The 142,157-nt window shown below is 49.7% G+C and overlaps 2 protein-coding genes and 1 non-coding gene across 3 annotated transcripts; 1 reads left to right on the forward strand and 2 right to left on the reverse strand.

Moving 5' to 3' along the window:
• Positions 1-326: 326 nt before the first annotated feature.
• On the forward strand, positions 327-14,385 carry IDH2 (isocitrate dehydrogenase (NADP(+)) 2). The gene is made up of 11 exons (XM_069465715.1): positions 327-509; positions 7,612-7,703; positions 8,616-8,781; positions 10,115-10,275; positions 10,360-10,503; positions 11,013-11,149; positions 11,321-11,472; positions 12,870-12,982; positions 13,152-13,249; positions 13,343-13,435; positions 13,887-14,385. Exons 1-11 carry the CDS (start codon positions 395-397, stop codon positions 13,972-13,974), a joined length of 1,359 nt encoding a protein of 452 aa, XP_069321816.1. The 5' UTR covers positions 327-394; the 3' UTR covers positions 13,975-14,385.
• An 871-nt stretch (positions 14,386-15,256) lies between these two features.
• Positions 15,257-83,049, reverse strand: ZNF710 (zinc finger protein 710). Its single transcript, XM_069465716.1, has 5 exons — positions 82,749-83,049; positions 25,558-27,045; positions 22,138-22,329; positions 21,436-21,610; positions 15,257-17,753 (listed from the first exon to the last, which is right to left on the reverse strand). Exons 2-5 carry the CDS (start codon positions 27,016-27,018, stop codon positions 17,584-17,586), a joined length of 1,998 nt encoding a protein of 665 aa, XP_069321817.1. The 5' UTR covers positions 27,019-27,045; positions 82,749-83,049; the 3' UTR covers positions 15,257-17,583.
• On the reverse strand, positions 19,582-19,643 carry LOC138382104 (U7 small nuclear RNA). The gene has a single exon (XR_011233267.1). It is a non-coding gene; the product is annotated as a U7 small nuclear RNA (small nuclear RNA).
• Positions 83,050-142,157: the final 59,108 nt, after the last annotated feature.

Here is a 142,157-nt window from a genome sequence, read left to right on the forward strand (position 1 = left end):
GTAGTCCCAGCTACTGGGAGGCCGAGGCGGGAGGATCGCCTGAGCCCAGGAGTTCGAGACCAGCCTGGGCAACACAGCTAGACCTCTGTCTCTGTTAAAACAAACACACAGATGTGCCACCCTGGAGACGCTAGCCTCGCAAGCGGTCCTCCCGACCCTCCAGCCCTGACCCCGCGGGAGGCCGGCGGGTTCCACCTCCTCCCGCTCCCGCGGCGCGGGGCTGGCGGCTCGGCCCCGCCCCTGCCGGGCCAGGCCCAATGGGCGGCGGCGCTGGCGGCCCCGCCCCGGCGGGGTCCCGGCCGGCACCCGCCCGGCCCAGCGGCAGCCCGCGGCCAGGCGCCCAGGGAGCGGCCCGCGCTCGGATCTCTTCCGCCCGCCCGCTCGCCTGCTCGGGATGGCCGGCTACCTGCGGGCCGCGCGCTCGCTCTGCAGAGCCCCGGGCCCGGGCCCGGCCTGGGCGCCGGCGGCCCTGACAGCCCCCGCCGCGCGAGAGCAGCCGCGGCGCCACTGTGAGTGCCGCGCCGGGGGTCCGGGCGGCTTCCCGGGTGGGGGTCAGGGAGCGCGGCCTGCGACGCTCGCGGCCCGGGGGTGGCGGTGTCGGGCGCACAAAGGGCCGGGGGCAGCCTCGCGCCGCGCTCCCCCGCCTGGCGTTTCCGGGACCGCTCCGGGCGCAGGGTTAGGGACTTGAAGGACAGTGACAACTGGTGGCCCGGGCAACCGCCGGCCCTGCGCCTCCAGCTATTCCGGGGGAGGGGTCCTGGGGATGTCCCGTACCTGGAGGGTGTCTCCGCCCTGCGCCCCTGGAGGGACACTGACGACCTGGGTGGAGCTGGAGCGCCCTGCCCGCTCCCCGAGCAAGAGGGAGGGTCGCGGCGCGGGCCCTGCTCAGACAAAGGCGGGGAGAGGGGAGGCATCCACTTCCCCTTCCTTTTCAGCCAGGCGCGCTTTAATCACTCCTCGCTACCAGGCCCACGTCAGCTATTTTTGGAGCCTTTTGCGCGGCAGCTGAAGGAGAGTCCTTTTTAATTTACCCCCTTTGTTTGGCTGCCCCTCCACTTTGCCTTCGTGCTGCACTTGAGGCTCCATCCTGGGCCAGTCCTTGGCTCTGCGCGCCGTTTCTTGCTGGCCGGCCCATGCCCTCACTACCTGGCTCCCCCGCCGGGGAGACCTGGCAGCCCGCGCAAAATGTCCCTCTCCAGATTCGTCCCCACAGCCTCTGGGGTACCCTCAGCTCCCTGCTTAGGAAAGAAGACAGCAGTCGAGTCAGGACTTGGCCCGAGCCTCCGTTACCAATGCGAGCTGCCCTGCCTGGCATGTGGGCACTGGCCTGTCCCTCACACTGGCTCCCCAACCCACCCACAAAAGGCAGGGAACAGTGTCGGTCCCTTGGCCCTGTCTGATGCCTGTTGCCATGGAAACCCGTATCCCGACCTGGCCAGAAGCCCCTGGGGACGGCCAGGGGAGTGAGGAAGAGGGGGTTTGGCCTGGCCGGGGCGTGTAATCCTTAACCAAGCAGCTGACCAGAGGGGGCGGGGAGGAGAGAAAGGGCTTGAGTCCCAGCCCCACCCCCCCTGCCAAGGAGAAAGGGGCATGTCTGCTTTTGTACTTCTGGGATCTGTCTCTAAGCAGGGCAGCCCTGCAACTCCAAGATTCCAAGTGTCCCAGACCCCAAAGATTCCCATATGGCACCACCTTCAGCAAAATATGGTGGAAGTTAGATACATTCCCCAGTTCTCCCTTTTTTTCTGCATTGATGGTAAAAAAAAAAAAAAAAAAGCAACAAAACAAAACCAAAAAGCACACACAGACAAGAAAACAAAGCCTCTTTTGGGGCCTGAATTTGGATACACACAAAAAAAGCAGTCAGTTGCAGGTCCTTCCAGAAGTCCCTGTGTGGTTTGGTTATTAATGGGAAAAATGCTTGGTGTTTGAGTTGGGTATTAAACTACACAGTTGTGACTCTGCCAGCTTGTTACCTGGCAACGCAGCTGGAGAAAGAATACTTGGCATTCCCCTTGATGACAAGGAGAGAATATTTTTGGGCTGAAACAGTCCTATGTCTTTGCTGCCTGGTAATTCCCACATGCGTCTCTTTCTCACTTTGCAACTCCATAGGCCTCCTGCAGCTTGGGGAAGTAGAGGCAGGCTCTGTGAACTGTGCCATGGGAGAATTACTTACCCAGCCTTTCTTTGCTCCACGCCTAGCCCAGAAACCTAATTCTTGCCCCTTAACTTTTCAAGTCTTTCAGCCACATGAGATAAGACCCCAGCTGCCCCAGAGAGCAGTTCTGGGTGGTTGTGTTTAGGGATTGAGGCCTGCCCCCAAATCTTCCGTGCGAGGTGGAGGCCTCTTGGGCTGATTCCATTCCGGGTATGAGGTGCTGGAAACTGCTCTCTGCTTCCTGGAAGCCGGGGTCTGTGGCCTTCCCTGGGGTTTGTGCTCTATAAATCCACGTTAGGAATACCAGCAGATTGTAATATTAAGGATTGTAAGCTTCTCCAGGTCACAGAGCCCATTTCCAGAATCGTCCCCACAACTTCTGGGGGACCCTTAGCTCCCTGCTTAGGAGAGAAGACAGCAGTCAGGACAGGACTTGGCCTGAGCCTCCATTGCCAATGTGAGCTGCCCTGCCTGGCGTGTGGGTACTGGCCTGTCCCTCACACTGGCTCCCCAGCCTGGCTACAAACGGCAGGGAACAGTGTCGGTCCCTTGGCCCTGTACCCAGTACATCTGGTGCAGTCTGCTGGTAAGAACCCACCAGCCCCTGTGGGGTGGAGCTTCCAGGGGGGCAGGGGAGGGAGCACATTCATAGAAACAGGAGGTGAGGGCAGGGGAGCCCTGACCACAGACCAAGTTGCCCTTAACTTGACCTTCATCTATGCCTTTCATGAATGTTTTGAGCTTCTACTGTAATGCCAGACACCACGCAAGGTGCTGAGGATAGAGCTGGGAACAAGACCAGCAAAGATTCCTGCCTTACGGAGGGGACAGGCAGTGACTAAGATAGATGTGGACTCGTGTGATATAAGGTCACAAGACCTAGGGACAAGAAGTAGGCAAGGAAGCTGTGAACGTGGAAGTGTGGATAGGGCAGTGGAACAGACCTCAGTGAATGAAGCAGGCCATTTAGGTACAGAGAACAGGGACCAGCAGGTGCTGAGGCCGTGATGGAGGAGCAGAGAGGACGGTGCCACGCTGGCTTAGCGTGCGCCATGGAGAGTGACAAGGGAGTGAGGGCTGGCAGTGGGGTTGTGGAGGGCATGTAGGCCATTTTTAAGGACTTTGGCCTTTAAGTGAAAGGGGAGGCTTTGTCCGGTGTTAAGAGGATTGTCATGATCTGATTTACATTTTATCTGGCTTCAGGGACCTGGTGAGAGGCTATAGACATAATCTGGCAATAGAAAGTGATGGTTTGGACCCGGATAGTGGCACTGTGGGTGGTGATTAGTGGTTGGATTCTGGCTGTAATTTGAAGGTCTGGGTGTATCTTGTTGGTTTGGATGTAGGTGTGAGAGAAAGGGAGGAGTGAAGGATGACACCACAGAAAGTATTGGAATCTTTTCCAGAATTGCTGTCCTGCCTTCTTGAGCGCCTAGGAATTGGGGCCTTTCCCACTTTCTGATCCTTCTCTGGGACATGCTGACCGAGCAGCCTCTCTGCTGAGAGCAGCATGGGTGGGAATGTGGAGAAAGCAGTTACGCTTGGGGCCTGCCGCCCAGGGAGGGACCTCTAGCCTTGAGCTGGGAGTAGTGAGCAGAGCCCCAAGCCAGGCATGGGTTTTGAAGTCCTTATTCAGTGCTGGGTGCTAGGAGCCCCAAATGGGGAATAGAGTTGGCCTAATGGGCGTCTTGTGGCTGGTATAATTCCACCCTGCACTCCTGCCAGAACAGGGTTTGTGTAGTGCGTTGTCTGAAGATTCACAGTGGCTGTCACTCTGAGGTTTTCAGGGAGGCCTAGCTGCTGCTTGTATTTCAGGTCTCTGTCACCACTGTCTCCCAGACCGGGGCAGACCATGGTGGTGTCTCCACCATATAGGCTGAACAGCAGACAGGGGTCTCGAACTCCAGTGCCCTGGCGCCCTCTGGAGGGCACATGGCAGGCCTGGACCGTAGGGAGACACCACCCTCAGCCACCCTCAGCCCAGCCAGTCCTCGCTATGAGTGAGTGTCTGCTGCATGTCTTGATTTTTACGTAAAAATCTCCTGCTTTTTTTGACTGGTTTAAGTGTTTATTATATTTATTTATTTTTCATTTTGGTAAAAAACAATGTAACAATTTATCACCTTAACCATTTTTAGGTGTACAGTTCAGTAGTGTTAAATACATTCACATTGTTGTGCAACCATCACCACCATTCATCAGCTTTTCATCTTGCAAAACTGAAACTCCGTACGTGTTAAGCCATTCCCCACGCCCCCTCCCCCCAGGTTCTGGCAACCTCAGCTCTAGTTTCAGTTTCTATGAATTTGACTATTCTAGGCACCTCATGTAAGTAGGATCACACAGTATTTGTCTTTTGTGACTGGCTTATTTCACTGGACATAATGTCCTCAAGGTTCATCCATACTATAGCATATGTCAGAATTTCCTTCGTTTTTAAAACTGATCACTGTTGCATTGTGTGTGTCTACAGTAGTCCCCCTTATCTTTGGGGGGCACATTCTGAGATCTTCTGTGGACACCTGAAACTGTGACTAGTACTAAACCCTGTATATACTATGTTTTTTCCTATGTATACATACCTGTGATAAAGTTTAATTTAAAAGTTAGGAACAGTAAGAGATTAACAATAGTAACTAATAATAAAATAGAGCAATTGTAACGATATACTGTAATAAAAGTTATGTGAATGTGGTCTCTCTCTCTCAAAATATCTTGTACTGCACTCACCTCTGTTCAGACTGCGGTCAGCCGTGGGTAACTGACACGCAGGTAACTGAAACCGTGGAAAGTGAAACCGTGGATGGGGGGGCTGTACCACATTCTGCTATCCAGTCGCCTGTGGAGGGACGCTTGGGTGCTTCTGCCTTTTGACCACTGTGAGCAATGCAGCTATGAACATGGGTGCGCGTTTATCTCTTGGAGACGCTGCTTTCAGTTGTTTGGATTTATATCCAGAAGTGGAATTGCCAGATCGTATGGTAATTCTATTCGCTTTTTCCACACTGTTTCCCACAGCAGCGGCACCATTTTACATTCCCACCATCAGTGCAGGAGGGTTCCGATTTCCCCCCACTCTCGCCAATACTTGCTGTTTTCTGGTTTTTGGTGGTAGATACCCTAAGGAGTGTGAGGTGACATCCCATTATGGCTTTGATTCGCATTTCCCTAATGATTCGTGAAGTTGAGCATCTTTTCATGTGCTCGTGGCACGTCATCTTTGGAGAAATGTCTCTTCAAGGCTTTTGCCCATTTATTAATTTCTTTTATTGTTGTTGAGATCTTCTGATATTTAAAGCTTGGTCACCAATTAATATTTTTTAAAAACTATAACCTGGTCCAAATAAAACAAGTCTGCTGGCCTTGGCTCCATGGCTGTCCTCAGCTCCTCTGGGAGGTTTGCTTGCAGGGAGGTCCCAGCAGTCCTGACTGCTAATAGCGACTACGGCACCGCTTCTTTGTTTCCTGGGGGTCTCCCCTCTGTCACTGGCTGCCTGAGGGCCGGCGCTGTGGTGTTTAGGCATTTCCGTATCCCAGTGGGAAGAGGTGCTCGGCACCCGGGTGGTGGGTAAATGAGTAGGCCTTGTGGTCTCTGAGAGTTTGCCACCTGCATGCACACCAGGGCTGTGTTCCTGACCTTGAACTCCCCCCAGAGGAGGGGTGGCATCCACAGCCTACGGACGGCTGTGCCTACCTGAAGCGAGAAACAGTGGAGCCCAGGCTGAGGCTGAAACCTGTGAGCTGGTCCCAAATGTGTCTGTCCTGAGGCCTCCTCATTGTGATAGGTTCCATTTTTCACAAATCTGATCAGCTGCGCTCAGATGAACTCAGGAGCGATGCTCCCGAAAACTGTGGTAAACTAGCCCTGCGGCAGCTGAGCAGACTTCCCACTCAAGCTTCAGACCAGGCAAGGGAAGGAATATTGTGTCTTGGGTGGAAAATCCTTGTCGTGCCTTGGGAAGGGCGGCAGAGCCGGCAGTGCCCACCTTCTGTTCTCCAGGGAACGAAGCGTTTCCAGTCCGTGTTTGCTTTCCGTGTCTGCATCTGACCCACGAGGGCTTCCCGAGGCTGCACGTGAGCCAGGGACCCGGGTTCTGTCTCGCCTCTGACGCAAACCACACTCCTTGGGTCTCATTTTTTTCCCTAAATGATCTCTGAGATTCTTTTCAGATTAAAAATCTGTTTGCATATCTTTGGAAGGGGAATTGTTTGAGGTTTGGTCACATGCTTTTGACTGTGCCTCAGTGGCCAGGCCTTTTTAGTTTCTAGGCCCGCTTTGCACAGGCTTCTGTCCCTTGCTGTCACCTAGCAGTCGTCCCTTCCTCTGTCTCAGTGTTTTCAAGTGAACGTTCTCTTCCTCCGTCTGCTGTGTGTGTCTGGTCTGGGTGAAGACAGAACACAAGAGCACCGCCCAGCCGTCCTGCTCCGCGCTGCTTTCGGGAGTGAGTGCCATTGCCCAGCGGCTGGAGGTTTATGTTTTGGGTGCATTTGTTGCCTACCCCGCAGAAGAGTGGGCCGGCACTCGGTGCCCCTCTCTGCTGCAGGCGGAGGTGCAACAAGCCTCGTCCAAGGCAGCCTGGCCGTTTCCTTGAGTTCTCTTTGGAATTCGGGTTCCACGCGGGCGTGCATCCGCATTCCGAGTTGTGTCTGCAGGTGCTATAAGACTGCGGGTCCCACCAGATAGGGTCAGGGTCTTCCTCACTCTACTGCAACCTTGGGCGGGTAAGCTGGTAGCTTCTCTGAGCCTTGTTTCCCCACGCTGAAAATGGGGACACTAATGCCGCCCTTGGGGTTGTTTTGGGGATTAAATGGAACCACATGTGTAGAGGGCCGGTGCACCATCAGGCACAGAGCAGGCACCCAGTTCCTGTCTGTCTGCATCTACTCCTCACTTCAGCTGGTCAGGGGCTCTCGGGTTGCAAGCAGCAGAGTTAGTGGCGCGCCAACCGTGAGAGGATTTTACTGGGGGGACACAGGGTAGCTGATAGAATTGCAAGCAAAACTATTAATATAAAGAACTGAGTCTTGGACAAAAGGGGAGCCTGGGCCACCCTGGGGACTGGTGGCAGGAGCCCCTGGACAGTCTCTCTCTGATTTGATGTGGGATGAGGCAGCCCAGCTGCTGCCATTGTCTGTGCTGGGCTCCTCTGCCGTCAGGTGCCAGGCGAGAGGCTCTGGCTGGCCACACTGGAGCCCTGTAAGGCGTGGGCTGGGCATCTTTCGGCTGGTTCTACCCAGGCATACTCAGTGGGGGCTCCAGATTCCCCAAGCAGTCAGGGAGCTGCTTCTGCAGAAGGGACTGGGTGCTGGGACACTGGGCAGCCGGGGCCCTGGCTGTCCATGGTTCCCTCCTTGGTGGAGGGCAGGTCTGGCTGGGAGGAGAGGGCCCCCCCGCCCCCCGCCCGCCGACCACCGCCCTAGGGGTGCAATGCATCGTGTGTTGGTTCTAGATGCTGACAAGAGGATCAAAGTGGCGAAGCCGGTGGTGGAGATGGACGGTGATGAGATGACCCGGATCATCTGGCAGTTCATCAAGGAGAAGGTGGTGCCCCTCCCGGAGTGGGTGGCTCTCCAGGCGGGCTGGCCAGACACAGTGTTCAGCCCCACAGGGGCTTCTGGGACCCCTGCGGCTTCCTAGGATTCCGCCCCCCCCCACACCCTGGTGGACAGCTGCAGCCCTTCCGTCCACCCTGCCTTCACGTGTCCACTGCTAGTGGTTCACAAGGCGGCAGGCAGGGGCTGTCCTGGGCAGCCTGTGTCTCCTGCTGGTGCCGGAGCCTGCACACCCCGCAGCTGAGCAGCTTCAAGGCCGATGATCCTGTTACTATCTGTCCAGACCCCCTGCCTTCTGCCACGCTTCCTTGGGAAGGAGTGAAAGTGGGACGGGGCTGGCGTGCAGGGCAGTGGCCCGGCCTGCGGCTGTGGCGAGCCACCACAGCAAACGGGTCCCAGGTAGCTGCTTGGATGTCCAAAGCAGGCCGACGCCTGGGTCTGCCCAGGAGAGGGTGTTGTCTGTGTGAAGGGCCCTGCGCTGTGTACGACCACAGGAGAAGGCTGAGAACCACCACTTCCGATTGTAAGGGGCTCAGAGCACTTGGAGAAGAGGAACCCATCGTATAGAGCGATCTAGATGAAGTTGGGGTTGGGGTTCGGCTGAGATGGGGGGCCATGGCGGGGACAGATGGTCACACAGGGGAAGAGCCGTCTGAAGGGCTATGGCCTGGTCTGCTGACCCCTCTCCAGAGCACCAGCCCCCACCAGCTCTGGTTAGGCCCCACTGAGGAGTGGCTGAACCCCAGTGCTCTGCTGCGCCCCCTCCACTGGTGCTCCCTCATCCCTGCCCCGACTGGTGTCCCCTGCCAGGGCCTGCAGACTTCTCCTCCTGCCCCTTGGTGTCCTGCCCCCGAGTCACAGCTGTCTGGGCTGATGCCTTGCTCTGGTCCTCTGTCCCCAGCTCATCCTGCCCCACGTGGATGTCCAGCTCAAGTATTTTGACCTTGGGCTCCCAAACCGTGACCAGACCAACGACCAGGTCACCATCGACTCTGCGTTGGCCACCCAGAAGTACCACGTGGCTGTCAAGTGTGCCACCATCACCCCCGATGAGGCCCGCGTGGAAGGTGTGAGGGTGTGGAGGTGGGCGGCGGGGGAGGGTCACAGGGTGCCCCCACCAGGCTCTCCAGACGGGGTAGGGGAGGCTGGCCGTGTCGCTCACCTGGGCACTGGGAGGCTGGGAGCCTCTGGAACTGGGGCTCTCCCCAGCCAACTTCACTTGGGGCAGGGGGCTGGGGGTGGGCACCGTGAGGTGACCCCAGTCTCCCTGTGAGTGCCTGGGAGGAGGGACCCTTAGCGGTCACTGCAGACGAGGCCGGGGGAGGTGTGGTTAAGGGTTGGCCTCAGGTTCCACGGTTAGGGTGTGGCAGAGCTGAGGCCAGAACCCACGTCTCCTAGCTCCCAGGCCAGTGGTGTTTCTGCTGTGCTGTGTGTCTCTGACCGGTGGTGGGCGTCATCAGTGACAGGGAGGAGGAGGAGGAGGAAGACAGTGCTGATGCTGTCACAGTAATGACGGCTTCTTTGGGCAGCCCGTCCCTCTGGGCCCCTGGACTGTTTTGCAGGCAGGTTTGCAGACAGACTGTGTGCAGGGGAGTGCTGGGTGTCAGAGCCTCAGAGACCTCTGGGCAACATGGCTAGTGCCCTCCTGCCTCTGCCTTGGCACTGCAGGTCTGCCTGCCCTGGGGCTCATGCCGTGGTCTCCGAGAGGTGCCCTCGACCGGGCTGGACTGGCTGTTGGGCCTTGATTCCGCGGGTTGCTCTCGAGGGCTCCATGAATGGCCCCAGTGTGTGGATAAAGGGGTTGGGTTTGGATAATTCAAGAAAGGATGGCTGAGGAGTTTTCTGAGTTCTCTCTCCCGCCTGCAGTGTGAGGGAGCTAGAACGAAGCACCAAGATGCATCTGCAAACTCCCTGGGCCTGCCCCTGCCCTGCCAGCTTAGCCCTGGCCAGGAAGTCCTGGAATCATTTTAGTGCTGAGCTCTTTTCACGTGTTTTCTTTTGTTTCACCCGAACCTGGGATTTATGGATCCCTGTTTTATGGATAGGGAAGTCGGGGGTCACCGCCTCCGTGACTTGGGCTGCGCCGTCTCCACGACTGACGTGGGAGTAAAAAGGGCGGCCAGGCACTAGCACGGGCAGGCCCTGGTCCAGGCTCTTTACCCGTGAGCTCGTTTAATCCTCACAGTAACCCCACAGGCTAGGTATTTTATCTATAATTTCATTTTGTAGCTCAGGTTAAGCCACTTGTGGAAGCCTCCCAGAATCGGCGGGTTCCAGAGCCCACACACTTCCACTCCAGACTCTGCTGCCTCCTCTGTCTGGCTGCGTTGTTGCTTGGGGTTCAAGTTCTGGTTGGAAGGTGGTGGCTGCAATGGGCCCACTTCATCTCTGTCCTCACAGAGTTCAAACTGAAGAAGATGTGGAAAAGTCCCAATGGAACCATCCGGAACATCCTTGGGGGGACTGTCTTCCGGGAGCCCATCATCTGCAAGAACATCCCACGCCTCGTGCCTGGCTGGACCAAGCCTATCACCATTGGCAGGCATGCCCACGGCGACCAGGTAGGCCCGGGCGGGAGGCGGGGGCCATGGCCCTGGGCCCCCCAGCCAGAGCCGCTGGCCCGAGCCATCCTCTCATCTCTGCAGTACAAGGCCACAGACTTCGTGGCGGATCGCGCCGGCACGTTCAAGATGGTCTTCACCCCGAAGGATGGCAGCAGTGCCAAGGAGTGGGAGGTGTACAACTTCCCCGCGGGCGGCGTGGGCATGGGCATGTACAACACCGACGAGGTGAGGCCCGTCTCTCCGTCTCCGTCTCTTGGCTTTCCTTTCTCCTGCGTTGGCCTCGCTCTCAGGCCGTGAAGAGGCAGAAACGGCCACCAGTAGCCCCTGGCTTATCCCTTGCCTGCTTGGCTACTCTGTCGGAAGAGAGCCCTCTTTGCTCCTAGTTCCGGCAAAAGTGCCAGGCTCGGGTCACATGACCATCTCCGAGCCCGTCATGAGGCCCTTGGCAGGAGGGCTCTGAGCGGGGAGAGTCGGGGGAATTAGCCCTACCCCCGCCCGGTCGGGGAAGGGGCGGTGCTTTCCGAACCACGGCTGGGGGCTGCTGCCCCTAGGAGTTGGGAGGGAGGTGCGGGACCAGCAGGAACAGCGAGCTCTCTGCACGGAGATAGTGTGAAGCCGTGGTGTGGAGGGCACAGTGCCATTCCTGGGGGTCTGGGCCTGGCGCTGGGAGACTGGGAGGAGACTGGCAGTCCCCAGGCTAGGGGACCATGCCAGGGCCTCTCTCTCCCCTGCAGTCCATCTCGGGCTTTGCGCACAGCTGCTTCCAGTATGCCATCCAGAAGAAGTGGCCGCTGTACATGAGCACCAAGAACACCATTCTGAAAGCCTACGACGGGCGTTTCAAGGACATCTTCCAGGAGATCTTTGAGAAGTAACAGCCTCTTCCTTTGCTGCATCCCACCGACTCCGCAGCCTTCCCCCACGCTGTCCCCACCATACTGGGGGAGGTCCCAGTGCATTTGGCGTAGCTTTGAGGCGCAGGGAGGAGTCCCCAGCCTGTCAACCTCCTGCTCTGTCCCCACAACGGCCCCTTTCCTCCCAGGCATTATAAGACGGACTTCGACAAGAATAAGATCTGGTATGAGCACCGGCTCATTGACGACATGGTGGCTCAGGTCCTCAAGTCTGCGGGCGGCTTCGTGTGGGCTTGCAAGAACTACGACGGAGACGTGCAGTCAGATATCCTGGCCCAGGGTACGCTGGGAGGACCCTGCTCCCTGGGGGGACAGACTGTTGGTCTTCTCTGGCTGGGGCATTTTCAGACGCTTTTGGTAGAAAACTAGTGTAGCAGCAGGACTCATTGCACGGCCCCCTGTGGACAGCAGGGGGCAGGAGCTCCCTGGCATCTGAGCGAAGGGGCACCACGAACTAGGTTTGGACTGGTGTATTACTGAGGCTGCCCTTAGAGAGAAAGGGGGCTCAAGAATTCAAGTCCTAAAGGGCTAGATTGTCAGCCCTGAGGTTCCTGACCCTGGCAGAGCCACGTGAGGGTTTGGCTCCGGTAGGAAAATGGGAGCAGGCAGGACTGGATGCACACTTTAAATGACAGGGAATGCTTTTTGCACAGTAAACCTAATGGATGTAGGAGAATATCGGGGAAGATGGCAAAGCCCCAAGCCCTAGAGTGTCCTGGAAGAGAAACTGGATTGCAGCAGAAAGCGTGGGTGAGGCCATTAGAGAACAGCGAGAAATGGCCTGATTGTGCTGGGAACAAGAGCAGGAGAGGTGGTGGGCGCGGGAGGCCCACAGGGCGTGGAGAGTGAGGAGAAAGCTAGGGTTGCACCAGGGAGGGGCAGCTCCTGAGGAGGAAGGGGAGGCCCCCCCAGGCCGTGAAAAGGCAGAGGTCTCGTTACCTTCAGCTTTTCCGTGGTGATCCTCTCGCCAGAGCACTCCCCAGCTAGGATGGGAGCAGGGACAGCCACGGCAGACGAGAGAAAGGTGTGAAAATTAACCTTCAGTGCGTAAGGAATTGCTGTGTGGGCGGGTCAGGTGAAAATGGCAAAAACTCTCAGACAACCGTTTTAGTATCGCAGTTGTCCGCTTTTTCTTTCTTGGCCTCCACCAACCTTGTTTTGGTGCCCCAGGGCAGGGCGGAGGGCTTTGGAAGGCTTAGGGTCCTTGACAACAGCAAGGGTCACTTGAGTTGACATCTACCTGTGGGAAAATTTGGAAATGAACCACAAAGCTGGAACCTGGCTTAAAAGAGCAGCGGCAATCGTGGTTGCTGGGAACTGGCTGGCGGCAGCTTTGTGCCGCTGCCGGAACGAGCCCCCGGTCCGAGCCAGGCTGGTGGGCAGGCTCCGGGAGGCTGCAGGGCTCTGCGGGGTCTCAGGCCCTGCGGGCCACAGGCTCTGAGCGCCTGAAGGTGGGACACAGGCGTGTGTTAATGTGCTGACGGTGGCCACGCTCGAGTGCCCCTGCTCTGTGCTGGGCCCTGGAGCCCCTCGCCAGGGCGGAGAAGCCCCAGCCAGTGCCGTCCTCCCAGTTACGGTGGGGGGGGGGGGCACGTGGAGCCAGGAGCTGAGCAGCTGCGACAGTGGGTGACTGGGGCAGAGGCGCCAGCACCAAGAGGAAGTCTTTCTGCCCCTCAGGCTTCGGCTCCCTGGGCCTGATGACGTCTGTGCTGGTCTGCCCGGATGGGAAGACCATTGAGGCCGAGGCGGCTCACGGGACGGTCACCCGCCACTATCGGGAGCACCAGAAGGTGAGTGTGACTCGTGTGGCTGCATGAAGCCCCTCTACCCCAAGGGCCCAAAGCCCACGGCCCGAGGGCTGGGAGGACAGCCTGACCAGCCTGGGGTGGGCACCGGTGTCCAGGCAGCCTCCTTGCTAGGTGGCTCGGCTCTTGACACCCCCACGACCCCTGTCCCCAGGGCCGGCCAACCAGCACCAACCCCATCGCCAGCATCTTCGCCTGGACGCGCGGCCTGGAGCACCGGGGCAAGCTGGACGGGAGCCAGGACCTCATCAGGTGAGCGCCGAGGGACAGGCCCGAGCTGGCCCAGGGCAGGCTCTGGGTCCCGGCCCTGCACGGCGGGGGCCTCACTCTGCGCTGTCCCTGCAGGTTTGCCCAGACCCTGGAGAAGGTGTGCGTCGAGACGGTGGAGAGTGGGGCCATGACCAAGGACCTGGCGGGCTGCATCCACGGCCTCAGCAAGTGCGTGGCTTGGGGTGGAGGGCAGGGTGGCCTTCCGGGACCTCGGGGCCAGGTGGGAAGAAGCCAGGGGACCCCTCCTAGAGTCCCCCTCATGAGTCAGCTTAGCCTTGCCGGGGGCTTGGGGCAGGACAGGTCCACAGTCCTGAGGGATGGCTCAGGCCGAGCCTCCCTAGACCAGGCCCAGGGAGTTGGTCCCCATCCCTGATGCTGGCTGCTCAGAGCGGCTTTCATCCCCTCCCACACGTCTCCCGGGAGAGCTGGCTCCCAGGTGCCTTGTCACCTGAAAAGAACAGGCTCTGCCAGGTTCCTGCTGAATTTGCTGTGGCCTGTGGCCTGGGCCGCTTGCGGAGGTTGTCCCGAAGTCCAGGCTCAGGCTGCGCCCTGGAAGGCCTGGCTGACCGCCCCGGCGAGGCCCGGGCCGCCCCTGAGGCGAGTGGCGTTCTCTCTGCAGCGTGAAGCTGAACGAGCACTTCCTGAACACCACGGACTTCCTGGACACCATCAAGAGCAACCTGGACAGAGCCCTGGGCAAGCCGTAGGAGGCGCTCGCTGCCGCGGTGGCCGGGCCGCGGCGGTCCTCCGACACGCGGTGGAGGGTGAGCCTCACTTCCCTTCTCTGGAGGCCTTTCCAGGGGACACTTTTTATAAGCGAGATGTTTTTAAAAGTATATGTGTGTTCCCCCTCACGGTGACGTGAGGCAGGAACAGTGTGTTTTACCTCAGCCAGTCGGTATGTTTTGCATACTGTAATTTATATCGCCCCGGAACACATGGTGCCGTATTTAGCTACTAAAAAGCTCTTCACAAAACCGTCTGCTGTGTTTGTCCCTGAGAGGAAGGAGGCAGCTGGGGCTCGGAGGCAGAGGGCCTCCTACAGCTGGCGGGTTCCACCAGGGACAGACTGGCGCACCTAGGAGGGGTCCCCGCAGGGGCAGGGGGCCAGGCGCCCGGGAGCCTCTGCGTTCTGCAGGAGCAGCCTGGGGTCCACCGGGACTCTGGGGGCGCAGGCTTGCGGGTTTCTGGGGTTCCCTAGCACGATCCAGTCCTTAGTCCAGTTCTGCACCTTGGCGTTGGATGGCTTCCCGACACTCCCCCAGATGGACAGCAGGTCCCACCCAGCATGGCGCGTCCTCTCCTCCAGGCCCGTCTGGGCTCTGTGGGGCGCGTGCGTGTAACCGGGGCCGCCTGTTGTCCTGGCCAGCGGTTCCCACACTTGGGTTCGTTTTCATCACACTTTGGCAAAACTAGAAAAGTCAAGTCATAAAACGTTGCTCTAAAACTGCCTATATTCAATTTAAAGGAGCGTCCTCTCTCTGTGCAGTGATCCTCTTCCGCTCTGTGGTGTTACAATGTCCAGGGGAGGAGTTGTGTGATCTTTATGAAGTCCTTTCCCTAAATACTGGGGGGACTCCCATGGCTTCTGAACCCGACAGTTGGAACCAGCGCCGCGGACTCCAGCGGCTTTGGGATGGGCTCCTGCCCCCACCCACACCACAGCCCCTCCTCTTCCTCGGTCACCCCTCAAGCTCCCAGGCTGTAGGGAAAGTGAGTGCTGGCCCTGGCTCCCTGCCTCCTCTTGCCTGGCACCAGCGAAGGGCTGGCAGCCGCCCCCAGTGCAGCCTCTGAAGCCCAGTCTGGTACCGGGAGCTGGCCCCTGTCCTGGGAACCTGGCCCTGCAGGTGGCCCCTGCAGTGCAGAGGCTGGTCTCGGCCCCCTCCAGTCCCCCGAAGTGACCCTGCAGTGTGGGGCCGGGAATTCCTTCTGGGGGCGTGAGGGCAGCTCCCCAGGAGCTGGGGAAAGAAGCGTTCGCAGTCACCCCACTAAAGAATATTCATTTATTTATAATTATTGCTAAGTAAACTTCTCTTTTAAACAGGAACATAAAAACACAGTAGGGCTTTGCACAAGTGGAATTTCTAAACAGTTGGTTTGTATACACGTCAAAATAAGTTAGAATGGAATCGTCCAGGAGTTTCCAAGTCACCGAGAGGCTGCAGGCCTCTTTTGAGAAGGTTGGGAGGGGCGAGGACAGGGGCCTTGCTAAGACCACCCCCAGCTCAAACCGTGAGTTGTGCTGTTGCCTCCTCTGAGCTCTGCCCAGGTCCAAGGCACAGGGCAGGGGGCGTTCAAGTATCAAACCTCGCAGAGGGCCAGTGCTGTCGCGGGGCTGGGGGGGAAAGGAGAGCCCCCGTGGGGGCCAGACCTTCGCCCTTCGGTTTCCAAGACCGAGGCCACTGCGTTGGCAGGGGGGAGGGGGGGGGAGAAGGAGAAGGAGGAGGAGGTACAGGGTTCTTTTTGGTACCAGGGAAGAAAGAGGTTGTGGGAAGAGGTAGTTTGCAGGGGATGATGCCTTCTGCTCAGCAGGAGAAAATGTCTTGTACAGTGACGGGGTCACTGCCACCTGAGGGTCGTCATGGCGGGCACCTGGGAGGCCGAGAGGCCTCGGGGTCTGGGGAGCCACACTTGGGCCACCTTGTCTACCCCTCAGTCCTGATCACAGTCACCCTGAGGCCTGGCTTGGTCCTTTGCTTAAGGATACGGCCTTGGGGGTAGCTGTATTTCAAATTGGTTCCCCCCACCCCAGCTGTGTCCCCTCCTGGTTTTGGGCTGAAGCTGGTAGCTTCATGTGGGCCTTTGGGGACGGCCCTGCCTGTCCCTCCCCACCAGGGCCTCAGGAGGCAAGTGGGTGGGAGTCAGGGCCCTGGATTCCTGAATGTGCTGTTGCCCTGCCCTGGAGCTGCAGTCCTTGTCCTCGGCTCCAGGGGCCGGAGCTGGCGTGGGGACAGAGGGAAGACAGCAGGTGAGCCAGGGAGCGAGCTGGTGGCTGAGCAGTCAGCGGCCCTGGCCGCCAGGACGTGCACAGCCAGTCGGCCTCCGGAGGGGGCCCAGGCAGGGTGCAGGGCTGCCCGGCCTTCCAGGCAGGCGGCTGCACCCCCAGGGCCGGAGCAGCAGTCCCCACGGAGCCCCCAGCCCAGCCAGGCTGCTCTCGGCAGGGAGCACAAAGCACACACAGCACACGAGAAAGCTTACGTTTGGAAAAAGAAATGCGTCTCCATCAGAAAAGATAACAGGTGACACAGAATTGGAAAGAAAAAAATAAATTACCTTCAAAATACCCCCATTTGGTCAAAAAAAAATTTTTCCCCCTCTGTGGTCTTCATTTTCCTTTTTAAATATGTTGCTCTTTCCTGGGGGCCAGCTAGCTTTGGGCTGCCCCATCCTCAAGGTACTTACCAATGAGAAAGTATTTTTGTCCCCCTTCCCCCCACAGGTGGTCCCTGGCCTCCCCTGACGACAGCCCCTCTGGGTCCCTGCTGATGTCCCCATCCTGCCCTGCCCCCTTGCTCAAGGGCCACCTCCTGTTTTCATTAGTGTGTGCCTGGTGCCAGGCATGTCCCGGCTGTGTTCACGGCGGGGACCCTGGCCGGTGCTCCAGCTCAGGACAGAACTGGATGACATTGTTGACACCGACTTTAGGGACACCCACTTCCAGATGGGGCTGCAGGACAGGGCCTTCTGGGGGTTGGCCAGGAGGCCATCAGCTGGGGACTGGGCTCCCCCGCCGCCCAGCAGGCCAGGGTGGGGGCCGCATGCAGGCCTGGCTGAGGAGCACGTGGGGGAGCCAGGAGGTAGAAGGCGGAGGGCCCTGCCTGGCTGCCGGGACAGGGTGGGCAGGGGGCGGGGGTTGGGGGCAGTGCTGACCCGAAGGGGAGCTCAGACACCCCTCGAGGCAGGGGTTGGTTAAGGAGAGAGACAGGTGTGGCTCAAGCGATCTCTTCGTCAGAGTCAGCACCCCCGAAGAGCTCTGCTGGGCCCGGAGAGATCCCGAGAGCCTGTGCCTTTGTGACCTGTCCCCAGGGGCCCCGTTTCTCCCACCCTCCCCTGGCAGCAAGCCAAGGAGACCAGACCGGGCCTCCTGCGTTACCTTCCCTTGCCAGGATGCCGGGGCCTGTGCCTGGCGCGCAGCCCAGGCCAGTAGTACAGTCTCCATTTGGTCTAAAGGTCCCTAGTGGTGCAAATGACTGGGGGAGGCGGGGCTCGGGACAGTGGGGCAGGAGGTGCAGCCTGCAGCCGGCCTCACCCTACACCCCCGCCCCCTCGCCCTCCCGCCCCCTCGCCCCCCGCCCCGGCCGGCCGCCCAGCTTGTGCTATAGCACGTTGTAGTAGGCCATCTCCTTCATGGCCTGCTCGGTGAGGACGCTGGCCTCGGCGCCGCTGTCCACGCCGGCGTAGGTGTAGGCGTTGTCCTCGAAGTCCTCCATCTCCTGCTGGCTGTCAAGCTCGGAGGGGTCAGTGCCCGTCAGCTCCATCATGGGGTCTGCAAGAGAGGGCGCAGTTAGGCCCAGGTGCCGCCACGTGGGAGGAGCCAGTCACCGCCATGCGGGAAGCAGATGACCTTTTAAAGAAAAGCCTTCCCAGTTATTGCCTCCAGAGGATTCTCAGCTGCCTCTCGGCCTTCCCCGGGGTGCCTGAGGCTCCTGTGGCTTCTCAGATGGGTTGACCGTCAGCCCCAACTGTGCACGTGGGGGCGGGTGCGCCCTGCGGGCCCCTGCAGGCCCGGCCTCGAAGTCTTTGGGTCACGCTTCCATGGCCCCTCTAAGTCAGCGAGCCCTACTTCCCTGCAGTGTTTCTCACTGGTCCCCTTGCCGCGTGAAAGCCTGCTGCAACATCATGTCTCTGCAAAGCACTCATTTAGCACCTGCTGCATGCTGGGGACTTCACAGCCCTCTTCTCTTCGGAGGCTCGCAAGCCCCTTTAGCAGATGCAAAGGCTGAGGTTCAGAGAGGTTAATCCACTTGCCAAAGGTCACCCAGTAAGTGCTGCTGGTTCGACCCCCCATGCTGCTCTGGCTCACCTCACGGGAGGGAGCCGTTTCTCCTCTCCCATCCTGGCGGCGGCCGTGCTTCCCACCAGCTCTACCCAGTACCCCTGGGCCCGGCTCTCCAAGGACAAACATGCACCCAAGGTAGGTTCACGAGGACACATGAGGCCAAAACGCTTAAGAGACCTCCTGTAATTTTATCAAGTTGCAATCCTGTTACAAAGACCTGGAGGCCCGGGAGGCCGGCCCCATGTGCACTCTGGCCCTGTCCACTGAAGAGATGTGTGTAGCACCCTGTCCTCTACTCACTCCATGTCAGCAGCGTCACCCCAGCTGTGACAACCAAAAGTGTCTCCAGACATGGCCAGATGTCACCTAGGGGCACACTCACCCCTAGTTGAGAACCAGTGCTCTAAAGGTAATCCCGTCCCTTGCCAATTAGTGGTTTGGGAATAGGAAGGCGACCCAGTCCTGGCCCGGGAATCACGAGGAAAGGTCTGCTAGTGAGTTCTTAGGATGTTCTCACTGGTTTTAAGGAGCTCAGGGGAGCAGGCTCTCACCCTCCTACTGAATGTGGACAAGGAAGCACATTGCCCTGACGGCCACTGGCAGCCGTCTTGTGACCAGGAGGAAAAACCACAGCTACTGCTGGTGGACAGAGGAAGCCCAACCGTGATGTCATCGTTGAGAGCTGAATCAGCCAACCCCGAAGATGGCCTAGACTTCAAGTCATTTCTTAATCTGCGTCCTTACTGTGTAAGCCAGTCCGAGCAGCGGCTGTTTCTTACGCCCATGGCATCCAACGCCCTGAGAGTCTCCTGACAAAGCCGATTGTACCAAATCTTACAGGCTGGGCTGTTTCTCCCTCAAATCTTAAAGCCGCAACCTCATGCTATACAGCTGGTTATAAGACTAAGCTGGATAAAGCACCCTGAGAAAATAGCCCCTCTGGACCTCTGCCTGCCACCCCCACTTCATTAAGTCTATTGGTCTTGCCCAGTTGGCCCCAAAGAATAGTCTGTGCCATTTTTTACGTGGACATCGATCCACCTCCCCAAATTAGAGCCCCAGAGTTTGCTAGGTGGTTCCACTTAGGATGTATACTGCCTTCCTCCTGCGTCACGCCCGGCTTCTCAGAGCACGGCTCTGCGTGAGAGGAGCCCCAGCTATTCCAGGGCCGACGACCCCTGCTCCCCGCTCATCCGGGGCAGGAAGGAAGAGAGCAACCCAAGCATCCCTGGGCGGACTCCATACGGAGAGGGCTGGCACCGTAATGGTCCCAGGGAACGCGGTGTGCAAAGACAGTCTTTCTTTTGTTCCTCAAGGGGATTTTCTGGTAAAAACCAGAAAACCTGCTAGACAAATTCTAAAAGAGCTGTAACACCGACAGTCTTTTGACAGCCCAGTTATTTCCAAAACGGCAAGGTCTGTTCTGGTCCTTCCTGGCGGGTTAGCTGCAGGGCAGGTCCACTAGAGCAGCCGTTCTCAAACTCTCCTGCAGTGGAATCACCCAAAGTGCTTAAAAAAAAAAAAAAATCCTGATTCCGGGTCACATTCCAGATCACTGACACTCAGATAGCTGGAGTCCAGACTCAGGCATCAGCGTTTTAAAAATCCCTCAGGTGACTCCCCGCATGCAGCCAATTTGAGAGCCAGTATCTAGTGGCTAGATCAAAGGTTCTCCAAGGGAGGTCCCTGGGCCTGGGAACCTCTTGGAAATGCAAACCCTCAGGCCCCACCCCAGACCTCAGAATCAGCAGCCCTAGGGGTGGGCCCAGCCACCTGTTCAGCCCTCTACTCTAGTTCAACTCCTCTCAAACTTCACTGAGCACAAACCGGCCTGAGGACCTGTCTCAAATGCGATTCTGACTCAGCAGGTCTGGGGTGGGGCCGAGAGGCTGCATTTTTAGCAAGATCCCAGGTGATGCCCACGTTGCTGGTCCTCCGACCACATTTTGAGTAGCAAGGAGGCTACAGAGAGCATCTATGTGCAGCCAACAGGGTTTCATTCTCACCTACTGGAAGCAGCTTAATAGACAACTGAAAAACAAAACAGCAACCGAGACAAGGGTTTCTGCCAGAAAAGCCAGGCCATTCACTGGTCAGCTGCTCCAAAGCCAGTCAGGGCAACCGTAGCCAGCCCCAACACCTGCCTGGTTTCTGGTAAATAAGCCCCTGTGGCCAGTCAACTCACCTGGGCACTGCCGAGGCACATTCCCAGCTAGCGTGTCTCAGAAGGAGCACCAGAAATAGCTCCAAACTGGAGAAGCCTTCCTGAAGTGCTATCAGCTCCCTCCTGCCTGTAGAATAGCTAAACCACCCCCTCCCCACAATGAGGCCAGAGAGATCAACTGTTAGCTCTATTGCGGTCTGACGTAAGTGCTTTTAGTACTGACCGGTGCTGGAGGGAGAGGCTATTGCTAACACTTGGGGATGTTTTATAACAAACAGCCTCTGAAACTTGTACCAACTGCTGAGGTATAGGATCCTGTCTGGAAATTTCTTCCGGATCTTAATGACAGGACAATCTGACTCTCTCCTGAATATGTGGGTTACTTTCTCTTTGGCAGGCACCGTGAAGAGCATGACTGCATGTGTTACACTCTTTGCCTTGGCTGCTGGGAAGCTCAGAGCTCCCCTCTGCATGTTTATCAGACCTCCCATGGTGTACTTGGAGTTGTGACCCCATCTAGCTCTCCCTTATCTTTCCAGCTGCCATTTTTTCCCTTTTATTACTTTCATTCCCATCCACTTATTTTAAATGTTATGTCATGGTAATGAGGTAAAGTGTCACCTCTTATGTATTGTGATCTTGCCCGAGTTACCTAACTTTCCTGTCCTTCACTTTCTGCATCTGTAAAATGGGGATAACAGAGCTAACCTCACTTTGAGGATCACATGAGTTAATAAAGGCCTGGCACACAGTTAGCACTCAGTAAATGTTAGTTATGATTTTTATTGTTTATGTGAGCCCATTGAAGTCCTTTGAAGAAGACATAAATATCCCATCATTATCGCCATGATGGCCCTGCAGGGCACCCCCCTCTCCAGGCCTGAGCCCACCCTAATGAGGTCTCAGTCTTGGCCAGCCTCCCCCCTCCCTTAACTGGACAGGCAGCTCCTGAGTGCGCCAAGTTGGTGTCATTCCTGCTCTGTCCATTGCGCATGGCCCACCCACCTTGGCTGTCCAGGCCGATGTCCATGACGCCATGCTTGACCTTCATGTGCCGGCTCAGGTTGCCCTTGAGGTTAAACTTGCTGGAGCAGTAGGGGCACTTGAAGGGCTTGCTGCCTGCGTGCAGGTGCATGTGGCCCAGCAGGTTGTACATGCGGTTGAAGGACTTCCCGCACACCTGCAACACGCCGACCCGGTGCCATTAGCCTGTGGAGAGCCCGCCTTCCCCAGGCCCCCAGCCCACGCCCACCTCCGTGGCCAGGCCACAGTCCCATCAGCATGGACAGTGCTCTCCTTTCCTTTTCTGTGTGACTCCAGAAGCCCATGGGGCAGAGAAACAAGCCGTCCCCTGCTGGTCATTACTCCTGTGGGTCTGGCCTGCTCTCTGAGCTGGAGTCACCGCAAACTCAGCCCCAGCTCGGATCCCCAGCGGCACTGAGTCCCAGGCCTGGGCTTTCTCTGTGGCTGCACCACAACCTTCACCCCCTCCCCAGTTCTCAAGAAACACAACAGCAGCAGCTTTCAGGATCTGAACCCCCCTGCCCACCCCAAACCCCAAACCCAAAGCCCAGGCTGAGTTTCACCCAGCCAGGGCTCCCCTTGCCCGCACCGGCTAGGCCAGCTCTCGGTGAGCCACAGCCGCTGCAGTCCCGCGGACACCAGGCCACCCGTGAAGAGGGCGCAGCCCGGCCTGCGGCCTCGTACCTTGCATTTGAATGGCTTCACGGGCGAGTGTACAATCATGTGTGTCTTGAGGGTCTGCTTCTGCACAAAGGTCTTGAAGCAGATGTGGCACTGGTAGGGCCGGACGCTGGTGTGGATCAGCATGTGCCGCTTCATGTTCGCCTGCAGGGTGAACTCCCGGCCACACACCTCGCACTTGAACTCCTTCACGCCCTGCGGGGGGAGGGGTGATGGTCAGGGCCGCACAGTGGGCACAGCCTCCGGAAGTGTCCCTTGGTGGAGGGTGGGGCAGCATCACACAGGCACAGCTTCTGGGCGATGTCTCTGCAGGGGGATTCTGAACAGCCGCCACTTGTTTAAAGTCACTGGAAGGATGTCAGGGCAGAACCACTTCCCCCAGGGAAGCCTTCCAGCAACAGGCAGACACGGGCTGTGCCTTGCTGTTCCTATCCACACGCCTGCTGTCTCCTGCCCCCAGGGTGGTCACGCCCCTAGGTCTGCACCAGCACGCTGAGGCCACCGTGTGTGCTCACTCATTCATTCAGCAACCGTTTACTGGGCACCCGCTACAAGCCAGCACCACGCTAGGCACCAGGGGTCTGGGGTCAAGACACGCAGTCTCTGTCTGGTGTCTGTGACCGTTTCGTCAGACCGAGGACGTATATATTATGTTGACTTCAGTGCTATCTCTTGGTGTTCTTTTTGGTTCACGGAACCCTTTGAGAATATGATTAAAGCTATGGACACCCCAGGAAAAATGACACTTAGGTCTGTGTAGAATTTCAAAGGTTCTCAGGCCTCCAGAGCCCATCCACAGTCCCCTTGAGAGAGTGTTTTTCAAACCTCCCTGGCGGTAAGAGCCACCTGCAGTCTTGCCCAACATGCAGCCTCCCGGGCCCTTCCCAAGAGTCCAGTTCAAGGGGCTAGGAACGGCCGGGAGCGTTTATGCTCCACAGCGCCCCCCTCGGGATTCTCATCTCTGATGGATTTGGAACACTCAGTCCCAGGCCGGGGTGGGGAATCTGCGGCCTTCTGATTTCAAGGTTGCTCTTTTTCAAGCACCGAAGGAGGCAAGAAAAGCTTCATCTTTCTCTGCTATACCCCTTTTAATAAAAGGATTTGTCCTGTAAAATTTGGATTCAGTCAAAAGGCCACACTCAAGGATCCAGAAGGCCACATGTGGCCCCAAGGCCGCAGGCTCCCCACCCTGCTCCAGGGGAAAACCCCCTGGTTTGGACGTGAACATGCTTTTCTATGGTCTGAGGTGACTCCCAGAGCAGGACAGGGTGCTGTGTACAGAGGTGTCCAATTTAGTGTCTAGGCAGGAAAGTTAGGATAAAAGTTGGAAGCTGTTTTCTCTTTGCTGTGTAAGTCATTTAGTAGGAACCCAATGGGACAGCTGTGGTCACAGCTGCTGTCTCACTACTTGTTTGGTACAAGTTTTGCATGTACGTACATATGTATGTATATATGTATGTATGTATTTAGTTATTTTTAGAAACAGGGTCTCGCTCTATCGGCCAGGCTGGAGTGCAGTGGCTTCACCAGAGATCACTGTAATCTTGAGCTCCTGGGCCCAGCAATCCTTCTGCCTCAGCCTCCCAAGCAGTTGGGACTACAGATGTGTGCCACCATGCCTGGAAAATTTATTTTTAATTTTTTTTAGAGACGGGGGTGGAGGGGTCTCACTATGTTGCCCAGGCGGGTCTTGAACTCCTAGCCTCAAGCGATCCTCCTGCCTAAGCCTTCTGGAGAGTTGAGATTACAGGCATGAGCTACCATGCTTGGCCTGTATTGTAATTTAATAGTTCCCGTGTCTATTTCTCTCAGCAGACGGGCTGTGTCTCGTTTTCATACCCGCGTGACACGTTGCAGATGTGTATGACCACCAGGGGGCCCTGCCATTCAGGAGTTCATAAGCACATGATGTGCGTACGGTACACATTTAGGCTGATGATAGGTATGTTTTTGATTTTATTAGCCTTTGATTTTTGCTTTCAGCCTTTCTTCACAGTATTATTTATCTTTTAATACTCTGGAGTTGTGGGGATTTTTAGGTCTGACAGTAGAGGAGAAAGATGGCAAATACATATTTTTATATAGCACGTATGCTATCACCCTCCACTCTCATCCTCTGCAGACATCAACAATCAATCACACGGTTTTACTGCCGAGCCCAGATTCAGTTGCAGAATCCTGAACATTCCATTTTGGGCAGCTACTACCAACGGACCGGAGGAGCCCCTGCAATGCAGCCTACAAATGGCTGGATTCTTGGCCCCGCAGGCTGTTCCTCCCCGACTCAGTGCAGTGCACGTTGTGAGACACAAGGTCACAAGTTGGACCTGGTATCACTAGGCGGCCCCCACTGTGGAGGGAGGAAGCACTGTGTACCTGCGGCTTTGAAGGTTAAGTGGGCTGGATTTTGGTCGAAACCACAGGGCAGCCAAGGGCGTGCCAGGGTGGGATTGTGAGACCGGAGAGGCCTCGTTCCACTTGTCTGGATGTGAGGGCCTCTTGGAGGAGGTGATGCTGGCCGAAGGCAGGGGGAGAGGGCGGGGAGAATGGGTCCAGGTTGGGCCTAGGGATGTTGTAGATCAACGCCGCCCAGTCTTCCAGCTCACAAACCACTCTGCCTAGTTGAGACATATTCTAAAACCACCTGTACTCTTCCATAGCAATTATTTTTCCTTACATCTACTCCTCGTTTAAAATTAAATATATTTAGCCTGTTCCTAAAGGGAAGTCAAAGGTTTTAATGTACTTTTTTTTTTTTTTGAGACAGAGTCTTGCTCTGTCACCTCGGATAGAGTCTAGTGGCATCATCATAGTTCACTGCAACCTCAAATTCCTGGGCTCAGCTCCTGAGTAGCTGGGGCTACAGGTACTCGCCACCATGCCTGGCTAATTTTTTCTATTTTTGGTAGAGATGGGGTCTGGCTCCTGCTCAGGCTGGTGTCGAACTCCCGAGTTCAAGCGATCCTCCTGCCTCGGCCTCCCAGAGTGCTAGGATTGCAGGTGCGAGCCACCAGGCCCCGAGGAGAAAAGGATGCCCTCTGTACTTCTGACCACTGAGTTGGATGCCTCCCCGTGACATCCTGGCCTCTCTCTGGCCTCAGCCCTCTGGAAAACAGGCAGTGATTCTCAAACTGTGTTCCTTGGGTCCTGCAGGGGTTCCACAAACATTTCATTAAAAAATATTTTTTTTTAAACAAATAAGGGTGTACTATTTAAAAACTAATTTCAGTTATACACTATTGCTTTCTAATACTTATCTAAATAGATATGTAACTATAAAAATAAGAAATGTTCCTGTGTGTACTGCCCACGTGACCGCACGCAGGACTCTGGGAAGTACCGGAGGACAGAGCGGGAGGCGGGCAGGGCAGGCCGGGCCGGGGTGGGGGCCCCGCCAGCCAGCGCCGTGGCAGACAGCCTTACCTTGTGGGTGAGCGAGTGCTGCTTGAGGTGGTGGATCTGGCTGAACTCCATGCCGCATTCGGTGCACACGAAGGGCCGCACGTTCTGGTGCTTGAGCATGTGGTTCTGCAACTGGCTGCGGTAGTGGAAGGACTTGTCACACTCGAGGCACTGGTAGAGGGTGGGGCCCTGGTGGGAGGCCAGGTGGCGCTTGAGCTGGGTCAGGGTGGAGAAGTCCAGGCCGCACTCGACACAGACGTGGCAGCGGCCACTCTCGTGCTTCACTTCGTGGGCCTTGAGCTCGCTGGGGTAGGCAAAGCCACGGCCGCAGAAGTGGCAGCTGTAGGGCTTGACCTCCGAGTGCAGCAGCATGTGGCGCTTGAGGTGGCTGGTCTGCGTGAAGGCCTTGTGGCATACCTGGCACTTGTGGGGCCGGGTGCCCTGGTGCGTCAGCAGGTGAGTCTGCAGGTGGCTGGGCTGCTTGAAGAGCTTGCTGCAGTGCGGGCACGAGTGCGGCTTGATGCCGTTGTGGCCCAGGATGTGCGTCACCAGGTTGTACTTGGACGTGTACGACTTCTCGCACATGCGGCACTGCCAGCGCTTCTGGCGGTCGCCCGCCTCCACCAGGTAGGAGTCGTCAATCTGCACGTTGATGTCCAGCCGGTCCAGCTGGGCCTTCTTGTGGCGCTCCACTGTCGAGCCCGCCGCATCGGCCTCAAACTCACCGGCCTCCTGCCACACGAAGCCCTGCTCTGGCTTCACAGCCTCCGGGGACTCCATGCTGGGGGCCTCGGGGTCACTCAGAGGGGCCAGGTGGGGTGGCTCGAAACCACACTCAGCGGGCAAGGCCTCGGGCCCAGGCAGCGCCATGCTGGGCTCGGGGAAGCCATCCCGGGCCGGGTCTGGGAAGTGAGGGTCGTACGGGGCCACCTCCAACTCTGGCCTCGGCGTTCGGGGCAGGTGCCGGAGTGTCCGGGGCTTGCGGCTGAAGGCGCTGAGGTCGATCATCTTGACGGCGCTGCTCTGCACCAGGGCCTCGCAGGCACCGCTGGACACCTCGGCGGGGGCTTCCGTGGGGCCTGTATCCTTGTTGTCGCCAGACACGGAAACCTCATAGACCTCCTGCTCCTCTTCCTCCTCCACCTTCTCGAACTTGACCTTGGGCACCAGCCGCACTGGGGGCCGTGTCTTCCGCCGGGTGTGCTTTTCGAAGGCTGCCTCCACCTCCAGCACCTCCTCCTCCGCCGGCTCCTCCAGGGCCCGCCCATTGCAGGCCAGCTGGTAGACATCGGGGCCTGGTGGCCCAGGCTCCCCCATGGCCGTCCCTGACAGCTCAGGCCCCAGGTCCGGGTAGAAGGCCTCAGCGCTTATGGTGGCTCCAAAGAGCTCATTTTCCGAGACCAGGCCCAGCACGGCGGCCTGGGCCAAGGACAGCACCACCACAGCATCCGTCTGTGTCCCTGAGTCCATGAAGCCCTCCATCCCGCGGAGGCTGCTAGGAGGGCATCGCTGTGGAGGAAAAGCGAACGTTAACACTGTGGGCTCGACGCTGTGTGGACGGACAACAGACACACTGAGCGTAGACGAGGGCTTGGCTAATTTTGGGTGTGTCTGGCCCTGACGTCTTCCTATTCCTGCTTTGGGAACAGGGCACCCTTGTAATTACGGGGAGCAATGATATCCCTTGTGTATCTAACCATCCCTACCATCTCCCTGTGGGATCCTGGGGGAGCCCCGTGCCCGTGCTGGCCTGTCTTCCCCTCCGTAAAAGGGGAGGTCACATTTCCCTCCAGCTGTGTTCTATGGGTCCTTCAAGAATTCCTCAAAAATCTGATTCAAATGGCAGGAAGATTCTACTATTTTTACAAGAGTTTTAAAAGCCCACCTACTCGAATATAATAGGCACTGCCTTCCGACACACTCGGTAGCCCCCCTGGCTTTGTTGCCAAAATAATTAATTTTGCACAGACCTTAAGACTGTAGACGAGGTGTTAACTGTCACCACTTGTAACAACTTGGCTGCATGAATGAAGACACACACATACATATGGCACAAACAAGGCGACGCACAGAAACAAAGTAGGAGCCTAGGCCAGTCTCAGACATCGGCGGCCACCCGTCAGCCCCGATGCTGAATCTGTCTATCAAAACAGGTTATTGTTTTTCTTGATTAGCTAAACATCACACCTTTAAATGTCGAAACCTACACCGATAAAATACGGTTTTAATCTGCCTTATACATTGGCGTTCCATGTCAGATGTGACGCGAAGAAGGGGTCCTTGGCAGTGGCCGCGTTTGAGACGACTGAACTGATGCTCAAACCGGCTTCACAGTCACGGTCTCAGATCTGACGGGTTCTTCTAAACCACGGCCGTGTGCCACCTGCCCAGGTACAAACGCCAGCACAGCAGCTCCGCCTTCCTGGGGCTCTGGCGCGTCAGTGGGCCCGTGGGCACTCCGTGCAGCCAGGCGTCCCACGCACAGGCGCTCCCCCCCCCCCCCCCCGGGGCTGCCCTCTCCCTGGCCCTGCCGACTCCTGCTCCTCCCGCCCGGGGGTCTTCGCAGCTGTCCCCACCTGCCTCGGCACCCTCTTCAGGCTTTCCCGGGGCTATGGCACACCAAGTAATGGACCAGTGGCTGTGTGGTGGCCTCCTCCCGGGCCTCAGATAGTCACGTCGATGCCCCTTGCCCCAGCGCGGCTGCTGGCGCAGCGGAGGAAGGGGGCGGCGTGGCGGGCGACTCCTGCCTGCCCTGCCTCCTCCCGAGCGCCCTTCCTCAGGAAACCGGCTCCGGGCCTGGCGCCCCCTCCCCCAGCGCCCAGTGGAGCTTCCCCTTCCTGCGGCTAAAAATACCCCACACAGGAATTTAGCCTCCTCGAAACGGACACTAAAGATTCAACTGGGAAGCTTCTCGTGGGGCTCTTGTGGAAGGGATCAGATACAAGGAAGCGTCTGGTGGGGGGAGCCGGGATCCATCTGGAACAAGCTGGAGGGGCTGAACCTGTTTCAGAGTCACCCCTGCCCCCACGTCCAGCCCCTGGAAAGTGGACTTAACTAGCTTGTGTGCCTCTGTTTCTCCATGGAAAAAACGGGGATGAAAACACCTCCCCCACGGGAGGGGTGTGAGGACCAGAGGTCACGACGCAGGTGGAGGGGCTCGGTGCCAGCTGTGAGGCACCGCTATGAGGTGTCTGCCACAGCTCTGGGGGACCCTGTTCTGGAAAAAGCCACAGAGCCGAGAGATTTTTCTACTCTCGCTCCCCAATTCAGCACAGCTTAAGTGATTCTGAGGACAACCTCGGGGGACGCGGGACTCATTCATTCACTTGTGCAGCAAGTATCTGCCAAGTCCCTGCTACGGGTTGGGCCTGGAGACAGGGAGGGGAATGAGGCAGGGTCCCTGCCCCCACTGGGCCCGCAGGAGCCTGCTGTGCTCACCACGGCCAGCCCTGCCCACCAGCCGGGCAGCGTGGCTGCCTCCTGTCACAGCAGCCTGTCTCTGGTGGCACCTGGCAGCCCTCCCGTCTGCTGTGGATTTGAGCAAACAATGTGCTCAGCATTTTGCTAGACTTCCCCAAAGGCAGGGCCAGAGAAGGGGAGGAACTAATGGTCGGCAGTGATGCAGCCCACGCTCCACACTCGGCACCGGATCCGAGTTCAAATCCGGCTCTGCGTTTACTGTGACTTGGAACAACGCCGATCTCTACACAGGGGAAAGGGGTCCTGACTTACGGGGTGGGAAGGAGGTGAGAAGAGGATGTCAGTGTGGACGTCAGTTCCCTTCCCTCTCGTCCTCCGCGGCTCCAGTACCAGGCACCACCCTGCTCCTGGCAGCCTCAAGGCAGTGGGCACAAAGCAGTTACCATTGCTCTCGAGGCAGGGGACAGGAAAAACGCCAGCCAACAGCTGCCCATGGGAGCCGGAGCACAGGGCTGGTGTGGCTCCCTGCAGGGAGGGTAACCCCGTAACTGACCGTCCAAACTGGGGCCCCTTCTACAAGGGGTCACACCAGGATACCAGAGGCAAACCAGCCAGGTGTGCCCTTCCTACACAAACAGGTGGTTTTGACTAGAGAAAGTACATCTGTGTCAGAAGCCTGTGCCTGGCTGCAAAAGGGTCCTTGCTCCTGAGGGGTCTGTGCCCAGGCAGGGGCGGGGGACACAGAGAGGTGCCACCAGCTAACCACAAACCCGGAGGGAAGAGCCACAGCCTCTCACTGGAGAGTACTCACCAGGTCCCACGTGAGCCACTTAATCCTAAAACAACCCATGGGGCGTGGGGTGGGGCAACGTGCTCCCCACTTCACAGCCCAGAACACTGGGGCCCTGTCGATGGGGCGCAGCTGGGTCTGTCCCCTAGTCCGTAGGGCCCCACAGCCGGGCCCGTCTGGGCTCTATATCTCCCTCTCTGTTCCTGTGGCTGCGCAGCCTGGCAGCCTGGCGGGGGCATCACGTCTGAGCCTGGCCTCCTCAGCTCTCAGGAACTGCCCTGGGACACCAGGGGCCAGCAGGGGCACATGGGCAAGCCCCGGGCAAACTGCCTCTTCCTGGGGTCTCTACTTTGGCCGGAAGTCTCCACTGAGCCACCAACCCCTGGCCAGTCTTCTGTGCTGGACCGGACAGCTGCCTGAGCAGAACACACACCACCCTGCGAGTGCCGTGTGCTGGGGCCCTCGGGGCGGGCCGGGCCCTGCGCCTGTGTTGTCCTGTTCCCTGGGGCTGCCGGGCAGGCTGTGCGCCTGTGCGGGTGCAGGAGGGGCTCTGCTGAGACAGAGGCTGAGGGAAAGACAGAGGGAATCCAATTTCCCTGCATGTCGCATGTGTGTGCTGCCTGCCTGTCATTCACAGGAATGAGGACTGGGGAGCGGGGACTGGGTGACCTATCGCTATGTCCCCTCCTCCTGGCCTAGCTTCTGGTTCACGTCTCACGCCCTGTGCTTCCCCCTCACCGGCTCCAGCCTTTCCGTTTTCATGCCCTGGCACAGAGCTGCCCAGGGCAGGCGAGCCTGCCAGGCGAGCGTCACCTGTGTACCGGGGCTGCCTCCCCACCCACCCCAAGGCCAAGGCCCCTCTGTCCTCTGCCTGGGGCCCCCGGTGGCACCTCTCTTCTCAGGGCAGGGCCTCTCCTCACCACTTGTGCTGAGGACTCAGAACAAAAGCTCTCCCTGATGTCCAAGAGAAAGGGGAGCTCAGACTGTCCCTGGCTAGTGGCATGAGGGGCACACACTGGCTGGGATGCAGCTGGGCCGCCTACCCCGGCACGCTGGGTTCCCAAGGTGGGCAGAAAGTAGACGCTGAAGGCAGAGAAAGAGAGAAATAGATTAGCTGCCTGATTGCAGTTGTGCTGGGAGTGGGGGAGGGAGGCAGAGAGAGGGAGGGAGAGAAAAGAAAAGAAAAGAGTGGGAAGTGGGGGCAGAGGAGGAGCCAGAGGGAGGGGAGGGAGGGGAGAAAGGGCTGCGCAGGCCAAGAAACAAAGGCAGGGGAGGGGGAGGGGTGTGGAGGGGGAGGGGTGGCAGTGACACCGGAAGCCTGGACTGCCCTGTTTCCCAGGGCTCAGCACCACCCACGCCAGGGCCTGAGGGCCAAGCCAGCCCCAGCGAGGGAACCGAGGGAAGCGGGTGTCAACCTAAGGCCTGGCAGGGGACCTTCCCTCCCCACAAGGACCCAGGCCCCCAGAGCCTCTCTGTCACTTCATCTGTGACTCTGCCTTCTCCTCCATTGCACTAGGGTTCCTGGAAACACTGGGCAAGTCACCTGACTCTGTTTCCCTATCTGTCAAATGGGCACGAGATCCTATTTGGAACCTGGATGTGGGGGACCTCTTGGCCTACCTGCCTGTCACCAGGGTCCCTCTCCAAGATGTGACAGCACCTCTTCTCTTCCCACACTACTCCAAGTGCTCCTTTCCGCACATCAAGACCCCCTCGTACCCCTGCTCTGGGGCAGGGGTGGGTTGGGCAGGACCAGGGTGGCTGGCAGAGCGTGGGTGAAGGCCCCAAGGCCCAGGCTGGCTCGAGGCTGGTGGGATGGGGCCATTCTTTGACTAACTCCCACCACCAGGGAGACCATCTCAAAACCCAGCTGAAGACAGAGGAGTGCTCTGGGGCTTCTGTCAGCCCAGGCTTGGGATGTCACCAAGCACCTGCAATCAATGTGGTTTGATGACTATTTCCGGAGGGCAGTAGGTCCCCGCTCCCTGACACAGCCTCAGCAGTGCCCTGTGCTTATGCTGGAAGGACAGGTTTGCCCGTTGGCCCCTTCATCGTGGCCTCGAATCACCAGGTGGCTCAGAGGCTGCGGCCTCCAGGCCTGCCACTGAACCTCCGACTCAGCGCACATTTACTGGGCACCTACTACGTCCTGGCACTGCTCTCGGTCTTGGGGATGAAGTAGGGAGCAAATCACAGTTCTCACTGTCGGGGCGCTGAGCTGCAGGAGCTCAGTCCACAGCACCAGGATCTCCGGGAGCAGGACGGGTGGGGTGGGGGCAGGGCCCTCCAGAGCAGCAGGGGGGCCTCACTCCCAGGTCTGGCATTCAAGCCCTCCGGGATGGGGCTCTGGGCCCTTTGCCCCTGGGAGCCCAGGCCCCTGGGGCCGGAGAGGCTGACCTGGAGTGGGCAGGACAGGCGGCCGGGAGGGGAAGAGGAAGTTCCAGGTGGGTACACGGCTGTTAAAAACACCCATGGGACTTCACCTCCTAGCGAAACCAGCCTGTGTCCCCTGCTGTCCTCACAGTAGGCTTAAGGTAAACTCTGCTCACATCTCCAGAAAGGAAGAGGAAGCGAAAGCTGGGAGGCTTGTGCAAACCCGGGGCTCCTTGCCACTGTCTGGCTTCTGCCCGGCCCACAAGGCCCCAGCAGAGGCCCAGCGGCGTGGGGGTGGGGCGGCCAAGGGGGAAGTGTGCGAGTCACTTCCTTACTGGATTCTCTTTCTGCCTCGGCTTCCCCTTTTCTCTGTGGACAGGTTCACCGACCCCACTTCCAGGAGTCAGGGTGTCTGAGTCACTGACACGGGGCCACCGATCCACAAATCACACTAGGGCCTGAGAATCCCCATTTCCAGACCTCATCACAGGTCAGGAAACTGAGGCCCGGGGAGAGGAAGGGACTGGTCTGAGGTCACACAGTGAGACGCTGGGGAAGCAAAGACTAGGACTAGAATGCAGATCCCCAGCCCGGAAACCCACCTGCAGCCGTGTGGCCTACAGGATGAAGTTCCTATGCCTTACTTTGCTGCCCAAGGCTGTGCCCAGTCAGCTCCACTGCTGCTCTGGCCCTCACGCTCCGATGTTTCCTACCCCAGGGCCTTTGCACAGGCTGACTCCTCTACGGGGACGCCCTTCCCTCACACTGGGTGAATTTCCTCTCATCCTTTAGGATTTAGAACAGGCACCGCCTCCCAGGAAGTGCTCTGCGGCAGGACAAAGCCCTCTTCCCGGGCCAGAGAACATCCCTGTGATGGTTAATCGCAGCAGCTAAGCTACAGCGCCCAGCTTTTTGGTCAAAACACTAATGTAGATGTTGCCGGGAAGGAAGGGACCTTGTAGAGCCCAGGCCCAGGTCATTAACGTTTACAATCAGTTGACGTAAAAAAGCAAATAGCCATCCTTAATAAGAGTGGGCCTCGTCCAATCCAATGAAGGCCTTAAGAGCAAACATCGAGGTTTCTCAGGGAAAGAATTCTGCCTCCAGACTGCAACATACAAATCCTGCCTAAGTTTCCAGCCTGCCCTGCAGAGTTTGGACTTATCAGCCCCCACAATTGCTCGAGCCAATTCCTTAAAATAAATCTCTGTGTATATACACTGTATATCCTATCGGGTCTGTTTCCCCGAGAACCCTGCCCAGCACAATGACGCTGATTCACAGTTGTGTGTGTTCACAGCACCCGAGGGCACAGTGACTGCAGGAGGCAGAGGAGCACAGCAGGGGAGTGTCCTGAGAGGGACACCAGGGCGGGGAGAAGGTGGAGGGAAGGACGCAACAGCCACCAAGGGACCAAGGATGAAGGAATGAACACGACCTAGAGGGAAACCCTTGCAGGAGAGTCCTACCCCCTGACACGCCTCCTCCCCAGGGCTGGCCTCCAGGCTGCACAGAGAAGGGCCCTATTTTGCTTGGGCTCTTTCCTGCCTGACACCCTCACAGGCGAGACAGACCCTCCCCCAGACTGTGACAGCAAGGCCTATTCCGAAAGCCCTTGCTCTCCTGGTCCCCCAGGCCCGGGGACACCCATACCTGTCCTGTTTCTGCGGGCTAAGGAGGGCCTGGCTGCTACGGAGTGAGGCTCTCCCTCTTCCAAGAGGTCACAGGGACCTTGAAATCGAAGGAAACGAGGACCGGGGCGACAGGCACAATCTTGGGCCCACTGTATCCGCGTGACTCCTCAGGCTCAAACACTTCCCAGGGCAGAGACCCTGGGTCCACGGAGCTCCAGAACTGGCGTCGTTTGATGAGAGTACCAACACCTGGGCCTCACGTCATACAGTTAAACCAGAATCTCTAGGTTCAGGGCCAAGACGTGTTTTTTTCTAAAAGTTCCTCAAGTGATTCTGATTCTACAAATGAACTAGCAAGAGCGGATGAGCACTCTGAAAGTGGCCCGGCCTTGCCGGCTGAATTCTGTAGGGTGCCCTCCCACCCCAGCCGCCTCCTTCCTCGCCCTCCCCTAAGGGCAGCTGCCCCGCTCCCCGACAGCCCCACCACCATCGGGGCTGCATCCAGGGCGGCTCATACGGACCCTGAGCCCAGACCTTCATCCCGTCCCTGCAGTTTCCTCGCTTGGAAACGTGGGTGTGCGTCAAGCCTCACGGCATCAACCACTGGACCCGATGCACCGAGAATACATGAAAGCCTGCCATGGGGCGGGGCCAAAACACGAAGGGCAGTGACCCCGAGCAAGTGGGGTGGGGCTGGGGGTGTTTGAGGAGAGCTCAAGGGAGAGCCAGTCCCAGACAGCTACCTGGGTCTCCTCCCCTAGCCTGGGGCAATCTCACTGGCAATCACCCCCACTTTGCCCAGAGGTAAGCTGGGTAGGTCTCTGACTCTTGTAGCAATGAGCCTGCCTAAAGTGACAGGCGTCCGCTGCACACATTACTATGCGCAAACGCTGAGCCGCCTGCAGAGCTGCACAAAAAGCACATGGTAGCTTCCCGTGACGCTAAGTACAGGGGTCATGTGCGGCCTATGATCTGAAGTCACCAGGCTCCCAAAGCCACGGGCCCGGATCCTCCCACCCAACGGCTCACAGGCCCACTGAAGGACGCCCTGGTTTCTTTACTGCAAAGGAGGAACGCTTGGCTCTCCCACGGCAGGACAGTGGCCTCGATGAGGACTCTTTGCCTCAGCCACTTTGGCTGTGTACCCTCAAGGCTGGTCTTGGAACCTTCACTGGCAGGGCTGGAAGGAACTTGGGGACTGTCCTGTCCAAGGCTGTCATTTTACAGATGTGGAAACTGAGGCCCCAAGGCCTCCACCCCACAATGGGGACTAACGAAGGCGCTCTAGATTCCTAGTGTGTTTCTTCCATCCATGTCACTCACTACGGCCAACCCCCCCCACCCCCGCAGGCTCCCCCATGGGTGTTTGCCTTCCACGGCCTGGGCGCTGTGAGGGTGGGCCTGGGGGACAGGGCTCAAGGGATTTCCATTATTCAACCCACCTGCAGGCAGTACTTTGAGCTCTCAAGAGTTCTGCCACAGGCCAGGCGGGCATGGTGGTGCACACCTGTAGTCCCAGCACTCTGGGAGGCTGAGGCAGGAGGATCGCTTGAGCCCAGGAGTTTGAGGTTGCTGTGGGCTAGGCTGACGCCTCGGCACTCTAGCCCGGGCAACAGAGCGAGACTCTGTCTCACAAAAAAGCTGCCACAGGCCACAGAGCTGTCCCTTGCCTTCAAACGCTAACACAGCTGGTCAAAGCCGGTCAAGGGAGGGAGAACCGAAACAAGCCTTGTGCTCCCAGCAATCTGTCACGACATCCCATCGTGCTCAAAATCCCACAGTCACTTCCCACAGCTCTTGGAATCCAGCCCAAACACCTCCCCAAGGGCCTCTACGAACGTGCCTGGCCCGTCCCTGCCTCTGTGGCAGTTCACAGTGTGAGCTGTGCCCTCCCTCCGGGCCGCAGCCCCCGGCCCCGGCCACTGTCTTTAAGGGCCCTTGCCCGCCCAGGGCTCTTCACGTGCGGAGCCGTGTCCGGGCTGCCCTTCCTCACCCCCCTCCCTAGGCTCCCAACCCAGCATCGCATCCTCAGGACGCCTTCCCCGGCCCCTCAACCAGGCCTGGTCCCCCAACTTCTGAGTGGTTTCACGTTTGATATGTTTCCTTCTGGACCTCACCATAATTTTTAATGACTTGCTTCCTATCTGGCGTCCCAGCTACAGCACAGGCCTCCCAGGGCAGAGGCCTTGTCTGTCTGCTCGCCATGGCACCCCGGCGGAACACAGGTGTAGGGCGAGTCGCTGCCCTTTTGAGAGTACCCATATTCAAGTGCAAGGGTAAAGAAGGGGCCCCTTGCTGCACCCAGCTTTGGAAAGCAGCCAGAGGGAACCCCGCCCCGCCTGGACTTCCTCTCCCTGAGCTTCAGGGCCAGTCCCTGTTCCCAGGGGCGGGACAGCAGGCCTCATGTTTCTGGAAGGCTCTGCGTCTTTCCTCCAATTCCAGAAGCAAAAATGCACACCTGTCTCCCAACCAAATACACGGTGCTGGGCTTAAAGATCACCAGCTGAACGAAACAGGGAAAAACTAACAAAACTTGGGCTTACAAGTTCAAGGGACAAAGACAAGAATCACAACGAAGGGATGACGCGAGCGTCTGCTGGGCTTGAACCATGTCAGCCTGTGACGAGCACACGCTGTTTCTAGACCTCTGGGCAGTCCTGTGGGTGGGGAGCACCATGTCCACGTCACAGGTGTGGGAACCGAGGCAGTCCCTGCAGGCAGGGTGGAACCGGCCGAGCTGGGTGTGCCCAGGGCCAAGGCCCAGCCCTCGGCACCCCGTTGGCTCCTGGTGGGGACCGGCTTTCTGGGTCGTGTCTGCCTCCCCTGCCAACCCCAGTCCTCCCACACTGGGGCCTGATTCAACCCAGGAGGCCTCATGGTTTCCCCCACTCCCCGCCACAGACCCTCCTGCACCAAGCCCTCCGCCTTCTCCATCCCGTCTTCCTCTCTCTCCATTCCTCCCCTCCTTCCGTTTCCGTGGCAACCTCATCCTCCGCTCTGCCACTCGGTCCTGCGTCCCCATCTCGTCTTTTTCTCTCCTCTTTCATCTCTCCCTCATCACGGGGTACGGTCCAAATCCCCCCTGTCCTTTGCGTCTGCTCTCTCGCTCCCTTTTACTCCCCTTTTATCTCCTTCACTGTTCTCTTGTCATCTCAGGGCGACTTTTATTTATCTCTTGCTTAAAAATAAAAAGGAAAGGAAGGAAGGAAGGAGGGAAAAAGAAACCCCGTTCCATCAGCCCCGGCTTCTCCAGTTCAGCCCCGGGCTTGTTTCTCTAGGGTCACCTCTGGGGGTCAGACTCCCCACAGCTGGCGGGAGGACGAAAGCCCCAGAAGGGACCCCCGCCACAGTGAAGGCTCTCCACTGACTGCACCTGTGGGAGGAAGGGAGACGACACATGGCTGGGAGGTGTCCGGGCCGAGGGCTCCCTGGGGGTGGCGCCCTAGCGAGCCTGGCCCTGCTTCCCTGAGGCCGGGGCGGAGCAAGGTAGGGCCTAGAGCACAGGGTAAGCCAGGCGCAGAAACCCCCCACGACCTGCCCGTGGCACGAATTCCCTGCTGTCCCGGGAACCCCAAGCATACGGGCCCCACGCTGCCGCCTCCGGGCCCCGCCTGGCCTCGAGTGACTGAGACCCGGGCCGGGCCCGACACTCGGCAGATGCTCAGAGTGCCCGGCTCCCCCACTCTAAGCGGGACGGTGAGATTCCTCAAAATTCACTCTTTACTGTGTTCCCAAATTGCCTCTGAGAAAAGGACTCGCCCACCCATGGGCTCTCCCACCCGTGTCTCTGCGCCCGGAGTTTAAGGTGGAACTAAGGGCTGTCAGCTATTTCTCACTCATTTGCAGCCGCTATTTCCTGAGCTCACATTACAGACATGTCACGACATGGTACAGGCTGTCCCGGGGAGACGGGCATTTTTATTTTCATTTTACAGATGAATAAACTGAGGCTCGGAGACGCTGTTATTTGTGCCAGCCACACAGGGAGAGAGGAGGCAGGACTTGGGCCGACGGTGACTACATTCATGCTCCTCCCCAAGCGCCGCTCCGCCCTGCGTTCCCAGGAGGAGTCCAGTCGCATCAACCCCTGGCCCGGCCTCCTCCTGGCTTCGTCGTTGCTGTGTTTAATCCGGAGTGATCAGAAATGACAGGAGAAACAAAGGTCCAGGAACAGAGATTTCACACAGAAAACAAAGCCAGCCGGTTGTGGCTGTGGCCCCAGCGTTGCAAAGCGACAGAGAGCAGGCGGGCTGGCGGAGAAGGGTATCGAGCCCCCTGGGAAATGACAGTCGCACGGGGAAGTAGACAGGCCCTGGGTCTGCAGGAGCCCCATGGCTGTGTAAGCACCTCGCTGTGGTTGACAAGGGCTGCCGTGCCAGGGAGGAGGCCACCGTGCTGGTGGCCCCTGAGCCCAAGGGCCTAGCTGGAGTAGCTGCCCAGCCTGCCTGGTCGGGTGCAGCGGGCAAGGCCCGGCCCCAGGACGCAGCAATTCCCAGGGCAGGGACCCAGAGAGGTGCCAGTGACAGCCCTCAGGGACCCCAGGAGGGAGCCACGGGAAGCAGCAGGGGTGAGGAACCGGGAGGGACAGCGCTCGCTCGCTCTGTAGAGGGCAGGAGGGAGGAAAGCGAGGCTCCCAGTCCGGCAGGCCTAGGCCTGTCCTCCAGCCCCAGCATTGGCACTCGGGAGCTGTGGGTCCTTGGGCAAGGCTCTCAGCCTCCCTGGGATTTGGTTTCCTGGTCTGTGATGGGGCAAGTGACAGGGTTTAAGACACACTGGCCCTTCCTTTAGGTCAGGCGCTGTCTGATGAGCTCATGTACATTAAGCAAGGAATCTTGACAACAAGACTCACAGAGGGGGAAACCGAGGCACAGAGGAGTGGAGTGACTCCTGCCCAAGGTCACCAGATGCACAGAGGGTAAGTGGAGGTCGGGGCTGGGATGCTTTCGTGGTAAAGGAGACGAGGGAACCACGTGTTCGACAGCGAGGCGGGTGCACGGTCAGGGCTCAGTTAAAGCGAGCCACTCGCCCTGGCCGCTGTTCCCGCTACCATCCACTCCAGGCTGGCGCTGGGTGCTGGCGGGGCACAAACACCCCCAGCCTCAGGGACCTCACAATTTGGCTGGAGACAAGATTAAGAACTGTGAAATAGCAGCACAACATATCAGACAGGAAATAAACACTCAATGTGTGGGGTGTCACAAAAGGACAAAATAACTTTGCTTTTTTTCCTTTTAACTTAAGGGACCAGGAATGTTCTTCCACGTAAACTGGCACTTTGGGAGGCAAGAGACTCGGAGCACAGGCTGCAGGGTCAGACGTGCCTCAGTCTCCTCATCTGCGGCATGGGACAGCGTTCCCGCTTCCCAGAGTCATTAGGGTTAACTGAGCCCATCAGGAGCCAGGTGACTGTGGTGTTGGTTACACAAAGGTTGAGTGGAGGGGTCGGGGGAGGCCCAGAGGAGGGAGAAGCTGGTTAGGATCCCCCTGCCAAGAGATGCAGTGAGACAGGCCGAGGGCCTGCCCGGGCTGCAGGGACTGGGTGGAGAAGAGAGGGGAGAGGACGGAAGAGCAGTGGGCAGAGAAGATGCTGAGAGAGGGATGATGACAGGCCAGCGAGGGCTGTGGCCGGGTGCGAGCGCTCTCCCTCCCCAGGCGCCAGCGTGATTGCTCCCAGGGCCTCCATCCCAGCAGAGCCCTGGCAGTGGCTCCCTCCCGAAGCCAGTGCTGTAATCAACATTTATTTTGCAGTCACCCACACACCCAACTTGAGTACGGATTTATGCCAGGAGAGGAGTAGAAAATGCCTGTCTCATTCACGTAATGCCTCCATGCATCTCCTGCGGGGAGGCCAGCTGGGGAAACATTGCAGCAGAGAGTGTACACACGCAGGCATCAGACAGGCCCCGGCCACACAGGCTGTAATCAGCGGCGAGCAAATCCATGCCTTCCTCAGTCACCTAACTCGGATGCTTTGGTGTGGCAGGCGAGGGGCGGGACCGTGCAGGGGTGGAGGCCTGGGTACGTACACTTGACCCCACAGTCTAGCTGGGCAGGGCAGATGCACTTGTGAGACAAGAGGTTCCGAGAAGGCAGGAGGAGGAGGAGGAGGAGGGGGAGGGGGAGGAGGAGGGGGAGGGGGAGGAGGAGGGGGAGGAGGAGGAGGGGGAGGAGGAGGAGGGGGAGGAGGAGGAGGGGGAGGAGGGGGAGGCTGGAGCTACATGGTGGGCATCCCAGCCATACACTGCTGCGTCTACACATCACCGGGAGCTACCAGAGGAGGAGGCAAAGGTGGCCTGTCACTGCAGATGGCTGCAGGCTGGACCAGGGGCGGGAAGAGGGCCCCAGGGCAGTGAGGCCTGCGCAGGACAGACAGAATAGGGCCTCATGGGCAGGGCCCTGGACATCAGAAGGGAAGGTGCCTAAGGTGGCCAGCGAGGCCCAGAGCAGGAAGTGGTTTCCTCTTCAATCTGGATCACAGAGGATGACATTTAGAGCTTTAGAAGACCTGTCTACAAGGCGGAGGGCTCCGGGCCATACGCCCTCAGATGCTGAAATTCAGGTGTAGGTCTGTGACCCACGGGCCAAAGTGATTGTAGCGGAGGTGACTGTCATGCAACAAGCGAGGCCCGGCTGTTTCCTCGCTCTCCCGGCTGTGGGGGCTGCCTGTGGGTGGAGGCCCCCGAGGCAGGCCACGGGGTGCAGGGTGGGGTCCCTCGGCTACAGGGGGCCTAGAGCCAGCTTGGACACTTCCTGGCTGTACGGCTCGGGCAAGTTGCTTCATCTCTCAGAGCCTCGGTTTTCTCAACTGCAAAGTGGGGAAAACAGCGGCCTCTCCCACAGGATGGTGGCGAGGGTTAAATAAGGTCATGCAAATGACTGTGCCTGGTGTTGGGGGGCTGGCATTTGATAAATGGTCATTTATAGCTTTTACCGCTGCAATGTAAGTACACGCACAATATGAATCACCCAGGACCCCAAAATATTTGGCACATTCTTACTATCACTAAGAATACCCAAAACCCATGAAGGAGTGGTGAGAGGAGGAACACCTGGAAAAAGCAACCAAATCAGGTGCCAGGAAGGACAGAGATGTTGGAAATGAGCCTGGTCTCATGGAAGGTTCTAGCTCAAGTTCTCGGTCCACATGGGCACTCCTGACCCCAGTGGCTGTGGGGCCCCAGGACCCAGAAGGGGCCCCTGGAGAGGTGGGAAGGTGTCTTCTGTGGGCCTCTAGAAGGCTCGTCACGGATACTGCTTCTTTTCTGAAATTTTACAACTCATCCAGGCAGCTCAAAAGATCACATTCCTAAATGAATTACAAAACCCAACTCTCCTCACCAGAGTGTAGATGTCGCTCTACGGATCACACCCAGGCCAGCCGGGATGGCCCACCCCTCCGCGGGCACAGCCCAGATGGATCACAGGGGAATGGCGGGGCCTGAGAATGAGACCCCCCCTGTGCCAGCCCCGGCCCCTGAAACCAAAGCGCCCAGGAAGCGTCACGTGTGAAAGCCACCCACACGCACACATGGGGCTGAGGCCCCCTCGGCAACAGGAGGCAGGGGTCACCCTCCTGGCCGCTCCGCAGCAGGGACAGGGGCGGTGTGCTGGCTGAGGAGCACGCAGGAGCTGCCTCCTCGAGGCTTAGCGGATTCCCTCCTTGAACGTCCCCAGCTCTGGGTGCCAAACTGCAGGCGGAAACCCAAGTTCTTCCAGGACTCAGAGAGACAGGCTGGGCAGGGCAGCGAGCATGCCTGTTCACACGGGCACAGCCCCCTGCAGTGTTCAAAGCCCTTCCCAGGCATGAAGTCACAGGGTCCTCCTGCCAGGATCTGCACTGGAAGCTGCACGGCAGCACCTGTGTGGGCTCCCATTCCTGACGCAAATCCCGATGTCGGCGCACTGGCTGGCTGCCCTCACAGCCACAGCGCCGGCTGGGCCAACTCTAAGCACGCGGCCTCATTTAGTCCTGACCACAGGCGGTGGGTGGTGGTGGTACCCTCACCCGTTTTACAAATACGGGAACTGAGGCACGGAAAGGTTAAGAACGGCTTTAGAGCATGAGGCACGGTCCCCAAGCTCTTTGTGACTGATCCAGAGAGATGAGGGTAGCCTTAGAAACTCGCATACCAATTTGACAATGCTGTGACATCCAAGCACGGCTGACAAAGCATCGGTCTATGAGGCTCAGAAATAATCGTCATTTTAAAAACAGGTTGCGAAGCACTGGTTTAGGGTCCAGACTCTGGAGTCTGAAGGCCTGAGTTCACATCCTCTGCTACTTGCCAGCGCGACTGTGCTTACTCAAGTGGGGTGGCGCCGAGAGCACCTGCCTTACCAGTTAAAATATGTAAAGTGCTGAGAGCAGAGCCTGGCACACCCAGAGTGTTGGCACCTATTATTAGCATCCAGCAACTGCCTGGGGCCACACAGCAGTTCCCGGAGTAGCTGGACTCCTTGATGCCAACTCTTAAAGGGGGACTGACTGCTAGGTCCCCTGCCACCGGGAACCGTGTCTGCCTCTAGAGCTTGTTGGCAAACGCAGAACCTCGCCCCCCTGCTCCCCTTCCATCTCCAGGCCAGGGGGGCAGTGGGTGGGGGCCTTAATGGACGTAAGGAGGGGTTCCTGCCCAGACCAGAAAAACCTGATGGCCAGCCAGGCCCGCCCCGGCAGGCCCTGGGTTGCCAGGGTGTCCTGAGAAGCAGGTAGACCAGGAGGAGCAGTGGTGGCCTCTCCCCAGCCCCTGGCCTAGTGGCCCCAGTCTCAGATCTCCATTCAGAGACACAGTGTGGGGGTTGGAGGGTACCTGCCCTCCAGCCATCTCTACCCCCTCCTGGAGCACAAATACCCAATGTCCCTAGATAAGCACACTCCCTGCTACCTTTACCCACAGCTCACCTTGACTCGGTCACCCAGACTGAGAGGGAGGACACAGCCTTCCTTCCAACCCTTTTGAGCCCCAGACCTGGGAAGCGTGTGTCAGCCACCGACTTGCGCACAGTAGGGGCGCAGCGCGTGCCATGGGGGTTCAGATCCACCTTCCTCGTTTCAGAATTTGACTGACATTCTGCTTCCACAGATGAGCCTGCTCATTGTCCCCGAGCCCTGTACCCACCAAGCTGCCTCCCATCTGTGTGTCTGGCTTGGTAGCCGCCCCGTCCTGCTCCTGTCACCCCGTACCTGGCACCGACTTGTCTCTCTACCTTCCTCCACCGGCCACAGTCTTCCTTGGGGAGGACGGGGGCGGGGCTGGGGGCCTCTCCCTGCACTAGGCATTGCAGTTCACACAGCAGTTGGCTGGGCGCCGCACTGGGTCTATTCTCTATCTGCTAACGACAAGTGCAATTCACAGACACTTACTTAGTGCCCACTACGGGCCAGGCACTGTGCTGGGTGCAGAGGAGGAAGGACACACAGGGCTTTTGTCCTGGGGGGGCTCTTGCCGGCTTGGACGTCCGGGCCTGGGGGCTTGTGCCTGCACATGCCCACCTGGAGCCCTCGTCTCCTGCCACCCGAGCCACTCGAATCCCAGGGCTCCTTCCTGGAGGCTGCTTCCTCCTGCAGAGATCCCTGTGTCCCTTGGTGACCCTGGCTAGACTGAGGCCCCCACGTGCTTTCTCCCCTGTGGCTCTGGGGGACCCAGAGTATGCAGACCGGGCCCTTTCTCCTGTGCTCTGAGGAGGTGCCCAGGGTCTTTCAGATCTGCAGCCCAAGGCCCTCCCACCATCGGGAAGAAATGTGCCCCAGACATGCAGACAGGCTCCTCTTGGAGAGACCCCTTCCCTCTCGGGCCTCCGGCTCAAGGCCCTCGCGCACGCCCAGTGTCCTCGCCTGCACCCCAGCCCACGCAGCCCCGGCAATGCCCCACTTCTCATCTTCTCTCCCCCGCCCAGCGGGGTCAGGTCCAGATCCACCATAGCCTCCTTGACCCCTGCTCTATGACATCTGTCCCCTCTGCCGGAGCTGAACTGTCCCCTGGAAGGTCGTAGCCCTTAGCCAAACACAGAGGTTTGCGCTGGGCTCCTCCTACCTGGCAGCAGCCCCGCTGCCCCTCCCCCGGCCCACATACCCGCCACCCTCTACCTCCGCCCACTCCTCTGCCTGCTGTGTGCCCGTGGCCACCGGGCTCGGGCTCTGGCCTGCCTGCTCATCCTGCATGGGCTCCCACAGAGAAACAACCTCTCGGGGCGTCCACTCCCACCCCGGTGCTGACGTCACCAGAGCTGCCTTCCTGCCCCAGCCGCACCACAGTTCACAGCAAACCTATCAATCTTCGCCCATCTCAACTCCAAATCATTCACATCCTTGCAGCCATCTGCCACTCCCAGCTTCCTTCTTTCTGCTGCTCCAGTTTCCTGGGCTCAAAACTCTGGAGGTCACTTCTGAGTGACTTTTCTGCCTGGTAAACACGGACGGCACGCCACTCTCAGACAAAGGAATTTAGAGACAGGAAGACAACACAGTCCCTGCCTTCAAGGGGCCACAGTAAGTGGACGATTACCTTAATGAGATGGTAGCTACAACATAAGAGTTTCAGAAGTATATAAAAGGAGGTGTGATTAACTCTACGTGGGGGAATCAAAAGGGGTAGCAGTGCCTGAGCAGGGTTTTGTAGGCTGTGTAGGAGTTCGTCAGGTAGGTTAACAAGAGCGGAAGGGCATTCCAGGGGAAGGAGAGCAGCAACTATAAGGTATGGAAGTGTGATGCAGCCCAGGGGTTTGAACCGCAGCCTACACATGTATAAACACACTTTGAGAGTCGTCAGGGCCACCAAGTACCACTCAGACCACAGGCAGTGGTTGCCCCTGGGGCTGTACAAGGTGGTGGCCCTGCCTGTGGTCCTATCCACTGACCCGTGCACACAGGCGAGGAGCCACTGCCCAAAAGATAAAGTAAATGTGCTCACCAGGCACATGCACACGCCTGATTGACAAGTTTGGCAGCTCTCAGAGGAGGTTCATTTGTACAGGTTGAAAGAAAAATAAAGAGGCCTACAGGGAAAGAACCAAACTGTTCTGTTTTGATAATTTAGGAAAACCTGAGTGAATGTTCTCTGCAGCTCCCAGGTAACATTTAAAAATCCCTCTGACCAATGTGTGGGACATTTGTGTCCCTGCCACAAAGGATGGGTCAACAGAGCCTGCCAACCCAGAGGCAGCGGGCCCTTTATTTGGCGAGGGCCACCCAGCCTAGCCATCCTCCAGCCTCAGTTGCCGGGCGAGGGTCTCCTTTCCAGGACTCCAGGCCCAGCCAGTGGCTGGGGTGGACGGGGCCCATCGCTCCCACGGCCGGGGACGCGCCGGGGCACGGGGGTCGCACCGGACAACGGCCCTCTTCCTCCCGCTCAGCTCCTGTGTCACGTTCTCACAGACTCTGCCAAGCCCTCCTCAGCCAGGAACGGTGACCCCAGACCACAGAGGGGGGTTTGTGGGACCCGCATCTACCCGTGACCTTCACCCTTACATCAAGTCCCGCTGTGGCCGGGCAGAAAAGACGTCCCAGGGCTGCGTCTGAAGCCGCAGACGGCCCGGTCTTTAGTCAACTCTCCCCGCCGCCGAGTCAGGGCTCCCCATCTGTGACTAACAGGTCTCTCGTGTCTGGTGGACACTCCTTCCAAACACCCTTCTCCCTGAGAGCAGGAGCCTAAAAGAAAACAGTGTCCTGCACCGAGAGCTTTTTACACATTTAGAGCAATGGAGAAAAAACACTCACATTCTCCCTTCCTCAAATAAACCGACTTCTCTATTGGTCCCATCCCTTGCAAACAGAAGCACTATTCAAAAGGAAAAAGAAAAAAGAAATTAAAAAAAAAGAGGCAAGAGGAAAAAAAAAAAAAAAGAACTGAATAGAAGAAAAAGAAAAGGGGGAAAAGAGAGAGGGAGAAGAGAGCGATCCCCGAGGGAGGTGGCGGAATGAAAGGCAGAGGGAAGGGAAGGAAAGCAGAGACACAAAGGGCGGGGGAGAGAAAGACAGAGCTTTGAAAGAAAGAATGTTCCAGCGTGAATACCGCGTGCAGGGGAGAAAGGCGTGCTTGAAAAGGAGCAGCCCAGAGCAGTGACCCCTCATTCACAGAAGGTGCCAATCACCGGGACAATGCAAACCCTTTCTTCTTTTCTCCTTCTCTCCTTTCTGGGGAGGGAGACGCTGAGAACGGCAAGTTAATTCCTAAAAGTACAAAAAATAAAATTTGGTTCCACTGGAGAAACATCAGTGGATACAGCCCTGCTGTAAAGGTTCCCCCCAAACTCACTACACCCCCAGGAGGAGTGCTCCCTCTCCAGGGCGCCGCGGCCTTACTGCAGGGTCGGCCGCCCCTGCCCGGCCGTGGCCTCCTCCAGGGTCCTGGGTGAGCACAGGGGAAGAGAGCCCCAGGCCGTGAAGCCGTGGTGAGGCTTGGTCTCCATGGGCAGCTCTGACCTCTGGGTGCCCCAAGGTCTCCTCCCCGAGAGCCCACGGGCCCTCACCAGGTCAAGGGCAGAGGAGGGGGGTCTGAGCGAGGCAGCTGCTCTGGCTGGAGGTGGAAGCTGGGGCGACTCACCCCGCCTGGGCAGTGTCCGCACGGTTCTCCTGCTGGGTGGCACCCAGAGGAGGCGCTTGGTCCCCAGTAGATATGTGGGGTGAATGACATTCTGAGTCAGCCCTGGGATGGACGTCCACTCGAGGGACTGCTCCCAGGGAGCCCGGCAGCCCACTTGGGCTGGGCCCTCGCTCCAGGAAGTTCTGTTAGTTCTTTCCACTGGCTGCCAACTGTCAGGCCAGTGTCCCTTACGAGGGTGGGGCCTGTGTGGACACTGAGGCTCACTCTCATGACACAGATCATCACAGACCAGCACTTTCCTGAGTTAGCGAAGACCCAAGACTGCACGGAATACAGGTGCCCAGGCCTGGACCTGCACTTCCTGTCCTGCCCTCCTTCCTGCAGTCGGACGTCAGTGAGTGCTGGGCCCGCTGCTACCGGGTGACAAAATGCCCACTCACAGCCCGCAGTCTAGTGACCAAACGCCTCCTAAAATGTTCCTCTGAGATTACAGGGGAGCGTCCCTGGTCCCCCTTCTTTGTCTCCCCTTCTCTTGTTCCTCCTGCCTTTCAGTGTCTAGCGAGTTACGAGGAAACCTGAAATGGGGTCACCTTTACGCAGAGGCTCCTTTTTCCCTGTGATCATCCAAAGGCTGGATAATGACAAATGCCTGGGGGCAGGGAGGCGGGGGAGGAAGACTGATTGGTTTATTGATTGATTGAGTGAGGCTCCAGCTTGCTCATGTGTTGGGCACACATTCTGTGCTGAGCCCAGTGGTGCGGGCTGGGATTACAGTGACGAGGAGTCCGGGCCCTGAGATGCTGGAGGCCAGTCTAGTGTTGCCTGGGGTGGGGTGGGGGGGACACAAAGGATCAGGGAAAGAAAACCCCGCCTTTGCCACCTCCATTTGGGAAAGGCTGCTATTAAGTTGGAACAGGCCCAGAAGGGCCTCCAAACCCAACAAGGAGAGAAGGGGCACATGGGAAATACAGAGGAGCAGAGAGCAGAAATTGAACTATAATCACTCTTGCATTTCAATTTGACAAAAGCAAATGCCAACAAATATTTGTCGAGCACCTGCCATGTGCCAAGCAGCTCCTGTGTGTCCCTAGGGAGACAGCAGTGAACAGGACCCAGCCCTGCCCTCAAGAACGTGTGCTGTAGCGAGAGCAACAGGCGAGAACACAGGCAATTGTAACTCGGTGTGTAAAGGAAAGGCTGAGTTACACAAGAACAGGTGCTGCGGTGCCCAGGAGGGGCCGCTTTGGGGACGTGGAGGGTCAGGAGAGCTTTTTCAGAGGAGGCGGCATGGAGGCATTTTAATATAATAAAGTGAATTAAATTTTAATTTACTTTGAAAAAGTTTTAAAGCATTTCACTGGTGAGATGCTCCAGTGTCTAGAAAGAAAAAATGGAACTGATCGACAAATTGATAGATAAAACATCCGAGAGATGTTTCCCTGATCGGTTGGTGTACTGGGAGAATCAGAGAGAGGCGCAGAGAAAAGTAACCTGGTGAGAACAACAAAGACAAAAATTAACTCTTTTGTAAAGAAGTAATCATAGTTCAGTGCTAGGCTCAGCAGTGAACAGTATTTATACTGTGGACTTACCCTAAAATTGTGATACGATGATATTAGTGAGAGAGGAGAAACGGTAGCGTGGTGGAGAGAGAAACTGTCACCTACGAGGGCATGGAGGCAACAGACGATGTCCAGCATTGGTAAATCAGGAAGCAGTAGGTGAAATATATTCTTTCAAAATACGGAGGTGAGTGGCAGACGGGAGGAGCTAAACGAGCTGGAGACGGTTAACGAGTCTGGAGGGCTGCGGCGGCTGAGTGAGGCGGTGCAAGCCTGCCGCCTCGGCGTTAGAAGCCAATTGATATTGTTTGATGTAAAAAAAGATATGGATGTATTACACTGACAAAAAACGAAATTAAAAGCAAGTAAACAAGCCCAAAAGGCACTATTAAGTCAATTCGGGATCACTCTGAACTCCCTGGAGCACTGAGCCGAGAAACAGAGGGTGCCACGCTTATGAATTTATGACAACAGCATATTTTTTTTTGAGACAGGTCTCTCACTCTGTCGCCCTGGCTAGAGTGCAGTGGCCTCACCGTAGCTAACTGCAACCTGGAACTCCTGGGCTCAGGTGATCCTCCTGCCTCAGCCTCCCCAGTAGCTGGGACTACAGGTGTGAGCCACCATGCCCGGCTAATTTTTCTATTTTTTGTAGAGATGGGGTCTCACTCTTGCTGAGGCTGGTCTTGAACTCCTGGCCTCAATCGATCCTCCGGCCTTGGCCTCCCAAAGTGCTAGGATTACAGGTGTGAGTCACCTCGCCTGGCAGAGAACAGAATTTCTTCAAGAAAGAACAGAATTCAGGGAGCTCCTGCCCAAGGCCACACATCTGGGCAGAACAGATTGGTGGGCAAGCGCCTTGGGGGAAAAACCTGCAGAGTGTTCGAATGTGGTTTTAACAACATGATCTGAAGCCCCAGAGATACCTCCCTGGAAGATTCCAGGGGGACCCAGGGACCAGGGGTCCCTACTGCTGCCTAAGGCTTCCAGGCAGGGGCCAGATCCTCGGGTGTTAACACAGCCGACTTCTTCACTGAAAGCACACGGTCTGCACACAGAGGCGGCAGTCGTCGCGGTACCGCAGGCCTGAGGTCTGGCGCGGTCACTCAGCCTCCTGGCCACCATGCCCAAAGTGCCCTCGTGCACTCTGGCTGTCACGCACATGCTCACTGCTCTCTCACCAGCCACTTCTGTTGTAGTTCATGGTCTTTCCTATAAATATAAACAGCAACATCCCACTTGCCTAGAGATCTCTTCTCTGGCAACCTCAGATTTCCCCCAAAGAGTAGAGAACTGCAGAGTATACCAAAAAGCTCAGAGAGCCCAGCATTAAATCTGATGTAAGGGCCTTTGGTGTCCCAGGCACTTTTCCTTTCATGGGACAGAGCCCCTCGCCAGGAGCCTTCGGACCCTAACCCCAACGAGCTTGGTTATCCGGCTTCCCAGACCTCAGCAGATGCGAGTTTCGAGTGCGGAGGAGGAGCAGGGAGGCAGAAGGGGCACCTCTCACTGCTGGAGGCTGTGACAGCAGCTGGCCAGGGCACAGGGCTGAAAATGACCAAATGGCAGTTTGGGGCCATTCAGGGCGGGGCAAGCAGTTCAGTACCTCAGTTCAGTAACTAAAGCTCCTAACCATGACTTGGGGTCATCAAGGTGGGTTGGACTGCATTAGATCACATTCAGTATTCTTGATGCAGAGCTCAGGGAGCGTGTGTTGGAGCCAGAGCTGAGATGCGGGGAGACTACCTTGTAACTTACTCCGTCCTGGGGCAGGAGAAGCAAAGGCATCCACTCCGAGCTGTCACGGCAGGGCACCCTGTCGTGGGTCACAGGGCTGGGCTCTGGGCCACCCTGCCTAATGCCACAGACTGGGGCACAGCCTCAACCTCTGAGGATCCCATCCGTGAAATGAAGAGGATGCCTGCCTGTCCGGGTCAGACTCACTGGACCAAGGGAAGCAATCTTCACAGTTAGCTGAAACGTTTCATAAATACAATGTAATGTTACTAAAGCCACCTCTTTTTCTGGGTGGCTGGACAAGATACGCCATCGCTGACACAAGAGTAGGGAACAAAGGCGATACCGTCAACTATCCGCTCTGCTTTAGGACTTTCTTGGACACCATGAAGCAATTATCAGGTGAGTTGTGAAACTATACAAACCCAACTTGAACATATTCAGTTAGATAAATCCAGAATCCATTCAACAAGACGGCTGGCCTGCCCAGACTCCTCAAAGCCAATGTCACATATACATACATACACAAAGCAGGGGGACTGTTCCAGATTCATAGAAGCTAAAGAAACATTAACAACCAAATGTAACGTGTGAGGCTTTTTGGATCAGGAAAAGGACCATAAAAAATGTTTTTGGAGTACAACTGGGTAAATCCACACAGGATTGTATACCAGATGATATTATTGAATAGTGGCAATGTTTTTAGGTGTCATGACAGTACAATAGTCACAAGGCTTGGTCCTGAAAGATACCTGCTGAAATACTTAGAGGTGGGCTGTCTGCAGCTCACTTTTAAGTAATTCTGCAAAACCATTTAAAAGAGAGCAAGATAGGCTAGTCCGATCGTAGTGGGCTATTAGAACTTATTAACATCAGTGTCACTAAAGTTGGTATACAACCCCCGACTGCTAAATTTGACTGGCTTAAAAAAAGATAAAAAATAAAAATAAAAGAGAGTGAGATAAAGAAAACGTGGGCCCGGCATATGGTTCACGTCTCTAATCCTAGCACTTTGGGAGGCTGAGGATTGCTTGAGCCCAGAAGTTCAAGCTTAGCCTGGGGAACACAGCAAGACCCCATCTCTATAAAAAACAGAAAAAAAATACAGGGGAATGGTGGGAAAAAAAATAAAATAAATAAATTAAAAAAAAAATTAGCTGAGCATGGTTTGGCATGCCTATAGTCTCAGCTACTTGGGAGGCCCACGCAGGATCCCTCAAGCCCAGGTTTGAGGTTGCTGTGAGCTATGATGATGCCACTGCACTCCTGCCTGGGCAACAGAGTGAGACCCTATCTCTTAAAAAACAAGACAAAACAAAACAAGAAAATGTGCTAAAATGGTAACAATGAGGGAATGGACACACTTTTCTGGTGAGTTTGAAAATTTGAAAATTTCAAAATAAACAGTTATGAGAAAACAAGCCATGCAGATGAGTTGTGACTTGTTCTCTGCATCTGCTGGGCCAACCTTTGGTTTGTTACCCAGCCTGCCCAGCGTGGAAAGTGCTGAGTTTGTGATGAAGAGATTGGCGGTCACAGTGCTACCAACATGCATGGTGCATACGGAAAATGCTATTTGGACTGTACACTGCGGTACACAGGCAAGAATGCTAAAAACCTGCCGTGGGCACCAGCTGCCCCGAAACTGCCCGGCCCAGGGGAGTCAATCCCTGGGCACTGCTTAGAGCTCCAGGGGTGGGTTCAGCACAGCACCCAGGCTCAAAGCCAGGCCCGTCGGGTGAGGGGAGTAGGCACAGACCCTCCCTTGCTTCTTCTCCTCACCAAGGCTTCCCTGGGGAAATTCACCTCTTCTCCCTCAAGCCTGTCTCTTACAGCTCTGGCAGCCGTGTCATCTGTGAACACTCTACGTGTGGTCCCGGCACCCCCTCAAGATCCTGACTTCTCTGAGAGTAGGAGCCCCACCTCCCTCATCAGAACCCGGCACCCCACACACGTCCAAAGGTCAGAAAAAAGGTTCCAGACTGGGGAGCTCACGAGTGCCTTAAATAGTAGTCGGAACCGTGAGGCACATGTCGGAGATCATTCTGATTGTAAGTTACAGCCCAGCCCTCATTCCATCCTAGCCCGGCGATAGTGCCCTCCTGGAAAGCCCAAGCTCTGCCACCCAGCAGTGGTACCCACTAGTGATCGAGATTCAGTTTCCCCTTCTGAACACAGTCCTTTCCAGCTGACTGTCTAGGGACCCTATCTCTGCTTAGTGCTCCCCGAGTTCCTTCTGCCCAGGGCTCTGGGGCTGAGTGTGCAAGGCAGCCTTCCCACTAGCAGGGAAAAGTCCCAGTGCATTCAGCCAGCTCCTGCCACCTTCCTAAGGCCCTCACGGGGGATTCCCAGGACCTGTGGTCCTAGGAGAGTAAATCAAACACCCAGGCTGGATCCAACCCCCAGAGACTCTGGTGATTGCTTTTTAAATTTTTTTTAAAAATAAGAGATGGGGTCTTCCTGTGTTACTCAGGCTGGAGTGCAGTGGCAATTCACAGGTGCTATCCCATTGCTGATCAGCACGGGAGTTTTGACCTGCTCCATTTCCAACCTGAGCTGATTTATCCCTCCTTAGGCAACCTGGTGGTCCCCCGCTCCCAGGAGGTCACCACACTGATGCCAACTTAGTGTGGACATGGGACAGGCACAGTGCACTACAGCCTAGAACTCCTGGACTCCCAAGTAGCTGGGACTCCTTGTGTGTGCCACTGCACCCAGGGACTCTGGTAATTTTTTTTTTTTTTGAGACAGAATCTTGTTCTGTTGTCCTGGGTAGAGTACAGTGGTGTCATCATAGCTCACTGCAACCTCAAACTCCTGGGCTCAAGCAATCCTCCTGCCTCAGCCTCCCATGTAGCTGGGATTACAGGCACGCGCCACGATGCCTGGCTAATTTTTCTATTTTTTAGTAGAGACGGGGTCTCGCTCTTGCTCCAGCTGGTCTCAAACTCCTAAGTTCAAACAAACCTCTCGCTTTGGCTTCCCAGAGTGCTAGGATTACAGGTGTGAGCCACCATGCCTGGCCAACTTTGGTAATTTCTAAAAGCCTTTCAAGTGATTCAAATGTGCACCAGGGTTGAGACCCCCTGGCCACCCCCAGCCCCTCCAAGTCCTCCAAGCTGAGCCAGGCCTTTAACCCAGCCCCACTCCCCTCCTCCCGGCCACTGCTGGCTTGCCACCTTCAGCCTGTCCTGTGTGCCATCCCTCCAGGGATGCTCCCCTCCTCTTCACCTCTCCACCTTCCCAGAACTCCTGCATTTTTCCAAGTGTGGTTCAAGCGTCTCTTCAGCAATCTGGGCTGTCTCTCCAGGAGGGCAGGAGAATTCTCTCCAGTGGAACTGGGGACAGTGGCCAGAGATGGGGTCACTGAGGTAGGCAGCACGTTGAAGGCCATGTGGAGGGTCCAGTCTCAGGCATCAGGAAGCCAGGGGAGGGTTTTGGGAAAGGAAATAACGTGATCTCGCACATGTGTTGAAGATGCTTCTGGTTCCTGAGTGCAGAGCATGGGGGCGGGGGCCATGCCAGTGCCCTGGGCTTCTCTGTTTAACCCTTTCCACACCCTGCCCCACCCCCAGCTCCAGGCCTGCATGGGAGCGGCTGTCCTTGGGAACGATGGCCAGGTCTGTCACCAGAAAGAATGGAGCAGGCTTTCTTCCCAGTATGGCCAGTAGGGCTGACAGCTGAATGTGGGGAGGGGGTGGTGAGTGACGAATGCTAACAATGAGAATTCATTCCAGGCTCCCAATGGGCAGAGACCATCTGGACAGAGCCAGAGGCCACTGAGGGGACGTCCCTCGGTGGGGAAGGAGCTGGCTCCAGCCACTTCAGAGAGAGGCTTCAGAAACCCAAGGAGCACTCGCCTGGTGTCATTCAAAGGAACATTAAAAATCGAACGGCGCCCAGTGAATGGATGGGAAATGTTACACAGCAGACCTGAGGAGGGTTTTCCCCCAGATAAAAGCAATGGAAAGAGGAAGAGAGAAACAGAGGTGGAGGGAGGGAGGGGGCAGCGAGAGTGAAGAGGAAGAACGGGGGATGGAGGGAGGGAGGGTCTCAAAGCTTCCTGAGTTTACAGAAAGAAAGGGGGAAACAGGGTAGAGAAGAACAAAAAGGCGAAGTTGAAGTGCTTTGCTTCCAAGTGGAGGCCGCTCCGGCCCTTGGGGAAGCTGCTTGTGGGCAGCGTGGGGACAGTCTCAGCGCCCTCGGCTGCTTTGCACGTCAAGTCCCTCTTCCACCCAAGAGAAGCCCAACCTCGCCGCCCTCGGAAGCATCAGAACTTCACAAGGCTGGGAAATGCTGAGGCCGGGCTGCCTCGGGTCGTGCGACTGTGCTGCTGCCCGGGGCCCTCACTTGGCTTCATGCTTTGCCGTCGCCCTCTCAAAATTCTCACCAATTTTCACACGTGGGGCCTGCATTTTCATTTTGCCTGGCCCTGAAAATTATGTAGCCAGTCCTGGCTGACCTTTCCAGAGGACATTGTTGCTAGAAAGGCGGGTGCAGGAAGGCAGTGGGCTGGCTCCGGCTGCTGATAGCTGTTTGCTATCCAAATACACGTCCCAGTGTTGTTGACTCAGCCACCAGGTATTAGGAAGTACGGGGCTTCCCGGCCCAGCTGGAGAGCAGGGCCTGACTCAGACGAGATGTGCGAGGAGCTGTATGTGTGCTGGAAAGTGTCATCTTTCAAGAAGCCGCGAGGGTTTGCCAGACACTAGGGACAAAACGGTCCTAACCCCGTCCCTGCACATGAAGAAGCATGCGCCATGCTAAGGCCGGAAAGCCGGCCTGCTGACACCCACCTGGCCCTGGGAGACCTGCCTTCTGCAGTCGGCCCCCTGCAGAGGCAGCGGGGACAGCTGTGCAAGCCTGTCCACATCTGTGAGCTGATGGGCTCGTCTGTTCAGATGTCACTGCTGTGGGAGCCAAGCGGCCAATGCGGAGCCAGGGCAGGAAGCCACAGCTCGTCACTGGCACCCCACAGCCAGGAAGCCAAGACCATGACCTGTGTCTCCACCCCCACACCACTCACCAGGCCGCCGTGTGGTTGCCAAGTCTCCACGTGAAGTGGTGAGGCAGATCCAGCTTAACACCATGGCCACAGGCCTGTGCCCAGCCCAGCCCAGCAGCCTCCCCGTCCTAAGCAGCATTCCCGCTCTCTCCCTGGTTCTTCACTCAAGGGACGCTAAAATCCCAGCTCTGCAGGGGCCTCTTCCCCTTGCCAGAACCTCCCTCCTGAGGACCAGAGGCAGAGGCCCTGCAGACTCCTCTTCCACCAGCAGGAAAATCCTGGAGGGCGCTAATAGCATCCTTTCCGAAGGCTTGCAACTCAAAGACTGCAAATCTCTCAGGCCCAACCTGGGCGTGACTTTAAAGAGAACTAAGTCTCCCCGCAGGTGCCAGGTGTGCAAGGGAAATGCACCTGCAGGCAAAACCTGAGGCAGCTGGAAACTGCGTGCCCCACCCTCAGCCAGAAGGAAGCAGGCTCAGAAGGCCTGCGAGTGTCCTGGGCCCTGGGGTAGCAGGAGGGCAGACAGACCCCTCAGAAGGGGCAGGAGAGAAAGCCGGTGAGGCAGAGGCCAGAGAGGAGGTCCAGCCGCGCTGCCAGGCTTCCCTCACTGCCGGGCAGGGCCCTCCAGGAGCTGAGTTAATCAGCAGGAAACCGAGATGGCTGTTTCCTGACAATCCCGCCATTGCCACTGCCGCCGCCGCCACAGGCACAGGACACACAGACACACGGACACACGCACACATACACACACACAGGAATTTGTAAGTAGGGAGGGCAGCTGGAAACTTCCTGGGGACATACAATGCAATCCACTTTTTCAAATAATACAGACAAAACAACACAAAGAATCCTCTCTTTCCTTAATGCAATCCATGCGCAGAGCCTTTTGCATGTGGTATCTCATTTATGTCTGGCACAAGAACCCCTCCAGGAGTCACTGTCATTCCCCTATTTTCTAAACTCTGAGACCCAGAGAAGGAAAGTCAGTAGACCAAGGTCACCCAGCTGGGAGTGCCCAAGTTTTAGACCCAGGGCTGGCAGGACTTAGAAAGCTCTCTCTTAACGGAACTCGGAACTCGGAACTCGCTCTACCTTAGATCAATGAATCTCTGCCCCAGGCTCAGTGATCAGAGTTCAAAGGGAGTCCAAGGGTTCAACAGAGTGGCGGTGGGCCTGGGGCCAAGCCCCTTCTGTATGAACTGTCATGTTAGACTGTGGAGGGCAGGGTGGGGGTGAGAAGGCTCTGCCTCCCCCAACTCTTCTCCCACTTTCCACTTCTAAAGCTTAAAAGCAGCCTCCGACTGCAAACTTTCACCACTTTAACATCCCCAGTGCCTCTCCAACTCTCTGCAGTGAAAGGTCAGTTTTATTTATCTTAATCCTTTGTAGACCTAACAGCAACAAGCAGCCCTTGGTCCTGAGACCTGTCACATGAGGTCAAAGATGGCCATAAAGATGTCCACACCCTGTTCAAGATGCGGCCACTGATCACCCACTTAGACATCACGGCAACGCCAAACTGTACAAGTTTCTGAACAGTATTCTCGGTTTCTGTACCTAAGCTCTTCTGGTAAGTAATGGGTAGCACTGTGCAGAGCTTTCATGTGGCACTGGACTAAGAAAGTATGAAAGTGTTTATAAATTAAAGAACTTTAAATGCAGAACATATATTTCCTTTCAAATGAAAATTCTAGTCACAGGTGAGAGTACCTCAAATTTTCCCTTTCTTGATATTTCAAACACCCACTTCTTTTTTTTTTTTAGACACAGGGTCTCAAATTTTTGTTGCTTGGGCATGAGGGCAGTGGCATGATCATAGCTCATTGCAACCTCTAACTCCTGGGCTCAAGGGATTCTCCCGCCTTAGCTGCCCAAGTGGCTAGAACTATAGGCGCCCTGCTAATTTTTCTATATTTTGTGGAGACGGGGTCTTGCTATGTTGCTCCAGCTGGTCTCGAACTCCTGGCTTCAAGCGATCCATCTGCCTCAGCCTCCCAGAGTGCTAAGATTACAGGCGTGAGACATCGCACCCAGCCTGAGCATTCTTAATTGTCACTTTTTGGGGAGCATTTAATTTTCCAAGCTCATCTCGTCTGCCTCTCTTCTGTCTTAAAATACATTTTAAGAAAATAGTGCTTTTAAGTTTCTTAAGTGTTCTTGGAACTTACATTCAACTACATGTGGCCTGCTGAGCTCCATGGAGCTGGGGTTTAAAGAGAACGTTCTGTCAATGAGGAATTCGCAGATGCTCCGTGTACAGTATAAAGTTAGCAATCCTTAACCATGTTCACAGCTCCGCTGGGTTCCTCTAGATGAAAACGGGCTTTGGTTTATACTAGCCCAAGCATCTGCAGTTTTAATCTCAGAAGAAAAAGGCCACCAGAACAGTTCACAGTTGGGCCCAGTTGGCCATGACGACACTGGCACCTAGGAACCACCTACTATATTTTAAGATGCAGACTCTTGGGTCCCACCCAGATGTAGTGGATTTGGGGCTGGGCCCAGGGAACCGCATTTCACCAAGCTCCCCAAGAGGGAATAATAAATGGGGTGGTCACTGAATATGCACCCACTGCATAAGAACCAGGAGTGATGGGATGTGACCAGTGGCTCAAGAAGTTTGCTCTTGGGAAAGCAAAACAAGCCTAAACAAAAGCAACTGGGTTTATTCCACTGGGGCAGGTGCTGTGTAAAGACCTGGCCTTGAAAGACCAGAGTTCTAGTTTTTAAGAACTTTCCGTGTGTCCTTAGGTGAGCCACTTAACCTCTCTAGTCATCTGACTCCCTCAAAGGAGATAGGAAGGGTGAGAGAGCACTGCTTTCCAAACGCGCTGAGAATCACCTGGGGATCATGTTAAAAATGCTGATTCTGCCCAGTGCACTGTAGTCCCAGCTACTCAAGAGGCCGAGGCCAGAGGATCGCTTGAACCCAGGAGTTAGAGTCCAGCCTGGACAACATAGTGAGACCCTGTCTTAAAAAAAAAACAAACAAATGCAGATTCTTGTTCAGGAGGTCTGGGGTGCGGTGAGACACACTGCATTTCTAACAAGCTCCAGGTGCTGCCGCATCCTTGACCCCCCCAGGGTGCATGTCAATCCCCAGAGTCTATGCTGAGCTACTACACTCACACAGCTAGGTCTTCTCTTTCATTCAGTTCAGTCAGTGTGTTGGAGTGCACTCATGACCATCATTCTAATTTATGAACAAAACCATCACTACTGACTATTGGGTCCACAACCTCATGAGCTGAGTCTAAGCCACCAATTCCAATGTTTATTTAAAAAAGAAAAAGAAAAAGCCATTTCATTTATGTTGGTATCCATTTGTTACCAAACAATTCAATAAGCACTATGTATGTATGTATGTATGTATTTTAGAGATAGCCTCTTCACTCTGTTGCCCAGGCTGGAGTGGTGCAGTGGTACAATCATAGCTCATCACAGCTCACTGCAACCTCAAACTCCTTGAACCTCAAGCCATCCTCCTGCCTCAGCCTCCTGGGTAGCTGGGACTACAGGCACCACCATGCCTAGCTAATTTTCTGTAGAGATGGGGTCTCAATGCGTTACCCAGTCTGGTCCCAAAGTCCTGCCTCGGCCTCCCAAAGCGCTAGGATTATAGGCATGAGCCACTGCACTTGGCCCCACAAGCAATTTTTTTAAAAATCTGAAATAACCCTCTTTGCAGCACTTTGTACTTGTAGAAATACACCTCTTTCCTTCTGAGTACATGCGATCATCCCATTGGGAAGGTGGTCTGCTTGGTGTCCCCATCCCCTACTGGTTAACTAACACTCTGGTGGGATGTGTTCAGAGTGTGCAACTGGGGCCTGGCACATAGTAAGTGCTCAACTAATGCCAGCTGTTGCTGTTCATAGATAAGGAAATTGAAGTCCAGAAGGCTTGTAATTTGCTCAAAGTCATGTTCTTGGCAAAACCAAAGACTTGCCCTGGAACCCATACCTCTTTCCTCTGTGCCTCAGTTTTCTCATCCATAAATTGGAAATGATAACAGTTGCTAATTCTTATGATTGTTGTGAATATTAAATGAGAGAATTCTGTAAATGCACTTAGCCTGGCCTCTAGTAAGCACTCAATAAGTAACTGCTCATATGGTCATTATTATCAAGTCTGAAAGACTAAAAATGCCAAAAATCCATTCCCATCTGAGCTAGAGTTTGTTTATTCCCCATGGTTGGTATTAGCACTACCTGCCCTGGTGATGGTGAATGGCTAGAATGGCCCCTACACCTTGCTGGGGCCTTTCAGATCGGACCAGGGGAGCTCACCACACTAAATACCCCAGCCCATAATACATACCTGGCCGGTGCCCTCTCTCTGGGAGCCCAGCTGGGGGAATCAAACGTGTTCCTGGGCCAAACCTCTCTGAGAAGCTTCCCAGTAGGTACTCATTCAGCACAAATTTACTATGTCCATAATGTGCCAGGCACGAGGATAGGTATCAGGAAATAAAATAACAGCAATAAACAAGTGCACAGCCTTTCCTTGCTATGAGCTTATAAAACTATAACGTGGGTATAAATTGCTCTTTATAAATTAAAATTTTCCATTATAAAATTAATAAGCCAGGTGCAGTGGCTCACACCTATAATCCCAGCACTTTGGGAGGCTAAGGTGGGAGGATCACTTGAGGCCAAGACTTCGAAACCAGCCTGAGTAACACAGTGAGACACTGTCTCTACCAAAAAAAAATAAGAAAATTAGCCAAGAGTCCCAGCTACTTGGGAGGCTGAGACAGGAGGATTGCCTGAGCCCAGGAGTTCAAGGCTGCAGAGAGCTAGGATGGCACTACTGCACTCCAGCCCGGGGAACAGAGCAAGACCCTATCTCTAAAAAAATAAAATTAATAAAACCACCAATTACAAAGAGTTTGAAAAAGATGTAAGAGTAAAAAATTAATGCTCTCACCCTAACACAACCACTTCTTGTGTATTTCCTCCTGGTCTTCATGCATGTCCTTTTCACATGGTTTTGATCATGGTGTACACAATCTGGGGTCCTGCTTGTTCTCCCTTACCTGGATGCCACAGCAATTTTCTGTGTTGCTCATTCCACATTCCATGGAATGTGGAGGCTATTCACACAGGTCACCATGTGCCTGCTCATTGTCACACGGGAGGACATGCAATTGCTTCCAATCTGCCTACAGACGTCCTCCCAATCATCTTCATGGATTGGTGCACAGAGAAGATAAAGTGAAGAGGCAAATGTCATGTAATCTGATGGTGTCAGAAGGGCCTGGGTCGAATAATGACACTGTGTGAACTTCAGCAAGCTACTTAACCTCTCTAAACCTCAATTTTCCATAAAATGGGCTCAACACCACCTTCATAGAGTTGTAGAGAGGATCACACAGGACACCATTGATAAAACTCTCAACGCAAGACTTGCACAATAAACGTGCACTTTCTTTTCTCTTACACATCAGAAGGTCATGACTGTGACTCCTAAATGCCTTCTCAATGACTGGGACAAGCTGCGGAGACACCCGTGGAGCATGGTGTGGAAGCTTTCCACACCTTCCTCTGCACAGATTGCTTAATGCTGGTGATTTAGGATTCGTATTCAGGACAGAAGTGATATGCATTCTGCAACTTTCTTCAAAATGGTTCAGGAAAAACATATATACATGTCCAGATGGAGCAAATATGGCAAATGTTAGCATCTGTTCTATCTAGGCCATGGGTATATGGGTATTTACTGTAGTATTCCTTTAACTTTTCTAAATATTTAGAATTTTTTTATAAACTCTTTAAGAATACTCTTGCTAACTTAAAAGGTAAAAAACAGTATACTTTAAAAACTTGCATTGCACTGGTTTATTTATTCAACAAATACTAATTCAATACAGTCAACAAATATTAACTCAATATAGTCTCTACCATGCAGTGATTTGAGCTGGTCCCTAACGTCATGGAGCATACCATTCAGCATTTTCTTTAGGTCAAGTATTTATTTGCTAATTATATTGTCTGTTCACATTGTCTTCCAAGTTTAAATCTTGATTTTTAAAAACCAATCTACATAGGATCTTGGTAGGATTAAATTATCAACTCTTTATGTATCTAATTTATGATAAGATCTTTTCCCCTAGGCTCTCACTTGTTTTGTAGACTACATAGAGAAGTCACAGTTTTTTAATGTAGTCAAATCTGTTGAATTTTTTGATGACTTTTTCTATTGGTTCTAATCTTTGGAAATCAACCTTTAGCTCAAAATTTGGTATAGATTAAATTATACTTACTGTTATTTTTGCTCTTTCTCTATATTTATATATTACTGTTTTAGTATTATTGTGTTGATCAAAATCTTAAAAGTAATGTTAAATAATGATGGTGATGACAGGCCTCGGTATTATGTTACTGGCTTTAACAGGAATGCCTCTAGCGTTTAACAGTTAATTATAGCATTGGCTACTGGTTTGAAACAGATATTCTTGATCATGCTAAGAATACACCCTTCTATTCCCTCTTTGGTGTATTGATTAGGTAGACATGGTTGTTCAATTTAATCACTTCCCCCTTGCATATTTTGGAAATAATACAGTTTTACTTCTTCAACTCATTCGCATGAAGTTGTTACTATATTAAGCTTTGTTCATATTGACTATTCTTCCCTCCTGCCCCACTGGGTTATAGAGGATGACTTGTTTAGTATATTATTGAATTCTATTTCCTTACCTAGCATTTTCATTTTTTAATATGGTCTCTCCACCACGTTTAATATCAGGCTGATTTTGCTTTATTGAATGAACTGGAGAGCTCTCCATCTTTTGCTAAGCCATGGAATAGCTTAACGTTATCAGTATTATCAAATTCAAAATAATTAACTAGCAAAAACACTTGGGACCAGTGTCTTCTTTGGGTACAGAGGCAGTACTTTGATAAGGATTGCAATTTTTTTTCTCAATTAGCAACATATACATTTTCAGAAAAGCATGCATTTAATTGAGATTTTGAAATTATGCCTATTGCTGTGCATAAATTTTCTATTATTTTAAAATCTCCTCTATATTTACTGCAATATCCTATTTCTTATTCCCATTATTTTTCTCATTTCTCCCTTTTATTTCTCAAATAGATTTGCCAGAGGTTAGTCTACTGTTTGTTTAAAAACAGAATCAGCTCTTGGATATATTTGCTAATTTCACTGTGTTTCTGTTTTCTAATTCATTTACTTCTGCCTTTATCTTTACTATTTTTTTCCTCCTGTTTTCCTTAGGGGCTGTTTTTATTCTTTTTTTCTAAGAGCTCAGGCTGAATGCTTGGTTTATTCCCTTTTTCTCTCTCCCTTTTTAATAAAAGCATTTAAGCCTATGAGAATAGTGCCAGCTGTCTCCCATAGGTTTGGTTATGTGGCATTCTGGTTTTCAATGCTTTCTAAATATTTGTCACTATATTCTTTATTTCTTCCTTGACCCAATGGCAATTTAAGAGAGTGCTTTACAATTTTTCAAGTGGTGGGTTTTAGTTTTCGTTTGTTTAAATTTACAATATTTTGGCGAGGTTTACTGCATGGTGATCAAAGGACTCCCCGACTGGCAGAATTTCTGTTTTGGGCAGCATGTGAGTTCTTGCAGTTGGTTACTGGTAGCTGACAGAAATGTTTGCAAAGCATATGCTCACTTGCAAAGCCCATGTGCTTTTTTAAAGTTTTTGTTTGCCATAATGTTATGTCAAATGAAAAAGGATATAAAGTTCAATGTGCTTGTAACCATGTTCAAAATACAATATATTTACATATATGTATGGAAAAAAGACTATGAGGAAATACACAGTAGTACTAAATGGTGTTGGGAATTTCCAGTTTGTGAGATGAGTAATTTTACTTTCTTTACACTTTTCTGTTCTTATCAAATTTTTTATATAACCATAAGGTTGACTATTTTAATAATAAGATTTATTCAAACGTTTATTTGCCCAGGGTTTAGTAACAGAAATGCTCTGCTATTGGAACCGTGTTTCAGCAAAGCTCCCCCTGGCAAGAGAGTTAAGAAATCCACCAAGAAAGATCTGAGGAATAATCTAATTTGGATCCAAAAGAGCATTGACACCTGAAGACCATGGCCCCGTGAGGGACTCCCTGTCACTCTGGCTCTAGAGGTCCCCTCTGGAGGAGGAAATTGATTCCCAGGGCATCAGAAGAACCCCCCTCATTCCTCCATGTCCCCCACTCTCAAATGAGCCCCCCCCTTGCTGTGATGGCTGAGTTTTCCCTCAGAGGGAAAAGACAAGTATATGAAAAACTGAAATCCAATCACTGCAACTGATCCGTGCAGGCTTTTATTTTTTTCCTTCCTCAACATGATCTCTAAGGCCCACTCAAAAATCTGCATTTTCAACCCAAGGTCAACTGAGAGAGACCAACTGAATTCAGACGAACTCTGGCCAAACCCTCAGCGTGGGCCCTTGCAAATGGAAAAGGTGGCTGATGTTCGCCAGGGATGTTCTACAACCGGCTTCTGCCTCCCACCCCAACACCGGCAGCTCTGGAGAAGAGGTGGCCAAAAACCCCAGGGAGATCCAGAAGTCTGCTCCCTGACTGCCCACCCCAGACGCAAACAGGGACAGAGGTGGAGGTGGAGGGCGAGGCAGCAGGGATGAGAGAGGATGAGACAGAGAGGGGGCGTGGCAGGAAGTGTTCCAGAGTGAGCTGGTTCCTGGGGGACCCATCAATTCACAAGCACGTGACCAGCGAATGCCCAGCCCAGGTGCCATGGCCCTGTAGCCACCTGGCCTCCTTCCCCTCACATTTACTGCTGTTAATGGGAGTCATCTTGCACTGGGGTCTTCCTCCTGTCTCTCTGCCCTCGGTCCTCACTGAGCTGAACCCTCTGTACTCGCCAGCGGGGAGAAGGGAGACAAGTGTGCCCAGGAGGAAGGGGCACAGATGGGCCAACAGCTATCTCAACCGGCATCCAATGAGCCCCCCACCCAGTCTGGCGGCGAGTTTGGGTCCACCAGAGTCAAAGGGAGGAAGACACTGCTAGAAAGTCTGGGGAAGAGAATCCTGACTGCAGTGTCCTTTTTTTCAGGGAATGTATTAAAATGGCCAATCAAATATGGCAAGGGCCAAAAGAAGTGCAGTGGCGGGCAGAGATACTGGTGTGCCCGGTGCCGCAGTGGAGCGTCCTGCCCCCTGGGCATGCTCACCACCTGGGCATGGCTTAGGGAAGGGGTGTGGAGGAGGGTCGCATCATGCTGCCAGGGAAAAGAACCACAGACATCCCTTCTCTACAAACCTGGCCACCTGTCCCCCATGGCTTCCTATGTCCACACAGAGCCCCACCCACCACCTGGTAGTGACCTTCAAGCATGTTTACACTCAAACCTGATGCCACCTACAGGCACCAGCTTCCCACCCTCTGCTCCACAAAGTGTCTATACGGTGGGTTGAACCCCCCAGTTCAGAAAGCAGCCAAGGGCTTGTGGCCATCACTCTTAAGAATGTTCCCTAGAGAAGGAGCATTCCCAGTGTGTCAGCCAGCAGAAGAACTTGTGCAGGGAGAATGGAAGTGAGCAAGTGTTTCAGCTCTAATTTTTATTTCCAAGTCACCAGGCTCTCCAGGGGCTCATGACCCACCTCTGTATCTCCTGCTTTACTTTTCTGGCAGGTGCTAGGAGTTGGGTGGAGTCAATGGATGGAGTGTGATCTTTGGACTCAGTGACATCTGGTTCAAATCCCGCTACCACCCCTTGTAGGAGGTGAGGCCTTGGGGAAGCAGCTACCTTTATGACCCTCAATTTTCCTATCTCTAAAATGGGTACAGGAATGCTTCTTCTCACTCGGTCATTGAATTAAAAGAGTCTGGCCCAGGATCTGGCCTACAGCAGGTGCTCAGGTAACATCGGCTCTCCTTATCTTCCCCTAGCCAGGATTGGGGGGATCCCAGCCTGAAGATGTCATGTACTCAAGCAACATTTCAAAAGAGCTCCCTACATTCTCAAATGGATTCAGTGACTATAAATATGTATTAAGAACACGCCCCAGTGGAAAAATTTTACTTGGGGTTATTTCTCAGTGAGTTTTACAAAACACAATCAAGCATATAAAATGTACTTTTGTAAATTATCTAAAAACAGCTGGTGCAAAGCAGAAATTCTAGGTGAAATGAGAAGGAATTCAAGCAAAAGTGCCACATTTATTCCTCAGAGGAGTTTCTCAGCTCTCAGGTCAACTTTTCCAAGAGGATTTCCCCACATGGATTCACAACAACATAGGCCCCAAGTCCCCGGGTTTATGCCAGAGTGCTCTGTCACGCTGATTCTTGGCTCAGAACCCCTGGGTAGCCCCCCCAGGCCTCTGGATGAAGTCTAAGCCTCCTGACACATTCTCAGTCAGCCCCTGCCTCCTGCCATCCCACCTGCACCAGACCACCTCTGACTCCTCACGTGTGTCCTGTGCTGCCTTTGCATGTTTTAGACCCCCATGCTTCCCTCATCTGCTGAGACTCCGCTAAATGCCACCTCCACCAAGCAGTCTTCCCTACACCCACCCATGCCCCCAACACATTCTTACGCGTATATATCCGATATCTAGTACCTTTTCCGGATTGCAGGCTCGCTGGGGAAAGAGACCATGTCCTTCACCCTTATGTCAGAGCTGGCACGTGGTAGGTACTTAGTAAATGTCTGCTGATTAAACGAAGGAATGAAGAAATGACAAGGGGAGAGTTTTAAGAGAACAGCGCATTCAGGATGGCACAGATCTCTCTCCTGACCTCACAGCCCTGTGGTCCGCAGGTGATAATGACAACCATGCGTTACATAAGCACAGAGCACAGCTGAGGAAAAGTAGGCTCTTGAGCCCATTTCACAGTCTGTGACACCGAGGCTGAGGGTGCTATGGCTCATCGGGGCTGAGACGATAAGCTCAGGCTGGCACATATGGCTCCTCTGGTCCTGAATCCTGTGACTTGATGGTGAGGTCCTCCCCTTGCCCCTGAGCCCACTTCTGTGGGGACCTTTTAGCTCTGCACCTGCCTGTGGGGAGAAGAGTGGCTCTGTGTTTCCCTGTCTAATGCAGATCTCCATCCTACAAAGGACGCAGTTGAGAGAGCTCTGACCAGGGCTGCTCCCCAGGGCTGAGAAGGTGCCAGGTCAGAAGTCCGAACACACATTGGGGCAAACACCAGACTCCGTCTCAAGCCACCAAGAGCCAGGACCCTCACCCTTGGACCCCACATCCCCCACACTGCTAAGCGGGGTGGGGTTTCACAGGGCACCAAAGCTACCCATCACTTGTGCCCTTGGTGGGCCCAATGCCATTAAAAGAGGACCCGTTTTCCCAAAATCTTAATTGGCTAAGGAAACAAAGTGACAAGTTTCATCTGAATCTAAGGTTGCAGAATGGGGTCTGTAACACTGTCACAAATGGGGGGGGGGGGGCGGAAAGGGGTGCGGGGTAATGAGGACAGGCCATTCAGGGAGAAGAGGGAGGATCGCTGATAAGAGATTTCATCCACCACACAGATAGCGGGGGCTGAAATGACAAAGGAGCCAGGAGCTGTTGCTGGCGCTTTGAGAGAAAGGAAGAGCATATTAAAATTTAAACAAAGCCCACCCCAGGGGAAACATTCAGTCTCCCTCTCCCAACCTGCGCCTCTCATTTCCAACACACAAGTCATCGGGTTCATATACACCGAAACGTCCCTCCTCTCAAGGGGCTGGGGTTTTGTGTTTTTGTTTTCTGTAACCCATACGGGCAGCAGCTGGCATGCTGTGTCTCGGCGGGGAGGCAGCTTGGGCCTCCACCAGCCCCTGTGGCCTTCCTGGCAGGCCTGAGAAAGGCGGCAGGCCGGACTGGGCCTCAGCTGGGATGGCACTGGCTGGCCGGGAGGGTGCGGGGGTGGGGGAGGGGGGTGCTGGGAGCCAGAGCAGAGCAGGCGGAGGGAAAAAGCAGTGGTGCACCCAGATGTGGCCAGGCTGAATGTGGACCGTGGCCTAGGGTCAGCCAAAAGGAAAGACAGACGCTAAGAAGACAGGAAGGTCTACCATAAAGCGCTCACTGTTAAGGAGGAGGAAGAGAGAGGAAAAGGAGGAAGAGCTGGTCAGGAGCGGGAACAGGAAGGCCCAATTTAGACCATGCAAATGCTACTTCCTCAGTAATTCCATCAAACCTCCCTCTGTTCCCCCACCCAGGCGGTGACAAAGAATCGGGCAGCAAGGGGCTGAAAGTCTGGGCAGCACTTCCCTGGCAGGACCCCTGGGCCAGAGCCTGAGGCCGGCCAGGAAATCCTCAGCTCCCTCTCACCACCCCCAACACACCAACCTGGCCAGGGGGCCGGCCTTGGCGTTTGCTCATGGTGGTCTCTGCAGTGAGGGCGGGATGCTTGCGTTTTGAGCATCCTCTTGGAAGAAAGACCAGCCTGAGTTCTCTGACAGATTCTGGAATCCTCAAAGTCAGCTCTGCCCCAGGCACCTTGAGAAGGTTTCCCTGGAAGCCAGAGCTGCCCAGCAGCCTGGGTCAGAGGCAGGAGGCCCAGCCCTCCAGCTCATGGCAGAGGGGCAAGGATGGGCCTGGAAGCCTTTCCCTGGCCATTTATTTTCAACCAACACGTGTGAAACATTTGGAAAGAGTGTCTTTTTTTGTTTTTCTCCTGAGGCAGAGTCTCACCCTGTCTCCCTGGGTAGAATGCAGTGGCATCATCGCAGCTCACTGTAACCTCAAACTCCTGGGCTCCAGTGATCCTCCTGCCTCAGCCTCCCACGTAGCTGGACTACAGGCATGTGCCACCACGCCCAGCTAATTTTTCTATTTTTAGTAGAGACGGGGTCTCACTCTTGCTCAGGCAGGTCTCGAACTCCTGAGCTCAAGTAACCCTCTCATCTCGACCTCCCAGAGTGCTAGGATTATAGGCGTGAGCCACAGTGCCTGGCCTGGAAAGAGTGTCTTAAAACTCACAACCAAGTTTCAAAAGAATAAGACTTGGTATTCAGCTAAAAGGAATCAAAATACTATATGATGTTTCTCGAGGGCAATTTAACCAGCTAAATCTTTAGGATGTGTCCTTGGCCCAGTGATTCTTGTCTAGAAACGTATTCCAAGGAAATAATCAAGGCTCTGGGCAAAAATAGCCAAGGATGTTCACCACAGCAGTCTTTATAAGAGAGAAAAAGAGGAAACACCTAGATGTAGGCAACTGCTTAAATAAATGATGGTCCACCTGTACAAAAGAACTATGCAACTCTTTGAAGTGACTTGGAGGAGAATGTTTGACCCAATGGAAATTTTAATCATACGTTGTGAAGTAAAAGCAAAAAAAGAAAAAAAAAAAAAAGAAAAGAAAAAAGTAACAAGAAGGTACAAACAGTATGATCTCATCTTTTTAAATTAAAAAATACGCTGGAAGGGTATATAACATACTAAAATATTAATAATTATAGGTGGTTTTTATCTTCTTCTTTTTGCCTGCTTATATTTCCTAAATTTTCTGCAATAATCATCAACCTCCTTGTAACAACAACAAAAAAAATCAATAAAAGCTATTTTCTAAAACACAAAAGGAAGAGATCTAAGACCCAAGAGACTGTTCATTCCTTGAACATTAAAATCCGAGCTGGATTTAAAGAAAAAAAAAAAATACTGGACAGGCCAATGTGGTGGCTCACGCTTGTAATCCCAGCACTTTGGGAGGCTGAGGCGGGAGGATTGCTTGAGGACAGGAGGTTGAGATCAGCTTGAGTAGCACAGTGAGACCCAGTCTCTAGAAAAAAGAAAAATGAGCCAGGCACAGTGGTCCCAGCTACTCGGGAAGCTGAGGCAGGAGGATCGCTTGAGCCCTAGAGTCTGGGGTTACTGTGAGTTATGAGGATACCACTGCACTCTGGCCTGGGCAACAGAGAGAGATCTTATCTCAAAAAAAAAAAAAAAACCTGGACAGAGACATCTTAAAACCACCTAAGAACATTTTCAAGGACTAAGAGGTAGTTTCCAGGAAAGAGGAATCAGAATCGTCCAGAAGGCCCCAGCGAGTGCAAGAAGGGTGAGAACCACTCGCAGGGAGCCAAAACCTCTGGAAATGTCCATGCGTACTCAGGACCGACTTTTCTGTACAGGCTCCTCGAGTAACTGTACTGGAGCGGGGAGATGAGGCTAGCAGGCCACAGCGTGAAAAGGCAAAGCAAATGTCACCGTTGTCCTTGTTTAAGGAGAGGACAATGGCCATTTCTTTAGACAGTGAATTCAAAGGGGAGGGGGGAAAAAGGCCAGTTCCTGAGCTGAGATTTGTTCATCTAAGTGGAAATAGGGAATGAATTTTTACAACCAAGGTGACAAGACCCCAAATTAGGAGTTTGGAAGAGAAATGCTCACAAGCTCTGTAAAGGAAGCAAAAGAACTCAGCTGATGTTTCACAGAAGTTTTCTGGATAACGAGACAGAACACAAGAAGATAATGGAGCAGAATGCTGGGGTGGGCGTTCAGAGAACCCAGGTTACAGAAGTCGGTTACAGAAGTCGGCCTTTGCTAGGAGATGCCCTAGAACCCAAGGAAGGAAAAATTCCACAGGGCATGGACTTAATTATTCAAGCGTCAGGAAAACCTGAGGAGCAATGAGGAGACGTCTGAATGTCTCCGGTTCTCTTTATGATTAAAAGCCAAAAGCTCTAAAGTCTATCTCAAATATCAGAACGCATCCATTTGGGAAACAGTTACTGGGTGCTTCTTCCTATCCATTCACGCATTCAGCAAATAACCAGGCACTGGTGGGCACAACCTTTCCATGGGGACAGCACCGTGAGGTTCAAGACCACCCTCACCGACTAAACAAACAAGAATGGACAGGGTGGGTCACTAGGATGCATCCCTTGTAAAGATGCCAAGTAGCACAGTGACAGAGAGTTGGGCACGCCAGCTCAGGTCCACGGGTCCTGAAAACTTTCTACTCCCACGAGCATTCCTCAGCCTGAAAGGGCCCTGCCTCTTTCTTAAGAAATGATGACTCCACCTTAGAAAATAAATATGAGAGTGCACATGAGGTTGGCTGGTGCTGGATGACTTTGTATCTTTTAAAGACATCAAATTCTCCCCCCCCACCCTGCCCCCGCCACCACCCCGTGAAGCTATAGCCTATGAATTACAGCCTCGTATTATATACGGCCAGCACCTTCAGCTTTGTTCTCCATATAGCATTTCTCTTCGGCAAAGTGGAGGCAGTCAATACCCTACTTTGAAAAACAGCCCAGGAGTTTCTGTGAGACAAATTATTAAAATAAAAAAGCAACTCTCCCACCCTTTAATTAAAGAGATGCCATCCAATTGCACCTTTGGATAGAAAGAGATTTTTTTAAAAGTTATTCTTCCGGAATCTTCTAAGTACCAAGTGACTTTAGCCCTGAAAATTTCCCTGCCAAAAAACAAAGTGATGGCACCAGCTTCAGGCACCAGGAATTGCTCCCTCAGCACCTGGCAGCAGCTGGTACCTACCTGAGGCCAGTTTACAGACAGAAATAAAAGCTCTCTTGAAATAATGCTAAGGTTCAAACACTCTGATAAAAGCTGGGGACTTCAAAGGTAGGACTGCACAGCCCATCCCTGATCCTGCCCATTGTATCCGATGAGGCTGGCAGGTTCTGGGCTGGCCCTCATCACCTTCTGCCTGAGCTCTGCGCCTAGGCAGAGCCAGCTGGAGAGGCGGCAGCGGAAGTCTACACTCACTCCCTTGGCAGGGATGGGCCTAGGCCCTGGTGCACGGCAACTGGTCCTGCACCAACGAAATGTTGGTTAAAAAAAAGAGAACAAGAAAAGGAAACACTGATCAAGAGGGATGAACCCAATTGCTCTGGAGTCAGAACTGAATTCAATGCGGGGTTCCAAAGCTCACTCTCACTGTGAACTTGGGCAAGTCATTTTAGACTTCCAAGCTTCCGTTTCTTAGTTTAAAAATGATAACCTTCCACTGGTTTCTAGAAGGAGTAACTGAAATAGCCTATGTGAGCAGAAGTGAGAGAGCCTTCTTCCCTCCCGCTTCCTACCCTCCTCTCTCTCAACTCCATCCTCCTTCTTTTTTTCTTTAAAAATATTTAGGCCAGGCGCGGTGGCTCACGCCTGTAATCCTAGCACTCTGGGAGGCCGAGGCGGGTGGATCGCTCAAGGTCAGGAGTTCGAGACCAGCCTGAGCGAGACCCCGTCTCTACTAAAAATAGAAAGACATTATATGGACAACTAAAAATCTATATAGAAAAAATTAGCCGGGCATGGTGGCGCATGCCTGTAGTCCCAGCTACTCGGGAGGCTGAGGCAGTAGGATCGCTTAAGCCGAGGGGTCTGAGGTTGCTGTGAGCTAAGTTGATGCCACGGCACTCACTCTAGCCTGGGCAACAAAGTGAGACTCTGTCTCAACAACAACAACAACAACAACAACAACAAAAAAATTTATTAGGTAGTATATGCACAAGGTACAAAATTCAAAATGCAGAAAAAGGTACACAGTGAAAAGACCGCCCCCACCGTGGGAAACCACTGTTACCAGTCTCCCGGGTATCCTTGCAGAGCTACAGCATAGCCAGGCATGCTGTCCCTTACCTTCTCCGTGAGAAAATATTAATATCTTAGGTGGTACACAGTGTACATCAGTACATTGGGAGCTTTCACAGTCTTTCTTACAGCTGCACGGAATTTCATTGTATGGTGATAGGGCAATTTATTTACCAGTTCTTCTTTACTGATGGACGTTTTGGTTATTTCTTTTTTTGTTTTATTTTTTTTTGCTTTTACAAGTAATGATGCAATGGAACTATCTTGAAAAATGCATCATTTAACATGCATGAACATTATCTGTAGGAGAAATTTCCAGAAGTGGAATTGCTGGTGCACTTTTAATTTTAATAAGTACTGTCAGATTTCTCTCTATAAACGTTGCACTGATTTACACTTTTATCAGTTATGAGAGTGCCTGTTCCCCACTGCGACATCTGCACATAACTTGCGTTTCTCTTACTGCTGGTGGGCTGCACATGCTCTCATAGGCTTTAGAACCCTCTCTGTGTCCTTTTGTGTGAACTGCCCACGTTCTTAGCCCACTTTTAAAATTGGGTTGATGGTCTTTTTCTTATGACTTGTTGGAGCTCTTTAGATACTGAGGAAATGAACTCTATCTGTGATATATGTTGCAAAATTGTTTGCTCAGTTTTGAGAACTGGCAGACTCCTTTGACTTTGTTTATGACAACTCTGCCATTTAGAAATTCTTTACTTATGTAGGGTCAAATATTAATATACCAATTTTTCTTTTATGGCTTTTGGGTTTTCAGTCATACTTAGAAAGTAGTTCCCCTGAGTTCATTTTTTATGTCTACCATCATTACTCCATCTGAAATTTATTTTGTTACAATGTGTTCATTTTTTTTTTTACATAGGCAGCTAGTTGTCTCAAGTCATGAATTTTAAAATGCCATCTTTGGGAGTAACTTACCTTGAAGTCCCTTCTCCTTCTTCTCTTCCATCCCAAGCTCAGTCACCTCAGAATCATGTTCTTTCTTTCCACGGCTCTCCTATCCCTTCATTCAACCGTGAGCTGAGAGCTGAGCTATGGTGTTCATGACTGACAGCCGCATACGCCGCTCAGTATCTTAAGCAAGTAGCGACCTCAGAAGCATCCTTTTATTTTACAGTGAAGGACAGTGAGATCCAAAGAGGTGAACTGGACTTGTCCAAGACTATGGGGCAGGTTAAAGCATATTCTTGTGATTTTTTTATTACTATTCAAGAAGAGAAGTATTGGTTTTGCCATAAATTCTGTTCAATCAATAGATATCTATTAAACAACTACTCTGCCCAACAGTGCACCAGGCATTGTGGCTCCAGAAATAAATGACGCAGCTCTGTGCTTTCAAAAAGCTCAGAGTCTAGTGTGGGATCTGAACACATCTACTCGCAGACTAGTAGGTAAGGCAACAGTGGCCTGTGAATGTGGACAGACTGGTTCATTTCGCAAGACGTGGCATGGGGAAGGCTGAGAAGATACCAAGTTTTTAATTGGCCTGACATGACTAGGACTTTGACTGAACATTGAGAGAAGGCATTTAGCAATAAGGCAACAATGGGACAAAGCAGGGTGTCTGGTAGGAAGTAATATGACTTAGCTGTGGGTGGAGTCACAAAAAAAAAAAAAGGTTCCTCTGAGAATCTGTGGTCATTGGCAGGCTCTTACGTGGGTTTGGGCTCTGGTTCCTCAAACTGTAAGCTAAGAATTATCAATAAATGGATCTATCTGTGGGGCCTGCAGGTATCTGGCAGAGGGAAAAACATCTTCCCCCTGGAAGAATATACTTTCATTTTATACCTCAAGGTAGTCTCACAGATAGATTTCTAACAAATATAAGCTCATAATAAAAAATCACAAAACACTGAGGTCCTCACGAAGACCAAGCCCTCATGAGTGGGAGTTCAGCAGAAGCACCAAACAACAGAACCACACCTGCAAATACTTCAGATATTAGAATTACTGGATGTAGAATATAAAAATAAATATGTTTAAAGAAATAAAATGGGGAATTAAAAACATGAGTAAGATTTTTTAAAAAAGACCAAGCATTTATTGAAAAGAATAAAATAGACACACAAAAATAAAAAATATAGTCATCCAGATTAAAAACTCAATGGATGAGCATCAAAAACAATAACTGCAATAGACTAAAACATATTAAATATATTAAATGTGGGAGTTAATATTGATACTAAAAATATCCCCATGGAAGGGCTAAAGAGAAGATTAGAGATAACTAAAGAGAGAATGAGCAAACTGGAAGACAAATAAGAATTAATCTGAAAACACCCAAAATGACAAAAAGATTAAAACTGAAAAAGAAGTTAAGAGACACAAAGGATAGAATAAGACCTAATACACAATTAATTGGAGTTCCCAAAGGAGAGACTAGAGAGAGACAATGATGAAGAAACAATATTCAAAAGATAATGGCTAAAGATGTTCTAGAATTTATGAAAGTCACCAGTCTCTGGTTTCACAAAGCTCAGTGAATCTTTAGCCAAATAAAATAAAATCCACTCCTCAGTATTACATTATAGTGAATTTCAAAGTACAAAATACAAACACATGCACACACGTACACACACACACAACAACCAGAGAGAAGAATTTACCTAAGAGAACAATAATTGGGCTACCAGTTTCTTAACATCAATAATGAAAGCCAAAAGACAGTGGAATACTGTCTGTAAGTACTAAGGGAAATAACTGTCAAGCTAATGTTTTATACCCAGTAAAACTATCTTTTAAGAGTAAGGATGAAATAAAATTCCAGCCAAACAGAAACTGAAAGCTTATGACTAAAAGACCTTCACTGCATTCTTATTTCAGAAAGGAGGTCTAAGATGAAACGGAAAATGTGAGTAAATGGTAAATATGTGGAAAATTGAAGCAAAAATTAACCATATACAACATTAAAAATAGCACCCAATTTGTGAAATTAAAGAGAGAAACAAGATGCAGCTAAACCACTGAATGACAACCGAATGTGAGTAGGGACAGCAGTGACTTTATATCAAACAATAGAAGGTCCTTGCATTGTTTGAAAAAAGATATAGATATCACCAACTAACTTTAAACATTACATAGTTTGCATGCATCAAAAGAATGAAGTGTGTAAGTTTCAAAGTAGTAAAGAGAAAATAAACGGAGTGAAGGAAAGAAAAAAAACTTTCAAAGAGTTTAAAAGAAAGAATGAACAGAGAAGAATCAGAAAAAGAACAAACAGAAAGCACAAAACAAGATGGTAGAAAGAAATCCACATATATCCAAAACCATAACAAATGTAAATGGCCTGAACTCTCCAGTGAAACAACAGATATCAGATAAGATTAAAAACAAAAGAAGAGGCCAGGCGAGGTGGCTCACGCCTGTGATCCTAGCACTCTGGGAGGCCGAAGCAGGCGGATTGTTTGAGCTCAGGAGTTCAAGACCAGCCTGAGCAAGAGCGAGACCCTGTCTCTACTAAAAATAGAAAGAAATTATATGAACAACTAAAAAATATATATATATATATATATATATATAGAAAAAATTAGCTGGGCATGGTGGCACATGCCTGTAGTCCCAGCTACTCAAGAGGCTGAGGCAGGAGGATTGCTCGACCCCAGGAGTTTGAGGTTGCTGTGAGCTAGGCTGACGCCACAACACTCTAGCCTGGGCAACAGAGTGAGACTCTGTCTCAGGAAAAAAAAAAAAAAAGAGAGTTCTTCCCTCCCTATCCCTTCTCCTCCTCCCCATAAAAAAAAAAAACAACAACAAAAAACAAACAAACAAACAAAAAAACTATCCCTCCTCCTCCTCCCCATTAAAAAAAAAAAAAAAAGGAAATCCAGCCCTAGGCTGTCTATAGAAGACATGAGGACAAAGATATAAGCTGAGTCCTTGACATGCAAGCAGAAACCATAGTCATGGCAGAGAAGCAAGTAGCAGAGAACCGTGGCCAACACGCCAAAGCCTAGCAAGAATAAGAAGGAATGGCAGAAAAAGCAAGATCAGAGAAGTAGGAGAAGGACCCAGAGTGATGAGCCAGACCCAGGGTAGGGGGAAGACTGTTCATGACAGTACCTGCTATGGAGAAGTCGGGTAAGTAGAGGTCACAAAATGGGTCCCCAGGTGTGATTAGGAGGTTGCCAGGGACCTCTGCGAGAGCTAGCTGGAGTGGGAGGTGAAATGCCCTCCACTGTTGTTGAGCTGGAGAGGAGAAGGGGAGAAAGGAAGTGGGACAGAAAGAATGGACTCTTCTTTGTGAAATCCTAGGGTGAAGTTAAGGGATATAGGAGAGGGGTCAGGGAGGGGAAGACAGGTGTGTCTGTAGCTGTAGGTGGGGAATTGGGGTATAGGAGGATGTGGGGTGCCCAGTCCAGGGAAGGACACAGAGGAACAAGGAGTGGGGTTGATGGTGGTGAATAGCCCAGGAGCGTGGGCACAGGTCTCCCAGCTTGAGGCAGGGAGAGGCAGGGTTGGTTCAAGATGGGCTGTGCAGGGTGAAGACAGGAAGAGTTCAGAATTTCAGAGGTTACCCGCTTCTGGGTAATGACAAGTCTACAAATGGCCTTGAGATCTGCACCTAGAGAATGGAGCCCTGATGTGAGGTGAGGGCTTGTGAGCCTGGGGGGCCCAGGATCAGACATCATAGTGTGGGATTAACCAACAGGCACCGCCAGCCTCCAAAGGGTACCTGTTGCTTCGGGCTTGGATATGGTCCTTGTGAGAACACTCGGGTGTGATGCATAAAACAACCACTAAAGTGTGGCCACTGTGTTCTACCAAACATATGCAGGACAGCCTGCCCAATCTGGAAGCCCATTCCCTTGTTGTCCTACTGGGAATGGGATGGGGTGGGGATGGCATCCAGGCACCACCCAGAAGCCAAATCACACACGACCAAGAGTCATCACAAAAGTTATCGTTTCCCATTTAAATGTGGAGGGCCGACATTCCTGCTTTCTGCAGTAATCATTCCAACCTCATTTCACTTCTGTATATTCACACGCTGGGGGTAGGGAAGGAAGAAAGGGAAGACAGTTGGGCCACAATGTGATCCCTTATTCACAGCTTCTGACTGCACTGAAAATCCTCACATTTCCTACAGTCTCTCAGTACTCCCAGAAACATACACACAATAGAGCATATATATTTAATATCAGAAATTCCTTTACAATGGTGGCTGTCAAAGACAGAACCAAAACCCCTGGGCCATATCTCTGGGCCACTTTTAATTGTCCTTTTACTCCATTTACAAACATGTATACATACATGTATATATAATAAAGATAATACATACTAGATAAAAATTCAGATAACACAGAAATGAAAGAGAAGACAAAAGGTCTCTGTACTTGGGGTAAAGCACTAGGAATGGGGGAAGGGTCAGGCCTGTGAGTTACACACATTCACTAGTAATAAAACCCAGTTACTTTACCTTTTGAAGCTGCTGATTCAACATGTATCTGGCTCTACTTTGGGTCTAACATCCTTTAATCCCTCTCTTTCAGAAGCCACCCCAATTTCCTGTTACCACTTCACCCCCCTTATTTAAGGATACAATTCCTCAAGTGCCTTCTTTCTGATTCTAGAATTTTTAATTTAGCCTTTAGTGCTGCAGCAGCCTTATTTTCTAATTCTTTTCTTTGCAAGCAAGCATGAGTTGGGCCCAATAGCAATACAGGCTTTCATGGGCTAGCCCGGCAACCTGGCACTATTCACATGTTGCCTCCTTGGGAAAATCCTTTCTGTTTTATACATGAACAACTGGGAGGCACTTACTTGCAAAGTGGAGGTGGGGGAGGGGGCCTCTGTCATCTCAATCTCTGTGCTACCAAAAGGAGCTCAGCCCTAATCCTGCCTGCCCTGTTACTAAGATACTTTGCCAGCAGGGACCCTGGGGCCCGACTGCCTGGGCTCCAATCCTGGCTCTGATGTTTACTAGGTCTGTGACCTTGGGAAAGGTGTTTAACCTACATGAGCTAATACATATATGTATATGTAAAGTGCTGGTCGGACGTGGTGGCTCACACCTGTAATCCTAGCACTTTGGGAGGCCCAGGTGGGAAGATTGCTTGAGGCCAGGAGTTTGAGACCAGCCTGACGAGAGTAAAATCCCATCTCTACAAAAAACGGAAAAATTAGCCAGGTGTACTGCACGTGCCTCTAGTCCCAGCTACTCTGGAGGCTGAAAGAGGAGGATCAGTGGAGTGTAGGAGTCTGAGGTTGCAGTGAGCTATAATGACGCCACTGCACTCTAGCCCTGGAGACAGAGCAAGAGCCTGTCTCAAAAAAAAAAAAAAAAAAAAAGTGCTTAGAATTGTACTGGGCACATAGTAAGTGCCATATAATAAAAGAGCTGAGTGAGGTTAGTTAAGAAAGACAGTTGACTAGTCCTTGGAGCCACAGACTGGTGAAAGCCATGGGTCTTCTTCCCAGAAAAGTGCATATATGTAACCCTCTGCACAGCTTCATGTACATGGACCCCTGAAGCCCACCACTGCAAGGGTCAAGAAGCCCTGATTTCAGCCCTCTCTATCATGACTCGAGGTTCCTAGGGATGAAACTCCAAGGGAATTCATAGTATTATGTTTCCATGCACAGAACTATTCAGCACTTCTCTCTTTCCCCTTGTTTTAGATTCTGCTTTTGGCAGAAACGTTACACCTTTCTTCCCCAAAGCCCTTTTGATCCTTGCCAGTTTTTCTCTTCCTTTAGGCCAGATCCTCTCAGGCACACCTTAAGATAATCTCGCTGTGTGCAACAAAGATCCAACATACTTTTGGGGAATCATTCTGATCCATCTCAAAAGCTCTGACAGTCTAGCCCATCTTCAGTGAAGGCAGACCCAGTCATGAACTAGGGCCTGCTGGGTCCCCACCAAAGGCAACGCAGGCACGGATGCTGGGTCAGCCCAGGTCCTCAACCTCAACAAGCCTGGAGATAGTAAACCAGAAAAAGCCAAAGATCGGAGAAGTCAGAAGAAACGAGTGAGATTGCCTAATCCCCTCATTAATTGCCAGAGAAGTGACTTGCCCAGGGTCATCCAACTAGTTCACTGCAAAGCTGAGAACCTCCCAGTTCAGTACTTTGAATGCCTCCGAGACGTTGCCGTGCAGGTGAATCTCGTTAAAATGCAGATTCAGCAGGTCTGCTGAGGGGCCTGGATGCTGATGCTGCTGGTCCACAGACCACATAGAGTCACAAGGTTTATGTCAAGGCTAACGGACTGTACCACCCTGGGTAAAGCCCCTTCACCCACCCTGCAGGTGGCTGTGTAAATGCCCCTTCTTCAGAAAAGCCTCCCTTCCCCCTCCTCCATCATTGGCTCCTGAGCCTCTGTACTTTTTCCTTTGAAGCATTTATAACAACTGTAATTAAAGATTATTTGTGTAATTATTAGTTTAATGTGTGCCTCCCAGGGTGACTGACTGCAAGCTCCATGAGGACTGGACCAGCACAGTGTCTAGTGAATCACATGCTGCCAATAAACAGTAGCTGCCGTGGTCTGGAATGGGCTGTACCCGCTTCCTGGAGTGGGAAGGTAATGTTTACACTCGTGGGAAACACTTTCTGGAGGCCTCAAGGCCAACAGTGACATTTCTTAGCTTTAAAATTCCCACCAGTTTCAAATATAAGCCAACTAAACTTGCAAGTTGAAAAGGAAACTTTTCCAATAAAAAGGTCTCCTAAATCTTTATCAAGTGCAAAATAGCCCTGATCTGGCACTAGCCACTCTGCCTGGGGAACAATTAGGCCCCTGAAAATTGAGCATTCCCTTACAGTCCTCACTGAGCGGACCACCTTCAGCCACTGTGTGAGGGCCCCAGCAACGGAAGCAGTGGGCACACTCCCCGACCAGACTCTCTGCGACAGGCCGACCAACAAGTTCTTTTTCCATTTTTCTGCTGCCATCCTTTCAAGGAACCCCAAAGCACTGAATGCCCAGCTCCTTTGCATGGGCAGAGAGGTGTGACCACATCATCATTCTAGGGAGGCAAAGTTTGAAGTCAGTCTGTCTGGGTTTAGGTACCAGCTCTGTGCCCTTGGACAACTTAACGCCTCTGCCAAATGCGAATAACAATGCCAGAGCCAGCACCTGCAAGGACCAAGGGAGACATATACATAAAGCACTTAGCATAATCCTGGACCAGGATACATGATTATTATTATTCGCCCTATATCTGAGTCCAGTGCAAAACCTCTCTATTGTTTTGCACAAGTCTCCACCCAGTGGCTCCACCCTATTGAGGATCACTGCTTCCCAGCCCCCTCCTGCCTCACCTGTCTGGAGCTTGTTTGATGCAATGACTCACAGCACAACTCTGCAGCTCCCATCAATCACCTCCCTGTCCCTGCCTCTGTGTGTCATTCATGGGTTCCTTCTGCGAGGGAAATCTTTTCCTAATGTCTAGTGTCTTCATTCAACAGGGGTTTCTTGAGAGCCTACAATGTACTGGGCCCTGTTTTAGGCACAGGGGCTCAGCCATGAACAAAGCAGACTTCTATCCTCACAAAATGACATCCTAGTAGGAGATTTAATCCACAAATAGAGATCAGTTCAGGTCTCAGGCCTTTCCTTACATCCCTGTTCTTCTCCCCTGACCAATCCTAAATAAATCACACACAAGTCAAAGTATGAAGAAAGCATTCCAGATCAAAAAATGGTGTGATGTAGGAACATCCTGATGACTAAACTTCTGATCCTCTGAACTGCTGGACTTTGAAGGCGGCAGTGTTAAAACAGCCAGAATCACCCAGGTCCCCTAGTTGTCACACTGGCCAGTCAAATCCTCCAGAACAGTGTATGTAACATACCCAGAACATAAGGCACTCCATGTACCTGTCTCCTCTGTGTAGCATGAGCCCACACTTTCACGTTCTCATAGCCACATTCTTTGAACTGAGCTTGACTCAGGATCCCCAGCAGTAACAGAAGCAGCGGCCTTGTGCAAAGAGCACTAGAAACAGACTCTGAAAGCTCAGGTTTGAGTGCTGGCTCTGCCACTTACTGTGTAATCCTGGGCATGGAGCCTCCTTCCTCCCTCAGTTGCTTTTAGACAATCTCTAAAGTCCTCTTCCAGCTCTGAAGTCAAAGGCTGGGATCAGCCACCATTAACATGAGACCCAGCAGATTCACAGATCCTTAATTCAACAAAAGGAGTGCCTGCCCCGGGCCAGGCTCTGGCCAGGCATGAGGGATCTGGGGGTGAGCAAGCCAGGTGAGATGCCTGCGCAGAGCATCAGTGCTGGTGGGACCAGTGAGCCTGCACCTGTCTCCAAGATGCATCGGGCTCCTCCTTTTATTTATTTTTTTATTCCCTTCTAGAAAGAAATCATGCTTCTTTCCAAGCACAACTCCGCTAGAAATATCTCTGGGCCACAAGGCAAACCTAAAATAGAAGTGCAAAATCTCTGGTGGTCCCATTAGTCTCCTTTCCTCCAACTCGAAAACCATTCCAGACCTTGTCTGTCTCCTTGTCTCTAGACAGAGAGCCTAAAATAAGTCTCCCCGGTAGGAAACGCCTGGTTGGAATGGAAATGACCCAAGCACAGAACAAATGGCCCACTGGCCACACACATGGGATGAGGACTCACCCAGGAATCAGCTCCGAGCAGGTAAGCAAAAGGCTCTAGGAGTGAACCTCTTATCCCCACTTCAACTCACTGTAGCCCCCTCCACCCAGACACCCAGCCAGGCTAGAGGAAGAAAATGTGACCCAAATGTCCAACTTCCCCTACCCAAAAGAAAGCAGCTCTACCCCCACTGCCCTCAAAGCAGGAAAGCCAGCTCCAGAAGACAACCGGAGCACCAACAGATGGGCAACTGCAGGTTCTGCTCCACACTGGCAGGAGCCTGGTGCAGGGTGACCCCTGGCTTGAAGGCCAGCTGACAAAAGCACCATGAAAGCTACAGAAGATAACATCTACTTTAAAACAAGTATGAAATAGATGGCCATACTAAGTCTCAAAAATCAAGACCAGACAGGCCCATCAGCTTTGACTGCAAACATTAGGACTACATTTTCTAATATCTAATGACGTTAAGGACGGTTGTCTTCCCTTCCCCCACATGGCCCCACTGGTTCTGGACGCGATAGGGATGCAGGCCCCCAGTCCTCTACTTGGCAGGTATGAACTTTGACTGTTTTTACTTACACGTGTACAAACACAGGACTGGGAGGGCAGCTTCAAAGCCAGCTGGTGACCCCATAGAGCACAAAGTCCTTCTCTGCACACCTGTAGAGGAGTTTTGTGAATTTCCCAGGCACCCACGGGGACACTTCAGGTCGACACCGGCCCGGAGTTTCCATTTTGCACAGAATTAAAGGGGCTCCGGGTGCTCTTCGCAAGTAGGGTACTCGGCCCACAGCTCAAGGGGGGGCCACCAGGATGGTCCCTCAGACAGGAAAGGATAAGCACCTCGCAATGTCCCTGTGAAAACGCACCCAAGGTACTGCTACGCCTTGTCCGAACCATCTCAAAGAGCTTAGAGACACATTAATGACCGCTTTGGGTTAGTTAAAACCCAGACAAGCACCTCCCTGGTCTCTTAAATCTTCCCAAACTACAGCTCAGACTGTAGGGAAGCAGTTGCAACGCCCATAAAAGTCATCTTAAAAGGCAAGTTGGAAAAAAACCCGATACGCACTAGTTAGCAAGTCCGCGGTTAGCGGGGCGGGGGCACAGGGGCCGGATCTGTGGGGTCTGCGCGCCCGGGGTGGGGAGCCAGGGGCTGCCCCTCGGTCTCTGAGCCCCCGCGCCCACCTGGGAGCCTGGGGGCCCCGATCTGACGCTCGCGATCACGCCCCACAGCTCCGTCCAATTAGGAAAATGACCGCGAGAAGACGGAGAGAGGGCGACGAGGAAGGGGGGCTGAGCCACCAGAGGCTAAAGACCGGCCGCGGGGACCCCGCCCGTCACCCCCACAGCCACCGAGCTCCTACCATAGGTCCCGGCCCGGGCCGCCCCAACGCCGGCCGGGCAGGGTCCCACGGCGCCCTGCGAGCAGCAGCCAACTGCCCCCGGGGGCGCCCCCTACACCCCCAGCGGCGCGCTCAGTCCTCCCCCACCCCCGGCCGGCGGGGACGCGCCGCAACCCCACCCGCTCCGAGAATAAAGTTTGTGGGCAGCCGTAGGGGCGGGGCAGCGAGGGGGTGAAACTTTGAGTCCTGGGCCGGGTGCGGGGGGAGCGCACCGAGCGCCGCGACACCCACGTGCGGGCCCGAGAGCGGCCGGCGCCTCCCGGGCCTCCCGCTCCGCCGCGGCGCTTTCCTTTCATTTTTGCTTCTCTCTCTCTCTCTCTGTCTCTCTCTCCCTCATTCGCGCGCTCTCCTCGCTCTCGCCCTCTTTCGCTCGCTCCCTCCCTCCTTCCCTTCCCCCTCTCCCTCCGCTCCCCCCACCCCAGACGCCATCTCTCCCTCTTTCCCCGGCTCTCCCTCTCTCCCTCCAGCTCTCCGGCATGAGGGAATGTGGAAGTGAAAGGAAAAGACGACATGTTTGCAGCGCGGCGCGGGCCTGCGCGCGGCCGTCCCCGGGGAGAGGCGGGGGGCGGGTCGGCCGCGGCCGCAGCGACCCACCCCCGCGCCCCCCGCGCCCCCGCCGGCGCGCCGCCCGGGGCTGCGGGGCCGGGGGCTGCGGGCCGCGCGGGACACTCACCCTGGGTCCGGGCGCGGCTCCTGCGCTGGGGCCCGAGGCGGGCCGGGCCGGGCCGGGGCCGGGGGCTCCTGGCTGCCCACCGCCCGGCTGCTGCTGTGCGCCCGCCGCCCGCCTCCACGCGCGCCCGCCGCCTGCTCCTGCCGCCCTCCCTCCGGCTCCTCTCTTTCTCTCTCTGTCTCTCTCCCCCTCCTCCCCCCGCTCGCTCTCTCGCTCGCGCTCTCTCCCTCCCTGGAAGAAGGGAATGAGGCAGGGCTGACGTGAAGGGATGCAAAACAGCTCCTCCTAACCCAGCTAGCAGAGGAAGAGAGAGACAGAAAAGCAGCCCTTTTATCTCTCTTTTGTTTTCTCACTTCCTTCCACCCCCCTACACCCCCCTCTTGTCAGCCCAAGTTTTCTTTTCTCTTTCTACCGCAGAGAGGATTTTTCTTCCTTTCTTTCGGTTCAACTCTCCCACTCGAATTGAAAACCTGGAGGGTTTTCTTGCCCCCTTTTTTTTTCTTCCCTCTTTTCTTCCTTCTTCCTCCTTTCTTATTTCTCTAAAAGGGTTTTGTTTGCTGTGGGAGTTTCGTTTGAAAATCAAGTCACGCCTTTTTTCCTTCTTTTCTTTCTTTCTCTTTTTTTTTCTCCTCTCAGCAGAAAAGGGGAACAAAGATTAACTGAAGCGGGGGAGAGGGGAGCGTCCGAACCTCTCATGGAAATGGGGGGCCCGGCCCTGCCCGGCACAAAGGGGGCCGGGGGCCTGCCCCCCCATGGGAAGCCCGGGCGGCCTCCCGAGAGGAGGGCCGGTGCGGGCGCGGGCGCGGGCGCGGCTCCGGGGTGCCTGCGCCTTCCCAAGTGCGGGCGAGAGGCGCCGCGTCCGCCCCCTCCCCAGCCAGAGGTGGAAGGCTGGGTGTGTTCTTTACTTATGTATTTTTAAAGTAGGCAGATGGGCTGGGAACATCCCCGCAGAGCACTGAACAGTAAAAGCTTTAAAACAGCTGTTAGCAGAGCCCTAGACGGCCAGACTAGAGGGAGCGGCGCGGGCCGTGAGCGCCGCGGCCGAGGTAGGGAAGGACTCAGCGGAGCCCCTGGGATCGGCGGTTTTGCGGGGTCCTCAAGCGCAGGGCCTGGGCCTCGGCCCCGGGCGCACTGCTGGGGGGCGCCGAGGCGTGGCCGCTGGCCGCGCGGCGGTCAGGTCCCCGGCGGCTCCCCACAGGGCCGCGGGGTTTGGCCCAGCCTTGCCTGCTCCCAGCTCCCGGGCAGGCCGGACACCCGGCCTCCGACCTCCGAGACACCCGCCATCCGAGCCGCCTCCCGACTCCGACGCAGGCCGGTCCGGAGCCCTCGGGCTGAGCCGCCACGGAGGGTCAATTATTCACGGGGCTCCTGGGCGTGCTCCCAAGCCCCGGCCTCTCCGGAGGAGCGGGGAGAAGACAGGGGAAAAGTTCCCAGAGCAAAGTTGGTCACATTTCTCATTTTCCCAAGTAAGTATTGAGCACCTGCTGGATGCCGGGCCCTTGGACTGGGGCTTCAGCCAGAGGAGAAACGTGAGGTCTACGTGCCGCCTCCCCCCCACCTCGAGCTTCCTCACGAAACAATGCGAGGGGAGGCTGCAGCCCAGGACCGGGTCACCGAGAGGAAGGAAAGCTGGATCCTCTCCCCTCCCTCCTCCCTGCCTTCCCCTTCCCTTCCTTCCTCCCGGCTGCATCTCCTTGGCTCCACCCCTTCTCCTCATCAATTCCTCCCACACTTCCCTGCTCTCCCTGGCTTTTCACTGAAGGGTCCCTTCTCCCAGGAAGGAGCAGATGCTGAGCCCCATTGTCTCTCCCCTAGTGACTGCAGCCTCCGGGGGACAGGACCTGCCACTCCTCGCCCCTCCCCCTAGCCTGGAAGCCTAGGCCTTTAGAGACTAGAGCCCCAAGGCCACTGCCCCTTGCCCTACCCTAAACCAGCTCCTGGTGCTCTGAGCCATGACTCCAGTCACTCAGAACATGATTCGTTTCTGCCTGGGAGTGAGAAAACAGCCTGAGAGTTTGGTTCAGCAAGAAGGACTTCGTGGTTTTAACATTAGCACACTGAGCCCCCAGTGAGCCCAGAGCCTTGTCCCAGTATACCCTCTTAATAGGTTATGCAGGAGGCCACATTTCTGTCATTACCTGCCCCCTCCCACTTAGTGCATCCAAGCTGTATCCTCCAAACAAAGCAAAATGCAGCTGACAGTCAAGCATTCATTCAACAAATGCTTACTGAGTACTACTCTGTGCCAGCTACTTTGCTGGGTGTGAAGGACTGAATCATCAGCAAGACGCAGTCCTTGCTTTGGTCATGCAGACTGGCAGGGGAAGGAGCAAGAAAGGACAGGTAACCACAATGCCACCTGATACATGCAAGGGTGAACTAAGGAAGCACCTAAGAGGGTGCTTAGATGAGAGTGGTCAAGGATGGCTTCCTGGAGGAGGTTGTATCTAGATGACTAGGCCTGTGCTATCGAAATGCATGGGAGGGAACAGCCTGTCCAAAGGCCCCAGGGCAAGAGAACACATTCTTACAGGTTCTTTGAACTATCTAGAGTTCGAGTATATGTTGCAGCTAGAACACAAGTGGGGGAGTGAGGAGTGAGGATGGTGTCAGGGCACATGTGGAGGAGGGGGGAGGGTGTCAGGGAAATGTTCAAATTTTAGCCTCTCCCACTTGCTAACTTCATGAACTTGAGTGAATAACTAAGCCTTAGTGAATGATTTAGACCCAGTTTCCTAACTTACAAAACCGGAGTAAGAAGACCTGTGGGTTGCAGAGACAGTGACTTTGTTTAAGGGTCCAGGCTTACTTGCTGCGTATTCCCAGGAAAGCGAACCTCTCTGAGTTTTCTTGTCTGTAAAATGGGGATGAAAATACCTACTTCGCAGAGTTGTGAGGCTTAAATGAGCTCATGCGTAGCATGATGTCTGGTACATAAGCACCAATACCTGGTAGCTTTCATTCACTATTACTATACATCAGGGAGTCACAGGGAGGTGCCCTTCCAACCTGGAGATGGGATTATGTTCCGGGTTGAAACCAGAGTGACTCACCGTACCAGAAACATGATAAGCCGGCTGTGGAGGAAACATCCCTTCGAAGATGCCCTGTGTCCCGGTGGGTGCCTAGGATCAGGGAACACCCACGTCTGATCAAGATGGCCAGGGTGTCTTCTCAGGAGCATGGCTGGAACTTGATAACTGTGGTCACCAAGGCCCGGCAGGATCAGTGGGGTGGTAGCCTGCCTGAGGAGCAGCCAGGAGTCAGAAGAGGGGTGCGCCTGGTAAAATCCAAGAGGACCCTAGGAGCAGGGACCCGGCTGTGTCTGTTCAGGGGAGGGGAGTAATCACAGAAGTTCACACTGGGGGAGGTGGGAGGCCGTTATTGACTCCCCCAGAGCCTGAATAAAATCTCTCAAAACTTCCGTCCCTTGCTTGGCTTCCTGGTTCTCCAGGTAACCTGCAGATGAACTTGGCACCAACAGAATGCCCCCTGGATCCAGGCAGACACCAGCGTTCCAGTTCCTGCACTGTAAACATTTTACTCTTCTATTATTTCTTTATAACACAAGGTCACTGTGAAAGAATTTGAAAATCAACTAAGCAAAAGTAAAAAAGAACCCTGTGTAGAGATATTATGTCTCAGTGTATATCCTTGGACGTTTTATATTTTTACAAAATTAACAGAAATGGCATAGCACTATACCTACCGAATTGCAATGATTTTTACCTAGTAATGTGTCACAAGTATCTTTTCCTGTCTATAAACATTCACATTATCAGTTTTTTTTGTTGTTGTTTTTTTGAGACAGTCTCGCTATGTTGCTCTGTCACCCTGGGTAGAGTGCAGTGGCATCATCGTAGCTCACTACAACCTCCAACTCCTGGGCTCAAGCGATCTTCCTGCCTCAGCCTCCCAAATAGCTGGGACTATAGGCGTGCACCACAATCCCCAGCTAATTTTTTCTATATATTTTTAGTTGTTCAGCTAATTTCTTTCTATTTTTAGTAGAGACGGGGTCTCGCTCTTGCTCAGGCTGGTCTCCAACTCCTGAGCTTAAGCAATCCTCCTGCCTTGGCCTCCCAGAGTGGTAGGATTGCAGGCATGAGCCACCTCGCCCGGCCACACATTATCATTCTTAATGAATGATGTTATTCCATGGTATGTATGTATCTTAATTTGTTCAAATCAATGGACTCATGGGATGTTTGCAGTTTCTTGCTTTTATGATCCTGCTGTGGTAAATATACTTGTGCAGTCACCTTAGTGCCACGCTGGGCTAAGCATGTTATAGAGGTAGATGTCATTATCATTTCATAGATGGGGAGACTGAGGCACAGAAAAGCTTAAAAACTTCCTAAAGTCACAGCCATGGAGTGACTGAACCAGAATTTGCAGCCAGAGTTTCCACTTGGGAGTTCCCTTTCAACCTCTCTGCTTTCCCCTCTTCTTTAGAGCCACTGTCCCCTCCACATTCCTCCCCACTACCTTCCTCTCTTACAGATTGCCTCCCCATGAGAACCTGTCTGGGCAGGTGACCCACTTCCTTCTCTGACACCTTTCTAACTTCAGTAATGCCCACCTCCTGGGGTTGTTGGGAGGCATGAAAGCAGATAATGTGTGACCTGTAATACATGATATGTATTTTAGATTGTAAAGCCTATGCGAATGTCAGGAGATACCAGCCACAGACATCACCATTTAGCCAAATCCCCTGACTTGCCCAAACCCAGGAAGGAATCCTCCAGATTCATACTAGAGAGAATGAAATCGGCTGCTTCAATACAGCAGCAGTAAATAGAGGCCTCCCCAGGGCATTTGCAAAGCCCCCCCCACCCCCAGCTAAAATTCAAAGGTAGGTTTGTTATTATAAGGTTTATTAATCTTTGAGATTTCCCTGAGGGAGGATGCATTCATGCTGCAGACCTTCCAGAATGTTCTATCCTCTGAAAATCCGAGGAATCTTGTAAACTGAGAAAAGGGATGAAAAGCTCTTCTGACGCTTCAATTGATGTGTTCACCAGAGTAACTCTGCTGGGAGATTAGCAGGTGATTATTAAAATCTTTCTTTCATTGGTAGAACCAAACATTTTAAAAGATATTAGTGGTTTTGCAGTATCTAATCTATTTTTAATAGCAAGCCTCCCAATTGGAATCCAGCAAAGGAAAGGTGGAGGATCCCAGAGTGAAAGTAGACAGACGCTGCAAGCGTAGGTGGACCCAGGGCTCCCGAAAGGCTGGGCCCTTCAGAAACAGCAGGGACTGTGGGGAGCTGGTGGACAATGACTGAGAACCAAGTCACTGACCCGAGTCCTGCAGAAGACGTGTTGGGCAGCAATCCAAAATACTCATAATAGTATAATGATTTAGGAATATTCAGGGGTTTGGGGGAAAATCCAAAAAAAGCAAAAGTCTGTATGGATAGATTGATTGAACATCTGAGTTTTTCAAATTATTTTTCCAGTAGTAATGACAGGATGCATAGAATAATCCACCTCCTCTGACCTCCTCTTGTGATCAAGAGTGCGCATTTGTATCATGGCTGGAACCAATGAGTCGATTGGTCCTCTGTGCATAAATGTAGGAATAAAAATATACCAAAAGAAACACGTGCCATTGACCATAAACGCAACTGCCAGCTTCACCAAACAGTTAGAAATAAATAAATAGATAAAAGCCACAGTGGTGATACTCTCTGCTACAGGAAGTGGCAAACTGGTACGAAGCCTGGAAAATAGTTTGATATTATAGATCCAGAGAAGTTTAAAAGTTTCTGCCCTTGGATTCAGTAACTTTAATTTTAGAAATTTCTTTGAGTGAAATAATCAGCAGTGTTTACAAAGATGTTTGTTAAGAATGCTTATCAAAGTATTATTTACAATGGCAAAAATTACAAACCAGAAGAAGAAAGAAAGGAAAGAAAGAAGGAAGTAACCTAAATATCCAAAAATGAGGAAATGTTTAAGGAAGCTATGGCATGAATGTTTGATGTGATACCGTATAAGCTATTAAAAAATCATGTTTTTGAATATTTAATGACTTGGGAAATGTATATAAAATGCTGAGTGAAATACAAAGTTGTATATGCATCAGAATTTTATGTTCTTAAAATGTTGTATATACATATATGTATATTTACCCAGAAAAATACATATAAAATGCCTGGAAGGAGATATACAAGTTAAAAAGTTGTTTCTATTTGTTGTAATTATAGATGATTTTATTTTCTTCTTTATCCTTTAGTGCATTTGCCAAATTTCTATAATGACTATATATATTTTTTCTCTTCCCTGAGGAAGCTGTATTTATTTTTCTTCTTTTTCGTCCTGGGTTATTAAGGTATAATTGGTATAGGAAAAGTACACGTAATTAATATATGCAATTTGGTGAATTTGGACATATGTCCACACTGACGTTACAGTCACCACAGTCAAGGTAATCGGCATATCCATTGCCTCCAAAAGTTTCACTGTGTCCCTTCGTGAGTTTGTTTTGTTTGTGTGGTGAGAACGATTGTATTATTTTTGAACAATAGCTTAGAAAACAGTCTAGGCTTCTCATTCATTCCATAGTTAATGATGGGAAGACCCAGGCCAGGCCTTCAAGGAGCTTCCAGCCAGTAGGGGATGTAGCCATGCAAACACAGATCGTGCTGTAGAATGCAATTATTTCTCCTCCCTTGGAAATGCTTGAAACCTGGGAGGAAAGAGGAACCAGCGTGCTAGTTGCTGATGATTTGGGCTCTAGTTGAATAGACCAGCTATTGTGAAAGTGTATTGTGCAAAAAGAGAATAGAGCTTTTTGTGAAGGGAGATAAGGAGGGTATAGCGTGGGAACGGGAGGAGGTGGGGCCCGGCAGATCCCTGAGAGCCTGGAAGCACCTGTCCCTGGGTGGACCTTGGGGCTGCCCCGAAGGTCTCTCCGAGTTGTCCTTCCCAGCCTGCACCTGGCCTCGGTGCCCAGGGCCAGCCTGGCACCTGGCACCTTGCTCATGACAAGGACTCGGAAATGTTTACTGTCCCTAAGAATAGTTGAATGAATGAGCATGTAACATCAGGGATCACTCTCATGAATTTCTTGATGGCATTAATTAAACAGTCTGAAAAAGAAGAACTATTGTGAAGCCGTGATGATGGGCGAGACAGGAGGGGAATTTATAGTCTTTTCCCCCAAGGCAGCAGAGGAGGGTGTGTGGAGCGTGTGCTTTAGCGTCAGGAGAGACCTGGGCTCAAGTTCGAACCCAGCTGTGGCCGTGACTGGAGTCTGAGGAGCTCTTGGCTGTGGCAACTTGCCGCAGTTGCCAGGTAACTATGTGACCCTGGCCAGACTCGGTCTCCGAAGGCTTCACTGCCTATAGAGTGGGCCGTGGGGCGACCAAGGTTAGTTGAGAAGAGCAAACGAGGTAATGCAGGTAGGATAATGCTGTGTGGACTCTGCCCACGGGAGGAGCCATCAAGGTCAGTATTATCACAGTAACCCCCAGGCCTCACCGTATCGGCAGGGGTGGGGAGGAATGCCACAGGGGGAGGGTTTTGCTGTGTTGAATCTTCAGACCTGAATTAGCCTTTGCCTTTATTCTTCATTCAATGGAGAAACTTTTACTGGGCACCCAAAATGCACCCAGCACCCTCAGCACTCTCCCAGGCAAGCACGTGTGACGGATGTGAGACTAGCGCTGACGGACACGAGAGCAGAAGAGGAGTATCCGGCTCTTCTCCGTGAGAAGCCGTCCTGTAAGAGCGGGTGTTTAAACTGAGTCTCGAAAGAACAGGGACATCCGCTCGGCAAAGTGAGAAGGGAAGCGTGTTAGCGGGGGAACAGACTTTGGAAACAAGTTCTGTAACCTCCCTGAACCTCAGTTTCCTCTCTAAAGAATCCTGCATCACCCCGAATGAGATAACGTATGCGAAGCACAGTGCCTGGCCTGTCGGTGCTGAAGAAAGCCAGTTCTTGGTCGTCAGTATCAAAACCAGTCCCCCTTGGAAGCTTCCTTTCTGTTCCCATCTTGCTCTTTCCCTGAGTTCCTCTAATATCTTGACTGTCAAGTTGGCTGGGGCTGAAGTTAGACGATTTTCCAGGATCCACAAAATAATTTTAAGCTCGGATCATATTTTCCACCACAAAGAAAATCCCAATAAATTTGAATATACAGATGTCACAAGATTAACACTCCCTGTTCACAATGTGCTAAAATTAGAAATTAATGTTAGAAATCAGCTGCTTAAAATTCTCTAAAATAACTTTTGGGTAAAGGAAGAGATCAAGGATAAAGTGTTCATTTAGAAAATAACATAAACAAGAACTGCATGTATGAAAACCAACCGTATACACGCAAAGCTTTACTCAAAAATGTATGTGGATTTTAAAACACTTTTATTATTAAACCCAGAAAATTTCAAATAAAATAATTATTCACAAAATAATTTAGAAATATTAAATAACAAAACCAACCCCAAATAAAGATGAGAAAGATAGAAATAAGGAAAATGGATAAATTAGAACATAGAAAAACAGTAGATTTAATACATATGTCCTTGAGCTGGTTCTTTTTGCAGAAATGAGGTCTAAAGAATACAATGGACAAACTTAATGAAGAAAATAACCAGAAACACAAGTTAAGGTGAAACGGTGGATGTGACAAGAGAAATAGAGAGGTGTTAAAAATATGAAAGGGTACTATGTGAAATTGCTGACAAATTTGAAAACTTCACTGAAATAGATGATTTTCTGGGCAAAAATAATAGAGAAGTTTGCATTCAACAAAATGAGAAGTAGAACATCCAAACCACCTCCTCTAGTTTCCGCTCAGATGTGCCCTGGATGGACCGGCCTCCCCGCCCAGCCTCCTAAAGTAGACCCCTCTGTCTCTGCTCTGTTCACTTCTCTCTGCAGCCTTTCTCTCCATCTGAGATGACATAGCTTCATTGTTTACTTGTTTTCCTTCTTTTCTCACCACTAGAATAGGAGCTTCCTGAGGAGAGAGAACTTGGTTTTGTGATAATTGTGGGGTTCTTTTTTTTTTTTTTGAGACAGAGTCTCACTCTGTCACCCTGCAAGAGAGTGCAGTGGTATCATTGTAGCTCACTGCAGCCTCAAACTCCTGGGCTCAAGCAATCCTCCTAAGTAGCTGGGACTATAGGTGCTTGCCACCACACCTGGCTAATTTTTTATTCCTGTTTTTAGTTGCCCAGGTTAATTTTTTCTATTTTTAGTAGAGATGGGGTCTCCCTCTTGCTCAGGCTGCTCTTGAACTCCTGACCTCAAGCAATCCTCCCGCCTTGGCCTCCCAGAGTGTTAGGATTACAGGCGTGAGCCACAACACTCAGCCCATAGTTGTTTTAATAAATTAAAACAGGTAGCTGAAAATGAGACACGCACTAATTTAATGTGGAATGCAGGCACCATGGCAGGGGACGGAAAGTGTTTAAAAAATTACTTCGGCCCACAATATTTAGTACAGCAATATGTTGTACGGATTTGTAGCCCAGAAGCAACAGTCTATACCATGATGTTCACATGATGATGAAATGGCCTAATGACAATTTCTCAGAACTATCCCGGTTGTTAAGTGATGTATGACTGTGTAAAGTATACACTCAACCAGGTTAGGAAGAAATTATGCAGAACAGGGACTAGAAGAAACATGCAACAAACTGGCCTCTGGGTGGTGGTATCAAAAGAATGCGGTTTTTTTCTTGCTTTTTTGTGACAGGGTCTTGCTCTGTCGCCCAGGCTGGAGTGCAGTGGTGTATCATAGCTCATTACAGCCTCAAATTCCTGGGCTCAAGTGATCCTCCTGCCTCAGCCTCCTGAGTAACTGGGACTACAGGTGCGCACCACCATGCTCTGCTAATTTTTCTATTTTTTCATAGAGACAGGGTCTCACTCTTGCTCAGGCTGGTCCCAAACTCCTGGCCTCAAGTGACCCTTCTGCTTCAGCCTCCCAGAGTGCTAAATTACAGGCATGAGCAAGACCTTGTCTCAGGAAAAAAGAAATAAACAAAGGATTTTCAACTTAGGATAGTTTTAACTTACACAATGGGTTTATTGGGATAGAACCCCATCATAAGCCAAGGAGCATGTGTACAATGTGTGAATTGTCTAGCTCTATGCCTGGAATATAACTGATGTTCATCAGTGGTAAAAAAAAAATAAAAATTTACTTCTGCCTAACTGGCTGGCAGTTTAGGACAAAAAAATTTCTACCTTTACCTCACATAATACAACAAATTCTATCTGGACTAAATAATCATAATTAAAAAGTTCAAGCCATCAAAAAGTTGTAAGAGGCCGGGCGCGGTGGCTCACGCCTGTAATCCTAGCACTCTGGGAGGCCGAGGTGGGCGGATCGTTTGAGCTCAGGAGTTCGAGACCAGCCTGAGCAAGAGCGAGACTCCATCTCTACTAAAAATAGAAAGAAATTATATGGACAGCTAAAAAAATATATATAGAGAAAAAATTAGCTGGGCATGGTGGTGCATGCCTGTAGTCCCAGCTACTCGGGAGGCTGAGACAGGAGGATCGCTTGAGCTCAGGAGTTTGAGGTTGCTGTGAGCTAGGCTAACGCCACGGCACTCACTCTAGCCTGGGCAACAGAGTGAGACTCTGTCTCAAAAAAAAAAAAAAAAAAAGTTGTAAGAAAAAGAAAATAGACACTTTCAAACACCTGCGGGAGAAATTATTTTCTAAGCATTAAACCAATGGTGGAGCCGGGCGTGGTGGCTCACACCTGTAATCCTAGCACTCTTGGAGGCCGGGGAGGGAGGATGGCTGTAGGACAAGGAGTTCCAGACCTGCCTGAGCAAGAGTGAGACCCTGTCTCTACAAAGAAAAAAAAATTGAAAAATTAGCCAGATATGGTGGTACATGCCTGTAGTCCCAGCTACTCGGGCTGAGGTAGGAGAATTGCTTGAGCCCAGGAATTTGAGGTTGCTGTGAGCAGCGATGATGCCACCGCACTCCAGCCCCAGCAATAGAGTGAGACCCTGTCTCCAGAAAACAAACAAAAACCAACAGAGGAAGTCAAGGAAAAAGAGAAGATTTTTGGTTATATAAATAAGTCAACTTTTTACCATGCTAAGAAAACAAAAATTCTCTCCAAGATGTAGTGTTCTTATTTATTTTATTTTTTTTAAGAGACGGAGTCTCTTAGCTGAGTGTGATGGTGCGCCCTGTCGGGAGGGTGTGGCAGGAAGATCACCTGAGCTCAGACATTGGGGGCTGCAGTGAGCTATGATCTCGCCAGTGCGCTCCAGCCTGGGTGACAGAGCGAGACTCCATCTCTAAATAAAATAAAATAAAAATAATGAGCCAGGAGTAAGAGAGAGGGTCTCGCTCTGTCGCCCAGGCTGGAATGTGGTGGTGCCATCATAGCAAGAGATCCTCCCCCATCGGCCTCCCAAAGTGCTAGGATCACAGGCATGAGCCTGCACACCCCCTCTGATATATTGTTAGATGAAAGAAGCAAGTTGCCGTTAGTATAATGTTAACATAAGGAAGAAAAATGTACACCAAACAAAACTATATATTTTTGTTTGAACACATTATTGTGTACAAATGCCTAGAAAGTGGTCGGGAGGGATGGCCTCAAACTGATACCATTTGGGGTGGGCAGTGGGTTGGGGAAGAGGTGGGCAACAAGGATGTTTGCTTTAACTGAAGCGTATGAATTTTTATTTTTTACAATACGAATACGCTCATGTATCATTTGTATAATTTTAAAAGAAAAAGTGATAACAAAAACAAAAAGGCAGACTGCCATAAGTATTTCAAAAACTATTTTTTATTGTAAGTGCTCATATAAATAACTTTTTTCTTTTCTGTTTTTACTTTTGGCACACCAGTCACAGCTAATGTATAAATAGTTTTTAAACTGTAAAATCTCAATAGATAAATGGTGAAAAGACACTATGAATCAGGTTACTCAAGAGAGGAAAATACCAGAAAACAAAATTGCAAGAAAATGTTCCCACTCACATTCACTCCACTAAGTCCAGCGTGACAGCTAGCACGCGGACTGGGAAAGGGCCACCACTGCTTTGCTCTCTTCTCTCCTCCCAGTTTCCCTTCTGGGGCCCAGGACCAGCCCAGGCTTGGGAAATGGGCAATTTGGGGGAACCTTCAGTAGAGGGAGAAGAGGGGCAGAAGGGGACACCTGCCCAAATCCACCTAAGGGGAGATTGTGCCAGCTTTGGCTGCCCCTCCCCTCCTGTCGGGGTGATGGTCCCGTCCCACCCCTGCTTGGCCTCCCGGACCTTCCTGCAACAGGTGGGCAGGATGAGGAGGAAGGTTGTGCAGAGCTGTGGGACGGCCAGCCTGCGGACAAGATTGGGGTATTTTGTTTGGTGCCCGCACACAGGCGTCCCGTCCCAGGGCCTGTGCACCAGAGCACAGGGGAAAGGTTGACTTCCTGGCTTGAGCCGGAGGAAATGATGGGAAGAGGGGTGCAGGGCGAATGAAGACAACTGGATTGTAAAGCGCCTGCAGCAGAGTGGAAATCTTTGGGGACCGGGAGCTTCTGTTTTGCTGTCTGGATCCCCAGTGTTGGTTTACATGGGGCCAGCGCAGACTGCAGACGGCTCAGCTCTCGGTTTCTGGATTTGGACAACCTGGGTTTAACTCCCAGCGCTACCCACTCCCTGCTTGATACTCAGAAAGTAATTAATTGAACCTCTCTAAACTGAGTTTTCCCGTTTCTAAATTGAGGACAAGAACAGTGCTCCCTTCGCAGGGCTGTGGGGAGAGTTCAGGGAGAGATCAAGACACTCGGCACCAGGTCAGGCACGGTACAGGGCCTGCTAGCAGATGGCAGCTGGTATTATGTTCTTGCCTGACCTCCGAGTGCCAAACAGCTCACAGGGTTTGAACCTGCGTGTCTCTCAGCTGCTGGCCAATTCCACCCATGTGTCTTCCTTACTTGTCCAAAACATAGCTCCTCATGTCCACCAAACCCGCCCCACCCTGGCTCCCGTCAATGGCACCACTGTCCACCCGGGGCCAACCAGGAGCCCGGCATTCCCTCTCACCCACACCCTTTCCTGCTCACGGCCTGCTGATGGAACCATATCTCAGGTGTTCATTACCCTGTCCCCTCCCACGGGTGCAGCTGCCATGATCTCCCGCCTCTGCAAGACCCTTCTAACTACACACTCTGAATCTACTCTGGACACTTCAGACCCATTCTTTTGAAAATATTCTCTTGCTACCTTAAAGCGTTTTTGTTTTTTTTTTTTATTTTTGAGACAGTCTTGCGCTGTTGCCCGGCTAGAGTGCAGTGTGGTCATGACAGCTCACTGCAACCTCAAACTCTCAAACTCCTGGGCTCAAGCGATCCTCTTACCTCAGCCTCCCAAGTACCTGGGACTACAGGCACAAGCCACGATGCCTGGCTAATTTTTCTATTTTTTTTAGTAGACACGGGGTCTCGCTCTTGCTCAGGCTGGTCTCCTGAGCTCAAGTGATCCTCCCGCCTCAGCCTCCCAGGGTGCTAGGATTACAGGCGTGAGCCACTGCACCGGGCCCCTTAAAGCCTTTTAACGGCTTCCCATTGCCCCTAGGATAAATATTAGTAAACATAAATAGTAGAAGTAATTGGGCAACTGTTGTGTTCCAGGCACTGTGTTAAGTGCGTTAGCTGCTTTGTCTCATTTGACCCTCACAGTCCTATTAGATAGATACTATCCCCTTCAGCTGGCTGGGTGATCTTCAGCAAGTTAATTTATCGACTCAATTTCATTGTTGGCCCAGTGGGAATAATGCCTTATCAAACAGGGTTATTGTGAGGATTCAATTAGTTATATCATGTAAAGTGCTTAGAAAAATACCTGGCACGTAGTAAGTGTTTACTAAATTTATGTAGGAGTTGGAGAAGATGCCTCATTTTGCAAATAGGGAAACAGGGACAGAGAGGTTAAGAAACTTGCCCAGTCCCCGCAGTGGGTAAATGGCCCAATCAGGATTCATACCTACAAATGTTGACTCCAGGCACCAGGTGAGTCTTCAAGGAGGCTCCCAGGGCCCTGCCTGTTACTCACCGGCCTCTTCCAAAGGCATCCTTGCCTGTCTGCTCACTGCACACTAGCCTTGCAGCTCCTGAATGCACCTCCACCCTCCCACCTCTGTCTTTCACAAGGCTGTCCTGTCTCCTGTGGGCCTTCACCTCCTCCAAGAAGCCCTCCTTGAACCCCAGACCTGGTTAAGTACCTTGTATCCACCTAAAGGAAGAAACTAGTCAGGTGTGATGGCTCACACCTTTGATCCCAGCACTTTCCCAGGCTGAGGCAGGAGCATCTCTTGAGGCCAGGAGTCTGAGACAAGCCGGGGCAACATAGCAAGACCCTGTCTTTACAAAAAACACAGAAATTCTCCAGGTGTGGTGGTGCATGCCTGTAGTCCTAGCTACTGAGGAGGCCAAGGCAGGAGGATCGCCTGAGCCCAAGAGTTCAAGGCTGAAATGAGCTATGATTGCGCCACTGCACTCCAGCCTGGGTGACAGAGTGGAGACTCTGTCTCAGAAAATAAATAAATAAATAAAAATAAAGGAATTAACTGAGGCAAAATTAATGTAAGTAGAGAGCTTATTTGGGCCAAGTTTGAGAACTGCAATCCAGGAGCATAGATTCCAGTTGCCCTGAATATTTACTCAATAGAGTAGCAGATACAGGTAGTTTGGTTTTTTGTTTTTTTTGTTTTTTTTTTTTGTGAGACAGAGTCTCGCTCTGGTTGCCTGGACTAGAGTGAGTGCTGTGGCGTCAGCCTAGCTCACAGCAACCTCAAACTCCTGGGCTCAAGCTATCCTCCTGCCTCAGCCTCCCGAGTAGCTGGGACTACAGGCATGAGCCACCACATCTGGCTAATTTTTTGTTTCTATTTTTAGTTAGCTAGCTAATTTTTTCTATTTTTTATTAGAGACAGGGTCTTGCTCTTCCTGAGGCTGGTCTTCAACTCCTGACCTCAAGTGATCCTCCCTCCTTGGCCTCCCAGAGTGCTAGGATTGCAGGCGTGAGCCACCTTGCCCCGCCTACAGGCGGTTTGTTAAAGGAAAAAAGGAGAGGCAGTTCCTAAGTTGTTTACTAAGAATCTACATTAAAATAACATAAGCTATTGATTGGCTATACATTGTTTTTTGTATCATAAATTCCAGGAACATGAAGATAATGGGTGAGGCAGGTAGTCAGGAAGCTAGAAGGAAGAAAAGAAAAAACAAAATGCCTTTAAACGATTGTCCCCAGGCATGGTTGCAGGGGTAGGGATGAGGGAGGCATGACTGAAGTCCCACACTCATGTCTCTCTGGGCCTGATAAATTTTGCATACCTCACATGGCTCCTTCTGTTCTGGGCTATTTTTCTTTTCTTATTTCCCCCTTTTGATCGAAATCCTTCTCTTCTGAAAGCATTGATAATCAGCATGTTAGATGTAAGCTTGTCCTACATCACTGGGAAATCTCCTTTCTGGGTAATCTCGTCCCACATGGAAGGGAAAGAGGAGAGGTACTTAAGAACTTAGTTTTCAAGGTTGAATTTCAGCTTGCAAAGCAGCTGTGGCACGTTTGATCATTTCTAAGTGTCTAGTTATCATGATTAGCTTTTTGTTGTTGACTTTAGACATCTAGAAATACAAAGCATAATCAATTTAAGAATCAAATAAATATTTCATCTACTTCTTGTAGATGAATCAAAGAATCAATTTAAGACCAAATAAATATTTCATGTACTTATTGTCCTGGTCTGAACAAGGTGGTACTGAAGTTCTCCAGTGAGGAAGACGTTCACTCAGACAGGGCTGCCCGATATGCTTGGTCCCTTCCAACATGGTTGGAAGGAGTCCTTTATTTGATGGTGTTTTCCAATAAAATCTCTAGGTTGGAGACCGTGATCTTTGCTATCTTCATCTTCTGGAAGCTCGCTGTTATAAGAATCCTTAATTAATTTAGAATTTTTAATGAGAAGCTGATAAGGCTTTGGCAATGATGAAGAATATCACTTTAAGGAGAGCTGGTTCATAGGCTCCTTCATCCAGACACAAGCGCCTCCTCGTCATTATTTCAAAGGGAGAAAGCTGATGTTTCCCAAACAAGGGTAGTCAAGTCAAGGAAGAGGCTTAGGACAAGGAAGGTTAAAAGTTTCTGTAAGCTTTGCCAATTGATTTTTTATTATCCCATTTGTGCATTCCACCAGTCTGGAAGACTGAGGGTGGTCTGTATGCACAATGGAAGTGCTGATCCATCCACTCTCAGTCAGCTTTGACGACACAAGATAAGACTTCTATAAACCTTTTATAGCCTCTTACAAATCTTCCCATTCTCTTTCTTTCCCCAACTTCCTATATCCATTCAGTTTTATCTAACATCCTTTATTTTAATCCCTTCAACTTAAAACAACCTTTAAAACCTCTAGACAAAATTACTTTTTCTTTAACAAAAACCACATTCTCATGTCTTCTTTATAATCTTCTTTAGCAAAAACACGTCTTATTTTTCTTATACACTCTGTTTGCTTCTCTTATATCTAGTGGTTTTAATTACATGTATTAACTACAATTTTAACTCTTAGAAACCTAAATTTATAGTGAAAAACCTAGGAAGTAATTTTGAACTGTTTTATATCAGTATTTGTAGATGAAAATCATTTCATAATGTTTTAGAAAGATGTTTCCTCAGTTTTTTTCATTTATTAACAGATCTAAATATATTTAACTTTTCTATACCATAAAAAATAAGAAGCCAAAGTACATAAATTTAAACTTATGTTAAATGTTTCATTATTTTAACTTATTTTTAAATGACTCAGACATTTTTTAATTATCTATTACTTAATTTAACATAACATGACTTTAAGATACACAGGGACCCTCCCTAATGTCTTCTCCAGTCATCCTGGGACCCAAGTACCCATGGGGCACCCAGAATGGCTATGAGGGCAGAGCCCATCTGGGTCCTGCATTTACATACCAGATATAGAGCTAAGGACAGAGTACGGAGCTGTGAAGATGATGCCTGGAGGATCCTACCCTTCCCAGCATGGCCAGGAGCATAGCTGGGCCAGGGAGGACTTAATAGGTTTGGCTCTGCCCTGCTGCTGGTGGCCTCGGCATAAACATTCATATGTCTTCGGGCCTCAATATGGCCACCTGTGTAGGCCCTAGAATCTAAAGTGTCAAAACTAAAGACATAAACTCCCAGTAAGACGTGTGGAAGGCTTTGGGGAAACCCAGCAGCCACCTTCACAGCTTTAGCTCACAGACAAATCATGTAAGTATCAAAAATATTATAGAAGCAGGCCGGGCACAGTGCCTAACACATACAATCCTAGCACTCTGGGAGGCTGGGGTGGGAAGATCACGTGAGCTCAGGAGTTCAAGACCAGCCTGAGCAAAAGCAAGACCCCATCTCTACTAAAAAGTAGAAAAATTTGGCCAGGCGAGGTGGCTCACGACTATAATCCTAGCACTCTGGGAGGCAGAGGCGGGTGGATCGCTCGAGGTCAGGAGTTCGAGACCAGCCTGAGCAAGAGCGAGACCCTGTCTCTACTAAAATTATCTGGCCAACTAAAAGTATATATAGAAAAAATTAGCTGGGCATGGTGGCACATGCCTGTAGTCCCAGCTACTCGGGAGGCTGAGGCAGTAGGATCGCTTAAGCCCAGGAGTTTGAGGTTGCTGTGAGCTAGGCTGATGCCACGGCACTCACTCTAGCCCAGGCAACAAAGTGAGACTCTGTCTCAAAAAAAAAAAAAAAAAAGTAGAAAAATTAGCCGGGCATGATGGTGTGCACCTGTAGTCCCAGCTACTCGGGAGGCTGAGGCAAGAGGACTGCTTGAGCCCAGGAGTTTGAGGCTGCAGTGGGCTATAATGATGCCACTGCACTGTACCCAGGGTGACAATGAGACCCTGTCTCAAAAAAAAATTATAGAAGCAATAGTTTTATGACCTTAAAACATATATTAGAGACAGTAACACCTGTCTGCTGAATAGACCTAGGCAAAAGGGTCTTAATTATATTTAATACTGACAATCCTAAAGACATTCTAATTTTATTTTACAATTTTAAAACTGTTTTATTTATCAAAGATTACTAAAGTCATATGAACCTGAAAAGCATTTGGACTTGTTTACTTAATTTATGAGCACTCATTTATTTATAAGTCAATTTGGTACCATGTAGACAATATACAAACACAGACATGTACACACGTGTACGTAAAAAATAAAGACAGACACTAATAAAGATGTTATAGCTTTGATTTTTAAAATTTCACCATGAGACAGGTGAAACTCACTAGTTTAAAAGGACAATTGTATTAAATTGTGCCTCTGTAGATGGAAGAAGTTAAAGTTTATCCAAGCCCTACTGAATTTTAGAGAAAACAGGGTAGCAAATTTGCATCTCAAAGCAGAGACAAAGAATTTAAGCATTTTCAAGGAGTTTGGTTGTGTTAGTTAGAGAAGATTAAAAATGGATATCAAGGTAACACAAAATCATAGGAATTCACCACAGGATTTATAAAATGACCAATTTTATTTAGATAGGTAGCTTCTAGTTTAGTCCATATTTTCTAACTGGACCACTGAGCTCAGGGTGAAGTCCATTAACAAACAAGGCCAACAAAGCATTTGCAGTTTTTTGGGCCTTGCTATTACATATGTGAAAAGCAGGCATAGCCGAAAGGCAGAACATCTGGATCTTTAAAAATCAAGGATCACACTTTCACATTGAATCCTAGGTTCCCAAAAAGAAGGAAACACAATGGGATGGGGCTCTGCAATGTTTCCACGGTGCTTCTCACCACAAAGACATCCCCCCGGGCTGGTGGGTGACCTAACGCCAATAAGCCCGCTCCGTGATCAGCCCATCCCCCACAGGAGGCTTATCCCTGGGTGGCAAGTGTTTCCATAGCCTCCGAGTATTCAAACTATATCTTTCTTATCTAAACACACAGAGACAAGTAGCGCCCTGCGGTACTAACCATTCACTGCAACGGCTGTCAGCCACTTCCAAAACTGCAGCTTTCCCCAGTGACTTGCCAGTCGTAACACGCAAAGGTCAAGTTCTTTCTCACAGTACAAAGTAATCCCTGGTACCCCCAAAAGCCAAAGAGATCAGGAAATTCAATGCAAAGAGAACAGAGCTTTAGACCTGAGAGAAACCTGCCTGTGACTCTTGAGACCCCATAGGGAGATAGAAGACCCCAAAGGGGTGTGTGTGTGACCTTTTGCTATGTTCAAGGGGTCTCAGTGCCGCTAGAAGTCTCTTCTAGATTGTCATGTGGTATTTGACAGTGGCAAAAGGAAGGAGGAGCAGAAGTGGAAGGAAATGGAAGAACAAGTCTCAGAGGAATCAATTTGGGAAGAGTTTAAGGTCCCTAAAAGGCCAATGAAGTTTTGCATTGTTCTCAGCAAAAATCATGCCAACAAGATAGGAAGCAAACAGAGAAGTCAAATATTTTTAAAAGGGAGTTTCGGTTGACTGAAAAAGTTCCCAGAAACAGGATCCAAAAGAGAAAAAGCAAACAGGCCTTTTGTTATTTAAAAAAAAAATTATAGGCTAGGCATGGCAGCTCATCCCAGCACTTTGGGAGGCTGAGAGGGGAGGATCGCTTGAGCCCAAGGCTTCAAGACTAGCCTGGGTAATATAGCAAAGACGTTGCCACTACAAAAAATTTAAAAATTAGGCCGGGCGCGGTGGCTTACGCCTGTAATCCTAGCACTCTGGGAGGCCGAGGCGGGTGGATCGCTCGAGGTCAGAAGTTCAAGACCAGCCTGAGCAAGAGCGAGACCCTGTCTCTACTAAAAATAGAAAGAAATTATATGGACAACTAAAAATATATGTACAGAAAAATTAGCCGGGCATGGTGGCGCATGCCTGTAGTCCCAGCTACTCGGGAGGCTGAGGCAGGAGGATCTCTTGAGCCCAGGAGTTTGAGGTTGCTGTGAGCGAGGCTGATGCCATGGCACTCTAGCCCAGGCAACAGAGTGAGACGCTGTCTCAAAAAAAAAAAAAAAGAAAGAAAGAAAAATATAAATAAAAATTAGCCAGGCATGGTGGTGCATGCCTGTAGTCTTAGCTACTTGGGAGGCTGAGGTGGGAGGATCCCTTGAGCCCAAGAGTTTGGGGTTGCAGGGAGCTATGGTCATGCCTCTGTACTCCAGCCTGGGCAACAGAGGGAGACCTTGTCTCTATTTAAAAAAAAATTATAATCTGATTATCAGCTTTTAATTAAGCTGACTTCTGACCATAGAGCTCTTAAAAAAATGTTTTCCAATTTCTTGTTATCAGATTTCACCTAGGACAAACAGAAAGTTCTCCCATTCAATTTGGTTCTAAAACCAGCATTTTCTAATTGTGCATGCAAATGAATTATTTTAGGCATTTCAAAGGACCCCTGTTTTGGCCATTGCTGCTTATAACCATCCCAGGTTATGTGGGTCCATTTTCCTAGATATTTACAAGATGATACCCCATAAGTGCTGTACATAAAGCCGGCTGGTGTTTCTAAAGGAAATTGTCTCTTAAAAGAAGAGACAGTTTTGAAGCTTGATTTCCCATAAGTTAGGAACTTTTCAAAAGTGACCAAGACCAGAAATGTGTTTTGGGTCAAAGTGTGCTGGTTGTGTTACTCCTCAAGTTGTCACCCAAGAATCATGAATCACTCTCTTATGTGTCTTGGGATCTCTTAATCGTGTGCTCAGGGTGCCAAGTGACCAGCACTTATTGCACCTTCTGGCTAAGCTGAAAGTCCCTGCAGATGCTCTTCTTGCAGGGAGGCCCTATTAGACCACTACATGTCATGGACAAGCTTCCAGATACCTCTGCAAAATCTCTAGTCACCTCGAGCACCTGAATGACTCACAGGGAGCATTTGTCTCTTCTCCGTGGGGTGAGAGAACTTACCATCACGCACCTTTCAGTTTGGAATTAACAGGAATTGGTAACAAATGAAAAGACAAGTCTAAATTACAAGCAATACAAAGCAACTGCAATTTTAAAAGCATACCATGGGCCGGGCGCGGTGGCTCACGCCTGTAATCCTAGCACTCTGGGAGGCCGAGGTGGGTGGATCGCTCAAGGTCAGGAGTTCGAGACCAGCCTGAGCAAGAGCGAGACCTCGTCTCTACCAAAAATAGAAAGAAATTATATGGACAACTAAAAAAAAATATATATATATAGAAAAATTAGCCGGGCATGGTGGCGCATGCCTGTAGTCCCAGCTACTCGGGAGGCTGAGGCAGGAGGATCGCTTGAGCCCAGGAGTTTGAGGTTGCTGTGAGGTAGGCTGACGCCACGGCACTCACTCTAGCCTGGGCAACAAAGTGAGACTCTGTCTCAAAAAAAATAAAAAATAAAAAATAAATAAAAGCATACCATGCAATTTTAGGCCAAAAAAAAAGAAAAGAAACCGCTGTTGCTAGACTGCCCATACCATGACCCAAGCCTGCTGCGTGAGGCAGAGGCAGGGACCACAGTTCTCTGCAGGGCTCTCATCCGAATCTCCTGCCCAGAGACAGAGACTGAAGTGTTCACTATTAAAGGAAAGAGAAGGTTTGAAAACAGCCCAAATAAAATCTAGCCCTCAACTGAAAAGAACCGGGAGCTCAAGTTTCAGGGAGACTCACCCTTTTGCACCCAGGAAAACCTCTGGAGTTAGAGGAACACGGTGGGTTCATGCTGGTACCCAGCTCCAAGGCTGAACACCAGGTAGCTGGGGAGACGGGGTTCAGGGGGTGTCGCTCTGAATCCTGCTGACTTACACCAGGTATGTTGACCTAAAGGAAGAAACTGAGGCAATATTAATATAAGTAGAGGATTTATTTGGGCCGAGTTTGAGGATTGCAACCCAGGAGCATAGATTCAAGTTGCCCTGAATATGTGCTCAGAATAGCAGCTGTTCCACGTGGTCTTGTGAAAAAGGAAAAGGGAGAAGCAGTACCTAAGTTGTTTACCACGAATTTACATTAAAATAACATAAATTATTCATTGGCTATACATTTTTTTTTTGTATCATAAATTCTGGGAACATGAAGATAATGGGTGAAGCAGCTAGTCAGGAAACTACAAGGAAGAAAAGAAAGAACAGGCCGGGCAAAGTGGCTCGCGCCCATAATCCTAGCCCTCTGAGAGGCGGAGGCAGGAGGATCACTTGAGCTCACGAGTTTGAGACCAGCCTGAGCAAGAGCAAGACTCCGTCTCTACTAAAAATGGAAAAAATTAGCCAGGTGTTGTGGGGCGCACCTATAGTCCCAGCTACTCAGGAGGCTGAGGCAGGAGGATCGCTTGAGCCCAGGAGTTTGAGGTTGCTGTGAGCTAGGCTGATGTCACGGCACTCTACCCCGGGCAACAGAGCGAGACTGTGTCTAAAAAAAAAAAAAAAAAAAGGAAAGAACAAAATGCCTTTAAACAATTGCCCCTGGGCAGGGGGTCTTGGCGGGCATGACTGAAGTCCCTTGCCCATGTCTCTCTGGGCCTGGTAAATTTTGTATACCTCACATAGCTCCTTCTGCTCTGAGCTATTAATATTTTTCTTTTCTCACTGGTAAGCCCCTGCCATAACTCCTCAAACTTCTTGGCAGCACTTTGTGCACTTGTAACTATTTACTGTTTATAACTCTGTTTCCTGCCCCTCTCTGCGGGGACCATGTCTTCCTTAAAACCTTTGAGTCTCAGCGCTCAGTGAATATTTGTAAAATGAGGCCAGGCACGGTGGCTCACGCCTGTAACCCTAGCACTCTGGGAGGCTGAGGCGGGAGAATTGTTTGAGCTCAGGCGTTCGAGATCAGCCTGAGCAAGAGCGAGACCCCGTCTCTACTAAAAATAGAAAGAAATTAGCTGGACAACTAAAAATATATAGAAAAATTAGCCGGGCATGGTGGTGCATGCCTGTAGTCCCAGCTACTGGGGAGGCTGAGGCAGGAGGATCGCTCGAGCCCAGGAGTTTGAGGTTGCTGTGAGCTAGGCTGACGCCACGGCACTCTAGTCTGGGCAACAAAGTGAGACTCTGTCTCGAAATAAAATAAAATAAAATATTTGTAAAATGAATGAATGAATGAACTGGTGGAGGCTTCAGTCATCAAGCCAAATAGAGACTGCAAAGTTGTTTTCTAATAATGAAGAAGCTGGTGAAGGGGAATTTGACTGGAGACCCAAACCCAAGCCGGTAGAAGAGGTTAGGGGTAATCATGTGAGTAGAGGTGGGGCTCGTTGGCACAAGGGGCGTAGGGAACAGGTGGAAGGGAGTACCAAAGCGTAGCAAGCAACAAATTCATTGTTGGTGCCCTGCTCCAGCTCTGAGGCTTGGGGGCCGAAGTGGAGAAAGCTGAATGGAGAGTGCCTGGCACGTAGCAAGCACTCACTAAGTGTTGGTCATTAAAATTGATACAGTATCCTCTAAATCTATAATATAAAAATAAATAAATACAATAACCCTCTGAATGGAGCTCCTGTGAAAGGCTGTTTTACTTGCTGGAAAAGGGAAGGAAGGAGGAATAAGATAAACAAAAAGACAGAGAAATGAAAGTGCATAAGCCCTTATGGCGGGAACTCTGCGAACACGGAGACACTCCGTGTGCTGAGGGTGGGAAGGGGGGTGTGGCCAGAACGGAAGGTCCTGTGTCCTGTGCTCAGGTACCTGGGCTTTGTCTTGGAGGCCGGCGATTCCCAAAGTGCGCTTGCTCAGTGACAGTGCATGAAAGGGCTTCTACACCCAATAAAGTTAGAACTGGGGGAGTAAAAATGCGAAGCATGCCCTTTACCACGAGCCTTCTGGAGTCCTTAGTTTGCTATTTTATGTTGGAACTGTCCACGGATGAATGTGGTATAGAGGATTTGTGAAACTTATCTGACCAAAGAACAAGGGTTCGAAGGGCTCTATTGGAGAACTGCTGCCCGAGAGAGTTCCGAGGGGCTGCAAAGGGATGGGACCAGATTTGCGTCTTAGGCAAAGAAACGTGGCCCCGTGGCGCGTGCGGGGAGAACCCGGGGAAGGGGAGGGAGGCGGATGCGCGATCCGTCTGCTTCAGGGCAGTGGAAGGTGGACAAGCCCACATCAGAGACTTCTCCTCACCGGCCAGTGTGGGGCGGCGCTCAGCCTAGGCATAGCTTGTTTGCTGTCCCCGTACTAGGTGGTCTGAGCGGAGATGCTGAGTGCTGAGAAACAAGGGTTTGGATGCATCTCACGGCGGTGACAGGGAAGGCAGCGCCTTGCAGCTCTCTGTCTACTCCCCCAGCAGGTGCGGCTCATTCCTCTGCAGACCCAGCCCCTCGCGTTCACTGTGTGCAGGTCTCCTCGGCCCCTCTCCTGCCTTCTCTGGCCACTGCTCGCCTAGGTGCTGGGCCGCAACCTCCTGCCCGCCCCCCCCCCCATCCCATTTGTGAGCCAGAAACCGGCAGGAATCATGGCGAGGTTGCAAAGACTCGTGTCTTGTCTGTACACCTGTAAAAAGAAGATATGAGAGGAGTGTCCTGCCGAATACAGCCATATCAAGGAAAAGGAAAACCAGAACCCAGGAAGGAAGACTAAGCATAACAAAGAGCCCGGCCATCAACCTCCCCAGCCCTTGGAAATGCTGGAGGCCCCTTCAGATCCCCACCGGAGTCTCCATCTGCCAGCGCATTCTCATTAATTAAACTCGCTTTCTCTGTAGCATCAGCACTCATGACAAATGAAGACAAGCGTTCAGATCCAAATCGTTCTTATTTATCATCCGTGGTTGTAAGTCTTGCTTTCTATTTTTCATTGCAAATATCTAGCATTTTCACTATATTATAGATTAAATTAAAAAAAAATTGAAAATTCCCTCTCCCCTCTCCTCACATATGTAAAAATGTGCACCAAGTTCTAAACTGATTTACAAATGAACTTTGGGCACATACCTGTCTCTAAGCTATTCTGCACATCTCTGTGTAACCGCGTATTTGTATGTGAATTTGTTTACCCCAAGTGGACTTTTTGCCTCTTTGTTTTATTTCTCTTTTTTCTTCCTTCCCTCCCTCCCTCTGCCCTTCCTTCCCTTCACTTCTCTTTTTTCTTTCTCCCTTCCCTCCTTCCTTCTTCTTTTTCTTTCTCTTTTTTTCTTTCTCTCTTTCTTCCTTTCTTTTCCTCCCTCCTCCCTTCCTTCCTTTCTGTCTTTCTTTCTTTTTTTTTTTTTTTATTTTATTTTATTTTATTTTTTTTTGAGACAGAGTCTCACTCTGTTGCCCAGGCTAGAGTGAGTGCCGTGGCGTCAGCCTAGCTCACAGCAACCTCAAACTCCTGAGCTCAAGCGATCCTCCTGTCTCAGCCTCCCGAGTAGCTGGGACTACAGGCATGCACCACCATGCCCGGCTAATTTTTTCTATATATATTTTTAGCTGTCCATATAATTTCTTTCTATTTTTAGTAGAGATGGGGTCTCGCTCTTGCTCAGGCTGGTCTCGAACTCCTGAGCTCAAACGATCCGCCCACCTCGGCCTCCCAGAGTGCTACGATTACAGGCGTGAGCCACCGCACCCGGCCCCTTTCTGTCTTTCTTTCACATTCAACATCCACCCATACTGCTTCTTATAATGCATCCCAATTTCTGTTTGAGGGCGCTACCCCTCCTTCACTACAAGTCCATGCAGTTGGGTGGTACTGCCCCACTCCTAAGGGTGACATGGGCCCAGGCTCAGCTAATATTGCGTCTCATTTCCTTATATCCATGTTTAACCAAGTCAGACCAGCTACAGCCAGTGAAACTCAATTAGTTGTTTGACTTACTGGACTTACCTTTCCCTTTTTCCTGAGCAGGTATAAGGTTTGGAGCTATGGCCACTATCTTGTGATGACAGGAAAGTGAAGCCAACATGGAGGAGAGCAGAGCTGAGAAGCTGGTACTTGGTGCCTTGATCAAGCTACACCTGAAGACTGTCTAACCCTGGGCTTTTCTGTCCTATGAGCTAATAAATACACTTTTTGCGTTAACCAGTTTGGGTTGGGTTTTCTGTCACTTGCAACCAAAACAGTCCTCACTGAGTCTTTCTCTAACATCCATCTATTCCTGCATTAGCGAGTCCATGGCAGACTCACAGCTTCCCTGCTGTTGATTGAAATACCCGGCTCTCCCCGTCCTCCTCTTTATAGGGTGAGCACGGCACACGTGTCCTGCTGAAAGAAAAAGAACTGTTTTTAAACATTCTGAGCTCCAGTTTCCTCTGTACCTCCGGATAGGCAGGTCACATATGCTCCCAGGGTCCCAGCAGACACTAGAGCTGTCATCTGGTGTCTGTCCTGAAACCCAGGGCAGTCCTCCTGCGGGAAAAGGCAGCCAGCTCAGCAGAACCAAGGGGGCCGGGAATCCAGGGTGTTCCGAGTCTCCCGATGGCCAAACTGGCCACACCTGCCTCTACTGGCCCAGTTGCAGAGGCAGAGAGGACTCCTGTCATGTTGGAGGGAACAGGACGCCGGCCCAGCACGGTGGAGAGGGAAGTGTGAAAGGCAGGGCTGCAGGCGTCATCAGGTCCTCGTCTCACTGCTCGCGAGCTGGGCGCTGGTGGCGAGTGACTGAGCCTCCTGTGCCTCAGTTATTGCATCTGTGAAGTGGGGGTAGCAGTTTCCACTTCACAGAGCTTTTGTGGGGACGGAACGGCATAATGGGCAGGGCACAATGCCTGGGGTGAGCACTCAGAGTATGGGGAAAACAATAACATTATATTAATAATTATCATTGGACATCCCCAAGCCTGGCCCCACTCACAAGTGTGCGAAAGCTTCTTGTTAGCTGGGAGGATTTGAAAACGGGGAGGGCAAACGCTGGCTAGGGCTTGGCTTGTACCCCTCAATGGAGCCACGGGGTAAAGAACATGGGCTCTGGCTTCAGGTAAACTTAGGTTCAAGACTGGCTCTGTCACTTACGAGTTGTGTGACCTTGAACAAGCCATGAGCAGCCTTCGGAGCCTTCGTCGCTTCATCTGTAAAATGGGCAAATGGAAGCCTACCCCGAGACTGTGAGGATGCCGTGAGCGAAGGCAGCCACCCGCGTGGCATGTTCTTGAACGCTCGGTAAGTGGCCGGGACACCTCAGGCGTGTCCGTGGGCTGGCTGCGCAAGTGGCAGTCCCTAATTAGGTGAGTGCAGGGGTGAGGCTGCTGTTATATTTATTTAAGCAGAGTTGAGGAAGAGGAAGAAAAAAGAGGAAGAATAATGAGAAAACAGCACATGCTCCAGAGGAGGAGCTAGGTGGAGTGACGTTGTTTTGAGATCTTTATGTGCAGACTGTTTGCTGCTCTCCGGGAGCCGTCAGAGTACAAGACCTGGTGTCCAAAGAGCTGGGTTCCCGCCAGCACCTCTGAGCTATCCAGAAACTCGTGTTCTGGCTGAGACGCCTTCCTCACCCCTGTGACCTTGGACCTTGTCTGAGCCTTGTGTCCTATTTCTAATATAGGGCTTTTGACACTTGTCTCTTTCCCAGGACGGCCATGTGGATGAAATGAGATATGGAATGTGGAAACACTTTAAAAACTGTCTAGACTCCTCTTCTGGCTCCAGATAGCCTTAATATTCTATGGTTAGGGTCCTGCCATTTCCCAGTGTACTTTAAACATTTTCAATATAATTTTGCTGTGTCTGTTTCATGCCCTGGAGGATGGACGGGGCTGGGAGGGTAGGAATCTGGTGTGGGCTGAGCACCGGATGGCAATGGCCACGGCGATGGCGGAGGTGGTTGGGACCCGGCTGTTAAGTGGGGCAGAGGCTGCGGGGGTGGAGAGACAGGCAGGCTAGTGGGCTTGGGTGTCAGACAGACCTGAACCAGAAGCCTGGCCTCCAGCTGGGCGACCTTGAGCAGGTCACTTATGAACCCTCCAGCCTCCCTTTATTCGTAGGGATGAGAGTATTATCATGAGGATTAAAAGAGAAACATGTTTAAAGCACTTAGCATGGTCCCTGGCATGTTGTCAGTCTCTGTGAGTTTTACTTCATCACCAAAAGAAGAGAAACAAATTAGAAACTCAGGAACACCTGAATCTCGCCCTAGTTAATTCAGAAATGAACATCTGCCCCACCAAGGGAGTGTCTGATTTTCAAATGTACTTATCTTCCTTCATTTAACAATACCTAATTGGCCTAGGATGGCAGAGTACGGCCTCTCAGGGTGGGAAGGCACATTAGTCAGGGCTTGCAGCTGTGTCCAGGAGTCCTGGGCTCAGCAGAGCTGCCTCAGTCCCAGGAAGACCCAGCGGGCAGAGGTTCAGGGATTTGCTCCCCAAAGCAGTTTGGAAGCCCCGCAGCCAGTGCAAGAATCCAGTATGTTCCTGACATGAGGCTGAGGCCCTTTGAGCAACGCTGTAACGTTAGACTTCACTACCTGTCTTTACTGGAACAGGGATCTACTGCCCTGTCGGGGCCATCTGTGTCCAGCTTCTAGATATGATTTCTAGAATTTTCCACTCTTAAGGAGCAGCTTCCAGCATAACCCGATGGGACCTCCAGGGTCCCGGCTGACGGGCGTCCTGAGAGATGGGCTGGGGGACTGAGCATCAAAAGGAGAAGGGAGACCAGGAAAAGTCAATCCTTCCTGGGGGTCCCAGGAGCCAGAGGCCCTCGAGACAGTGAGCTCTGTCCTCTGTGAAACCGCAGCTTGTTATACAACAGGCTGTAATTAATATCATCAGGGCTCCGAAAGACATCCCATCACTAATAAAAAATGAAAGCCAGCTGGGCCCGGTGCCCAGAGCCTGCAGACGCGGGCAGGACCGGGCGCCTCCAGCAGAGGGCGCTCGCGAGGACGGGAGTGTCCCCACGCCGAGACGCCCACGGTGCCGGCCGCCGAGCTGCAGATCACAGCCCTGCCTGCCCCGGCTGGTCTTGCTCAGCCAGCGCAGGGCGGGCACAGAAGACCTGCCTCCTGGTGAGTCATTCCCGGGACAGCGTTGGGACAGCGTTGGGGGCGGGGGGAGACGGAGAACGGGGCACTCGCTTCCGGAGTTGATGTACTTTGATCCCTTTTTCCACCGGTTGGGCTTCTACTCAGTGTTACCTGTTGCCAGATTCACCTGCTGAGAACGCTCAGTCACATCATGCTGCTGCCCGAGAACCTGTAACCACTCCCCCTGTTCGTGGCATTATGTGGCCACGTGGCGGGGTCAAGGCCTTTGCCCTCTCTGTTCCAATCTGCATCGTCTCTACATACGTGGTCTGCTTCAGGCAGACTGGTCCCTTTCTGGCTGCCCCAAACTGCCATCTGCTTGCTTGCTTTTTTTTTTCTTTTGCTTTTTGTTTTGTGAGACAAGGTCTTATTCTGTTGTCTGGGCTGGAGTGCAGTGGCACCATCATAGCTCACAGCAGCCTCAAATTCCTGGGCTCAAGGGATCCTCCTGCCTCAGCCTCCCAGGTAGCTGGGACTACAGGTGCACCCCACCAGGACAGGTTATTTTTTTCTATTTTTAGCAGAGACCAGGGGTCTCGCTCTTGCTCAGGCTGGTCTCGAACTCCTGACCTCAAGTGATCCTTCCCACCTTGGCCTCCCAGAGTGCTAGGATTACAGGCATGAGCCACCATACCCATCTGGGAATTGTTCTGTTAAGTTCTTTTTGGGGTAGTTCTTTGTTAGTGTACAGAAACACAACTGATTTTTGTGTATTGATGTTGTATCTTGCAACTTCGTTGAATTTGCTTATTAGTTCTAATACCTTTTTAATGGAATTTAGGGTTTTCAACATATAAGATCATGTCGTCGGTGAACAGAGATAATTTTACTTCTTGCTTTCCAATGTGGATGTCCTTCCTTTCTTTCTTCCTTCCTTCCTTGTTTTTTGTGCCTAATTGCTCTGGCCAGGACTTCCAGCTGTATGTTGAATAGAAGTGGTAAAAGCAGGCATCCTTGTCTTGATCTTAGAACAAAAGCTTTCAGATTTTCACCATTGAGTATGATGTTAGCTATGGGCTTTTCCTATATGGTCTTTGTTATGTTGAGGTAGCTTCCTTCTAGTCCCAGTTTGTTGAGTATTTATTTCTATCATGAAAGAGTTGATTTTTGTAAATGTTTTTTCTGCATCGATTGAGATGATCATGTGGTTTTTGTCCTTCCTTCTGTTGATGTGGTGTATTACATTGAGTTTTGTGTGTTGACCCATCCTTGCATTCCAGGAATAGATCCCATTTGGTCATGGTGTGTAATCCCTTTAGTGTGCTGTTGCATTCGGCTAGCTTGTATTTTGTTAAGGATGTTTGCATCAATATTCATCAGGAATACTGGTCTGTGGTTTTCTTTCTTTCTTTCTTTTTTTTTTTCTGAGACAGAGTCTCGCTCTGTTGTCCAGGCTAGAGTGCCGTGGCATCAGCCTAGCTCACAGCAACCTCAAACTCCTGGGCTTAAGCAATCCTACTGCCTCAGCCTCCCGAGTAGCTGGGACTATAGGCATGCGCCACCATGCCAGGCTAATTTTTCTATATATATATTTTTAGCTGTCCAGATCATTTCTTTCTATTTTTAGTAGAGATGGGGTCTTGCTCTTTCTCAGGTTGGTCTCAAACTCCTGACCTCGAGCGATCCTCCCGCCTCGGCCTCCCAGAGTGCTAGAATTATAGACATGAGGCCGGGCGCGGTGGCTCACGCCTGTAATCCTAGCACTCTGGGAGGCCGAGGTGGGCGGATCGTTTGAGCTCAGGAGTTCGAGACCAGCCTGAGCAAGAGCGAGACCCCATCTCTACTAAAAATAAAAAGAAATTATATGGACAGCTAAAAATATATATAGAAAAAATTAGCCGGGCATGGTGGTGCATGCCTGTAGTCCCAGCTACTCGGGAGGCTGAGACAGGAGGATCGCTTGAGCTCAGGAGTTTGAGGTTGCTGTGAGCTAGGCTGACGCCACGGCACTCACTCTAGCCTGGGCAACAGAGTGAGACTCTGTCTCAAAAAAAAAAAAAAAAAAAAATAGAATTATAGACATGAGCCACCGCGCCCGGCCTAGTCTGTGGTTTTCTTGTCTTGTGGTGTCTTTGTCTGGCTTTGTCATTAGGGTAATGCTGGCCTCATAAAAACAAGTTTGGGAGTGTTCTCTTTTCTTCAAATTTTTGAAAGAGTTTGAGGAGGATTGGTGTTAATTCTTCTGTAAATATTTGGTAGAATTCTCCAGTGAAGCCATCTGGTCCTGGACTTTTCTTTTTCAGTTACTGATTCAATCTTTTTACCAGTTATTGGTCTGTTCAGATTTACTATTTCTTCATGATCCAGTCTTGGTAGGTTGTGTGTTTCTAGGAATTTATTCATTTTTTCTAGGTTATCCAATCTGTTGGCATACAATTGTTCATAGTATTCTCTTATAATCCTTTTCATTTTTGTAAAATTTGTTGTAATGTTTATTTTTTTGAAATAAATTTTATTGTGCATATTTGAGGTTTGCAACCTGATGTGGGGATACATACAGATAGTAAAATGTTTACTACAGTGAAACAGATTAGCATATCTATCATCTCACATAGTTATTTTGTGTGTGTGTGACAAGAACAGCTAAAATCGACTTATTTAACAAAAATCCCTAACACAATGTAATTTGATTAACTTTAATCCTAATATCGTACATTAGATCTCTAAACTTGTTCATCCTACATATCTGCTACTTTATATTCTTTGACCTGTATCTCCCTATTTCCTCTGCCTGTTCTCCCCAACCCATCCCAGCCAACCATGGTAACTACTGCTTCATTCTCTATCTCTGTGTATTTGGCCTCTTTTTCTTTTTTTTTTTTTTTTTAAGAGTCTGTGTCTCACTCTATTACCCAGGCTGGAGTGCAGTGGTGCAATCGTAGGTCACTGCAGCCTCTCAGACTCCTGGGCTCAAGGGATTCTCATGCCTCAGCTTCCCGAGTAGCTGGGACTACAGGAGTGCAACCATGCCTGGCTAACTTTTTGGTTTTTGTTGAGACAGGGTCTTGGTATGTTGCCCGGGCTGGTCTCCAGCTCCTGGGCCCAAGGGATCCTCCGCCTTGGCCTCCCAAAATGCTGGGATTACAGGCATGAGCCACCGTGCCCTGCCTTTTTTTTTTTTTTTTATATTCCACATGTAAGTGAGATCATGCAATATTCTTTCTGTATCTGGCCTATTTCACTTAGCATAATGTCCTCCTGGTCCCTCTATGCGGTGGCAAATGGTCAGATCTCCTTTTTGAGGCTGAGTAATATTCCATTGTATGTATATACCACATTTTCTTCAATCATTCGTCTGTCGACAGACATTTATTAATAGACTGTTTCCATATCTTAACTATTGTGAATAATGCTGCAATGAACGCGGGAGAACAGATATCTTTATAAGGTGAGACTTCATCTCCTTTGGGCACATACCCAGATGAGGGATTGCTGGGTCCAGTGGTGGTTCTAGTTTAGCTTCTTTAGGAACCGCGATGCTCTTCTCCATAATGGCTGTGCTGATCTACGTTCCCAGTGTACTAGGGTTCTTTTTCTCCACACCCTCACCAACGTTTGTTATCTCTTGTTTGTTATCTCTTGTCCTTTTTCATAATAGCCACTCTTACAGGTGTGAGGTGTTATTACATAATGGTTCTAATTTGCATTTCCCTGATGATTAGTGATGGGGAGCACCTTTGCATATACCTGTTGGTCATTTTTATGTCCGCTCTGGAGAACTATCTGTTCATGTCCTTTGCCCATTTTTAAATTGAGCTGTTTGTTTTTATGCCATTGAGTTGTAAGAGTCCTTTACAAATTTTGGCTATTAACTCCTTATCAAATATGTAGTTTGTAAATTTTTTTTCACAGCCCGTAGATTGCCTTTTCCTTTTGTTGATTATTTCCTTTCCTGTGCAAAATCTTTTCAGTTTGATGTAGTCCCATTTATTTATTTTTGCTCTTGTAGCCTGAGCTTTTGGTGTGATATCCAAAAATTCATTGCCAAGGCCAATGTCAAAGAACTTTCCCCCTATGTTCTCTCTTTTTTTTTTTTTTTTTTTTGAGACAGAGTCTCACTTTGTTGCCCAGGCTAGAGTGAGTGCTGTGGCGTCAGCCTAGCTCACAGCAACCTCAAACTCCTGGGCTCAAGCGATCCTCCTGCCTCAGCCTCCCGAGTAGCTGGGACTACAGGCATGCGCCACTATGCCCGGCTAATTTTTCTATATATATATTTTTAGTTGTCCATATAATTTTTTTTTCTATTTTTAGTAGAGACGGGGTCTCACTCTTGCTCAGGCTGGTCTCGAACTCCTGACCTTGAGCGATCCACCCGCCTTGGCCTCCCAGAGTGCTAGGATTACAGGCGTGAGCCACCGCGCCCGGCCCCCCTATGTTCTCTTTTGCAAGTTTTACATTTAGGTCTTCTATCCATTTTGAGTTGATTTTTGTGTATGGTGTAAGATAAGGGTTCAATTCCATTCTTTTTATTTATTTATGTTTAGAGACAGAGTCTCACTCTTTTGCCCAGGCTGGAGTGCAGTGGTGCAATCATTGCTCACTGCAGCCTTGAATTTCTGGGCTCAAGCTATCCTTCTGCCTCAGCCTCTTGAGTAGCTGGGACTGCAGGCATGCGCCATCATGCCCAGCTAATTTTTCTATTGGACGGGGTCTCACTCTTGTTCATGCTGGTCTTGAACTCCTGAGCTCAGGCTATCCTCCCACCACACCTGGCTAATTTTAAAACTGTTTTTTAGAGACAGGGGTCTTGCTATGTTGCCCAGGCTGCTCTCGAACTCCTGGCTCCAAGTGATCCTACTGCCTTGGCTCCTCAAAGGTGGAGGAGGTCACTCTTCAGACTTGCACTGAGCTGGAAGAAATGGTTGCATTTTTTAGGTGGAGCATTTGGGAAGGAAATCACAGGCAGAGGGGCCTGTGTGTGTGTGTGTGTGTGTGTGTGTGTAAAAACATAGAGACAAGAAACAGCATGACTCCTCTTTGGGAGGGAGGTGCTGCAACTCGTTCAGCATGAGTAGGACCCAGGGAAAGAGGGGAAAGTCCTGGAACCAGCACGAGTGGAAGGAGGGTCCAGGGCGTCAAGGCCCTCGTGGGCCATGTTGGAATGAGGGCTCTGTCCTCGAGACAGTAGGGAGCTACAGAAAGTTTTATGCAGGAGAGTGACTGCCTCAAGTTTAATTTTAGGAAGATCCTTCTAGAGCGGTATGGAAGGTAAATTGGAGGAAAGCAACAGAAGAGTGAGGGAGACCGGGCTGTAGTCTATGGCAGAAACTTGGGCAAGAAATCCTGGCGGACAGGATTCAAAGAGCAAATGTGAAAAGAGTCGATACACTCGAGAGATAGTAAAAAGAGAGGCTGGGTGGGCTTTGGTAACCAATTAGATGAGAAGGTGAAAGAAAAAAGCATCTTAATAATGTTAATTCTCCTTGAGCCTGCATGCTAGTGAAATAATCCTAGCTATTAAAAAGACTTTATAAAAAAAGATATTAATTCCTCTATTATTTTTGGCAGAAAAAAAATCAGAAGCATTCTGAATTCTTTCCGAGGTGTGCTTCCCCCTGGGTTGAACCTAGAAACATATGACATTGGTTTATCTTAGGGGTACGATAACTTGGGGGGGTCTTAATTTCTGACTTTTAGTATGGGAGGCCTGTGAAGGTGATGGGACAGGCCCACTGAAGATCTGTTAGGGCCGGAGACGTGCTTAGTTTGGAGGCCCCACTCCAGGTCACATGAAGCATATTAAAATGCACCTCAATTTACAATTAAATATAATTTGTGTTTAACTGCACGAGTTACATTGCCATTGCCTAGTTGATGAATGTTACATTTTGCCAACAGCTAAACATTTATTAATTGGGACTGTGCCATTTTTATTTTTTGGAGTCAGTCTTTTCTGTCTTCTTTCTGCTGTTTGCTGTTTAGGTTGCAAATGTTTTGCTGGGCGTCAGCCGTGTGCCACAGCACCTGGTGGGGGAAGCGGCGTGGGGTGCGCCAGGGCCAGCGGGCGGCAGTTTCAGAGAGCCTGTGCTGGCTCAACAGAAAGAGCTTTCTAGCCACGGGAGAGCTGCCTCCACCAGATCTTCCTGTTCCTGGAAATAATTTTATTTCAGGCCAACTACATCTATTTAGCACCTGGTGCATGCCAGGCACTGTCCCACCATCAGCAATGCTGCAGGAAGAATTACTGTTCGCAGCGGGAAGCAGGAAAACGCGGCCTCTGGCGTCCCTTCCAGTCTAGTGACTTCACGGGCACGAGGGCGTTGCCCGGCAGCCTGCCACTCGGAGCGTGATTCCTGGACCAGCGGTGTCAGCGTCAGCTGGGAGCGCGTTAGAAATGCGAATCTCAGGCTCCACTCAGACCTGCTACATCAGAAATCGGGCTTTTCACAAGACCCCGCACGACCGTGTGTACCCTGCAGTTTGAGACACACCACTCTTGTTCCGGGACAGACTCTACTAATCTCACTAGCAATGCTGGTCCCAGATTGAACACTGTTACGAGTTTAAGGGCTTATTTGTAATTTAAGGAAGAGCATTCCCCTAATATTTTTTTTCTTTTTTTACCCCTTGTCCGCTGAGCATTCCCCTAATGTTAACTAATAACCACAAATGCATCTCCCGTGGGCAGCTCAGTGCCCCAGGAGAGCCAGGGGAAGGCTCTGGATGGCACAGAGGCCACGGGATGCTGCTCAGACTGGGGGGCACAGTCTGGGGTCTGGGGTCTGGGCGGGAGTGGGCCAGCCTCAGGGTGCCCTCTGGCTAGGGAAGGACCCAGCACTTGTCTGCTTCCTAGTGGTTTCTTTTAAACCCTTCTGGCTATTGACTCTTAATAGTAACAGCTTATTCTTTTGTTTATTTATTTATTTTAGAGACAAGGTCTCACTCTCTCACCCAGGCTGGAGTGCAGTGGCACAATCATAGCTCACTGTAGCCTCAAACTCCTGGGCTCAAGGGATCTTCCCTTCCCGCCTTAGCCTCCTAAGTAGCTAGAACTATAGGCACATGCCACCGTACCCAGCTAATTGTTTAAAAAAAGTTTTTGTAGAGAGAGGGTCTTGCTAAGTTTCCCAGGATGGTCTCACACTCCTGGCCTCAAGTGATCCTCCGGCTTCAGCCTCCCAAAGTGCTGGATTATGGTCACGAGCTGCCATACCCAGCCTCTTTTGTATTATTTTATTAGGTTGGTGCAAAAGTAATTTCAGTTTTAGCATTGTTGAAATTTGCCGTTTGATATTGGAATACATTCTTAAATATGGTTATGTTATACATCATTTTAATGTGCATTTCTTGCTTTATGCTTTTGCTAATGACTTATTACTTGCTGTTTATTTTATATTTATTTTAAACTATGGAAATGATGTTAGGTAAAAAGCAAATTTGAGTGAATTTCTTATTTGAGTTCAAAATGGGTCATAAAGCAGCGGAGACTACTCACAACATCAACAACGCATTTGGCCCAGGAACTGCTGAGAAACGTACGGTGTAGTGGTGGTTCAAGAAGTTTTGCAAAGGAGACGAGAGCCTTGAGGATGAGGAGTGAAGTGGCCAGCCATTGGAAGGTGACAAAGACCAACTGAGAGCACTCATGGAAGCTAACCCTCTCACAAGTATGGGAGAAGTTGCTGAAGAGCTCCAGGTTGACCATTCTACGGTGGTTCAGTCGTGCGGCATTTGAAGCAAATTGGAAAGGTGAAAAATCTCGATAAGTGGGTGCCTCGTGAGCTGACCAAAAATCAAAAAAATCGTTCTTTTCTCTTCTTGTACACCACAAGATCGAACCATTTCTCAATTGGATTGTGACGTGCAATGAAAGGTGGATTTTATATGCCAACCTGCGATGACCAGCTCAGTGGTTGGACTGAGAAGAAGCTCCAAGGCACTCCCCAAAGCCAAACTTGCACCAAAACCAGGTCGTGGTCACTGCTTGGTGGTCTGCTGCTCGTCTGATCCTCTGCAGCTTTCTGAATCCCAGCGAAACCATCACATCTGAGAATCAGCAAATCGATGAGATGCACCAAAAACTGCAACGCCTGCAGCCGGCATTGGTCAACAGAAAGGGCCCAATTCTTCTCCACGACAACGCCCCACCGCACACCGCACAACCAGCGCTTCAAAAGTTGAATGAATTGGGCTACGAAGTTTTGCCTCATCCGCCATATTCACCTGACCTCTTGCCAACCCACGACCACTTCTTCAAGCATCTCCACGATTTTTTGCAGGGAAAACTCTTCCACAACCAGCAGGATGCAGAAAATGCTTTCCAAGAATTTGTCAAATCCCGATGCATGGATTTTTGTGCTACAGGAATAAACAAACTTATTTCTCATTGGCAAAAATGTGTTGATTGTAATGGTTCCTATTTTGATTAACAAAGATGTGTTTGAGCCTAGTTATGATGGTTTAAAATTCACAGTCCAAAGCCGAAATTACTTTTGCACCAACCAGTATAGCGTATTGTTCTGATTTGTGTTGTTCCCATTATTTTTTATTTCTAAATGATTTCATTTTCTCATTTGTCTTTTCAAACATTTTACGCTTTCTGGTTCCCATTCACATCTTTTCTTTAATTATCTGTTTTTATTATTGTATTTCCCTTTAATTTAAAAAAATCATCTTTTTCTGACTAGAAAAGTAAAATGCATTTTATTGCTAAATGTTTAAAAAATATAGGAAAGAGTAAAGAAGAAAATCGAAATATCCCGTTAGGTTCTCCTCCGGGGATAACCACTGCTGCTGTTTTATTCTATTCTCTTCAGTTATTTTTTCTACTCATAATCAGATACATATAGCTTTGATGCTTTGTCTGCCATATATGTTATGTTTTCCTGTGATTTGATGTCTATTGAAAAAAATCTTTATTTTTTAAAAAAAGTCAAAGTTGCATGTGCTTTTTATAAAAACTTCAAACAATACCGATGGTTTTACAGCAAACACACACCCGCCCCCTCGCTGGGAAAACCAACCCAGTGGTAACCAGTGTGAAACACACAGGGACCTCCATATCTGGGGATTCTGCATTCTTGGATGTGACCCATTATGGATCAAAAATATTTGAAAAAAAAAATTAAAAATAATAGTACAGTAATAAAAAATAGCTTTGGGAGGCTGAGGTAGGAGGATTACTTGAGGCCACGAGTTCTAGACCAGCCTAGGCAACATATAGCAAGACTCTGTCTCTATAGAAAAAAAAAAATCATCACAATAATAATAGCCTGGGTGTGATGGCCCTAACCTGCAGTCCTGGCCACTCAGGAGGCGGAGGCAGGAAGATCGCTTGAACCCAGAAGTTCAAGGCTGCAGTGAGTTATGATTGCACCACTGCACTCAGCCTGGATGACAGAGAGACTCAGCTCTAAAAAAATAAAATAATAGTAATACAAGTAAAAAACACAGTATAACAACTATCTACATAGCATTTACATTGTATTGGTATAAGGAACCTAGAGACGATTTAAAGGATAAGGGGGGATGTGTGCAGGTTATATACAAATAAAGGACTTGAACATTGGAGGATTTTGGTGTCCACAGAGGTCCTAGAACCAATCCCCCGATGCTGCTGAGGGACGACTGTGTTTGGCACACATGCTTCTAGATTTTGAAAATTGAGCACACCTGTAGTCTCAGCTACTCGAGAGGCTGAGGCAGGAGGATCACTTGAGCCCAGGAGTTTGAGGTTGCTGTGAGCTATGATGGCACCACTGCACTCTAGCCCAGGAGACAGAGCAATACCCTGTCAAAAAAAAATAAATAAATAAAAATAAAAAATAAAGCTCCAGCCTGGGAAATAGTGAGACCCTGTCTCTACAAAAATATTTTTTTAATTAGCTGGGTGTGATGGTGCATGCCTATAGTCATCCCAGCTACTTGTGAAGCTCAGGCAGGGGCTCACCTGAGCCCAGGAGTTGGAGGCTGCAGCGAACCATGATCGGACTATTGCACTCCAGCCTGGGTGACAGAGTGAGACCCTGTCTCAATAAAAGGAAAAGAAAAGAGAAAAGAAAGAAAGAAAAGAAAATGCTTTTTCATGTACATTTTAAACAGTAATTGCATTAGACACACTGTTCTGCCCTTTGCTTTTTCAGTCAACAACACACGATGGCATCTTTAGACGTCAGCCACAAATGGGGTGGAAGTGGGATCTTGACCGCCCAGGAGCCAGCCTTTGGCCCCGAGCCAGCCAACCCTGGAAGGCTGCACCTGCCAATTGCCAGAAAGGTTCCCAAAGGAGCCTGTGTGCATGGATCAGCCGCCAAATGGGGATCAAAGCATCATTCATTTCATTATTAGCTGAGCAAATGCCTGGCAGCAGAGAGGCCTGGGTTTGAGAAGCAGCACAAATGTGCATGCTGATGCTTCCATCTCATTCCGGTTCCATCTGACTGCAGGTAGCACCCGGGGGGCTGGTTTCAGCAGGCACTGCGGAGTGACGACAGGCTGGGGGTTTCCAGTTTCCTACGTGTCTCAGGAGAAGTGCTAGGGTAGCCAGCCTGTCCAGGGTAGCCAGGGTGGAGCTCTGCCCGGGCAGGGGTTTCCTGAGTTTCTTTGATTCTATTGCAATGATCACAACACCACTTACAGAGTAGCTCCGTGCCGGTGCAGTTCTAGACACGCTTTGCATATCCTACCTCGTTTAATCCTCATAAGAGCCCTGGAAGGTAGATACTATCATAACAGCATTTTAGTATAATACTATCTAGCAGAGGAGAAACAGAGGCACAGAGTGGTTAAGTAACTTCTCAAAAGTCACACAGCTAGCTAGCAAATGTAAAACCTGGACTTGAACCCAGGCAGTCTAAAATCTGTGCTCTTAGTCACTATGCTGTTGTACCTTTCCAAGCTGTTTTATAATGGCTTTTAATTACATCACCCAGATCAAGAATCTGGATTTGTGGTTCAATTTCTTCCTACACCCTGGTGCCACATTGCTGTGGTGTCCTCTTGTTATAAAGTGATGATGAGGCACTTCCTGTTGCAGTAGCACTGCAGCCATGTGCACACGCATCGTTATTTGTCTTCCGGGTCAAGAGGCCTGGGCCAGTCTGAACTAGCAGGCCTGGCCATGTCTGCCGCAGCCGCACCCAGGACTCTGGGGTAGTGGCTGGACTGGGAGCACAGAGCCTGGGCTGAGTCTGGGAATCTGGCCAGCCCCAAGGTAAAGGAACAGGAAGCTGATCAGCAGATGCCAGTGTGAGGGCAGGTGAGGCGCGGCCAGCCCTGACCCTCAAGGCAGCACGGGAGCTACTAGAATACCAGGGCTTGCAGGGAGAGGCAGCCCAGGGAAGACAAGTACGGGGCATGTCCAACACAGTGACCCTGGCCTGCTAAACAGGGCCCAATCAAGGTTTAGCAATTCCTCCCCCTCCAGGCTTGGGGTGTGTGAGTGGAAGGGGCAGGGAGGACCTCCCTGTGTGCACAGGTAAGGCATTCTTTTTAGCCACTGCACGTCACTCAGAGGATTAATCTACTCGTGAACATTTGGGTTCCTCTCTCTCTCTCTCTCTTTTTTAGAGACGGTCTTGCTCTGTTGCCCAGGCTGGAGTACAGTAGCCCCATCATAGCTCACTGTAACCTTGAATTCCTGGGCTCAAGCGATCATCCTGCCTCAGCTTCCCAAGTAGCTGGGACTACAGGTGTGCTCTACCACATCCAGCTAATTTTTTTTTTTTTTTTTTTTTTTTTGAGACAGAGTCTCACTTTGTTGCCCAGGCTAGAGTGAGTGCCGTGGCGTCAGCCTAGCTCACAGCAACCTCAAACTCCTGAGCTCAAGCGATCCTCCTGTCTCAGCCTCCCGAGTAGCTGGGACTACAGGCATGCACCACCACGCCCGGCTAATTTTTTCTATATATATTTTTAGCTGTCCATATAATTTCTTTCTATTTTTAGTAGAGGTGGGGTCTCGCTCTTGCTCAGGCTGGTCTCGAACTCCTGAGCTCAAACGATCCGCCCACCTCGGCCTCCCAGAGTGCTAGGATTACAGGCGTGAGCCACCGCGCCCGGCCAACATCCAGCTAATTTTTTAAATTTTTTGTAGAGAGGAGGTCTTGCTATGTTGTCAGACTGGTCTTAAACTTGTGCCTCAAGCAATCCTTCTGCCTTGGCCTCCCAAAGTGCTGGGATGACAGGTGTGAGCCATGCTCCCAGCTTCTCTCTCTTTTTTAAATATAAGCAAAACTGCAGTGAATAAATCCTACTACCGTCTACCAAGCTCTCCATTTTTCCGGGTCGCCTTTTATGTCCTCCAGTAAAGTGTTTGTAATACAGGCAGTCCACAGTTCTTGTTAAATTTATCCTAAGTGTTGTACAACCATCATTATTGTGAACTTTTTGCATGTATGTATTTATAGTTTTATATGGTCAAATCTGTTACTTTGTGCTTGCCAACTTTGTTACTAGGCCTAGAAAGGCTTTCTCCACTCCAAGATTATGGAATTATTTGCTTATATTTTCTTCTAAAACTTTCATGTTTTTACTTAAAAAACATAAAAGGTACAGTTTTTTGTTTGCTTTTAAATAATGTGGGGGTTTATTTAGCATCTGGTATGAGATAGAGCTTAACTTCATCTTCCAGATTGTTAGCAAGTTGAACCAGTGAAATGTATCGAACTGCCCATCTTTTCCCCATTGATTCCAGATCCCACCTTTATCACACATCAAATTCTTACATCTATTGAATCTCTCTCTCAGTTTTCTATTCTGTTCTATTGATCTGTTGGTTTATTCCCGGGTCAATACTACAAAATGACTTTATTTCTTATTAGAAAAGCAATAAAGGCTTATTACAGAAAGATCAGAAATACACAGGCACTAAGAAATAAAAAAAAACCAAACTTGTGACTGACTGCAGCCAGGGTAGCTACCATCTTACCTTGCTGTGCATCACGCCAGATCATTTAATTTATATAAATGTATCTAAATATATGTTCATAAGGTAAAATTAAGACCATGCCATAGAAACAGTTTTGTAAACTTTTTTCATTTTCATGATTCTTCAGGAATATGTTTCCTTGCCAGTAAACAGTCTTTTTTTAAAATTTTTAATTGTAAAATATAACATGCAGACAGAAAACGATGCAAAACAAATGTTTAGCTCCATGATTTATCACCAAGTAAAAACCCACGTAACCACTGCTCAAGTTGAGAAGTACAACATTGTCAGGGTCCTGGAAGCACATCTGTGTTCTTCTAATCATACTTCCTTGCTTTTCTTTTAGAATTTTACCATCTGAGCTTTTATCTCCAAACAATATGGTTTAGTCTAGCTTAATTTTTGAACATTGTATAAATGGACTTATACAATCCATGAATTCTTCGGTGACTGGCTTCTTTTATACATTCTGACAGCCCCCCATGGTGTTGTGAGTTGCAGTAGTTCATTTTTATGGCTGTATCTTATTCCATTATAGGACGATACCACAATTTATTTATAAATTCCACTTTCTATAGACATTTTCATCGTTTCTAGTTCTGGCCTATTATGAATCGTGCTGCTATAAATGTTTTGATATATATCTTTTTTGTACCTATGTACATGTTTCTAGTGGCTGTGTACCTGGGAGTGGAATAGCTGAGTCATAGGTTTCCATGTGTTCAACTTTCATCAATACTGGGATAGTTTTCCAGAATGATTGTACCCTCCCACCAGCTGCGTATGAGAATTCTAGTTGATTCACAACCTTGTTAATTCTTGATATTATCAATAATTTTTTATTTTAGCCATTTTGATGGGTATGTAGTGGCATCTCATTGTGGTTTTAATGTGTATTTCCATCATGACTATCGACGTTGAGCACTTTCCAGATGTTTACTGACCCTTTATTTATTTATTTTTAAATTTTCAATTATTATGGGTCCATAATAGTTATATATCAACTGACCATTTAGATATTCTCTTTTGTGAAATACAATCAACCCTCCGAATCTGTAGATTCAACCAACCACAGATTGAAAATATTTGAAAGAAAAAACAACACAAAAAATAATACAAATAAAAAACAATACAGTGTAACAACAATGTACATAGCATTTGTATTGTACTAGGTATTATAAGTAATCTAGAAATGGTTTCAAGTATGTGGGAGGATTGTGTAGGTTATATATAAATACTATACCATTTTATGTCAGGGACATGAGCATCCTTGGATGTTGGTGTGGGTGGGGACAGGGGTTCTGGAACCAGTCCTTCATGGATATAGAGGGACAACTGTATTTACTCAAGTTTTTTGCTTTTTTTTTAAAATTAGGTTGTCTTTATTTTCTTCTTATTAATTTTGAAGTCCTTTATAGTTTCTGAATATGAGTTCTATTCTGATTATAGGCATTGCAAATATCTTCTCCTGTGGTTTGCCTTCATACTCATATCTTTTTTTTTTTTTTTTTGAGACAGAGTCTCACTCTGTTGCCCAGGCTAGAGTGAGTGCCATGGCGTCAGCCTAGCTCACAGCAACCTCAAACTCCTGAGCTCAAGCGATCCTCCTGTCTCAGCCTCCCGAGTAGCTGGGACTACAGGCATGCGCCACCATGCCCGGCTAATTTTTTCTATATATATTTTTAGCTGTCCATATAATTTCTTTCTATTTTTAGTAGAGATGGGGTCTCGCTCTTGCTCAGGCTGGTCTCGAACTCCTGAGCTCAAACGATCCGCCCACCTCGGCCTCCCAGAGTGCTAGGATTACAGGTGTGAGCCACCTCGCCCGGCCCCATACTCATATCTTAAACAGCTGTATTAAGATATAATACATATGCCATACCATCCATCCATTCAGAGTATATAATTTGATGGCTTTTAGCATATTCACAGGTACGCAACCATCACTATGTTCAATTTTAGAACGTTTTCATCACCCCCAAAACAAACCCTATGCCCCTTAGCCATCACCCCACCCACCCACCCAATACCCCCAGCCCTAGGCAACCACTAATCTACGTTCTGGATCTTTGGATTTGGCTATTCTGGAGGTTTCAGATAAATGGAATGATATAACATGTGGTCTTTTGTGACTGGCTTCTTTCACTTAGCATATTTCGAGGGTTCATCCATGTTGTGTAGCATGGATCAATATTTCATTTCTTTTTATTGCCAAATAGTGTTCCATTGTGTGGCTAGACCACATTTTATTTATCCATTCATCAGTTGATGGACGTTTGGGTTGTTCTACTTTTCAGCTGCTATGAGTGACGCTGCTATAAACATTTGTGTACAAGTTTTTGTGTGAACATATGTTTTCATTTCTCTGGGGCGTGGAATTTCTGAGTCACATGGTGACTCTGTGTTTAAGCATTTAAGGAGCTGCCCCAGACTGTTTTCCAAAGTGGCTGCACCATTTTACCACTAGCAGTGTATGAGGGTTCCTATTTCTCCAGATTCGCACCAACACTTCTTGTTATCTGTCTATTATTATTTTGGTTTTGGTTTGCATTTCTATGATGGCTAATGATGTTGAGCATCTTTTCATGTGTTTATTGGCTATTTATATACCTTCCTTGGTGAAATGCTTATTCAGATCCTTTGCCCATTTTTATATTGGATTATTTGTCTTTCTATTGTTGAATTGTAAAAGTTCTTTGTATATTCTAGTAACTAGACTCATTTCAGACACATTATTTACAAAAATTTTCTTTTGTGAGCTGTATTTTCACTTTCTTGACGTTGTCCTTAAAAGCACAAAGTTTTTAATTTTGATGTTTTTCACTCTCTTAATGGCATTTTTGATGAACAGAAGTTATTCATATTCTTTAAGTCTAATTTATTAGTCTTTTCCTTTATAGTTTGTGCTTTTTGCGTTCTGTTTAAACCTTGTTTATCCCAAGGTTATAAATATGTTTTCCTAGGCTATCTTCTACTACACAGCTGCTGAATGATAGAAATATAACATAGGTCAAAAATGTACAAGTCATGGCTGGGCACGGTGGCTCACGCCTGTAATCCTAGCACTCTGGGAGGCCAAGGCAGGTGTATCCTTTGAACTCAGGAGTTTGAGACCAACCTGAGCAAGAGCAAGACCCTCTCTCTACTAAAAATAGAAGGAAATTAGCTGGACAACTAAAATTATATAGAAAAAATTAGCCAGGCATGATGGCGCATGCCTGTAGTCCCAGCTACTCAGGAGGCTGAGGCAGCAGGATTGTTTAAGCCCAGGAGTTTGAGGTTGCTGTGAGCTAGGCTGACGCTGCGGCACTATAGTCCGGGCAACAGAGTGAGACTCTGTCTCAAAAAAATAAAAAAATAAATGTGCAAGTCATGTATGTAATTTTAAATTTTCTAGTAGTCACATTAAACCAACTAAAAAGAAACAGGTAAAATTAATTTGAATAATAAATTTTATTTACCCCAATTAGAAAAAGTAACATTTCAACACATAATGCATATAAAATTATTAATGAGATATTTTACATTCTTTTGGTACTAAGTCTTCGAAATAGAATGTGTATTTTACATGGTAGAGCACGTTTCAGATCAGACTAGCCACATATCGTGTGCCCACTGGTCTGCAGTGTCATCGTCATCACATATTATCTGTTTCTGGATTCTTTGTTCTGTTCTACTAGTTTGTCTGTTTTGTCTTGTGTCAGTACCACCTGTCTATGACTATAGCTTGATCATGAATCTTGACACCTGGAATTATCAGTGCTCCAGCTTTGTTTTTCTTCCTGGTTGCCTTGACTACTTTTTGTACTTTTCCATTTTCCATATAAAATTTAGAATCAGCTTGTCAGATTTAGTGGAAAAAAAAAAATCCTGTCAAGAGTCTGATTGGCAATTAAATCTATAGATCACTTTGGGGAGAATTGAAATTTTATAATTCTTGGCTACCAGTACAGAAAGCATAATTGATTTTGCACATTGACCTTATAGCCAGTAACCTTGATAAATTTATCTGTTATTTCTAATACTTTATCTGTAGATTTTTCTGGATTTTCTACATACACGATCATATTGTCTGTGAATAATGACAATTTTATTTTTTTCTTTCCAATCCTTATAACTTTTATTTCTTATTCTTGCTTTATTTCATTGGCTAGACCTCTGGGACAGGCTGAATAGGAATCGTAATTATAAGTGATTTTTCCTGGTCATAAGAGGAGAGCTTTCAATATTTAACTATTGAAAAGTTTCCGGGGCTTTATCTGATTAAAGAAATTACCTTCTATTGCTAATTTGCTAAGAGTTTTAAATCATGAATTTGTGTTGAATTTTATCAAATACTTTTTCTTCATCTATTGAAGGTGATCAGATGCTTCCCTCCTTTGTTCTGTTAATGTGAATCACACTGATTCATGTTCAAATGTTACTCCAACTCTGCATTCCTGAAATTGGTTGTGATGTGTCATCCTATTTGCATATTGCTGATTAGATTTGCTAATATTTTATTTTAGATTTTATTTAGAATTTTGCATCTACAGTCGTGAGAGAGAATTATCTGTCGTTTTTCTTTCTACTAATGTCCTTTTGGTAATAAGAGACCACTCTCTAAAAAAAATTGAAAAAATTAGCTGGGTGAAATCAGCTACTCTGGAGGTAAGGACAGGATTACTGGAGCCCAGGTGTCCGGCTGCAATGAGCCATGATTGCGCCACTGTACTCCAGCCTGGGCAACAGAATGAGATCGAATTTCTAAAAATTAAAAAAAAAAACAAAATGTTTAAAATGATAAATTTAACATTATTATGTGTTTTTTACCACAATGAAAAACCATCATTTTGCAATTGCAACGGAATGAAAAATTTGGAACATATGAACATTGTAAATAAACATGGACCTAAAATGAAGTTGTGTTTAGAAAAAATTTTAATGAAATAAAATAAAAATTGTGCTGTAATCAAATTGTGCTTTTATTAAATTGGTCCCTGTAAAACTCACATAGTATTGTAAATTTACATAAAAAATTTACAGAACTATAGAAATTTTCTACTTAATATTTCTGGGTAAAATTTTTAATGTGTAGTATTTCTCTAATTATTGTTGGCAGTAATATTAATATATTAAATACATTTTAATATTTAATTTTATATTTTTCAATCTTATGCTTTGGGCATTTTGGGCAAAAGCAATTCTGAATTTTAAAATTTCTCTATTTATCTAAAGACTTACAAATAATTGGAATTCAACAGAATATTGCCTGTGATAAAAAATAAGTAATTTCATAGATAAATGTATACATTAAACTTTTAGAAAATGGGTGTGTATCTAGGTATAAAACCTAAAAACCAAAAGGAGAATTTTGTCTATACCTCAGTTGTGTGCATTTTTCTATATTTCAATCTTTTTTACTCAAGTAAAACTCTAGCACAAATAGGTATTCTCCCTTATGTGTCCCTAAGGGTGTATTAAGACTCTTTTTCTTTTTAAAATAACCTGCATTGTGTTAAATGATGCCAACAATGAAATTATCTAGACCTAGATACTGCAAATCAGTTCCAAGATATCTGAGGCTAAAGGAAAAGGAAAAGGAATTTATGGCCATGGCACAATCCCCACGAGCTCTAATTCTGTATTTTTGTCTAATTGTAAAATACACTGATTCTTTCTCAAGCTCAAAATATTATTAGTTACTAGTAAAATAATTAATGTGTTATTGGTTTGATCTTATAATTTTGCCATGTAAAAATTTAATTATGTTTTTAAATTAAGGTTTGTAAAGTTCTAAATAAGATATTAATTCAATATTGTTTGCTATAACAATCTCTCATATATATGTATGTGTATGTATAGCTGTGTGTGTTTTATATATACAGAGAGTAAATACTTTACATTTATTTTATGAACTATTCATTTTTCTTTTTTTTATCTTTTTTTTTTTATCTCTATAGTCAGACAGGAAGGAATCATTTTTCAATTTCTGTCATAAACCACATTCACTTCCAAAGTTTAATGCCTCACGTTTTATATGTATAATAGTATACATGTAGGTGGATCAGGACTAAAAAGAAAAAACAAACAAGCCCTAATAGTTCAGTAGGTGGAGAAAGACAAATGTAAAGGTTACTCTGATAAACAGTAACAGTAAAAGGCAAATGGATATTGTCTAACAAGAATTTTATGTTTGAATTTTGTACATGTAACCAGTATTGAACCAGGGAGAGGCTGATTCAAACTCTTGAACCTGACTGTGTACGTGACTCTTGCACAAGATGGCCCATGTTTTTGCCCTGGGTTTTCCACCCATCGGATAAAGGAGATTTCTTTTCATATCAGCAACTAAACGTATCTGTTGGGTAAGGACTAGTAGCAAAAAGCCATTACCCAGTATAAACTGTAAGTTATCGGAACTCTATCACCTTCAAACTGAAAATAAACACAAAGGATTGGATCAAGCTAAGTAAGTATTTATATAATTTCAGCAGAATCAGGAATTATTACAAATACCTATCACCAAGTAGAGATATTCACCCTCCCCAGGACAGCTATAATATTATATTAAATTTCATTATGCACTCATGAGTTATACTATCGGTGCTAATATTATATTTTATTTCAGGATAAAACAAACAAGCAACCATAGTTTTAATCAAGATTATTTAGTTGGGGCTCATCCCTTTATAGAAGCAATAGGGTGACAAAATGAGACACTGTCAAAAGGCTTTTGAAAGATCCCATCCGGCAGTCACGATGCACCTGTTCTTTGATGGTATCGGAGCCGCAAACTTCACTGGCCACATTAAAAAGGGAATCTGCGTCAGCGGGATCTTTGGGATACAAAGCAAGATTTTGATAAATAAACTGAACAAATTTTGCACAGAAACCTAATTTGGGAGGCCAGATGCTTTGTCACTCACAGTCAACAAAGAGATGGAGCTCTCCTGCGGGCTTAGCGTGAGCTCCTTCGATATTCCCTGCAGGTATCTATCGCGTGTAACCACATCCATTGATCTACGCACGTGTGTTTGAACACACTGAACGGTTTTTGTTTGAATCTATTGATAATACTTGAATATGACTATATTCATAATACTTTTAAACCACTTAAACCACAGCCCCATCTGAGAGACACAGCATTACCTAAAACAATACTGCAAATATATACACTATACATGTATTTTCTTTTTTTTTTTAACATGAGATTTGACTTTTATTCTTTTTTTTTTTATTTTTTTAATTTTATTTCATCTTATTGTTATGGGGGATACAGAGTTGCAGGTTACGTACGTTGCCCATGTACCGCCTTTCCCCCCAAGTCAGAGCTCCAGGCGTGTCTGTTCCCCAGGTAGTGCGCGTTGCACCCATCATGTAGGTATATATCCCTCCCTTCCCCACCCCCCCCCACATGTATTTTCTTACACTGAAAAAAAGGTAAGGATTTAGAAACCAAAAATAATAAATAAAATGATTTCCTATAGGTCAGGAAGGAGACAGGATGTAAAGGACAGGGTAGAAGCTATACTTCTTGGAATAGGGTTTTTGTAGATTTAACTCTAGAATTATGTGAATGTTTAATGTGAGAGTAAAACAAACTTAAATCAACATGTATTGGCAATTTGTGTCTTCCTTTCTTTTTTGTTGATCAGTCTATATAGAGGGTTATCAATTTTATTGATCTTTTCAGAGAACCAGCTTTTGGCATCATTGACTTTTCTCTAATGTTTGTCTGTTTTCTATTTATTGATTTCCTTTCTTATCTTATTTCCTTCCCTCTACTTACTTTGAGCTTAATTTGCTCTTCTTTTTCTAGTTACTTAAAGCAGAAAGTTGATTTTAGAAATTTCTTCTTTTCTAATGCAAATATTTGCATGTCTGTAAATTTCCCTGTAAAAATATGCCTATGTGTGTGAAGGTTTTGGTTTTTAAATTGCAGATTCAATTTCTTTAATCGATACAGGGATATTCAGATTGCCTATTTCTCATTGCAGTTTTGGTAATTTGTGTTTTTAAACGACTTTTCAAAGAACACCCTGGGTGTTTTTAATGAGGTCTGTCCATGCAGGATGGCTGGAACTCCAACATCTCTGAGCCCCGTGTGAGCCTAGGAGTTGTTCAGCTCACAGCTCTCTGAGATGGTCCTCAGCCTGCCTCGCATGTCTGGACACTACATGTGTGCATACCTTTAAGAGTGTTGCTTCTCCTGGGCCCTCTCAGTAGACAGAGCTAGGGAATATGAGCGTCTATCTATCTATCTATCTATATGTTTTGTTTTGTTTTGTTTTTGAGACAGAGTCTTGCTCCGTTGCCCGGGCTAGAGTGCTGTGGCATCAGCCCAGCTCACAGCACCCTCAAACTCCTGGGCTTAAGCGATTCTTCTGCCTCAGCCTCCCAAGTAGCTGGGACTACAGGCATGCGCCACCGTGCCCGGCTAATTTTTTTTCTATATATAGTTTTAGCTGTCCAGATAATTTCTTTCTATTTTTAGTAGAGATGGGGTCTCGCTCTTGCTCAGGCTGGTCTCGAACTCCTGAGCTCAAGCGATCCTCCTGCCTTGGCCTCCCAGAGTGCTAGGATTACAGTATCTATATATTAATACGTATTCATGTTTGTATCTGGCTGTATTGAAAGCCATGAATTCACATGACACCTCCAATTCCATCCAACCCCACAGGGTACGTTTTAGCTTTTCCCTTTTCCATATTTGTAACTCCCTTCTCTGAGAGTGAGAAATTCCGCTCTCATTGTCCTTGATAATATTAAATGATTGGATTAATCGCATGGCATGTAACCAAGGCTGCCGCCACCCCTCCCCAGTGTGGATTCCTTCCTCACCCTTCTTGGGCTCTGTCTCTTCCCGACACGAAACCCTTCTCACCCCTCACCTCGTGCCAGGTTGTACCTCCTCTCAGCAGTCCCCTCACCCTGTTCAGATTCCCTCCTTGGGGACATCATCCTCACCCAGCTGCTCATGGTCTCACTTCCCGCGCCACGCTGCCTCCCTCCCACGTACCCGCTTCTCACCCGCCCGGCTCTGATTCCCAAGCCAAGCGGCCTCTCCGTGAGCACTCTGCTTTGCCCATCCAAGCAATTTTTCTGGAAGGGGAAGGCTGTTCTATAATCTTTGATATCATCAGAGATAAGATGTTTCTTCTATTGTATTTTCCATTTTGTTATTTCAAATTAGTAGTGATTTTTCTATCTTGACCTTATATCCAGTGACATTGCCAAGCTCATGTTATTAGTTCAATATCTTTTCTTTTCTTTCTATTTCATTTTATCAGTGGTTGCCGATGGTATATAGAACACTCTTCATTTTTTAATACAGGCTGAACATTACTAATCTGAAAATCCCAAATCCAAAATGCTCCAAAATTCAAAAATTTTTGAGCACTGACGTGATGCCACAAGTAGAAAATTCCACACCTGACCACAAGTGAAGAGTCACAGTCAAAATGTAGGTGCAGCCACGCACAGTGTCTTACAGCTCACACTCGTAAATCCCCGCACCTTTGGAGGCCAAGGTGGGAGGATCCCTTGAGCCTGGAAGTTCTAGACTAGCCTTAGCACCAGAGCAAGACCCCATCTCTACAAAAAATAGGAAAAATTAGCCAGGTGTGGTGGTACACACCTGTAGTCCCAGCTATTCAAGAGGCTGCAGCGGGAAGATCGCTTGAGCCCAGGAGTTCCTGGCTGCAGTGAGCTATGATTGCACCACTGCACTCCAGCCTGGGCGACAGAGCGAGACCGCACCTCTAAAAAAACAAAACACCCCACAAAACAAAAACCGCAGTTGCACAACACGTATTCAGCATCCCCCAGGGGAAAAGACCCTCCCATCTCCCTTCAGCTGTGATATATATCTTCTTGCATGCACAGATTCCCTCATGCAAGCACACCCCCAAAAGGCATAAAATGACATGTGTGCAGGCCAGACAAGTCAACAGCAGGTTCCCCATGATGCCCCACATGGGGCCAGGACCTATGTGCATTACTCACTGTGGTTTTTGGCTTCCTCTTTGTTCTATGGTGTGAAGATATTATTGGAAATGTCAAAAAAGCCAGGAAATACACCTATAGGTAACAGTTGTAAGAAAAAGAGGATGCATTTATGTGTATCTATAGCATGGTAAGCAATGTAAACATCTTCATATATGGAATGATCACTGTATATGACCTGAAGAAGCAGAAGGATAAACTGTCGAAATTCTATGCTGAAAGTGATGAACAGGAGTTAATGAAAAATAAGAAAAACGACATAAAGCTAAAAATGAAGATCTCAATCATGTATTGAAAGAGTGGATCCTTTAGGTTTGCAGTGAACACACGTCACTTAATGATATGCTTATCACGAAATAGGCAAAAATCTGTCACAAGGAACTGAACATTGAAGGGAACAATGAATATTCAACACAGTGATTCCAGAAATTTAAGAAAAGACATGGGATTTAATCTTTAAGGATTTGTAGTGATAAAGCATCTGTTGATCATGAGGCAGCAGAGAAATTCATTGATGACATTGATGAGTTTGCCAAGGAAATCACTGACGACATTGATGAGTTTGCCAAGGAAATCACTGTTGAAAATCTGATGCCAGAACAAGTCTATAATGCTGATAAATGTCACTCTTTTGATGTTATTGCTCCAGAAAGACACTGACTACAGCTGATGAGACAGGCTTTATAGGCATTAAGGATGCTAAGGATAGAATAACCATGCTGGGTGTGCTAATGCAGCGGGCATGCGTAAGTTTAAACTTGCTGTGAGAAGCAAAAGCTTGCATCCTCACTGTCTACAAGGAGTGAATTTCTTACCTGCCCATTACTATGCTAACACAATGGCATGGACAGCTGGGCATGTTGGCACACGTCTGTAGTCCCAGCTACTTGGGAGACTGAGGCAGCAGGATCATTTGAGCCCAGGAGTTCAAATCCAGCCTGGGCAACATAGTGAGACACCATCTCTTAACAAACAAACAAACAAAAAAGGCATGGATCACCAGAGACATCTTCTGTGATTAGTTTCACTGACATTTTATACCAGGCTCATGCTCACTACAGGGAAGCTAGACTGGGTGACAGCTACAAGATTTTGTTGTTCCTTGACAACTGTTCTGCTCACCCTCCAGATGAAATTCTCATCAAAAATAGTGTTTATGCTATGTACTTTCCCCCAAATGTGACTCCATTAATTCAGCCACGAGACCCAGGTATCCTTAGGTCAATGAAGAGGAAATATAAAAACACTGTTTCCAATGGCAAGCTAGCAGCGGTGAACAGAGGTGTGGATATGGAAAGTTTTCAAAAGGAGTTTGACATAAAGGATGCCATATATGCTGTTGCCAGTGCTTGGAACATAGTCACTAAAGACACAGTTGTGCATGCCTGGCACAACCTCTGGCCTGTGACTATGTTCAGTGACGATGATGAACAAGGTGGTGACTTTGAAGGATTTCATATGTGAAGTGAGAAAGAATGACAGCTAATCTTCTTACATATGCAAAAAATATACCTTGAGAGTTCATCAATAACCTAGAAGAAGTGGGTATCAAAGAAGTTTTTTTTTTTTTTTTTGAGACAGAGTCTCACTCTGTTGCCCAGGCTAGAGTGCCGTGGCATCAGCCTAGCTCACAGCAACCTCAAACTCCTGGGCTCAAGTGATCCTCCTGCCTCAGCCTCCCGAGTAGCTGGGGCTACAGGCGCAGGCCACCATGCCCGGCTAATTTTTTCTATTTTTAGTTGCCCAGCTAATTTTTTTTCTATTTTTTTAGTAGAGACGGGGTCTTGCTCTTGCTCAGGCTGGTCTCAAACTCTTGACCTAAAGTGATTCTCTGGCCTCGGCCTCCCAGAGTGCTAGAATTACAGGCGTGAACCACCGCACTTGGCTCAAAGAAGTTTTTAACATGGATAATGAGGCTCCAGTTGTTCATTCATTGGCCGGTGGTGAAAAGGCCAAACGGTTATGAATCAAGGTGACCACGATAATAGTGACGATGAAGATGACGTTAACACTGCAGAAAAGGTGACTACAGATGACATGGAGAAAACGTGCAATGGGCTTATTAGAAGACTAGAGAACCATGCATTTATAACACACCAAGAAATCCTGTCAGTTTGTAAAATCAAAGAGAGGCTTCTAAGACAAAAACTGTTGTGAATGAGGAAGCTGACTTCGGAGATGTTAAAACAGGCAGCAGAACACCTCCCCATCCCCAGAGGACTCACTTCCTGGTCCCCCGACTGCTTCTGATGTTTCTTCTCACCTAAAAAGGTAAAATACAGTGGATAGGAATGTTTAAATCAAAACCCAGCATCGTAGGTGGAGACGGAAAGCTGCCGGCGCTTGATGCCGCGCTTGTCACCTGACACAGGTCTTCTGTGCCGCTGCTGTGCTGCTTGCTTACCCGGAACACATTATTTTTTCACTGTATTAATGGTATGTCATATTTTTACCGTCAAGTACTTATGTGTGAATAAGTGTAAGAAAATGATTGCTTATCGGTAGCATAAAAATTCAGAGTCAGGATTATTGGTGATTGTCCTCATGGGTGAATAAGATAGTGACACCTTTGCTTTCTGATGGTGTAATACACCAAATTTGTTTCATGCACAAAATTATTAAAAATATTGGGCTGGGCACGGTGGCTCACGCCTGTAATCCTAGCACTCTGGGAGGTCGAGGCGGGTGGATCGCTCAAGGTCAGGAGTTTGAGACCAGCCTGAGCAAGAGCGAGACCCCGTCTCTACTAAAAATAGAAAGAAATTATCTGGCCAACTTAAATATATATAGAAAAAATTAGCCGGGCATGGTGGTGCATGCCTGTAGTCCCAGCTACTCGGGAGGCTGAGGCAGGAGGATCGCTTAAGCCCAGGAGTTTGAGGTTTCTGTGAGCTAGGCTGACGCCACGGCACTCACTCTAGCCTGGGCAACAAAGCAACACTCTGTCTCAAAAAAAAAAAAAAAAAAAAAATTGTATAAAATTACCTTTGGGCTATATGTATAAGGTATATATGAAACATAAATGAATTTCGTGTTTGGACTTGGGTCTCATCCCCAGGATATCTCATTATGTGTATGCAAATATTCCAAAATCCAAAAAAATCCAAAATCCAAAACGCTTCTGGTACCAAGCATTTGGATAAGGGATACTCAACCTGTATATGTCCCTGCATCTACTTGCATTGATAATTTTACTCATTATAGTTTTTAAGTTGTTTCTATTAGAGTGATACAAATAATGACAACTTTATCTCATCCTTTCTAATGTTTATGCTTTTAGAAGTCATTGTTTTATTGAATTAGCTAGAATCTTCCATACAATAGTTGCTTTTTTCCCACTGCTATATCCCCAGCACTTAGAACACTACATGGCATAAATTAGATGCTCAGTGAATACTTATTAAATGAACAAAAAATATTGGATTTAGCACAATCTTATTGTGCTATTCAAATCTTCATTTATTTTGGTTGGGAGTCCTCCTGAATAAGTTCTTCCTGACAACTGGCATTCGCTTCTCCATTTTTTTCTCACTAGTGGTTTGTAAGCTATATGTATCCCATTTGGATTATTCTGGTAGTTTCCCTTTACTTTTTCAGTGTTATACACGCTGGTTGGCTGGTTTATCTTTCTGCTCAGTGGTTTGTATTTCAACTATGTCCATCACGCTGAGGTTTTTTTTTTTTTTTTTTTGGTTTTGTTTTTTTTTTTTGAGACAGAATCTCACTCTATTGCCCAGGCTAGAGTGCCGTGGTGTCAGCCTAGCTCACAGCAACCTCAAACTTCTGGGCTCAAGTGATCCTCCTGCCTCAGCCTCCCGAGTAGCTGGGACTACATGTGTGCACCACCACACCTGGCTAATTTTTTTCTATTTTTAGTAGCGACAGGGTCTTGCTCTTGCTCAGGCTGGTCTTGAACTCCTGAGCTCAAGCAGTCCTCCTGTCTCGGCCTCCCAGAGTGCTAGGATTACAGGCGTGAGCCACCATGCTTGGCCTTGCTGAGTTTTGTTTCAACATCTGATTGTCTATCAGCCAAAATCCCGAATTAATTATCATTTTTGAGTGCAAACTTTTATTTTATTTATTATTATATTACATAGAATTAATCTAAAGTCTTGTTGCTTCCCCCACTTGTTAGTTTCTTGTTGAGTTTGGTATCTCTGTTCAAGGTGGTGTTTTTCCTCAAATATTTTTTGATTCTTGGAGGTGTGATTGTCTTTATATTTGAGTGTTCCTGTTAGCTCTCACAGGAGACTCTGGAAATGGGCAAGTAATGGTTATTCCTCACTTCTTGCTTCCTAACAGAACACTGATTGAGTTGGGCAGTCATGTGCCAGCTCAGGTGACAAATCATGATTATATTAAATCAATTGTAATTCCAGTCCATCTTTTTCCAGCCTCTCTTGCAGCTAGGGCAGGTACGTGACAAAGTTCTGGCCGATGAGGTGTAAGTGGAAGCCTTACTTAGGAATTTCTGTGAAAACTTTTACTTTATTATAAAAGGGATAGTTTTATGAGGGAAAACTCAATAGATACCTTCTCTTTCCCTTCTTCCTTCCTTTGACATGATGTGATGTCTGAAGTGCAGCAGCCATCATGTGAACTTGAGGCAGCTATGTACTAAGGATGGTGAAGTGGAAAGGTAGAAAATCTGTTTTCTGGATAGCTTCATTGAGTCAGAGTTACCAGACCTGAAGCCACCTATTTCTAGACATCTTGTGATGTGATTTAATTAAATTATCTTTTTTTGCTTGAGCCATTGTTAGTCAGGTTTGTTGTTATTTGTTAAACATTCCTAATTCATATGACCAGTGTGTGAACATTGTAACTATTTGCTACATCCTGAATCCAATTATTAAGGTGGAGGAATGGCATACTCTGCTGGGTGAGTTGAACCCGTAGCTTGTGTTTTTAGCCTTTTCTTGCTCCTAATTGTTGGTGGCCTTCCAGGGCACTACTCTACTTTTTGAGTTGTGAGCTGAGCTTACAACTCCTGACTGGTAGGCAGATGCCTGTGCTGTCCTCTATTTGGTACAAGCAGGAGAGGAAACAGGGAGCAAGGCCCCCGTTCCTACTGTGATGCTTCACTAACCACCTTCAAGCTGCCCCAGAGCTTCCTTCTGTTCCCTGCATCTACCATCTCTGAGCTTAGAGCCCCTGAGATGCTCTTAGCAACCTTCTCTTGCATGTGGTGTATGCTGCAGTTTCCTCTCTCAGTCCTTGCCTCATTCTTCTGCCTTTCAGGGGTTCCTGATCATTTCTGGTCCTTGTTTTCCAGAGCTGCCGTAGTGTGTGTGTGTGTGTGTGTGTGTGTACACCTACCTCACATCTGATGCAATGGCTATGATTTATATTCATGAAAAGAATAGTCAGCTTATTTTTAAGTATCTAAACCCTCTTCTAGGACTCTATCTAAAGAAATAGCAGAATTTTAGTCAAAATTTTTTATTCAAAGATTTCCTTCCCAGCAGTGTTTGTGTAATAGGATTAATATCTTAGAAAGTATCAAAGAGCCTTTCCGAGTACATGACCTTCTCTCGGTGTGGCTTGAAGCATCCACTTGCCTAGAGGCAGAGAAGAGGTGTGGGAAGGAGACATATTAAAGTTTACTGGAACTCATTTCTTTGAAATTGGGTTGTGTCAGTGTTGGCTGACAATAGCTGTTGGCCAGGCAGCGGTTATGATACGGTTGTCATTGCTCATATGCAAACTTGGTCTGAAAACCTTCTATTAACACCTTCTATAAGATTTTTTTTTTTTAAAAAAAGGGCTGGGAGGTGAAGCATAAAAACTTGCAGAATGGGTGTGAACAGCTTGGAAGGCAACCCCAGAGGCCGAGGTGGAGCGCCGAGTTAAGACACCCTACGTGGACAGCACTCAAAACTCACAGGCAGCAGTACTGTGTGGACACGGTCATTATCAACCTTTCTTTTTCCTTTTCCCCCGCCCAGCCTTACTCCCCGCCTTGTTATCAACTTTGAGTTGAAAAAGTCTGTACATCAGTCTCGTCTGTAAAGAAGTTTTAGAAATACCTCCCAAGTTATTTCACTTAGATTTTCCTTTTTGCATATGCACAAGAGTGACATATGATAAAAATATATGTCTAAATAAGTCTAAAAAGAGCCTTTTGAATAAGTATAAACCAACATTCTAAATAGGAAAGCATTGTTCATAATTTAATTGGCAGCTTGTTTTTCTTTCTTAGGAGTACCTAAAATAACAGAGTGTCTTACAACTGATGGCTCTACTTTCAGGGAAATGCAAAAGTACAGAAAGGATGAGGAGAGGAGGAATTAATATCCAGCTCTGACCTTCAAAATAGAATTATGCAGCAAGACATTAGCTTTGCAAAACGGGGGTTTGTCTTAAGAGATCTTCTAAATTATTTTCTTTTCGTCCTGGGCACACGTACAACCCCATCCTTTAGCGTTTCAGCAGCCAAGCCCAGAGGACTCAGCCCGTGGAGTGCGCCCCCAGGTGGAGGAGACAGCCCCTCCAGCTCTGGAAGACAGGCTGCCTGGCACGGGGGCTCCCGCCTGTTTCAGGCCCTGGGGGAAGAGGGCAGGTGAAAGCAATGGGGGAGGAGAGCAAGGCAGGTGAGAGCAAGGCAGGCAGAAATGCACCTGCAGTTAGGGAAACCAGTGACTCAGTGACGCTCACATGAGGGGGCTTTGCCTCTCCTCCTGCTTGCAGCCCCTGTAGGACGCTGCCTCAAAGAAAGCCCTGTCACTTTACAGGCACAGCCACATCAAATCAAGGCACAGTTTGAGCAGGTGGAAGGAGGCCCCAAGTTTCCGCCTTCCTGAGCCTGTGTTGGGCCCATAGTGGATGGGCCCCTGATGTAGCCAGAGTGGGCTGTGATGTTGCCGGGGGCACCGCCCTGTAATCAGAAGGGGCCTGAGCAAACCCTCAGCCAAAGACCCCGAGTCTCCCTCCCACTCCTGCCCCTGGGATCCCCAAAACCATGCTGCTTCCCCAACTGTCCCCAGATACCATCCCGGACAGTTATGGAAGACTGAGACCTGTGTATCAGGATTATTAGATAGGACTAAGTTTTAAAGGTAACTTTCCCTCGACTACACACGCTACCAGAAAATAGAACTTGGCAAGACTGGAAAAAATAAAAATTTTTTTCTCCACATCCCAGATATAGATGAGCTGCATTTTGAGAGCCTGCTACATTTATAAAAATGAAAGTGTGGAAACAACTTAAATTCGCTGCAATAGGAGAATAGTTCAACAAGTTACCTCACATGCATAAAACATATTTTTACACAGTTACTAAAATTATGTTTTATTTTTATTTACTTATTTTTTTGAGACAGGGTCTCCCTCTGTTACCCAGGCTGGAGTGCAGAGGCGTCATCATAGCTCCCTGCAGCCTCGAACTCCTGGACTCACGCGATTCTCCCGCCTCGGCCTTCTGAGTAGCTGGGACTATAGGCACGTGCCCTGTTGGGCTAATTTTTTTATTTTTTGTAGAGATGGGGCCTTCACTATGGCACCCAGGCTGGTCTCAGACTCCTGGCCTCTAGCAATCCTCTTGCCTCAGCCTCCCAAAGCAGGGCTGGGATTACAGGTGTGAGCCATCATGCCCAGCATATTTTTATTTTTAAAAATTTAAAATTAGGCTGGGTGCGGTGGCTCAGGCCTGTAATCCTAGCACTCTGGGAGGCCGAGATGGGTGGAT

The sequence above is a fragment of the Eulemur rufifrons genome, chromosome 3, assembly GCF_041146395.1.
Source record: "Eulemur rufifrons isolate Redbay chromosome 3, OSU_ERuf_1, whole genome shotgun sequence".
Classification (NCBI taxonomy): domain Eukaryota; kingdom Metazoa; phylum Chordata; class Mammalia; order Primates; family Lemuridae; genus Eulemur; species Eulemur rufifrons.

What these genes read in the sequence shown, in the direction of transcription:
- IDH2 (XM_069465715.1), top strand. Translation starts at nt 395, where the DNA reads ATGGCCGGCTACCTGCGGGCCGCGCGCTCGCTCTGCAGAGCCCCGGGC. An exon ending in GTCAGATATCCTGGCCCAGG is followed by an intron (nt 11,473 to 12,869) that starts GTACGCTGGGAG and finishes TCTGCCCCTCAG; the next exon opens with GCTTCGGCTCCCTGGGCCTG. An exon ending in ACTATCGGGAGCACCAGAAG is followed by an intron (nt 12,983 to 13,151) that starts GTGAGTGTGACT and finishes CCCTGTCCCCAG; the next exon opens with GGCCGGCCAACCAGCACCAA.
- ZNF710 (XM_069465716.1), bottom strand. Translation starts at nt 27,018, where the DNA reads ATGGAGGGCTTCATGGACTCAGGGACACAGACGGATGCTGTGGTGGTG. An exon ending in AGCACTCGCTCACCCACAAG is followed by an intron (nt 22,330 to 25,557) that starts GTAAGGCTGTCT and finishes CTCCCCCCGCAG; the next exon opens with GGCGTGAAGGAGTTCAAGTG. An exon ending in TGAAGCCATTCAAATGCAAG is followed by an intron (nt 21,611 to 22,137) that starts GTACGAGGCCGC and finishes GGCGTGTTGCAG; the next exon opens with GTGTGCGGGAAGTCCTTCAA.